We start from the raw sequence: 144,179 nt of genomic DNA, 5'->3' as shown, positions 1-144,179 counted from the left end.
GGATTATTGTGGTCAGATACTGAGTCTTATTATAATAAAATACTTTGTTTACATTTCAAGACAGACCTGTTTTTGGCAATTTATTCTTCATAAATATGGGAGCACAAAATGGAGAAACAAGCTCATGAAATCCAGAGGACCACAGCTCAGTTCTTAACGGTGTTGGATGTGGCATCTTTTTCCCTTTCATAAATGTGTCCCATGCAAAGGACGACTGAAATCTTCTATTTCCAGGATGGTTTGAAGTATCTACCACTGGAATGCTCTTCTGGTCAACATCTGATTGATCATTTGCTGTTGTAGACCCAGGAGAAGAAGGATCTTGTTCTGGGTTTGTGAGCTTGGCTTCTTCAGTAGAAACACTCATTTCAATCTGTTGAGATTTCAATGGTTCTGAATCATTGTTTTGATCGTTATTTTCGGATATGACCTCCACTGTGTCAACTGCAGTCACTGAAGTGGTCTGATCAACAAGAGGCAACTCTTTAGATTCCAGCTCGTTGACCACATTGTAGAGGCTTGTTTCAGTTGAGCCGCCCACTTGGGATACCTGACTTTGTGAATGTTCACAAATCAATTCGGGTGGAGAGAACTGATCTTTGGGCACATGAAGGAGTGTCTCTGAAGTGGCACTTGCAGTATCAAAGTTGGTTTCAGGCTCCTCATGAACGGTTTGGTGGCATGGGCTTGGTTGGGCGTCAATCATTTCTTCTGTAATGGTCGTTTTGTCGTACAACACAAGTGTGTCTTGTGGATTTGAGTTTGCAGTTTTGTCTTCTGAAAATCTCTCTGCAGTTGTTTGACTTTCCTTTTGTGAAACTTTGTGGAGAAATTCAGGTGCGGCGTTCTGGTGGTCTTTGACTTCTTTGGACTGAGATGTAGCATATCCCTGGCCGTCCATGTGTTTATCTGATGTCTGGGATTCAGTCACTTCAGAAGTGCACAGATGCCGCTCCAGTGGTCTATCTTTTGGTTTCAAAGCCAAAGGGTCGCCGTCTACGCCATAAACAGACCTGGTTTCAGGCCCTGATAGCTCAGCAAGACAACTGTCTGTGTCACTTTGGACTGGGTTTGAGGGGCATCCTTTATCATCTGGGTTGCAGACTGGCTCACTTTCACTGACACCGGTTTTTGTTTCATCACACATCTTTGACAGATGATTCATCATGGGATTGATGTCCTCAGGCTTAGAGATGTCAGTTGAAACCGATGGTGAGACTACAGGTACGGTTCTATCTGCCTGCATTGGAATGTCAAGTTCCTTGTTGTTGCTCTGAGAGCAGCCATCTTTTCTAGCCTTTTGAAACTCGATGCTTTCATCTGTGCGAGGAAATGAAATGCATGCATCATTATGAGAGAAAAATTAGAAGTACAGGTAAGCTTTCTTGATAAAGAGACTCGAGTAACCACCTCCCTGCACTTCACATTGTTCTGTATAAACTTATTAGCTATTGCGTCGCCAAGCTTGGCTGGAGAAGACAACTGTGCATTCTTTCTTACTTACCTGGAATGTCTTTATCAGGGTGACACGTTGGTTCATGGTTATCATGAAGACTAATAAGACTCTCCTCAAGATCTTCATGGAGACTGCTCACCTTTACAAGGTTAATCTCATTAGATGTTGTACAAAGAGAATTTTCTTGATCTTTTATGGCAATCTGTAATAAAAAGACAGATTAGAATTCAAATCATTTCAAAATCGTGAAGTTTAGACCTATTTATCCATGTCCAATCTACAAGCTTATTAAACAGTCACTGGTTATGAATGTATACGTAATCATCCCACCTCAGAGTTATGAATTTCTTTGGCTTTATTAACTGCAGAAATAGACAGCTGTTTGTGCTCTTCTTCAAGTTGATTATATGCCTCTTTTACCGCTTGCAGCTCTTCTTGACCTGACTCCGTTGACATTTGCAATCGCAGAATCTGTGTGAGAACACCGATATTCACTTTTTAAAAAAATTAAATACCATTTTAATAAAAAAAAAATTATAGTCTCAATTCCAGATCCTTTGTTTTTGTGTGATGCTTTTCCGGAACTCATTGTCACCTCTTTTTTCGAAGTAAGTTTAGAATTTTGGTATTCATCTCTCAAGCGAGCAAAGCTGTCGTCTTTTTCTTTAGTCCTCTCTTGGTTCAATTCATGTTCTGTTTTAAGGACCTGCAATGAAATTAATCACCCAGAAAATTTTTAATACAATAATAAATTTTTATGTGTTTATTTAACCTGGACAGAGGATTCTAAACAGATGGAGAGGCCAATACAAATCAGTTGGCTTTTGTCATGTTAATAATGGTTTTAATCAGTGAATGACTAAGTGAATTAAATAGAGAAATGGGGGGAATAAAAGAGGCTGTAAACGGACATTAAACACACTTACTATTATTGAGTTGCACTTCGTGTGTTGTAAATGTGCAAAAGTGATTTTCAGTTCATTCAATCAATTTTATGAGTACTAGCTGACCATTGTTTACTCCTGAATATGTATACCTTACTAAGTTTGCCATTTTAAGAAAATTAAATTACAATAAATATCTGGAAAAAGTTAACAGATTTTGCTTGTTTTTTTGCTAAATATTTTATTTTGTGTATAAATGTGTTTATCTAGTAGGTAGAGTTAATTTTCCTTTATTTAATGAGCTCATTTTATTTATTGTTTATTTTATCACATAATTAATATGTGAATTGTAATTGAAGTCTGTTTGTGGCTGTAGCCTGTTCCTTAGATGTGCACGCAGCACACAGTAAAAAACATAATAACAATAATAATACAATTTACATATTAAAATAAAAAACATAAAAGCAAAAATAGTTGCTTTTTTTGTTAAGTTGAAAGTGATACCACAGGTGGAGTTGGGTTTTGGGAAGCCTGACCTGATATTCCTCACGGAGTTTGCGAAGCTCCTGCTCTGTTCGGTTCAGAGCTTCCGTCTGTCTCTGCAGCAAACTCTGACTGTGGTGGAGGGTTCTCAATACCTCCTGACACACACACACACACACTTCATTTCATCCAAGTGTTAAGTCTGATGTTACGCTTGTTAAATGATACTAACGCACAAAAAGGTCCAGCTTTTTCTGAAAGGCTTACCTGCTTCTCTGCCCTCTCTGTGGCCATTTCATTTCTCAGTTTTTTGTTAAGTTCCGTTTCCTAAAGACATAAAGCATAACATTTACAGACATCCTGGTATCAACTTTTATGTTTAACAAATTTAAAGAGTTTCTACCACAAGGAGTTTCTGCTGAAGCAGTTGAAACTCTTGCTCTTTCAGAACATTCTGTAAACGAATCTCTCCAGGTTTGCAGACCGACGACACTTTGAATGTGACCAGCTCTTTGTTGATTCTCTCCAAATCCTAAATATGAAATAAAAAGGTGCAACAATTTGTGACACAGTGATATAGAACTTCAAACCAAATCAAATGTACAAAGCAATAAATGATCCAGTGCTTTTTTATACCTCTTTCAAGACTTTAATTGACGATTCTTGTTTTTCATTGATGGATGTGAGCTTTTTATTAATTCGCATGGCCTCTTCAACTTTAAAAAAAAAAATAAGAATTGTAAAAAGTTTGGCATTACTACACAGGCTTTCTTTTAGTATTCACCTACAAAGGCCAAATAATTCATGTTCAAAGAATGACAAATCAATTCATTGATGCAAAACGAAGAAGAGTTTTTCCACATCAAATCTGTCCAGAGTGAATGAATAAAAATTATGAATACCAGACTAAATGCTTTTCAGCTGGAGAGTTTAAAAGCAAAAGATACTCAGGTTTACACCCCTGACTCAACATAAACTAAAGTTTGAATTGATTTTTTACTAAGACAATGCTTGTCAGTCATACCATTTTGTTCAAGTTTGTCATGGGCCTGTTTGACCATGGCACACTGTCTGGAGATGGTGGCGAAACGCCTCTCCACTTCTCCCAGCTGGTTCAGGTGGCTGTCTTTCGTTTGTGTCTGCAGCTGCAACTTTTGCTCCTGAAAAGTTTAAAAACACATTGTCCTCCCTTCTAAGAGGAATATCCCCATTCGGTCGTACAAGTAATAACAGTTCTTCTTCTCGGCAAGGGCAGACCATGAATATATACTGCATCGGAGAGTTTGAAGACCTTTGTTTAACATCTCGGCTGAGTGCTCCTTTCTGCTAGATAAGGAGTCAACTTCCAAACATGCCTGAGGGGCTTTTATGTGAACCGCAGCCCGTTACTGTTTGATTGTCTGTATCAAACCGATTCCCCTCTCCGCCATCGAAAGGTTAAACAGAGCGAGGCTCCGATATAAAATATTTTAATAGTGGTATTTTCACAGCGGCGCTGGCGCTTCACGTGTCACGCCCTCCCTATCCGTTACTCCTGATGATCCGCTCTCCCTCTCAGTTCCTCCTCTTTAATTCTTCCCACTCCCACTTGCCTCTGTCAACAATTTATATAATCGGAAATCCTTACCAGCTCGCCTAATTTCTTCTCCGAACTGTATCTGAGCAGCTGTAAGACAGTAGCAAAAGAAGAAAGTGGTTTTAGTGAGTTTATATCTCTGAAAGACCAAAGAGTGACCCTTCTAAAAGTTATAAAGCAGAATGAACAGATTCAGTGCTGTGGATTCAGGATAACTGCTGGGAAGGTTTAAACTGAAGTAGAAATACTTTAACTGTCATTTTATTATTATTTAAATATGATATTATATTAGTAAACATGGACACAAAAGGCACATAAATAAGAGCAAAGAGTGTTTAGATATGAATAAAATTGCAAATGAAAGGGTAACAAGGGCCTTTATCGGCCAACCTACAGGTTTGATGAACCGTAGGAGAAACCATTCATCACCGTGTGACATCATTTATCTGACAACACCAAATAGACCTACACAGACCCCCACTCAAAGGTCAGCTATGAGATGGATTTTCCCACTGTTTTATGTATATGTCCCTAAAGCAAGAGAGAGGTATGGAAGATCTCGTCATGTAAAGGTGTGTGTTATTGTATTGATTTTGTGTACCTGCAGCTGTTTTAGTTCTTCTTTGAGGCTGATGATCTCTTTGTCTTTCAGTTCAGCAGCCAGCTGGTTCTTACCCTTTAAGAGGCCATTAGTCAAACGATGATTAATAAATAAAAGTTTTCAAATAAAGTTACTGTTTAATAAGACAGATATTAATAAAAACACAAACCAATGCACAACACATGGAAATGGAAATATAAAGTGACCAACCTTTTCTCCCTCAATTTTTCGGATTTGGGCCTGAAACTTTAAATTAGACACAATAATTTATTTTATATATATATATATATACACACACACACACACACAAGTTTTCATATATTTTTGGAAATATACTTCTTCCTCTTATTAATTAATTTTTTTTTTTAATTGAAATAAAGTCTTACACACCTGCTTTTTTACAGCGGCAAGTGACTCAGAATTTTCGTTTGACATTCTAGAAATCTGACTTTGTAAAGACTCCTGAAAAATAATAAGCTGTTAAGTGACATAAACTTTAGCCATATTTCTATAAATGTTCAGTCATTTCCTCAAAATCAATCCCTTTCACAAAAATGTAAAAAGAAATACCCTCTAACAAGGTCGATTTATTTTAAATAATGGAATCTTAGGAAGTTAATGGAAAAAAACATAAGTATTTTTATCATTCCTAATAAACCTTTAGCCATTCCAGCTCCTGCTTCTCCAGCACAAGTTTACATATCTGCTCCTCGTATCTTGTTTCAGCATCCTGTATCCAAAATGTATATAAAACACATCAATAATTAATATAATAATAAGAAAGGACCATATGGATTTAGATTATTTACATTTAATGCAGGTATTTGAACATCAGAGAGGAGATTTTTAAATAAACCCATCATTGTCCTGCTTTCATCTAGGACTGCAGGTTTAACTCACTGGTTTTCTACATAGTGGCTTTTATTTGCATGTAGGAGTTTATTTACATTTTCCAAATAAAGTGTGCTACTTGCAAAGCTGTTAACGTTTCATGGAAGGACAATAAATTGAATAAATGTGGTCTGCAGGTAAAAAAAAAAAAAAAAGAGCATTAAAATTAGTGGGTCATGTGAATCTTTCAGGACAGAAACTGCTCGCATATGTGATTAGATGTATGAAGTCTAATAAAACAAAGGACACATAAAATGTGTTGAAATAAAAAAGACAGCATGCAAAATATCACGCTAGACTAGTGTCAGGACAATGCACTTTTAGCAGCTGGATGATCAGATTTCCTGTATCTGGCAAAACGACTGACAACATCGCAAGCTAATCCAGTCATTTTAATGGAACACACTTTGCACTCTCTTAAAAGAACATAAGAAGTGACAGCATTCAGCTGAGGGTGTTTGTCTGGCAGGAAATCCTCCATCTTAACCCTGGCCCTATAAACCAGAGAACTACAAAGTGTTAGTTTAATGGCATGCCTGAGGATCACATTGATTTAATGTCTTTGTTCCTCACCAACATCATAATAACAATAAAACATGAGAGATCCAATTGTTTATTTTTGCTCGTACAACCTTTAAACATGTCCAGTGTGGGGTTTTAAGTGCTTTGCTCGAGGGTACCAGTCGTGCAAGCAAATATGTGAATTTGTCAGGTCCTGCTGCATGACCCCATTCTAATGTACATGTAACTTCTGCTGGCTTATATCCAGATGGACAGAAAGTGCTGCTTGCTTTTTCGTCTTCTGAACACTCCTCCCACAAAATTACATTCCTCAGTTCCTCATGAACGGGCCAAATAGAGCCATGATGCCATTTGGATACTAATAGATTGACATTCCTAATATATTGAGATGCCATTTAGCAGCCTTTTAGGGTGCTGATATTTGTCTGAGATTGCTCAAGCCCAATAAATATGTGCACACAGCATAGGTTAAAACTAATACGAAGACTTCTCAGCCGAGAGAAACTTTAGTAAGTGTCTAATGATCTGACACTTACAAAATGACTCCATGCTGACAGGCTGATTTTGGCATTTAAGAAATTTTGGAGCTGAATAAACCCGCTAATTTAAATGTTGCCACATCTCAAAAACAAGTTTCATTACTTTCTGACATTTGCTTTGTTGCACAATTAAAATATTATTATTTTTTTATTTTTTTTTAGAAAACTTGATTGCTAATTATCTATGTAAATCAAGAAAAACTGAGTGATCAGTAAAAAGATAAAACATATTTAGAAAATGCAAACAAATATACATATAGGAGTGATTTGTACCTGATCTGAGGATTAAAATACTTTCTTTACTGTAACCTAATGTTAATTTAGTCATTTTAAATAATATTTAAAATATTTTTTTATTGATTTCTTTCATAGTTATCACACTATTTAAATGTTAATATATTTATTAATATTTGAAAAATATTTTCCTTAGTATAATTCAGTATTTTCAAATATTATTTACAATATATATTTTCATTGCTTTCTGTCATAGTTATTGCACTATTTAATTAAGTAAACAAATACAGAGTGGGAAGAGGTGGGAGCAAAGGAAAGGTGACACTGAGGTTTTGTTATTTTTGTCTTTATCTCATTCAATCAAGTAATTAATTAAAATCGTCTTTAATTGTTAAGCCTGGCAGGGCACTAATGTTAATGCAACAACAAACACCTTGAAAACAACAATGCAATAAACATAATTGTTCCCTCCAACCTTACATCTCTTGCTTTGTTTTCTCACATGAAAGGATACCTCATACCCTGTGAATATGCAGCTCTTCAACCGCCTCCAGAAGACTTGTTTTAAATTCCAGTACTTGCAGTGAGATGGTACGTCCGTCATTCTCTACAACAATGTTTGGGGTCTTCGGTTGGCTGAGGGCACCTTTATCTTCCATCTACAGACAAAAACAGCAAGTGTGTGTAAGTCTTGTAGTTACATTTGTATATAATTTAAAACACATAGTTCTGCTTTGGAATATTTATACTTACCAAGAAGAAAAGCTCTGTTGCAGAGTCCACACTCAACTCCATGGCACTTAGGAAGAAAAAAAACATTAAATCAAACAATCTAAACAGAACCTACAGATCAAATCTGGTGTTTTTGCTTTAGAAAACTGCAGCAATATGATTTTAGCCCAATTGCATGCTGTCTGTGGTTGCGAATCAACATCCACATTAACATAAAATTCAACCAAAGTGTGGTTATGCTTCAACCAGTTTCATCATTTAGATAATAGTATAGTTTTTATTATTGCTGGGCAATGATTAAACACGATTAATGGCATCCAAAATAAAAATGTTGTGCACTTAATATATGAGTGTGTACTGTGTACATTTATTATGCATATATAAAGACACACACATACAGTACATATTTTGAAAATATTTACATGTATATAGTTATATTCATATAATTTATATTATATATAAACATAATATTTTTTAAATAGATTAATCACGATTCATCATTGGCCAGCACTAGTTTTTAGTAATATTTTTAATTTCTATTTTTGCATTTTTCCTTTTAATTTAAGTTAAAGTTCTATTAATTTTGCTGTGCGTTTTGTCATTTATATTCATGTTTTTAAATCCGTTTTTATTCATTTTAATTTAAGTTTTAGCTTTAGCTATGACTATGGAAGTCCATTTCCGCCAAAGGATAAAAAAATAAAAAAGGTAATTGTGACTTTGTTTTTTGTTTTGTTTTTTTGCAAAAAGCAGTCTTCCATATATTTCAGTACATCAAGTTAAACTAAATGAAAATAATAATAAAAATAAAAATGTTGCCTTGAAAAAAATTCTGGAATAATGGTTAAGTTACTTTATGTCAAGTAATGGAAAATAAATTATACAAAAGTAATAATGCTAAATATTTTTTATGTATTTGCTTTCAGTTTTAGTTACTAATAACCCTGGTTGATCACAAGTGCACATGTCAGCTCTAAACGTAGCTCATCCCGTTAGAATTAGAGCTAGAACTATTGGTTTTATCATACTGCATATGATAAAAACAATGCTACTACATAAATTTTGCCTCATAAGAATATATAAACCACAGCTATAGACAAAGTTCAAGCCGTTGCATCAGAAAAAGCATTTTAAATCCCATCTCGAACCTATCAAGGTGAAAATGGCAGCATGGTAAGAGTGTAGGCTAATAGGGGTCAGGGCCATAACACCGGATGGACAGATGGCGCTGTCATTCAGAAGGAATTATATAAGATATTTTATTTGACCTGTGCTTGGTCCGCTGTATCCCCATCATCATGACTGACTTGGAAAGTGGGAGGTCTTCATTCTGCCTGGTGTTTTAATAGAAGAAAGGCTTTCGTCCATTTAGCCGCTGCTGATATATCAATCATGTGCAGGAATTAAATGATCCCGTTAGAATTCGCAAATGACCTGGAGGGCCAATGTCTTTATTCGCTTCCTCCACTGATTCACCTCACCAGATATTAAACAACTTTATAAGCCATGAAAGGCAAAATTAAAAGGACACCATCCATAAAATGGGATAATTCCCTGTCTGCGGTATGATGTCCATATTACTGTCATAGCTGCTGGTCTGTAAATGTGAATGGCAGTGGACGGGACTTCAGGTGAAAACCTGCTGGAAGTTAGAGCAGCGATCAGATTTAACCTTTGACCTCAGCTGATCAAACATTAATTTATATACAGAGAGAAATTTGGATTTGATGTCTGAGAAGACTTTTATCCCCCGAATAATTACCATAAACACTGCTCTGTAATATTCTGCCATGGTAAACAATGCTGGTTTACCTCAACTGAAGTAAATGAAAGCACCTTTCCATGATTTTTTAAGTCATTTTATTACTAGTAATATTTTTAAATAACGTACAGTTCTGCTGTGATAATTAGTATTTTTGTTATTATAGATACCAGGGTAAATAATTGTTATAGGCTGAATACGCTATAGACATTTTTCTCACTCGTAACTTACCCAGTCTAATAACTTTGGAAGATAAAAAAACAAAAAATAGCAGCTATTAATAGCACACTTTACAAATATTTTAGTAAGGTAAGCAAATCTAGCTAGCTAAACTATCACAACATTTATTTATTAGTTATTTTTTCTCATAAGTGACTAAACAGCTAAGACGAGTTCTGAAAATAGTTCAAAGAAAATTAAAGATCGTTTAATAAGCATAAATGTATAAATTATTACTTTAAACAGACGACTTTTGTAGCCGCACTGACTGGGTTTGATGTGGTTGAAATCCAGTCAAGGTAACGCTATATCTTAAATAATAAATTCCGGGATTTCTGTGCACTTTTCTCTCAAATATCATCACCGAAAATGTTTAGAAGCAAATAGTGATTTATTATTTTTCCAAGCTAGTATTTTAAATAATGTCCCTCCGTAAACCGACTCGCCCTACCTGTGTCATCCATTCAGTCGCTAACAAACGTTGCCTCTGCTGCCACCTAGTGTCTGCAAAACCGGGGGCTGCATTTTCCCCATCAGGACCGCATTTCTAGGACCCTATAGGTTTTTAGTGACAACGCCACCTACCGAATTAGAGGACCAGCGAACATGGATGACAATTAGAGGGTTTTTTTTGGGGGGGGGGGTTATTGAATGCCTGAAAAAAACAAAAACAACAACAATTGTCATCGTCAAACACAACAAGCGCTCGGGGACACCCAGTCCTTCAGTCCAAAGGAAGTGCCAAGTCCTTCCACAAAGTCATTGTTCTTATGGCTTTCACGTTCATAGAGAACTCAATAGATTCAAAATAATTTTTCATTTCAAGTTTGAATCTTAAAAACAAAGGTTTACATTTAGAGCATTTACATTTATGAATATGATATTTAGCTAAAAGAAAAATAAGGTTTATAAAATAAGCATCACTTTTTTCACATTCATGAAAGCCAAAAATGACATTTCTATAAGTAAACTCAAAATTAGGATTCACATAACATTTGATAAAGTCAAGAATGTCACACCAAAATGATGTTGTGTAAGGATGACAATCAGAGTGTGAATCAAGTTTTATTTGTTTAACATTAAAAATAATTGTGATGCATTTCATTGGAAAGTTAACGTAGCCGAAATGATCTTGATTTGCTAAAGAGTCTTGAATGCATAGCCATCATATATTAGCCTCTAATGCTGTAAAATGAATGGTTAACACATTCATTTAAAGAAACTGTTAAGCCTGTGTTGACTTATTGACAGCATAATAAACTGTAGCACGTCAACTGTAGCACGAAAGCTTGTTAATTACTCATTGTTTTTCCATTTTAATTAAGTTAAAATAATCTTAATGTTTTAACTGTCAGACATAACAGAGAGGCCATCATAATAATTGACTGTTAAAATACCACGTGTTAGATTGTGTCATTTACTGTGTACTGTACTCTATATGAAGTGCTTTCAAGGACACAGCTCAGGGCAGGCAATAGTATGACAAAAGATCAATTGGACAAGTACTAGGCTTATGCCTAATTTATGTCTATTTATTTATATGAAATGAAAGAAACACATAACAATCCTTCCTGAACTAAAGAGATGCACTACATGCTGCAAGGAGTTTCTGCCCGTTCTGCTTTGTTTCACAGATGAAGTGCAGTTAATCTGTTCAAGATTCAAAATTTTTATTTGTCACATGCACAATTATACAGAGTATAACCAGCAGTGAAATGTAAGTGTAATCGGTGTTCTATTTCCAGAGGTATGCATAACAATATAATGTATTGTGCATGTTTCTACCCTTTCAAACCCTACTGTATATTATACCTTATGCTACTTATGTACAGACCTGTGTATATTTCAATTAACAGGATGCTGAGCAGGCCTTCCTCTCTGGTCTTGATTATCATCACAGGTAGAAAATGGAATTATTTTTACACAATGTCCATTGTATCCTTTTTTTTAAGTGTTAACAGTATTTCTGTTAACCTAGCAGTGATTATGTTCTCCATTTACTATTTCAGTGAAGTGGATGAATTTAATAGGGTGATAGAGAAACAATTGAGAAAAGAGGGGAGAGCATCCAGGTGGTAGGTAGTGCTGCTGCATACATCACAATGTGTGCTTTAAATATTTAAAGGTCAGGAAAAGTCATTTCAATAATATGTTATTTCTATTCAGATTTCTTGCATCTCTCTCTATTATTTATTTTCTCAGTTCAGATGGGTTTTATTGACATGAATGTTTCAAGAACCTTTGTTCCCACAACATCAAAATGTTTTTTTTTTTTTTAAATCTTTGAACAGTATGCAATAATAGTATTATGAACATTAATGTTATGGTATGAAGATTGATATAATTAGTTTTGTATCGTATATGTGTGTGCGCTCTGTGGTAACTAAGATCTTTTAAATATGAAATTTAAAATTAGAGAGTAGAACATGTTCAACTTAAGGTTCCTTATTTCATTCACTTCTCTCTCTTTCTCTCTCTTAGGAGTCTGTGAAGACGTTGTCCATGAAGTTCTTTCTATGTGGTTCACGTCATGAACAAATTTGTTTTTGTGTGTGTTCAAGTTCAACTGTTGTAATATATTCTTTTATAAAATATACACAATCTTAAACCTACCCCCAGAGTCATCCTTGTGTCTTCCCTCTGTACTTGAAAATGTGGTTGATCTAGTGACTGAAAAGACTATACCATGATTCCTTGTTTATTTTACTCGAGTTATTATATTATGCTATACTTCGACCCAGGGCCGGCTCTAGGTTATTTGGTGCCCAAGGCGAGAGTAACCCCCCCCCCCCCCCCCCCTTGGAAAAAGCAACTCCACAGTTATTCCATTTATTCATTTTTTATTTTAAATGTTCACACAACAACTCTTTAAAAGCAACAACCTGAAGGATACAGTAGAAAACAATAGACAAGCATTAAGTAAAAATTATGTAAAAAGTTGTTGGTCATCCTCGTCTTTATCTCCTCCGGGTAGGCTGTGAGCTTGATGATATAGTCTACATACCTCTGCTTTGGGCTCGTTTTTCTTCCTCCTCCTTCCTTCGTTTTCGGAAAGCCGATCCCGATGGCTTGGGTGTTCTTTTCATCATAAAAGAGTATATATGATCATTTATAGCCTACAACCGCCAAGGGGGGGAACTTTTACCCCATCATTTAAAGCGCTAAAACCAGCTGTCAGATGTTTTCGCGCCACTCCCGGTTGCTGAGCAACGCACGTGAGTTTGACAGCTGTCAGAGTGACTCTTTTTTTAGGATTGTATAATCTAGTAAAAGAAATGGACAAATACAAGCAGTGTGGACAGTGCATAGTAAAAGTGTACAGCGTGTGCGCAGCTTTCATAATACGATACATACATTTAATTAACTTTTTTTTTTTTTTTTTATTCTGCAATTTTGCGTCCCGTCCAGCAGATGGCGCCACAGGCGGATAATAATTACTCAACATTCCTAGGAACCAGGTTTAATTGCAGTAGTATTTGGAAGTAAAGAAAGTAGTATTTGGGTATAAAAAACACTAATGTAGTTAAAACTGGGTGGAAATACTGCCTTGGTGGCACTTTTTTCGGTCATCCATAACTTGGGTCCTGGAAATGCGGTCATACAACTGCGGTCCTGAAAGTGCGGCCTCCGGTACTGCAGACGGATAATAGTGCCAATAGTAGTCTTGTGTAGAGCAGGTATGTTGGTTTTTTATATATTTTACAAAATATTTAAAATAGATGAATCTATGATCCTTTTTTTGAACTGTAATACTGGATCGGATGTAGTTGATAACACTTTAAAGGTGATAATTCTTCTTGGGAAGTTCCATATATACATCAAGCAAAAATTACATCTATTAGTCCCTCATTTAAGTTTTTTTTTGTAAAGAACTTAATATATTTTATGACTTCAATTACCAGAAACAAGAAATGTATAAAAACATCTCTCATTTTAAAAAATGTTATTTGTAAAAATGTAATGCTTTACCATAGATCATATATATTTGTTATATGTATCCCCCATGTTCTTATTTATTTTTGTTATTGTTTTTTTGTTTTTGGATGTGAGTTTTGCTTGAAGTTAAGTACTTCTGTATATTTGAAAAAAAAGAAAAAAAAAAGTAGTCTTGTGTACACCATTTATGTTTATACTTTTGTTTATGTAACAACATATTTTTACACGTTGATGGCATGGCATAATAAAAAATTTGCTAAATATGTAGGACACATTACAGAGTATATAAGGAATATATATAAGGAAACTAAAATTAACTTTTATGTAACTAATTAGGCTATTTAAGAAATTAGAAAGTCTAGTTTTCTTTCATTTTATAAATATAACTACATATGTACATTTAATCACAACTGTGATTTTATTGCCTTTAATAGTTAAATAATCTGGAATTTAATTATTAACCATTCATACAACCCTCCCTGTCCGAAGAACATGCGCTAGGGGGCGGCTAAAGTGTAGTTGGGAAATGTAGTTCTGTGCTTCAAAACACCGCTTTGGCCTCATTGAAAATCACATATTAAAAAACTACAAAGGAGCGTTGTGAACCGTACTTCCGTAAATAAACGCATCAGGTTGAACGAAACGTTGAGGCTGCTATTTTGATTATATGCGGCGAATTGCAGCTGCATTAAAATAAACTTTAGACGGGCGGTCGGTGCTTTAACTAATCAAGGTAAGCTGTAAACGAGTCTAATGTCATTTTTAATATTTTGGCTGAACGAATGACCGGATGTTAGAGTGCAGACAGATGCAACGGAGCATCAGGCTCTCAGAGGTTTTAGTAATGAGATCAGGCTGGTTGTTTATGTCTCAGTGCATTAAACCAGGGGGCTGTTCCATAAAAGACGCTAAGAAAAGCGGGGATTAAAGTCCAAAACCTGACTTGAAATAACCTAACAAATCAATCGGGACTAAAGCGGTTCCATAAAGCACAATTCAAGTTCACGCAATCTGACTAATGCTATCCAGGTTCAGTGAGTCAGGATAATGTGACGTACACGCTTATTCTGAAGCAGCCCTTAATGTCGATCATGGATCAAATCGATCCACCATAGCAAACAGCGAATATTTGTGCTGTTTAACGCATTTGAAACATTGTGTTTTCCTCAGTGCATAACTGATACGTCACAGGTATATTTTTTACATCTGTAAATGTCAGAAAGCCATGCAAATATATCCATTTAGCTGTCAGGAGTGGGCGGGGCTTATGCGAGAGAACGAGCGCTGCGGCGCGCATGCGCGCTACACAGACGGAGCAGAATAGAATACTAGCGCAATAATTCTGAATAAAATATACATTCTGCTAAAATATTTGTTGTTGGACATTAAATGTGACACATAGAATTTTACTACATATAAGTGTATTTTTATGATAGCAGCAACTGTTAATCACTAGCTCAAATGAGTTAAATGTGTGTTCCTCTTATCAGTTAAAATGTACGCTGATTTCTATTATAAATTTACATTTTTAATTCAGTGATTTTAACTTTTGATTGTGTTTTTATGCTTTAATGCTTTAAAGAGCCATTTTAGATTGTAATGTTTTAATGTTCTAATAACCATAAAAGGTACAGCTGTCATAAATTCAGAGAGAAAGGCTGCATGGCTAGAAACTTCTGATCAACTTCTGATTTAACTATGTTAAAATGTTATTCGCCTACATATTTGGGCACAATACATTAAATACAGTTGGTTGTAGCCTATTTTTTATTTATTTGATTATTTAAGGTGTATTTTCTGTATACTTTTATTTTTGGACCGATAATAAATTAAACTGACTGTATGTGAGAGAGTCAGTGGTAATATCGACAGTGTTGGGGAGTAGTTAACTACAAGTAGCGACGCTACTAACTTAACTACATTTTTCAGTAGCTTGGCAGTAGCTCAGTTGCTTTTTAAACAGTGTAGCTTTTCCAGTAGCTAACTACTTTTTGCAGCAAGTAGCGGTGTAGCGCGAGCAAAAGCTACATTGCGTTTTGTCGAGCCTGCGCGAATCAGCGCGATGCAAGGATATTCTTCTTGTTAGATTACAAACTCATTTTTTGCCATTACCGCCACCTGTTGTTTAATCACGCATCTTGCGGCTAACGGTTCACTGACGTACAGAAGTGGGTTGACACACCCATATTATCCATGATGGAGCAAGACGTGGCGGCAGATTTGGAGGATGGAGAAACAACTAACGTTAATTACCCATGGCCTTATTTGTCCAAGTTCATGTCTCTCAAAGAAACGACAAGTAAAGGTTACACTTTTTGTAACAGTCTGAGATATTTGAGTGTTGTGTGTAATAAAACAATACTCTTTGAAATCATAATTGTATTGCATTGTTTTAAACACTAAATATTTTACTTAAAACATTCCTCAGACACTTATTCAGTTATTTATAATATACGTTGTTCAAAAAAATCAAAAGTAGTTTCAGCGGCGTAATTTTGCTTTGAAAAGTGGTGGGGACACCGCACAACTCGTTTAGCTATTTGTTTATTTAATAACCGAATTTACTTGGGGACTGAGTTCAGAGTTGGAAATGCACTTAATTTTCACTTTGTTGTACACATGCATCACATTCACAAATATGTCTATAAACGTCCGAATAAGCAAAACGTAACATTCACGTGAATGTTACGTTTCGCTTATCACAACACATCCAGGGTAGCTAATATCAATCAAAATACGCAAGATAAATATGATGAACTTACCATTTCATGGTCAGCTCAGCTGCAGCATATTCATTAATTGCACAATTGTGTGTGTGTGTGTGTGTGTGTGTGTGTGTGTGTGTATTACGATTCATTCTACTTTGAATTACTTGCATATTTTCTAATCAACATTACGTCAAGAGTCAAGACAAGCCCACAAAATGTTTCCTCATCCAATCAAATAATTTAACCAATCCTGAACTACGCAAAACCTTGTGTAAAACATGAATGAGAGTTAATTTGTGTTTAAAATGGTTAAACTACCTTTATTAATTAAATAATTATATAAATGAAACTGTTTTAACGAATCTTTTTTTATGACGTTTTTATAAAAGCTCTATTTTTTCCTCCCCCACCCCACATGTAAAGGCTAGTTAACGGTAAATGTTGCTACCTATAGCATAAATGTTAAAACATCAACAAAATGTCCAAAAGAAAGTGTGGAAGTGATATAAGAAGCTTTTTAGTGAAGCAGCCACGCACAGTAAGTTACTTTGCTTAACACGAAAACATATTATATTTAACTTACGTGAATATAGACATACTGTCGCTAATCATGTTTTCTGGCGGCCACTGGAGCGCGCTGTGATTTAATACAAAACTGAATTAAAGGACTATGAACTAAAGACTTGTATACTTTTTGTTTTAATTGTGAAAATCCCAGTCATAACATAGAATCTTCTCAAAACTCTCAAATAAAATATTTAAACCTTGAAACAGTATCCAAACAATACGAACATCGTAAAAAGAAAGGTACAGGATCTGCAGACTAATTATAGGGAAAGGAAACTACATATCCCATGACGCATATCGCGTATCTCGCGATAGTTTCACAACGAGACTTAATATTCATCTTTGAGGACGTTGAAAAGCTTCTGATCGGCGGAAAAATGTGTTAAATGAATGAATTAGATTATGAAGAGTGTCGATTTGTAGATGGTGCTTTTCCTTTAATATATACCTTACGCAATCTATTTTTCAGTTACTTTTTAAAAGTGGTGGGGACAATATCGAGCCTGGTAAAAAGTGGTGGGGACATGTCCCACCCGTCCCACCCGTAAATTACGCCTATGAGTAGTTTCAATGTAGCTAGCTACTTTTTGATAGTAACTTGTAGTGTAGCTAACTACTTTTCCAAAAGGGTAGCTTGACTGTAGTTTAACTACTTTAACTTACGAGTAGCTTGTAGCGTGTCAAACTACAGTTTCAGAGTAGCTTCCCCAACACTGAATATCGATGCGTTCCTATTGGTCAGAGTTAGAGGAGCTCAGCTTAGCCTGACAGTTAGCCTGCTCAGGACCAGGTTAGTTTGCCAGCATAAGTTGCCGGGGTAACTGAGTTTGAACTTTTTTAAGTTTGATTTATGAAACCGAATCTACCAAAAATAAGCCTGACTAACCGAAATAAGCCTGGCTTATACTCTAATCTTGGTTTATGGAACAGCCCCCGGATCAGTGTAGATAAAATAGCGAGTTTATAGAAGTAAATATATATATATATTTGAATACGACAAATAGAGGGATGAGGCTACTAGAGAGCAATTGTTCATCGCCTTAAAAAGTACTCTAGTCTTTTCCTCCTGTTTTAAAATAAACAAAACAACTTCACATTCAGCTCGTTGTCAGAAAATGTTCAGTGTTGGCATTTTAGTGTGGAATTGGATGGAGCAACTGATGCTGTAGTCTGTGTACAGATTAGTTTAATTTCCCAGCTTCTTTGTTTTCAGTAGAAGATGCCCAAGGAATCTGATGGGTCCTCCAAGGAGGAGCAGAGCAAGACTGACAAGGATGGGATAGAAAACACTGCGGAAACATCAGAAGAGATGATTCGGAAGAGGATCAGAAGAAATACTCCCAGTCCTCACAGACTTACCCCCCAGTGTAAGGAGAGAAATGATTATTTTACAGAAATATATGGCAGTTTTAACTCTAACAGTGTTAACATTGCATTCCAACACTTACAGCCAGTCCACCTAGGTTTGTGTCAGTGGAAGAGTTAATGGAGACAGCCAAAGGAGTCACTAATATGGCACTGGCCCATGAGATAGTAATGAACAGTGCTTTTCAAGTCAAGCCTTATGAGCCAGAAGAGAAAAGGTAATAGACTCTATAAATGTTATCACGAGACTGTCATAATGTTCTCAGTGGGTTAAATATATATTTGAAATGTTAATATGTTCATTTAAAACTCTGATTATATTGTATTGCAGTGCAGTGATTCTGAAGGGATACATATTGTGGTCAAATATTCACTTTTTTGCTCTACGTTTTAAATGGTTTGATTTGAGAAAGTTTAGTAAAGTTTCAACATATCTTTCCTGTGTACTCAGTTTGGAGAAACGGGTCAAAGAAATAATGCACAAAGCATTCTGGGATTGCCTTGGGTCACAGCTGAATGAGGACCCACCATCGTATAGCCATGCTTTCACACTGGTTGGTGAAATTAAAGAGGTAAAGAAAATCTACTCATTATCATATTATGATGTTGTATATTATAATGAAATTTGTAATTGGTAAAATATAATCAGACACATACTTATATATTTTTATAGAATTAAAATGACATTAAAACAAAATGATATTAATATTAATACACTACCAGTAAAAAGTTTTTGAACAGTAAGATTTTGAATGGCTGCATTTTTTTTTATCCAAAATACAGCAAAGCAGTATTATTGTGAAATATTTTTATTATTTAAAATAAATGCAGTCATCAGTGCCACATGATCCTTCAGAAATCATTCTAATATGCTGATTTGCTGTTCAAAAAATATTTATTATTATTATTATTATTATCAGCAATATTTAAAACAGTTGATCACATTTTTTTTTTTGGATTCTTTGATGAATATATAGATCCAAAGATCAGCATCTTAAAAAGCTTTTATTTCAGAAATTGATCAAAAGCGATGATAAAGACATTAATAATATTACAAAAGATTTCTATTTCAGATAAAGGCTGTTCTAACTTTCTATTCATCAAAGAAACCTGAAAAAATTATACCCTGTTTTCAGCATAATAATAATAATAATAATAATAAATGATTTATTTTTTTGCAGCAAATCAGAATATTAGAATGATTTCTGAAGGATCATTTGAAAATTCAGCTTTGAAATCACAGGAATAAACTACGTTTTAAAATATTCAAATAGAAAGCGGTTATTTTAAATAGTTCAAATATTTTACAATATTACGGCTTTTGCTGTGTATTGAATCAAATAAATGCACGCTTGGTGAGCAGAAGAGAATTCTTTAAAACAACATTCAAAATCTTACTGTTCAAAAACTTTTGACTGCTAGTGTAATTATATATATATATATATATATATATATATATATATATATATATATATATATATATATATATATATATATATAATTATATATATCTTGATTAAATATATAAAAATTATGTACTTAACATATCTGCATCTTAACATTTCACATAACTAAAAATGTTTGAAGGTGTTCATTAGTTCCCTGTCCCCCTGTGCTTCCAGACCCTGCTGTCTTTTCTATTGCCAGGACAGAGCCGACTGAGAGGGCAAATTGAAGAGGCTCTGGACCTCTCATTGATCCAGCAGCAGGCTGAGAACGGAGCTCTAGACATCAGTAAGGTAGCTCAGTTCATAATTGACATGATGGGCACCTTTTGCGCACCCTGCCGTGATGAAGACATCAAACAGCTGCGTGAAATCACTGACATTGTGCCTCTTTTTAAGTAAGTCACTTTAACAGATCAAGGTGAAGTTCACATGACTCCAACTCCCAATAAAATCATGTTTCTTTGCAGGTCTATATTTGCAGTGCTGGACAAAATGAAGATTGACATGGCCAACTTTGCTGTGAGCAGCCTGCGACCTCACCTCTTACAGCAGTCGGTGGAATATGAGCAGAAGAAATTTCAGGAGTTCCAAGAGAAACAACCCAGTAAGAAAAATCAGTTACTTGGATAGTTATAACAAAATTATACAAAATCAATGAGTGTTATGTTATGCAGGGATAACATTGGATTAAAAACTTCTTGCACTTTAGTAAATGCTTATCTCTTTAATTGAGTTATGTATTCATGTTTGCAGATGCTTTGGATTTCACAAAGAAATGGCTTCAGGACACAGCAGATTATGTAACCGGTGGAGGAACTGAGGGTGGAGCAACATGCACACCAAATTCTGCTCAACTTCCTCTAACTATACACAATCATGCCTATTTACGCCTGTTAAAATCGGACTGTGATACTGAGTCTTTTCCGGAGGTAATATATTATTAGTGATTGGCAGCCATAATCACCCTGTAGCCCAAGACTGGTCGCCCACTGAAGCTAAGCAGGGTGGAATCTGGTCAGTACCTGGATGGGAGACCTCCTGGAAAAACTAGGTTGCTGCTGGAAGAGGTGCTAGGGAGGCCAGCAGTGCCTTGCGAATGTATTCATACCCCTTAATTTTTTTCACAGTTTATGTTGCTGCCTTATGTTAAACTGCTTTAAATTACTTTTTCCCCCACATCAATCGACACTCCAAACACCATATTGACAAAGCAAAAACAGAATTGTCACAATTTCGTAAATTTATTACAAATAAAAAAACTCAAATAAGTACATTGTATAAATATTCATACCCTTATCTAAATATTTGGCTGAAGTACCTTTACAGCCTCAAGTCAATGAGCAGAGCTGGTTCCCTTCAAACATGATGCTTAGAATTGAGGTTCATCAGACCAGAGAATCTTCCCCAGATGTGTGGCTTGACGCAAACCTGTTTCTGAGCTCTACAGACTGTTCTTTTGACTCCAGGGCTTGGTTTTTGCTCTGATATGCATTATCAGCTGTTGGACCTTTTATTAAGATGTGTGTGCCTTTCCAAATCATACCCATTCAATTGAATTTGCCACATGTTACCTTCACTCAAAGTCTAGTAACACCTACAAGCAATATGAATGCTCCCGAGTTAATTCCAACTGTCCAAGATAAGGGTATGAGTACTTATGCAATGGAATCATTTAAGATTTTTTTATTTTTAATAAATTTTAAAAGATGTTAAAAACCTTTTTTTTTTTTTTTTTCCGCTTTACCATTATAGTGTATGGAGTGTAGATTGATGTGGAAAAAAGACATTTAAAGCAGTTTAACATAAGGCAGCATCATAAAACGTGAAACAAATTAAGGGGTATGAATACTTTCGCAAGGCACTGTACTTACACACTATACTGACAACAAGCATCGTCCTTTGGATGAGACGTTAAACTGAGGTCCTGACTCTCTGTGGTCATTAAAAATCCCAGGATGTCTTTCGAAAAGAGTAGAGGTGTAACCTCGGCATCCTGGCCAAATTTGCCCATTGGCCTCTGACCATCATGGCCTCCTAACAATCCCCATATCTGCTGATAATGCCCCCCGCACAATTATGGCGCTTTGAGTGCCTAGAAAAGCGTTATATAAATGTAATGAATTATTATTATTATTATAAGTGATGTTTAGATCTATTCATTTATTTAAAAAAATTATTATAAATGCAATTCATGCATAATATACCTCTTGTTTCTAATGTTCTGATATCACAATGAAGAATTTGAACAATTAATGATATTTGTGACCCTGGACCCCAAAACCAGTTTTAAGTCGCACGGGTATATTTGTAGCAACAGCCAACAAAACATTTTTAAATAAACAGTGGTTTACTGAACAAGTTGCTCTTTCTTTAATGCATTCAGTTATAGTTCACTGCATAAATCATCAAAAAAAAAAAGAACATTATAGAAGTGAGAGAGAAACATGATTGTGTTTTAAGTGTAGGAATCCTGATTGAGAGATGATGTAACCTCCTAGAAGTGATGTCATTTGAACTTGTACTTTTTTTTACAAGGGTTTTTTGATGAGGATAACAAGATTGACATGAAATAAGGGGACACCAATAAAAAGATTAATATTTTATAGAAAAATATTCGTACTTGTGCCAAAAACATTGCTTAACAATGAGACTATATTTTAAACAATATGTAAATATACTTTTTTAGATCATTTTGGCTTCATTTTGCAAAAAGAAAAATCTGAAAGGCCAAAAAACGTACCCTTGTCAGCATAAATGCTATTTAAATTATTTAAAATAATCTTTAACTTTTTTTATGTAATATTGATGAAAGAATACATAGTATTATGTTTTTAAATTGCAAATTTATTAGTTGTTATATTACATCTATTTTTGATTAATTCTTAGGGACGCAAAAGGCACCGATTTTGTGGAATGACCCATATAATATAATATATATATATATATAGACATACATACACACACACTCAAATATATTCAAAGTGTAAGAAAAATTACAGGAAGGAAAACTCATATGTGTTTTATACTCTCTTTTTTTCCTTATTTCTTTTGTCATTGATCCAAAAACTATTATTTGACCTTTTCCTCTGTTTTCTCCCTCCTGTTATCAAACAGAGTCTTCTCATGGATCAGGGCAGATTTCTGGAGATGCAACAGGAGCTGGAGCAACTGGCACTGGTGGCCTCGGTCCTGCTCATAGTCTATAACAGTGCCGGCGAGGCCATTTCTGGACTCCCAGGCCTCATGGAAAGTCTGAAGAAAACCATTAAGATTCTGTTAGCGGAGATGCACACTTCGTACGTTTGTAGATTACATTACATTGTGTTTCTAAAGCCTCACACTTCGGTAGATAAAACCATTGTACTTTTCTATTATAGGTCCTTTAAAGCAGATGAAACCTTTGCTGCGGTTGCAGAGAAATTGTGTGTGGAGCTCAGAGGATGCTTGTCTCAGCATGGCTTTTCCCCATTTTCCTCTGACAGAGAGAACATGTTGAAAGGCCAAATTGTAGCTGTGAAGTCTGCGGACAACCCCATACGCAAGGTCATTGGTAAGCGTGTTGGAACCCAAAAAGCAATTGGGTTTTATTTAGAAGTGAAGAACTCTAACCTAAAACTCTAATTTCCCTATCAGACTCCCGAATCCAGATGTACCTTCTTGGCTTCCTGGAGTCAAGCACCCACCGGTGCGCCCCGGCTCTCCCCGCAGGTCTGACTCCCATCAGCAAAGAGTTAGAGGAGACTGCCGTTAAGCTGGGATGTTTGGTGACCTACAACAAGCTAGTTTACGCTCCGTTCTACCACGAGATCCTCCAAGATATTCTGAAACAAGGGGAAAGTTTAGATGTGTAAACAAAACTCCTCAAATACTTAACCACTGGTGTTCCTGGCTTTCACATTCTGTAGCTATGTAGCTAAGTGTCTGTAAAATAGCTAATTAACCTCTTAAAGCTCACACGCTAGCACTAACAGATATTTAAGGGTTAATAGTCCTGACCTCCTTTCATTGCATTCTATATCAGGAAATATTTATGAATGCATCAAGATATTCGAATTTCCTAAAGCTTGGATTACTTTGATGACTGTTAGAATAGCATACTGAAATGCAATAGAGGAGAATCTTGCGAATACTGTTATTGTGTGTAACAAAATAGAAAAAGAATACTTGCATTGTACAAAATATTGACTTCCAACAACATTTTAAGTAGTTTCAAACATTTGCTGTTGTAGCCTTATCCCTTCCGTAAAGGTGTTATTGAGGTTTCCGGCTGTGAGGAAAAAGATGTACAGTACAGCACTTGACTGGTGCCTTAGTTTGTGAAGTGCCACCCATATATAAGTGCACATTTTTCTCTTTACTGCTCATTTTAACCTACAGATTACTCCCATGTTCACGGGACACTTGGAACACCAAGCATGGTCTTTTCCGAATTTTCTTGATTTTTTTTAAAACAATGTTCCTATCAACACTGAGCATGTTTTACAGAAGACAGCTTCACCTCACAAGCAACCGTATTCCCCAACTGCACATTTCTCTGTTCTGCTCTCATGAACCTCTGAGGTGTATCTTATTGATGCTGTATTACTAATGGTTATTTTAAACTGAATGTTGGCTCCCAATAAAAAATAGTTAATGGAGGTGTGTAGAAGCATTGATTTTGCATTGAGTTTTTTATGCAATTCATTTGGCATTATATTACATTATATTTAGTTTTGTTTAATCCAGTATTAATCAGCTATCAATATTAAATCAAATAAAATTTGTTAATTCTGGAAAACATAATTTTCAGATATATCAATGTACAAATTTAAATAAAAAATATGAATTGATATAATTAAAACAAATTGTAATTGCATGTTATTTGTTATGCATACAATACAGCAGTTATTGTAATAATAGATCTAAATGTTATAATTCTAAAAATATTAATATTTTATATTATATAAAATGTACTTTATATACAATAAAGGACTATATTTTATATTTTAATGTTATATATAAAATAATATATTTAGTTTGATCTACTTTCATGTTTTAAGTTATGTTTAGTAATTACTACATTGTTTTATATTTTATGAAAGATTTTTAAGTTATTGTTTACTTAAAATTAAATTTGTTTATTAATGGCTACAAGTTGCATTACTTTCAGATATCTCAATCTATTTTATTTTACAGTAAAATAAATAAAAATCTTACTGAAATGCTTTTTTATTTTGCAGTGAAAGTAATTTTTTTGTGTGCATTTTTTAATTGTTTAATGTTTATTATTATTATTGTTTTTATTTAATTAATTTATTTATTTATTGGCCAAACTGTGAAGCCTTTGGCCAAGCACAGCTCTTTAAAAAATAAAATCACATTTTATACATTTCAGTTTATAAGTTTTGTTCAATTTATATGTTAATATTTTTATGTTATCAGTTATTATTGTAAGTTTAATTACATTTGTTAATTAATGGTTACAAGTTAAATTACTTTCAGATATATCAATCTATTTTGTAATTCAGTCATTCTTGAGAAGTGGGACAGAACAGTGCAAAATTAAAAAAAAAAGGTGACGAAAACCTGAATTTGTAGTCTTTTTAACTATCAAATACATTGAATCAATCAATTACTGTATTAAAACAAACACAACAAACAGTGAGTATGTTATTGTTTATAAAGCTTTTATTGAAGTCACATTGAAGTATTTTGATATATTATTGGAACACAAAATCTGACGGTGTTGATAAATTTGGCACTTCTTTCACAAAACAAATGGAATTCATGTAGTAGCCATTTAGTTTTTTTTTCTGTTGATGCTAGATGCTAATGGAACCTGCTTTGAAATTGGAAGATGGTGTTGACATATCATGGTTGTGACCAGGAAATATTATCACTAGGATTTAAAATATTCTAAAACTATAAAACTGACCAGAGCCTGTCTGACAGTGATGTACTCTGCAGAGGAGGATTGTGGCAAGGGGGTCCTTTAGAGTCCCCCTGATATTCCCTGGTTTTATAACATTTTTAATGAATGTCTGATGGTGTTGACAAAAAGTGGGGACACAACTTTGAAACCTATTTAAGTGTTACTTTTGATAAAATAAGTTACTTTTCATCATTAAAAAAACAACAACATTTTTGTCCATGTTATAGCATATGAATGATTGAACCCTTCTCTGTGGACACACTGTTTTAGATGTAGCGAGAAGACATTAAGTGTCATAAATGTCACATAGTAATGATACAATTATATTGAAAGGGATAATTGTGTTAAATACATTCTAATATTAATCCCATAACGTTTACAATTGAAAATATTTTAATTTTTTTAAACCTGATAGCAGTTACATTTGCTGGACATGTTTTGTCCCATGTTTCAAGAATGACTGAATTATTATGTATAAAATATAGAAAAATATTTAATGTTACTATATTACATATTACATTTTAAAGCAAAATATTAGATTTCAATAATTACTAATTTATTTTTTATTAAATGTGTTCATTCTGGAACGCAACATTTTCAGCTATTTTATGAAAAAATAATAAATTATATAGGCAATTATAGCAATATTTACGTGTTATTTTAGTGCTGTCAAACTAAATATATAAAACGATTAATTGCGATTAATCGCATCCAAAATAAAAGTTTTTGTTTACATAATATATGTGTGTGTGCTGTGTATATTTATTATGTATATGTAAATACAAACACATGCATGTATATATTTAAGAAAAATATGTTATGTTTATATATATTTATATAAAATATAAGAATATAAATGTATATGCATGTAAATATTTCCAAAACATATGCAGTATGTTAGTGTATCTATATATACAAAATAAATATGCACGCACAGTGCACATACATATATGTAAACAAAAACTTTTATTTTGTATGCGATTAATCGCGATTAATCGTTCGATAGCACTAGATATTGTACACAAATGTTTAATTAGCATGCAAATATTTATTTTTATAACATTTGCATATTACAATATGACATTTATATATGTAATTTGTGTTTGTTTGTTTGACTTTGTCTGTCACTGCATATCCCCACCAGAAGGGGCCCCTACACAACAGAACTGTGTCCTAGTTCCGTGGGCGTCTCATGTGTTGTGCGTTGACTCTCCAGGCCTGTCCTCGGCAGTACAGCAGCACGGTAGTCGGGTTCCTCTCTCAAACTCACAGGAAGAAGCGACGCAAGAGCATTCTCGACTGAGCGCTCAGCTGAGAGAGCTCCAGCGAGTTGGGCTGACAGAGTTTGTGCATCGCCGTCAGGAGGAAACATACCAGGGGGGCTTAAACGTCCTCGACATGATGACAAAAACCTCCCCTGACCGAAACGGATATTCTTAACTATACGCTGGACCCTGTTTGGTTCCCGTGGGTGGCTTAGCAGGCGAGTTATGCGCAGTTGAAAATGAGGGAGCTTGTGTTTTTTCTCCCTCGTCGTCCAGCGAGAGGACAAGATGGCAGCGCGAGCGCGTCGAGCATGTAGTGGGTGCGAATTAAACCCGAACATGTTCCCAAAAAACCCGCAGTCCGACCACAGCTGCTGTCTGTGAAGGTAAGGAAGGATTAAACGAGTTGTAAATGCATAAATACGCTTCTGATAGTTAATAGTGAAGGTGTCAAATCAGGCTTGACTTCGGAGTTGTGATCGCGAGCTCGTAGCTGTAGCGAAAAAAGTTGCCACGCCACACCAAAAACTTGAAAGCATTGTTTCGCTGGGGTTGGTAATGTGTTTTGGTAGCTCTTGAGGTTCTGGGTTTACTAAAAAAACAAACCTTTTTTTTGCTCCGCAACTTTTTATCGTTAAATGTTCGCGAAGACATGCTGGTAACCAGCCAAACCTATAATGTTTACCTAAATCACGCTGTTTAAAAGCATGACGTAAAGAATTTCAAAAGATGTATTTAAGCATTAATCATTTGCGGTGTTCGTGCATATGATTTGTAGGTTTTAAAGTGAGAGTTTGTTTCGTGGAAACTCGCCAGTTGTTGATTTTGTACTATAATCAAGCGACATGTTTGCTCAATCCTCCTAAAATGCACAGGTTTGGTAATCGTTTAGCAGCTGACTTCTGCTTTCGTCTGTAACTTGACTGTATGCTGGTGAGACTCAGCAAAAGTTGTACCTAAAAAAATCTCTTATGTAATATGCAAGTTGCATTTCCTGTGTTCACATTGAAATATAATCTCTCATGCATTTCCTATAGAAGCTTGTTCAGAAAGATGTTTTAAACTGTTCTTTAATATCAGAACTATGCTTATTTCATGTATATTTTCGGCTGGGAAAGTTTTGTTCGTTTCAGAACTTCATTTAGCGTTCCTACTGTCATGGAAAACCTGGAAACAGTATGGAATTTCCAGACCTGGAAGTGAATATAGATTTTTTCCCCCTAGTTATGGTCAGCTGTAAATTTTTCTTTGGTTAAAACTTTTTTTTTTTGTATTATGCTAATGAGTAATGGAAAAAAAGTGATGAAATTTTATAAAGCATGTATTGCAACATAATGAAACATAGAGGGACATAAGTTCCTCATTGTTATTGTATTGTTATAGCTAAATATTTAATTTTACCTGTTATTTTTAGAATGTATTAAATTTTGTTTTATCTACATCGTTTGATATTTTGTTAAATGAATTAATATAGTAATTATTTCATTATCAGTTTCAAATTCAACTTAATTACTAGTTTAAAGTTACTTTGCATTTAGAAAATATTTTATAAAATATAGAAAACGTGTTTTAGTCTAGTATATTTTATAGTGAAATAGATTATTAGGCTTTTTTTACTAGGTGTGTTAATTCTGGAAAACCCTGTTTTCAGATATTATTATTTCTCATTTTATTGGTTATATTTTTTGTGCATTTCATGTATAAAATGTATGTGTGACTTGGGAAAGAATCATGGACAAATTATGGAATTTCATTCAACCTCTTGTCAATATGCCAAAGAATACTCCAAAGAAAACACACATTAAAACATAATGAAACGGGAGTATTGTAAGTTCCTCATTGATGTTACTGTCACTTTCCATCGCTGGGAAAATTTGTGCCTGTCAATTCAGTAAAGTTTACTTCCCAATCATTTCCTGCTGTTAAACTTTTGTAGTCTGAGAAGTTGCATTATCAACAGGTGTTTTCCCTGTGCCATCTCTCGTCTAACCCCATTAGGTCTTGACATGGGAAAAGGTCAGTCACCACCTGCTTATAGCAGAAGGCAGTGGCGTTTGAAAACAGTAGAGAGACCTGTAACACAAAACCTTTGCTGGGGCCTCCTTGCTACTGGGGGATTACACTACTATGGGACAGACCTCATAAAAACACTCCTCCAGATGGGACTGTACTTTTAAAGCTGTTGAGTCAGTCTCTGGTTGCAAACCTAGATGTTTACACAGTCAGGAATATAGAGTCATTGAAATGCATGATTTAAACCTGGAGTTTGGTGTGGTAGTGTGAATGAATGAGGCCTTTTATAACGGCTCTGAAAGTGAAATCCATCAGATGTGCATTCCCCATAAAACAACGTGACACATTTGCACCCCTTTTATTTTTTTATAACCTCAATATTTGCTGTTATGAAATCCAACCTAGTTTGCCAGACTGTTAGCAGGCTTATAAGTGTGTGAGAGAGTTAGTATGTGGGTGTGCAAGAGGCCACACCTGTCCTCGTGTCTGAACTTGTGCCATATGTTGTGCCAGCATAAGTAGTCTGTCTCCCACGAAACTAAGACAGCTAATCCCCATTGGTCACTCACTTGTCTGTCTGAATCTGCTAATATGATATCACTGGTTTTATTGCACGCTAGGGCTGAACAATTAATCAAAACTAATATCAGAACCGTTATTTGGCTTATTAATCAACGTGCAAAGTCAGTGATTTATTTAAACAAACATATGTGCTTGTATTAGAGTGAAACGTGATCCTGTGTTAATTTACACGCATAACAGTGTTTAGTGTCTCAGTTCAGAATTACTACTTTACACAATCTGTATTTATGCAATCGCTGCAGTTGCTTTGCTTATAACGTGCATTTGAAACGCAACACTCGCAAAACATTTTACCAGTTTTTTTATGAAGTTTAGAAACCAAAAAACAAGAATTTTTTCTAAAATAAAAATGTAATTGTTCAATGTTTAAAAATTAAGCAATTAAGGCATGAATATTAGTATTGCAATTTGACAGTTTTATAGTAAAGTATATTATTATAATTTTACTTATTCTTTTTATTTTGTAGTAATGTAGTAAAATGTAGTATTTTTTGCATATTTGAATAATTTATTGTTTTTATTATGTAATAATAATTTATAATTTTATTGGGTTCCAAATCGTGCATTCCCATGGCACACTTATAATGCTTTTTGGAGCTTTATAAATTTTCCCTTCAGGTATTAGTGAGATATTCTTTGTTATTTGGCCTCTGTTTTTCGTGTAATTCATTCAACAAACGAATGCTTGCTTATTTTGAGTCTCATAATAGCAAAAAGTTTTGTTTTGATGATTGTGACTGTATAAAAATGTAAACAGCATCTGTGAAATGACTAACACAGGCTAACACTTTTCTTCCCCTCTGGCATTTATAGGTATGGCCTCACAGGTTACGGTCTGCCCACCACATGTTTATCAACCCCAGACAAGTGCCTTTTGCAGAGCGAAGAAAAACGATCCCAGCAGCTGTGTTTACCATGAGAAGATCCCTCGCACTTATGTGGTCGGTGTGAATCTAGGCATTGCGCACCCTACGGATATTATACCTTTATTGAGAATCGAAGCTTTGACTAGCGAGAAACCCTGCGTTGCACAGGACGTCTCGAAACAGACTGATACAGCTCCACAGGAGCTCCTCGGAAGGGCTTCCTCGCCATACAAACGTGTGGCATCGGAGGGCGACCTTCAGTATTTTTCCAGAGCGGCAGCTGAAGAAGAAAGTGGAGACGGTGGCCAAAACAGCCAAAGTAGTAGAAGCAGTGGCGGTGCTCCAGAAGGGCTGGAGCGAATCGAGAGGAACGGTGGTTTGAATTCGTTTGACGGAGCCCAAAGATGTGGGTTTAAATGCAAAGGGGAGGAGCTTGAGAACGGCAAGAGCATCATGCAGATTGTAGAGGAGCATTCGACTCTACCTGCCATGTTGCAAACAAATGTTGGGAGTACGACTGCAGTAGGCGTGGCCCCGCCCGAGCAGAACGCAACCAGGGCGGGAGCCGTGAGCGGGACAGGCGACGGCGACTATCAGTTGGTCCAACATGAAGTGCTGTGCTCCATGAAGCACACCTACGAAGTATTGGAGTTCTTGGGACGTGGTACCTTCGGTCAGGTGGTCAAATGTTGGAAGCGAGGCACCAATGAGATCGTGGCTGTGAAGATACTGAAGAACCACCCGTCGTACGCCCGCCAGGGCCAGATTGAGGTGAGCATCCTGGCCCGACTGAGCGGGGAGAACGCCGAGGAGCACAACCTGGTGAGGGCTTTCGAGTGCTTCCAGCACAGAAGCCACACCTGTCTGGTGTTCGAGATGCTGGAGCAGAACCTGTACGACTTCCTCAAGCAGAACAAATTCAGTCCGTTGCCGCTGAAGGTGATTAGGCCCATTCTGCAACAGGTGGCCACAGCGCTGAAGAAGCTCAAAAGCTTGGGCCTGATCCATGCCGATCTTAAACCAGAGAACATTATGCTGTTAGATCCCGTGAGGCAGCCCTTCCGTGTGAAAGTGATTGACTTTGGCTCTGCCAGCCACGTCTCCAAAGCTGTGTGTTCGACTTACCTGCAGTCTCGCTACTACAGGTAAACTGTAATGTATTTTTTTTTGTTTCCTCTAGTAGGCTGACTACCGGTTGTCATGGCTGTGTTTAAGCATAAATAGACTTTTGGAATTTGTGGCAAGTATAAAGATATAATTTGTGGTGTTTGTTTGGAGGAAGTTGAACTGAGGAAGGTTTACTTAAGCCGCACTTCCTGTCAGGACAATTATGTAATTCTGTCTATAGCTTTTGTCAAAGTTTGATGGTAAGCTCTCTTTGTAACCGCTATGGAGCTACACCCATACTAACTTTATGTAACTCCAAAAAAAAAAAACATGACACTGAGAGTTCGACTAGCTTGGTTCCCTCTCATCTGCTTTTTTTTTCTAATGGGGTCAGTTCAGTCCATGATGGCTGTACTTTGTGTCTCTATGTGGTTGGCAGTTCTTTAGGAAGAATGTGGTTTTCTTAAGTGATTCATGAGACGTGGAAGAACATGGAAACGGTCTTAAATTGAAACATTTCAGATGTTTGTGTTTTAAGTTCTCTGTCAAACTAATTAGTGTTTTTTTTTTTAACCCCAAAATTTCCTTTGCTTTCAGTCTATTTGGTAGTAAATGGATAATATAGCCAAAAATGAAACTCAACCTCTTGTTGTTCTAAAGATGTATGACTTTCTTGCTTTTTCAGAACACACAATGCACAATACATTATGCATTATTATGCTTTCAAAATGTTTGGAGTCAGTAAGAATTGTTTTTTTTGTTTTATTCAGCAAGTATGTATTAAATGATCTAAAGTGGGAGTAAAGATATTTATTATGTTACACAATTTCTATATGAACTGAATGCTGTTCTTATGAGCTTTCTTTTCATCAAAGAACCTGAAGGAAATGTTTCACAGTTTACACAAAAATATTAAGTAGCAACATTAGAAAAGTTTCTTCAGCAGCAAATCAGCATAATTAGATTTTTGAAGGATATGACACTGAAGACTTGAATTATGAAGCTGAAAATTCAGCTTTGCATCACAGAAATAAATTAGTTTACATTATACTCATATAGAAAATTATTATTTTAAATGGTAATATTTCACAAATTACTGTTTTTCATTAAATGAACACTTTTTAAATAGATACTACTTTCAAAAATGGTATTATATGCATCTTGAAGGTTTTTTTCCAGCTGTTTTTGTCTGTTAGTGGGGTACAAGACAACATTAAACTCAATAACTTTCACTGTGGACAAAAACACTTTTCAAAACATCTTAAGAAAATGGTTCAGGTTTGGAACAGTGTGTGGTTGAGTAAATTAGTATTTTATTTTTGGGTGAACTGTCCCTTTTTTGCCACTTAAAGGCATACGAATAGGTTTCGAACAGTCTGTCTCTGTAAATGTGCTCTGTTTGTGGGGAAGCTATCAGCGAACAAGAACTAGGCGCTGGTTTAAATGGGCCATTTGAACTCTTTGTACTTTGGCACAGCCGCAGTTTGATGCTTGCAACTGTATGAACTCACGGCCCATGCAGGTGGCACGTGTGAATGCATCGCTTTGCATGGGAATGAGATGCACTGAGGAACGTGTCTGTTGGTAGTGCTGTCTTTGCACTCAAACGAAGTGTGATAATACAGATATTTTTATAGAAGGTTATGAAGAATCATTCACTCGCTTGTTCATGACTCTTTGCATAGTGTTCATGTTAAATCATTACATAAGTACTGAGTAATTATGTAATTAACGAACAACATGTACTTAATTTGAGTGTTTTGTAATTGCGCATTGTTTGCTATTGTAAGTAATTAGTCACAAGTAATGTTTTTTTAACAGTGTCATTGTAATATAAAGTGTTAACTTCATTGTTAACATCTTCCCTTTCTATTTGTTTATAAAGTGCACATTTTGTTCTATAAACAAACATAAGTGCTTATGGTTAACTCGATTAGTGTTCAAGTATTTTGTTAAAGCTAATATTTTTAGTTATCAAATTTGAAGGATTCTCATATATTAGGCTATGCCTTTGCATGTCAGATATAGCTTTTTTTTCCCATAAGCCCCATGTTGTGGTCTATATCTGTAGCATTTGCATCCCAAAGTGGGGGAAAAGGGCAGCGTGTGCTTCTGTTTTCCATTTGTCCCCTGTTTCTGTCAGCGTGATCAATGTCGTAAGAATCCATAGCTTGTTCCCAGCACAGATCTGGCTCACTTAAATTTAGGGCGGATCTCGTTGTTCATAGACGCTGTGGTATGTGAGGTTGTTATGACAAGCATTTATTTTTCGTACTTAGAGCAGGCTGTATTGAGCACGTACCCATGTGTCAGGAAGTGAATTTTTGCAGGTGTTGTCAAACAGCAGAGCTGTTTTTATATTTCAAACTGTTTTAGAACTGGTGTCTGTTTGTGAAACATTTTCTTTTATGAATAGAAGCGTGACATTTTGAGTGAAACCTTATAATAAATTTAGGCTAATCTTTTGTTCAGCGATGTAGTATTTATGTTTTCAATTCAGTAGCACAGAAGGATATTTTTCTAATTAAAATGTTTTTGGTTTATAATTTAAGCTTAATTTTCACCCCAGTCAAGTAGAAGTTAATGAAAAAATGTCAGTGTATTTTAGACATTAGATTAGACACATTTGTCACTGAATATTAATGATGCTTAAAAATATTATGATTTTTTTTTTGTTAACAGTGGAGCTAAAATTAAAGTGTTCATTTAACTGAAAACTAAAATTTAGCTAATTAAATTTGTGTATGCTTTAGGGTTGGGCCGATAGACTATGCCATCGTCCATCGCCAATGGCTGACAGACATCACAATTTTGATTGTCCCCCCCACCCCCTCTTCCGCAATCCGCTGCATCCCAGTACCGTGTTCGGAAAGGAAATTAAGTGTACTACGGAACCCCTAAAGGGAATAAATAGCCTACGAAATGGGAGGATAAAAAATATGTATTTCTATACTTTCTCTCGCAATTAAATCGTTGGGTAATTATACTGTATATAAATTGCGGGCATCAGGGAGCCGCTACTAATATGCAGGGCATTGAAACCGCTTTCGAATGCACATACTCATTTCACTTTCACTTTAGAGATTCGCGATCACACAGACTCTGTATTACAGAGCGGCAGTACTTACCACACATTTTACAAGATTAGATATTTTTCAGTGGTGCTCAGTATCTACAAATCATTCACAATTGTCCTATCAGTCATCTCTCCTTACTCTGTGTATGTGGTAAGTGTGGTAAGTAACTTTCATGTGCTATAATGTAACGGGCAACCGCTAGATAGCGGCTAATGTCCCTTTTGTGGCTCCGTAGAACGCATTATGTTTTCCGTGCCTTTCTGCATACGGGTTCACGCTTCGGGCACACCCCTAACCCCCGTGCCCCGATGTCATCGTCCATCACCATGTTTCACTGTAGACATTGTCCGATGCCAATTTGGTAGACATCGCCCAACTCTAGTATGCTTCTGTATGCTGTGATATTTCAGCCAAACAAATTTGACACTTAAGCACCATTTTTTTTTCTAGGAAAGTGCGTCCATGCTTTTGACATGTTTGTTGTAGCTTATCCACATTAGTCGTGTTTCCATTACCCTTCAAATTGGATGAAATGCACAGATTGATCAATTTTGCAAAAACTCCCATATATCGCAAAAACCATGAGGTGGTTTTTCAGGCGATTCGAAAAGGAATGTATCACAAAACTGCAATGGCAGTTTTTAGCATTTACAGGTCACCCGGCGTACGTAAAAGTCATTCTGATCATTCTTTAAAGTGCCTCTAATATGCCATTTCCAATATTGCCTTTCATGCAATGTGTATGTGAAAATAAAAAATCCGGAAGTGCACGATAAATAAAGTTATTATTTTCCAAAATAAAGATTCGACTCTGTACAGCCTAAACGAGTCCTTAGTATCCCAAGTCACGGGGTAAGACATTTGCATAATTCCCATGCTCTACGTTGGCCGGTCGCGAACTTGACCCCACCCACAAACATGTAATTTTACTGATGACTGTTTCTCTAATCTCAGGGAGCTTAAGACTGGATTCACAGAGTGCTTGCTCTAGACATATGCTCAGTACCCAGTTTATTTGGGCCAGCTGGCTCCACTGAATATCAAACCGCAAGTATGATTAATAATTGATGTTTGTTTTCCATCAAGCGTTCAGAATATGGAACTATTGCAATGGGCGTATCATTTCACAACAGACTGGGCCATCTGACCAATCAGAGCAGAGTAGACTCATGGAAAGGAGGGGTTTAGAGAGACTGAATCTTGGAACTGCTTAGAACTAATTGTTTGCGAATAGCTGAAAAATGAGGTGATATTAAATGCATATTTTGAAAAAACAAAAGCGTTTTTTTTTTTTTTTAAATACCTTGCATGCATGTAAACCTATTGTAGGAGACTCCCAAAGCAATATTAGGAACCTTAAAAATGGCATAATGGGGCACTTTAATGTCTATACTATAATCTCCAAGAAACGCCTCATACGTGGCTGCTCTCAAATATAAGGGGCTTTCCTTGCCATTAGGTAATGCTTGGATAACCCCTTATTTGCACTGCATTACAGCTCTGACATGGCCACCGGAACTGATGGCGACCACTCTAGTGCATGATTCAGAAGCGTCCCAGAAGTGGCTCAACGTGCTGCTTCACAAAAGATACACACCTACGTCTCCTTCGATTAAAAATAATGGTTAGTGAGGTGGCTGCGATATACATAAACTGACAACACCTGTCACCATGACTTATTGCGAGAGGAAAGAATTACGTTTTAGTTATATAACGTTGGTTAATGGAAACGCTGTCATTTTCACAATAGTTTATTTACATTTATAAAATATCGCAAGTTTTGTGCAAATCACTAATGGAAATGCAGCAATTGTGTGCATGAAATAAGCAGGAAAAAGGCATCATCAGAAAAGTGCTAATTTAAAGTCACTGTTTAAGCCCTCCAAAACTATTTTGTCTGAAACTGAAGAGTTCGGTCACATTGGAAATTAGTTTCCAAAATTTTGGTGCATCACTACTTGATAATGTTGCAGAAAAGGATATCAAGTGTTAATAGTGGTATGTATCCCTAGTTGTAAGTTTGGTAATGTACTAGTGGCCCTTTGTTAAAATAACCACTGTGGCCCATTAATAATTCACTGTGTTGCTTAGATCAGTGTGTGTTGAGTTCCACCTAAAGGTACCTGCTTCGGTTTCAAGTTGCTACAGGAAAGGGTCATTAGGTGGCATGGATTTTTATGGCCTCCTGACGTAACTCATCCTGTTGTTTCCTTGACACTCATGCTGCCTTTGTTTGGCTGAATCATAGGATTCTTTCTTCTCAACTCAAAAGTATCCAATAGCGGCCCCTTAAATGTCCATCGTTTCCATGTCAAAATGAATTTTCTATATTCTGGTTAGCTTAATTTTTTCCTCCTCCTCCTCACAGTTTATGGGATATTGTCAAAAATCATAACCTGGAGAAGGCAATGCACTTTTGTGATGCACAGAGAAAACCCTTAAGTTGATTTTAGTCTGCTTTAAGTGATCCAATACAGTTGATTAAGCCACTTTAAGTGACAAAAAGAAATCTGTAGTGTTGCAAAATTGATTTAACTTAAATCAGCTCCAGGTTTCCCCATTTAGCTCTGGGTTTTGAAACAGACTATTTAACCACCAGAAGGATAATGGTATCAGAACATTGGAAACAGTGTTAAAACCTAGGAAAACTGATATACACAGGGCAGTTGCATAACAAGCTGCTTGCATTTAACAGAAGGCCGAGTGACGGGACCCGAGTCTGGCTCGCCTCAATGGATTGTGTGTGCTGTTCAAATAACCAGCAGTCTGTACTCCAAGTCCTGCACTATAAACCCTAAAGTTAGGCAGGTGAGAGAGGCCCTCGGTGTGGTTTCAGGGTCCTTGGCTTTGCTGAATTTTCATAATTTTGGAATGCTAATTTAGTGCCTGTTTTTATGTGCAAAGGGAACATTTTTGGTACTGCTTGTAAATGTCCACCTGTTTTTCCTAGATTTGCTGCCTTCAGATATTTTTGGTTTCAAGATAAACAAAACAGTAGCTGTGCCTAATTTTAGCCATTTTCGTGGTATTTCATATCCTGTAATGTGCATCTTAGCAGTTTACTTCATACCTAGAGAAGTGTGAAAGACATTGGCCTTGTTTTAAAATGCAGATACTATCATATTTGTGCAGGCACACCCATTGAAACCAAATGACAGGTTTTGCCACCAACCTGTAAATAAGAATTATGCAACACTTCTGTTTTTTTTTTGTTTTTTTTTCATCTCCCTTATTGGTCATAAAGTTTAAAGTCCTTAAACTGGCCTCCTCTGCTTTAATAAATCTGTTTTTGCTTCAGGAAGATGTGGAGTGAATAGTTCAGCTAAAGTGCGTTCAAATTTAAGACCTTGACTTTGCCCAGTGTCAACCATTTGTTCTTATGCCCATACTTTTGCACGTTTTCCCACTTAGAAACCTCACAGTAAACGAGACTAATGATTCGCAAATAATGCACAACTAAGTGCAACCTCCTGGGCCGCATCTAAAAGCATAAGTGGGCCAATGTAGCATCGCTAGCAGTAATTTTTTTTCATGTAAAACTACGGTCTTCATGCATCCATATGTATAATAAATCTTGACCGAGACCCGCATTCATCTTCGGCCTGAGGAATGACCGTAAGTATGAACGTCTGGTTTCTGTCAGTGTGTTTTAGATCATGTGAATGCCTGGCCCCCATTTGGAACGGACTTGCACTCGCTTTGGATGAAGAAGACCTAATTGGCCAGATTCCTGGACTAATGAGCAGCCTGAAGGGTCCGGTGGTATGATGCACTTGGAAAGAGAGCAAACATCTAGTTGTTTGTGTATTCCAGGCCCTTTGTTGCAGCATTCGTTCATCACAAACCTCTCATGGCGTTAGTGGGTGGGTCAGGCTTTGTTGACTAGGTTTTGAATGCTATTTGACCTCTGACCAGATGGCAGTTACTGAACCCTAACGTGTCTGTCATGAATAGAGGCACCGTGTTTTCATCCTTAGTGTTCATTCAGGATGTGTAGTCACTTAATGGTCTGATCTTGACCCTTTCACATGACTGACTTTAGCGTAGCCATGTGACAAGCACTGCCAGTAGCATCACTTTAGTGTAGGGTCAATTTTGCTGTGTGCACATAGTGATGCATCATGCAAATTGTCCATTGTTGTTTGTGTTTAGGTCAGTGGTAAATCAAAATTGAAATCAGACCAACTGTGTTTTAAGAGCCTGGAATCAGTTTCTGCACTTTGATCCATTTGTCAGATCATCTTGATATGTCGTGGTCTGTATATCATCCACTTGAGGATGAAATCTGATCGCACGCCGCTTCCTGTAACAGCTTACCGTTGCTGTTCGACTTCTTGAATTGGGACAGGGTAGGTTACCGGTGTGAAGCCCTATACCTTCCTTCGAACCTGGAGTTTGTTTTACATGCCATCTGGTATAAGGTTCCCATTTCATCTGTAGAAGCTCCTGGCTTGCTTCCCAAACTTCAGAGCTTACGGCATCAAAAGTTTTTATGCGTGCGATTGCAGTCTCATATCACCTTAGTCACTTCTAGATCCAGTCCTACTCAAAACCTTCACATGAAAGGCTGTTTTTTTTCTTTAGGAGTAAGCTAAAAGAACATACTGAATCTGTGCCTGCTGAATTCCACAAAGTTCCGTGGATTTGCAAAATTCTACAAACGCTGTAGAATTTGCTGTTTGTTCACATTTTGACTAATTTGAACTTGCTCTCTACTATTAAAGGGGTCATATGATGCGATTTCTTGTTTTCCTTTTCTTTAGTGTGTTATGTAGTAGAACTGGCCGATATATCGAATATTAGTGATAATATCATTGTGTAAAGTCCTGTGGCTAATTTTACACAATGATTGCAAAATTGGTCTCATTTTAAAAAAGGTTTCTATTTCATGAAAAATTTGCCTTATTAAATGAACTCATTATTTATAAGTTTGTTTTCCCCCTTCTGGGGCCTGAAATAGAGGAATTTTGGTCAATATTGATAATTAAACAATATTTTGCTGAATGTGTTTTTGTGCTGGCACCTTGGCTGGTTTGCACAAAGGCTATTTCTAAAAAAAAAAAGGTCAATTCCGACTTTGCTATGACAATCTGGTGCTTCTGAATCAGCAACTGTAAGTATGTTTTGTTATTAGTTTAAGTATTTGCTACTGACTGTTCAAATGTGGAGTTTTGCACAGTGTAGAGTAACACGTTGTGTGTGTGAGAGAGAGAGACAGGGTCACATCACAGTGGAGTCAGCTGTCTTAACCGCGGCTTGTGTACTGCAAATACATTCGAGCATCATCACTGGGTCTGTCATGCGACTCTGTTCCCCTTTCGGGCTTGAAGTGATGGTAAAACTAACGACATTAACTGTCTTTATATTTACTTTGAAAGCAGAAGCTTTCTATTATAGTAAGGGGCATTACATTTATGACGTAAGTGTACGCTGATTGGCTAAACGCGTACGAAAACGCCCTCACCCGCCATGATTTAAAACACTGTGTAAACATATACTGTGTAAACTTTGTATCATACTGAGAGCATTTATAAACCGTATTTACCTGAAGACTTTGTCTACGGCGTTTTGTGCTTCTATCAGCCTCAATGAAATGTAGCACTGCAAATTGTCGTTGGAGATTCTTTAGTCCTCCTTTCCGTTCGTTCAATCGCTTGACGTATACGTCGAAATTCCATGTCCATTATTGTGAAACCCGCGAGACACGACAAAAACACAGCTCTGATTACAGCATCCTGAATCCTCCTGTTGTTAACGACGTTGTTCTTTGTTTACGTTGTTGAACGCCGCGTATAAATGATGTCGCTGTCGACTGGCTTACGTCACTTCTTAGTACCCATTGTCGGTGCGAATGCAACCCTTTAAATGGTACTGGGAAATATTTCGCGCAAAATCGTCCCAGTACTTTAGTACTGTACTTTTAGTTCTGGAACTAAAGCAGTGCGAAAGGCCCTAATGCACTGTATCAGCTGGCCAATCAGAGCAGACTGCGCTTGTCGGAAGGAGGGGCTTTGTAGAAAACGACACGTTTGAGAGCGGGGCATAGAAGAACTACAATAATGAACAGTATTTGAAAAATATTGTTTTTTGAATATTAAAGCATGTTAGCATATTCTGTTACACCAAATACACACAATAATGATCTTTAAAATAGCATCACTATAAAATAGCATTACTTTTTCTTATTTGTAAGTCGCTTTGGATAAAAGCGTCTGCTAAATGACTATAAGTAAGTAAGCATCATATGACCCCTTTAATCAGAGTGCAGCACTCTTTGTTTAACACCAAGTTAAAACTGCACTGGAATCAGGACAGAATAAAAAAACTACAGATTGCCAGCCGAATCATTAGATGTTAAGCAGTTAGAAGCCTTTAATGCAGCTTCACTCCTTAACTCAGTCTTTTCATGAACATCTAAACCAAATCAATACCTAATAATATAGCTGTTCATGCTGTTGCTTCCTGAGATCATCAGGCCTTTATAGAGGATTATTTTCAGCTCCGTCTAATGTACATTGATTCCATTGAAGCCGGCCAGACTGTCTGCATTTCTCAGCATTTCCGATGGGAACTGAAATGATGCAGCATTGAAAAGGCTTTGTTTATTGCTCTGGTGCCTCTGCCTCATAACGCTCCATACAACCAACACTTCTGTCTCTAAAGAGCTTGAAGAAACTGAGCTTATTATTGTTTTTTTATTTTTTATTTTAAGAACCTGGTTTGTTTACCTGGCAAAATAATTGGTTGATCTACCTGAATCAATCGTTATATTCATATAATTGAGATGCTGTTATAGATTTATTAACATAACATTTTGATTTAATTATTATTTTCTGTTTTTATTTTTCAAATGTCTACATAGTTATTTAATTTCAGTTGCAGTTATTTTAGTACAAATTAAAATTAAACTATATAGACTAGGGCTTAACGATTACTTGCATTTGCGATAATATCACGATATGAAAAAAACGTGATTTTTCAACCGCAGAGGTTGCGATTACACTCTGTCATGTGACACGCGAGAGTAAAAAGGTGTGTTCGACTTGAAGACCGATTGGTGTTGGGCTGTTAAAATGGCTGAAACTAAATTCAAATTTTGTACCTAAATATTATCAAAATTAGAATTATATTCGAATTTAAAAGGCATACTTTCAGTTAGAGGAAAAAAGCTTTTGGCTTCTCTCCTGAGGCCACAAGAGAGGGCGCATCGAGCAAAAATATTACAAATTCACGTTTCTTCAAAGCATAAAATAACACGACTATCTTTGAAAAATGTGCATAATGTTTAAAATAATATTTAACCATATATAATTAAGTTTAAACCATTAGAAACAAAAAAGCATCATGTGTATATACACAGTTTAATACAAATCACGGAAAACCAATCACAAAGAGTAATGTTACTTTTTTCATTTAAAAACACGAGATGCAGTGGAATAGGGAGAGACCCGTCCCATCATAAAATTGAGACATGTTCTTTCAAAGTTGAGTTTACAATCATTTTAAATGGATTTCTAAATATCTGACTCTCTTTTGCGAGATACGAGTGCAACGGTGATAGATGTCCCTCTAGAAAATGCGCAAAATATGCGTTCTGTGTGAAAGGCTTGGTTCCAGTTTTTATGTAAACAACATCAACTCTGCATTGATGTTCTCATATTCCGCAGTATTTTGAATGAACAACGTATCCAGTGGGTTCAACTGGATAGGTTAAAAAGCATTAAAATGCAATGACACCTACCTACTTCTTCATCGCATCTCGTGCGCCACTGATAAGGCTGCCTGACGCACACCTAAAATTCGAATGCAACGTTTTGCAAACGCATCTATTAAGCTCACCAAAATCTACATTGAGACATTTTTAGTGCACAAGATACTGGTTTCAGTACAAAATGTTATGTTAAAATAAAATATTAATCTCTCTCACAAAAATATTTAATTTTATTTTAAATGACAAAAGCATTTCAATTAAGATATGCATCATTTAATTAAAAAGTCCGGCTGTGCTTAATGGGTACGTTTACGTTTTTCAGCTATATATTCATAGTGAAGTGTCATTTAAGCACATTGCAACATCTATCCACATTCAGCTAAATAACACATTCAAAAATCAAATAAAACAAACCAATAAAACATTTAATTCATGGGGATGAACACAGAAACTAGCCTCATTATGAAGCCTCTTTTCAAATGGATGTCTTATGTATTTACATTTAGCTGACGCTTTTATCCAAAGCGACTTACAATTGCTATATATGTCAGAGGTCGCACGCCTCTGGAGCAACTAGGGGTTAAGTGTCTTGCTCAGGGACACATTGGTGTCTCACAGTGGATTCGAACCCGGGTCTCTCACACCAAAGGCATGTGTCTTATCCACTGCGCCATCACCACCCCCTCTTATGTATAGTCTCCTAAGGCTTGAATACACTACATGATTTTTGCCCTGATTTTCCACAGCTTTACAGTCTGGAGAAGGTGATGCTAGTTGCCAAAGATCAGAGCCAGTCTGCAGATTTGAGTCGACAGAATCCATATAAAAAATCGATTAACTTAACTTAAAGTGACAACCATCAGTTAATATTGAAAGTGTGTTTATGAAGTATTTACATAGACATTCAATGTGGAAGAGCTTAGAGAGCACACTGAGCTTAATGGGAGCAGAAACTATTTTTAATACATTTATGCAATATTTATTAAAATTACATGATTTTGCTAAATACTCTAGGTCACGTGCTAAGTTCATACATATTTTATTATGAACAGCTATTATGAACAATATCTATGAAATTGTACTTTTTCTTATTGATGTCACTCACACTGAAACTGTTATTTTCATAGTAGTGTACCTTTTAAGCTCACCTTAAAAATATGAAATATTAAAAAATTACAGCAGTGTAAAACCACAGACCAGCAATAAACTGTCAATTTATGATATTATGATGTAAAAGTAGAAGCCAGTAATGCCTGTGAAGTAATATATTAGCGTAGCACACAATCTTATACAGCTAGTCAGATAACCGTGTTCTGTAGCATCTGTGCTGTGTTGCTAAAACTATCTTTTGGATCTAATGTAATTATTTCCCACATCCAAGTTCTAGGTTATAATATGCAAACATCTGAACATTAATCTCTTCATTTTACAACAAGTAGTGAAACTTACCCAAAATAAAGTCTTAAACATCTAAAAAAAACGCACATTTAAGGGGCTCCTCTTTTGGTGAAAGTTTTTAGACAGCTTTCAAAATGGCCGCCAGGCAGTATGAACACATGGAGACTCAGATCTCAGTGTGCAATGATCTGATTGGCTTGAAATTATAGGATGTAGAAACAAACGCATAAATTGGTTAAGACATCAAGTAGGAGGATATATTATTATTATTTTTTTATAATCTGATCTCAAAGTGTGCTTAATGGGTACGTTTACCCTAAACCCTCTTCTGGAGTAGCTCTGCTTGCGAGGTCACACAGAATGTGGTTTTCTAGCCAATGTGTTTTCATTGTACGCTCTGCTTCTAGAACTACGGGGCGACGCACGAGCCAGACTTTAGCTATGAGTGGTATGTTGTACCCTTTGGGCGTTAGCCGGGGAAAAACATTAGCTTGTCTGTATGTTTTGCAACACATGACTGTTATGGTTGGAAATGGGAATTAAGGGACTTGCTTCATGCTAGAAAAAAAACTAGTAATGATGCACTCATAAAAATAAATGTTCCAAAAGGGGGTTTTCACAGTGATGCCATAGAAGAACCATTTTTGGTTTCCCAAAGAACCTGTCATTAAACAGTATAAAGAACAGTTCACTAATCTAAAGAACCTTTTTTCCACTATAAAAGAACCTTCTGTGCAATCAGAAGGTTCCGTTGATGTTCGATGTTCTTAATGGAACTGTAGATGCCAATAAAGAACCTTTAGTTTTAAGAGTGTAGCTAGCACTTCTTCAGGACACGTTCTCCTAAAACTAGCAAACTAATTGTGGGTGTTGTCTGACAGATCTGAAAGGGGGGGTGAAGGAAGTGTTGCCTGACAGATTTGCAGCTGACAATCGCATTTCATGTTACTTTGCGTGTTAATAAAAGTCCAGTGCGCTACAGGATGTCGTAACTGCTTGGGTTGTGGTACTCAACCTAAATTTCCTTTCAGTTTTCCCAAACCCCCGTGATGTACGTTTTTGCAAAAGGACCTGTGGCCCTCGCGGAAATATTTTGGATGACTTTGAGGGGAAGTCCGAATAACTGCTCTCTGCAGTAGGAGATTAGATGAGCAGTGTTTGGGTGGGATTTGTTTACCGAGAGCTCTCTGACTGGACGCTGAGCAGGAGGAGCAGAAACAACCCAGTGACCCATGTCTTCTCGTTCACAGAAGCCGCTGTTAATGAAAGGCTTTAACACCGTTTTGCTCCTGGCAGGCGCGTGTGGATCATCATCATCTGCGGCTACGTGTTCATATTCGGCTCTCTCCGGGAGGTTGACTGTGTGCCAGAGAGAGTATAATGTCCTCGCCCCTTTTGTGAGCAACACAAGACGTTTAAAACCCTGGGGTTAGGCTGGGATGATCAGCTGGAGGTGGATTTCTGAAACTCCCACACCCTCTCACGCTGCCTGTTTGCAGTGAGAGACTGCTGACAGTGGTTTTGACACAGCTGATCTCCCTAATCTCACATCCCCTGACACGTTCTGCCGCCTTTCTGTTTTGTTTAACATCCCCCGGCTGAAATCCCATCCTGATCGTCTCGCTTTCTAGACGACGTGCCTTACGCTTGTTTTCTGAACAGCTGCAGAGCTCCGTTGACCTTCAGAGAGGTTATTGTGTGGTCAGGGCTCGCCTTCCCAGTAGCCGCTTTAGACTGCGGCCGCTCTAGGCTTTCCGGCTGCAGCTTGAACCAGATGACTCGGACCCCCCTCCTTTCCATCCCGCCGACCTCACAGGAAATAACTGATGCTGGACAGGGGTTCAAATTTAGCATGGCTTTGCTTGACAAACACTGACTTATTGGTTCGTACTCAGAAAATGGCCTTCTAACATTTGGCCACCATTAGCACTGCTGGTAAATTCCACCTTTTAGTCTTTCTTTTGGTCTTTAAAACATGATCTCGGTGGAATAAGGTTGCACGACAGGTAAAGTTGATGCAGTAATGGTGAAAATTCTCATGTTGCTGTTGTTTTCTTCTTAGGGGTGGGAGATATGACCAAAATCTTATATATTTTGTTTCACGGTAACGATACATGGCACAGTATAGTTATTTTTTGCTTTAAGGTCTTTATAATATAAATTTTGATGCCATAGAAATTTCATAAAATATTAGACTAATTTAATAAAAAAAAAAAAAAAAAAAACTGAAGACAAGTAAAAAGTCAGTGGTTTGAATAAGAAACTAATTGCAAATAATAGGACAAACAAATCTTACGGCATCTAAGAAACGCTACACGCATTGTATAAAGTAATCAAATGTATAAAAACACTGCGTATTCTTCACTGTGTAAATTAAAAATATATTTATTTTTATTAAAGTTATAAAAAAGTGATTCAGTCAAGAGCAGTGTGATTTGTTTTCTCTTTTGTTGTTTGATTAACATAAATAACAGACAGCAGGAATATTAGACTGCTGTCACTTTAAGAGCTACCAGGATCCAATGTACTGTTTTCTTTCTCAGCTGTTTGCTTTTCAATTAAATTAATGTTTTATGAGGATACTTGCAAAGATGGACATTTTGACACACAAAAGTGTGTGTATTTAATAGGGTTATGCCGATAAATAAGTAAATAAATAAATAGGACGACAATGTCGTGTATTGGCGATCTCACAGGCTGACGATAGGATATGAAAATTGAGCATATCGCCCAAGATTTAACCGTTTATGGCTTGTAAAGCAGCAATAATAACTTTTAATAAGCTTTTAACAATAATAAGCAGTTCAATACTCCCGCGCTCTTATGATCACCATCTTCACGTGTGGACGCCTCTCTGACAGCACTCAGAAACAATCTCTCACGCATATAATGAAATGAGTTCTCTTTCACTGCTGATTGCTTTTCAACAGCTTAAAATCACTTGTTTTTAAACCGCAATGCTTAAAAACACATGCAAATGACAAGTTTCGTGACCATGTAGCACAGCAGCGTCATGTCAGCGTGTAACCACAATAGAGATGACAGTCCAAAATCTCTACTGGTTGACTAATGTCTACCGAAATATCGCCCACCCCTAAATTACCTTATAATATTGTTGGCTGATCCAAAACAAATCTGATTGTTGGAGAGATCAGTTTATTAAATCTGTATTCCTTCCAAAATAACCCTATATCCATCAGCATCATAACTATTGCAACAGTAGGAGCTGTCTTCTTTTGCTGAAATGTAAATGATTTTCTTGAATTGAGTTCATCGTAGTAGGCATTTATCATCATTATCGTGTTGCCAGGGACATTTGTATTTAATCACCATCTCGACATTTTTACTCTAACTCATGTTCTCAAATATTTGTATGCGTATAGTTGTGTGAAATTTAGAAATAACGAGAATAACGTCACACTGTTTGTTAGTTTGTTTTTAGTCCACGCTGTTCTTGGCTGTTGTTCACAAATTGAGCTTTGCACTGAAATAAGCACTATGAAATCTAATCTTACTCTAGGGGAAAAGGCTTAAACATTTGAAGTCTGGCCTACACTCAAACATAACACTGGTGCAAATGCCGCTTCTTAATAGTCTTAACAGTAACTCTCTTTGTTTGAGTTGGGAAGTCCAGACCTGCCCCTGATTCTTTTACCTGAAATGCGACTTCCTGCTGACTGTGGGCTCATGGGAATTCTTTTCTTCTAAGATTTGCAAAACCACAATGATGTAAATAGCATTCGTAAACCTGAGTACATTTTTCGAGCGGAAATCAATTGCGGTTACAATATAATTTGACAGTATGCAAAATTAACATGTTCGTGTTTAGGGACTGGCCTAATAGCCTCTCGTCCTTCAATGCCCCTTGCTATTGGATTTCTCTGTGCAGCCGGAGCGTGTGGTATTAGGTTAAATTTATGTTATGTTTTGGGATGTAGTTTGTTTGCCCATCACTATGCTGGAGGTTTATTGGGGTTTAGTCCGCAAGATCTTGTGCAGAATGTAGAGCACTCCATTTGTTCTGTCACTGTGCCAAACATACTCATGTTTGTACTGTCAGTTAAACCATACTGTTACCAGGGCAGAAAATAACCTCTCGTGCCACGGTTTTAATAACCACAGAACTTGAAACCGTAGTAGTTCTGTGAAAACAACAACTGTCTGTAGGGTTATGTCATTTTATGGCATATTCACTATAAATCATGATATAAATGTTTTTGCAGGACATTTAATGAAAAAATGGGTCGTGCTGATTTGTTTAAATAGTATGGCTAATTTAGTAACTGAAAGTATATTCAATATGAATTTGTAGTAGTTTTAGCTCTATCCAACAAACAAACAAACAAAAAAGTTTTTTGCTATGTTTAAACCCATTCTGTAATTTTTTTCTTTATAATCTCTGCAGAAAATGTAAAGGAAAACTTTCTGTTAAATTATTTTAAATTTATAATTATAATAATAATAATAACGATGATGATAACATTACAATTAAAACTATTTGTTTGTTTGTATTTTACTTTATATTTTATATATTATTTTATAATAAAAATGTCCATGCAAGTTTTGTCTGGGCCTAGCTATATAATTTTTTTTATTTCAGATACAAATATATTATTAATATTAGTAATAATAATTATATGATATGACTCTAAGTAGTAGTATTAATAATAATGATTATAATAATTGTTGATGTTGTTGTTGTTACTTATTTTAAATAACCCTGCAGATTCTGTCTGGGCCTAGCTGTATTAAATTAATTAAATGCATTATTAAAATTTAAATGCGTTTATTATTATTTAAATATATTTTGTAAGAATAATAAATGTTGTAATAATACTACTACTAATAATAGTTTATAATATATATATTTTATATTTCAGTAAAACACATGAAAGATACTTCATCTTTTTTTAATAATTTTTTTCAACTGTAAACAATTTCATTTTGCTTCACACCCAAAACCTCACAAAATTATTGCATTTTTTTTTCTTCGCTTTTGCATGTAAATACTGTAAAGCAGTCCCATCCGCTGATAGCTGCACAAACACACCTAGCATTGCACCGTGTGGACCATCCCAGCACTTTTGTGTTTGACTGACTCTGTGATGACTTCTGCTATAATGCGTCATTCTGTGTGTTGTTGAGCCTCTTAAAATGAATCACAGCATTTGCTGCTGCAACACCTTTGACTAGGAAGACAAAAAATGCAATAAAGAAAAACCTGTAACTTAATTTCAAAGCCCTGAATTTAAAAGGCAGAGTCACATAGCCAAGCCATTAGTGAATTATTCACAGCTGCTTTTGTTACCGCATAAGTAAAGTACTGTTGGTAGTTACAGCCGCTAACTAGTGACCTGGCATGACATATTCTGCTATCAACTGTATCATTCTGCTGACTGTTTTAACTGTGTATCCTTTAAGTGCTACATATATGACAAGCTCGGACATACAACAGAGCGTTAGTGCCTGAGGAGTTTGCTCTGTAGTTGATTATTAATGCTGACCAGGGTTAATTGTGTGTCATCAGACTCCTCCTCTGTCATCACCCACTTTTGGTGTTTGGATCTGTCCTCATCTGTCGCTAGGCAGCCAGCATTTTCCCTCCGGTTGTCACGGTAGCAGATGTGTATGGGCCCGTTGACGTCAAAGCCCAGATCCAACGGCAGACTCGCGCTGCATCAGACCAGGAATGTCACGTCATTAGGCTCAGGTTGATATCAATATGGATGCAAAGCATGACTCTTGAGCTTAAGTGAGAGTCTTAGTCAGGTTACTCAAACCTGACCTACTGTGTGTCATAAAATCTTGTTTCAAGGTGACATATGATGAAAAACTGACTTTTTCCCCTGTTTAAGTGCTATAATCAGGTATCAGGTGCATCTACCAACCTAGAAAATGTGGAAAAGAACAATCCAGTAATTTCTTTTTTTTTTTTTTGTTGGTAAGCTGTTCCTCTGTAAGCATGTGAAAAAATGAGCACTTAAGATTTCGCTCCCCCTTGACATAGAAAGGGGACCTTATTATATTATATTACCTCCCCTTAATCTGCAAGTTTCCACCTACAGTGCCGCCATTGTGTTTTCGCAAGCGACAATGGTGCACCAGTTCTAACGCAGTGGCAAAAGCTCAAGCAAAGCATGCTAACTGTTTTGTCGTTGGCTGCACTAACGAGCTCCCAGCCTCAGAGGAGACGAGAGCAGTGGATTTATTGATTTCTGTACTGTGTATTACGCTGCTGCCACACAGATCTAATATAAACATACGATTTCTTTCCCAGCTGTTTACCGTCACAGACATAACCGATTGTTTAACAAACAGCACAATAAGACAAAAAAAGATAACTTGGTTTAGTACTCACATGCCGTGTGACGGACGCTTTCTGTACGCTCAGAGAAACGTATATATCAGAAGTTTAAACTAATATGGTTTAAAACGCATGATTTCAGTGCGATAGACATGATAATCAAAACCAAACAGATTTTTTTTTGGCAGAGTATCTGAGGTACGAGCTGTAAAAGCACAGCCTTATTATGGAAAAGGGGATGAGGAGCAGTTGCTAATTTGCATTTAAAGAGACATACATGAAAACAGTGTTCCCGCTTACACTCAAAATAGGCATATTCAGAATGATATAATAAATGATTGGTGAGTTATTTTGAGCTGGAACTTCAGTCACATTCTGGGGAATGTGTATCTGAGACTTGTATTACATCTTGTAAAAAGGGGCATAATAGGTGCCCTTTAACATTAGATGTCTATAAATCATCTTGATGATATAAATTATTTTTTCAATTTATATTGTAGCGTTCGCTCATCCAAACAAACACTTGTTCGTCCTTCTCCAGAGCTTTCAAAATGAAGTGTCCTACTGCTTTTCAATCAACAGCTTGTTGTCAAGGTAACCACTCCATTAATTCTCATCCTTTCCTGATAATATGTTCCAGGGCTCCAGAGATCATCCTGGGCTTACCCTTCAGTGAGGCCATAGACATGTGGTCACTGGGCTGCGTCATCGCTGAGCTCTTCTTGGGCTGGCCGCTTTATCCAGGAGCGCTGGAGTATGACCAGGTAAGATCAGCCAGTGATCTCTGATAATGACCCACTTTGTTGCGTCTGGGCGACGCTAATGGGTGGCATTTTGGAGAATGACATCATTTGCTTTTTTCCAGTGCAAATCTTTGTGATAAGTTTCTTCTCAAAGAAAATAAAATCGACGTTGTTGGTAGCAGCAGGCTTGTGCAAAACTACACATTTTCAGAATCTATGAGTTTGTGGGTGCCTGTAATAAAACAGGATGCAGGCGTCTTGTGACTTGTTTTTAAAAGAGACCATTTTTTACTTGAATTCAGCAAGTCGTGTTGCAAAACTTTTGTCGCAAAAAAGTTAGAGATTGACCAATAGTAGATTTTGGACGGCTCTAGGAAGCACCAACAAAAATAACTTCATAAAAGTATAATAAAAATTTGTGAAGAGAAACAAATTATATAATGTATATGCCAAAATGCAATGAAGCCCAAAATGAACGAAATATTTTAATTACATTTTTTTCTTTTAATTTTATTATTATTATTTTTATAAATTTTTTAGATCATCCTTGACTCACCGAAAGAAAAAAATAAATTTAAAAAGTAATATTAATAGGGTAAGCCCAAAATTAAATTAAATCTCATTTTTAATTTTATTTATTTTTTTACAAATCAGCATGGGTTTATCCCATTCAAAATAAAATAAAATAGTATATTTTATTTTAAGAGATCATCCTTGACTTACCCTAACAATGTCTTTTCGTTCATTACTATGTAATAAAATAAAATCATTGTAAGGAAATAATGTAATATAATATAATGTAATAAAAAAAAATCTAATATAATACTTAGATGACCATTGTGAATCTTGGTGCATGTAGATAACACTGTGAATTTACACTAATTTAAATGCACATTTTTATTAAACAATCTGGGTAGTATTTTCAGCCATCAGTAAGAGTACAACGTGGCATTTAACACATTTTTCCATCAAATATTGCATAATATACAAAAAATAGTTTGCAGATTATGTAATGGACTAGTTGTATTTATTTATTAGGTTTGTCAGCTGAATACTTAAAGTGAATATCTTCAGATAACATGAAAGATGACTCACACACATTAAAAACGTGTGAGCTTGTTTACTGTCATGGACCAGTGCTGCCGATAAACCAGATGTCTGAGGTGGTGTAAATGGCGCTTATGACAGTAGCTAAACTAGCCGGCTATGTAAGAATAGGGTGGTTTGGGTTTGCTGACCACAAACCCCCGAGCCGCCTGTCCGTGCCAGCAATGGGTCCAGTTCCACTCCACACAGCAGAATGTATTTATAACCGAAAGCCCCGCTCACACTCACACCCTCTCTCTGCACTCTCAGCAGGTTCTCACTTCAGCGCGCTCTCTGTGTTTGTGCAGCGCTTTGGCAACCCGATCATGTCACTATAACACCCCTAAGATGCCATAAACACTGGTTGTTTAACACGGCCGTGTTGAGCCTCAGCGCTTGTAAAAGGAGAGGTGGCGTCATTGTCGAGAGAGGAAGAGACTGAAAGGAATGAGAGCAAGCAGCCAAAGAGGGCTTTGTAGTGGCTTGTTTTCACTGGTAGAGGCCCACTATGACACAGTCTTTCTGAGAAGCAGCAGATGCACGCTTGAAGGCGAATGTCGGCAGAGTTCACTGACCAGTAATACTCGGTTTGCCAAGGCAACACGAACAATGGTGTTTTTACACAGAGACTCATGCATTGATGGGGTTGAACTGCTCCTGCCTGTCCTAAAAAGACAGCACTGCAGTTAACCAAATACTGTTTAATGCCTTTGTCATGTTATTTGCGTTATGAAGTCATTGCTTTTATTCATAAAAGGATGCTATGGCAAACAAATCACAACAACACTAAAGCAGTTGCTTTTTTGTTCTTGATTTGTTTAAGGCATAGGTAGTTAAAAGGGAGTAATGTGGCGTAATGGTTAAAGATCTGAGGGTATAACCTTTTACTACGAACCAAGGTCGAGTTAGACAAGTTATTGAAATCTATAAACCTGGCTGTCTTAAGGTCATTGTTCATTTCTGGAAATGTGTTTTCAGCATTTTGTTTGTTAAATATTTGTCCCTGGAATTTACTTTTAGGGACAGTTTTATTTTTTCAGAAACCGTAACAGAAATATTTTTTATGTAATGATAGTACTAATGCTGATACAATTATTATTAAAACACAATTTTTAAAGGAATATTTACCAGAAAAATTATTTACCAGAATTTATTTAGCAGAAAAATGTAAATACACAACACTGTATTTCTGGGAAAAATAAGTAAATAAATTATATATTTTTTTTATTAAAACAATTAATTAGAGATGCTTTTGATAATTATTATTTGTTAAAAAATATATTTTTGAAAATGGTTGGTAAAAATAAAACTGAATTTGAGAAATAAAAGAAGAAAAAAAAACATTTCATAGGGCCTTAATGTAATTATTGTTAAACTTTTAATAAATTGCTGTTTAATATTGTTAGTTTCATGATTTGAGTTAATTAGACTTACTTTTTGATGAATACAATTTTATTTAACCATTTAAAACGGAGTCTAGAAAAAAATTTAAATGGAAAAAAATTATTATAGCGCCCCAAAATGAAATCCATATCAAGTAGCTATGAACAGTGCACAAGATACACTACCTTTTAGGGATGTGCCTGAATCCGGTATTCGGAAAGGTAATGATGTGTACTACGGCAACCGTAAAGGGAATAAATACGATATATACAAGATATACGAGAAAAATATATTTCCGTGCTTTCAGGGAGCCGTTATTAATATGCGGGACATTGAAATCACTTAGGAATGTGCTTTTGCTTTTTACTTTCACTTTTGAAATCTGCTCAAGAAACATTTCTTGTCATCAGTGTTGAAAATAGTTGTGTTGCTTAATATTTTTGTGGAAACTATATAAATATTTCAAATACATGCATATATTTTTTTATCTTAATTTCTTAAGTAACCCCACACTTTTGAATGATAATGTATCATGGTACAGTAAATGTTTTTGAGTAAATTTTCTATTCAGATTTCTGTTTTCTGTTTAGTGTTCGAAAGCAAATGCTGGTTTAAATGGACAACTACTGGTTAGCTATGAACAGTTCAGAGATGCTAGCTTGATACCCCTGTTTTAAGTGTAGAATTACAGGAAATATATTAAATGTTAGATGGCAGATAAAAATCCCATTTAAACGCACTATGGGGTCCATTTTATTTCATCCACATCGTACATTTATGGTCACTTTCAGGATAATTTTTGTTACTTCCAGTAGGGATGCATGATATTATCGGACTGATATCGGAATCGGACGATAATGGCTTTAAATGTAAATATCGGTATCAGCCTGATATGAAAAATTATGCCGATATGTCTTGCCGATAAGAGGAATGGGTTGACTCACATGTGCTCAGGGTGTGCTAGTGATTAGATCACGTCAGCAGTGTGGCTCATCCTTGAAGCAAAGTTTTGTCTGAATGACGATTAGATTGACTGTTTTGGATCGCTGCATTTAATCTGTGAAAGCATGTACAGAATGATGCATTTGGTGTGTGATAGAGTAAACCGTTATCACACGTGCAGCGGCAGCAGAGAGCCTCCCCCAGGTCCTAAGGACCGTTTGGTAAAGAGATTTAATCTGTAGGGGGCGCTGTTGGCCTACTTCTAATTAAATTGAAAGTAAAATAGCCTACACAAATAACATTAAGACTGTTTCTGATTAAATAAAGCAGTAATTAATGTCATAAAATAATGAGTATGTTTTGATTTAATGTTCAGAAGCTAAAGCTTACATGAAAAAAAAAAAGATCACAAACATGACACTTGAAAATTAAATAATTTTATATATGCTGATTTATTCATTAATGTGTAATGTTTTATTTTTTAAACAAATCATGAGCTCTAAAAGATTTTCAGAATTTTTACAACTCTTCTGTTTTAGACCATCTACAAATGTTAAATCTTAAAATAAAATGTTAGGGTTAACACTACATCTTTCTGGGGTAAAAAAATGTGATTGATATAGTTTATTTATAGTTATTTTCAAAGCTTCAGTGTATTGTTAATTTTTTTTTTATTTTTTTTTTTATTCTAGTCAATAAGTTCTTGTTAAAAACTAACCAAACTTAAAATGATTTTGCTTATAATTTCTGCACAGGAGAGTTGGTGTTGTTTCCAAACAAAAGGAAATATATCGGTATCGGCCAAAATGAGTTGAAAAATATCGGCATACCGGATATTGGCAAAAATCCAATATCGTGCATCCCTAACTTCCTGTGGCATTTGCCCTGATCCATGGTTCATTTCTGACCCTGTCATTCACTTCAAAGTAAAAGCAGCATTTCCTGACTAAGGTCAGCTGTGCCCTTGAGTGAGACACTTAAACCTAAGTTGCTTTATGGAAGCTGTCCATGTAATGAGGTGTACTATAAATCGATCTGGATTAAAAACATCAGCCAAATGGTAAAGAACGCATTTCTCAATGTTGGCTTGCATTTTCGGTGTGAGAGGATTGACATCTGTCGTGGGCAGAAAGAGTGGCCAACATCTTGACTTGGCATCTTAACAAAGCCTTGCGTAGCAGCAGACCCCATACTGTGCTCTGTATTAAGAGTGAAACACTGAGCTATCCATCATGAAACGCTACTCAGAGCTTGAAATAACAACTGAAGTTATTTGCTTATTTTTGTCTCTTTTGTTGTGCGGTTTTCATGTTGATTGATATCACTGTGTGGTTTGTTGCTTTGTGAAACCTTTTTCTTTTCCATCCTGAAGATGCACAATCACAGGTGACGTCCATTAATATTTGATGCCTACAAATAAATTCAAGTCATTTTTATCTTTAGTAAGCACGAGGCCTATGGTACGAATATACTTGTCAAGACAAAATACCTTTCTGAACGGTTCGTTGGTATTTTGGCACAGTTTTCCTGTTGCATACCACTTTTATGGACCTGCCTATTCTAGACCAGTCTTATCATATTTCTTCCTCTTGGAATAGTGGAAAAGTACCATGCGCGTGTTTGTTGTTGTTCTTTGTGAATCGATCAAGAGATTCTTGTCAAGAACGTTGAGATGGATGTAGCTTTACTTATCAGAAACGACAGTGTTGAGGTCCACTAATGCTATAAACATCTCCGCAGATTCGTTACATCTCTCAAACTCAAGGGTTGCCCGGAGAGCAGCTTCTGAACGTGGGGACGAAGACGGCCCGATTCTTCTACAAGGAGTCCGATTCACCGTACGCCACCTGGAGACTGAAGGCAAGGGGCCATTTAACATCCACTTAACCAGACATTGCTGTCATAAATTTACAGCATAGCTCTCTGGATCGAGTTAATGTCTGCTCCGCATAACGTTTTGATGTAAAGTTCTTATGTAATGACTTCAAACGTGCTTCCTGTTTCTGCAGACGACTGAAGAACATGAGACAGAAACGGGACTGAAGTCCAAGGAGGCGAGGAAGTACATTTTCAGCTGTCTAGATGACATTGGACATGTACGTTTTTGCTTGCAAATGCTTGTTATACATCATAAGAAAAAAGAATTGAGAAATTGAGGAGATATTATTATTATTATTATTATTATTATTATTAGTAGTAGTAGTAGTAGTAGTAGTAATTGTTGTTGTTAATAATAATAATAATAATATTATGGTTAATAATAGTAAATAATATACAGTAGTAATATTAACAACACTTAGCATATCAAATAGAATAATAACGATTCTAATTATAAATAATATATGATTACATTATATTATATTTTAGTTAATATTTATTAGTTATTTTTATTATAAATATTAATTTTATTAATTATAACAATTTCTATACAATGCTGTAATTATATTGGAATTACAATATTGTACTATATTGTACGTGTGCGTATGTATGTATGTGTGTGTGTGTATATATATCTCTATCTCTATATATATATATGATGCGTTTTATTATATTAATGTTTTATAAATATGCTATGTTATTATTTAGTAGTAATAAAAACCGTAATAATTAGGGCTGGGCGATATGGCTGAAAACTGTATCACGATATCAGTGTTTCATATCGGTCGATATCGATAATTATTGATATTGCTTTTAAGGTGGTACATCAAGTTCGTGGTATTACCAGTCTTGGCGAGGACGACGGTCTTGCATAATTTGCAGACGACATTTGGTCTGACTACGGTCAGACTTATAATATCCAAAAAACTGCCATACCTGACGTTCTCTTTTATTTACAATTTCCTCGCTCGCTGCGGCACTCATTTTCTGCTTATGAAGAGGAATCCAGCAGACCAGCCAGGTCTGGCTGCAGACGTGCACTCTCAGCCGCGCGTGCGCACTTAGACACGAGACAACGATATGGCGCAACCAAACATGATACTGTTACATGATTGGCTGTTAGCGTGTCACTCCCTACGTTGCTAGGTTACCAGAGAGCGAGTGCCTTTGTTAATGCAACCAAACTTGCTTCGCAACCTTTGTTTTCTTCCGACGAAGAATAAAAAATATCGAACGTTTTATCAAACACATTTTTTATTGATATCGTTCACGTGTCTATCGCGATACATATCGTTATCGTTTTATCGCCCAGCCCTAGTAATAATAATAATTGTTGTTATTATTAATACTATATATTATGGTTATTAATAATATAGTAATAAAAACACATCATTATTTAGAATAATAATGATTCTAATATAAATATTATATGATTCAATTATATTATATTTTAGTTAATACTGTTAATGTTATTTTTATTATATGCAATTTCTATTAATAATATTGATAATTTATATATAATATAATGAATATAAATATAAAATAATGAATGATATGCTGTTGTTGTTGTTTTTACATATATACTATTATATAAAAATACTTATAATAATAATAATAAATATCAGGTGAATCTAATGCTCAACATGGAGGGCTGTGACCAGTTGGCGGAGAAAGCTGACAGGAGAGAATTCGTGGACCTGCTAAAGATGATGCTGTTGATTGATGCCGATCAGAGAATCGCCCCTTCAGATGCACTTACCCACCCTTTTGTCACTATGCAGCACCTGATGGATTTCCCCCATTGCAACCAGTATGTCCAGACTTTTTTTACTGCCAGTTTCACTGACTGTTTTCGCTATTATGTGTGGTTGTTCTCAAGGAATGTGTCTCCAACAGTGTCCAGTCTTGTTTCCACATCATGGACGTGTGTCACTTAAGAACCAGCATGTACGATACTCTCAACCGCAACAAAGCACCCCCACTTATGAAGCCTGTGACGCTTCCAAGTGCTCCAAATATCACTGTCGCCTTCAACAAAATGCCATCTGTCCATTCTCAGGTAAAAGCGCACACTCTGAAAAGACTAAGGGTTTAAGTGCAAGCCAGAAGACGACAGATTGTTCCCGATCGTTGATCTATTTACCTTTCCGCTTTAGACCCTGGCGCCGTCTGCTCCACCTGTGGTGCATCCAGGAATTCCCATCCAGACAGGAAGCGCCCAGTTTGGGTGTAACGAGTCCTTTCAGCAGGCACTCATTCTATGTCCTCCTGCTCTTCAAGGTAGTAGAAAGCACATCGTAGTGGCATGTGCATAGTAATTTGAACTAGGGATGCATGATTTGGGGCATGATTGCATTGCAAATTTTCTAAAAATCTTATGTAAAAACAAAAAGGGCTGGACAATTTGACCTAAGATTTTGTGATTTGTTTCTAAAAATCTAGTGATTGAGATTTTAAAATGTGGTTAAAAAAAAACAAAAAACTGTTGTACTTTGTTGGGCTGCACAATTTGGCCTAAAAAATTGGGACTATTTAAATCAATATGATTATAAAATAATCATGATTATGATGATAATATTTTCCTGTACAAAAATTGTTATTGTTATTATTATTGTTACTACTGTTACTACTAAATTAAAATATTTTAAAAATAAGAAATATTACTTTTTAGTAATTTTTAGTAAGAAATATTTCACTGTAAAAACATCCTTTAAGAAAAATAATACTAATAGAGTAATAATTTTACAGTACTAATATTTATGGCTGGCTTTATTTTCAAACATTAAACCATAAAGATCTTAAAACTCCTCTTTTGTTGACAACAGCAAGTTTATAAATGCTTATGTGATTATAGAAGAATCAATATGATTATAAAATAATGATGATGATTGCTAATATTAATTTACCGTACTGTTATTATTATTATTATTATTATTATTGCTAAAAAAAACTAAATAAATTACTCCATTACAGTATTTAAGAAAATAATACTAATATAATAGTTTTATTTTACAGTACAATCATCAAGCTTTTATAATAGTGGAAACCGTAGGGAGATCTCAAAGCTTCTCTTTTGTGGACAACAGGTGGTTTATAAAGTTGCATGATGCATTCTTAAATGCATGTTATAAGCGACATATCCATATTGCAAAATTAGAATTTATTTCAATTAACCTTGCAGCCATATTTTGAATTGAGCATTACTATTGATTTTTAATGTAATAAATACTCTGGTAGGGTTTTCAAAAAAAAATTGAATTTCGAATATTCATCGAATTAAAAAAAATCCACATTCGAATGCAAAAACGCTGCATTCGAATTTTAGATGTGCGTCAGGCAGCCTTATCAGTGGCACACAAGATGCGATGACGATGTAGGTGTCGTTGCATTTTAATTTTTTTTTTTTTTAGCCTATCCAGTTGAACCCACTGGATGCGGCACTACTCATTCAAAATATTGCGGAAAAAGTGAACATCAATGCGGAGAAGATGTTGTTTACCTCAAAACTGAAACCAAGCCATTCACACAGAACGCATATTATCGCATTTTCTATAGGGACATCTATCACCGTTGCACTCGTGTCTCGCACAAGAGAGCGGCATGTTTACAAAGCCATGTAAAATTAATGTAAGTTCAACTTTTAAGAAACATGTCTCGACTTTATGGTGGTTTTCTGCATCCCACTGCATATGTTTTTAAATGAAAAACGTAGGCTGCACTTTGTGATTGGTAGTATTAAACTATACATTTGAATTAAAAAAAATTTAAATTAATTTGTTCTTGTAACTTATTTCAAAAAGTGAAACTTTCATATATTTTAGATTCATTACATGTAAAGTAAAACATTTCAAAAGTTTTTTTGTTTTAATTTTGAGGATTAGAGTTTACAGCTCATGAAAGTCAAAAATCAGTATCTCAAAATATTAGAATATTTACATTTGAGTTTCAATAAATGACCATCCCTACAGTATAAATTCAGGGTATCTCTTGTTCTTTGAAACCACAATAATTGAGAAGACTGCTGACTTGGCAATAATCCAGACGATGAACGTTGACACCCTCCACAAAGAGGGTAAGTCACAGAGGGTCATTACTGAAAGGTGTGGCTGTTCACAGAGTGCTGTATCAAAGCATATTAAATGCAAAGTTGACTGGAAGCAAGAATTTGGGTAGGAAAAGGTGCACAAGCAACAGGGATGACCGCAAGCTTGAGAATACTGTCAAGCAAAGCTGATTGAAAAACTTGTGAGAGCTTCACAAGCAGTGGACTGAAGCTGGAGTCAGTGCATCAAGAGTCACCACGCTCAGACGTCTTCAGGAAAAGGGCTACCAAGCCACTTTTGAACCAGAGACAACGTCAGAAGTGTCTTACCTGGGCTAAGAAGAAAAAGAACTGGACTCTTGCTCAGTGGTCCAAAGTCCTCTTTTCAGATTAAAGTAAATTTTGCATTTAATTTGGAAATCAAGGTCCCAGAGTCTGGAGGAAGAGTGGAGAGGCACAGAATCTATGTTGCTTGAAGTCGTGGCCTAATGGTTAGAGAGTCGGACTCGTAATCGAAAGGTTGCGAGTTCGAGCCCCCGGCCGGCAGGAATTGTAGGTGGGGGGAGTGAATGTCCAGCGCTCTCTCCACCCTCAATACCACGACTGAGGTGCCCTTGAGCAAGGCACCGAACCCCCAATTGCTCCCCGGGCGCTGCAGCATGGCTGCCCACTGCTCCGGGTGTGTGTTCACGGTGTGTGTGTGCATTTGTTCACTACTCACTGCTGTGTGTGTGCACTTGGATGGGTTAAACGCAGAGCACCAATTTCGAGTATGGGTCACCATACTTGACAATACGTCACGAAAAAAAAAAAAAGTCCAGTGATGATTTGGGCAGTGATGAGTTGGTCCATTGTGTTTTCTGAAGTCAACGCAGCCATCTGCAGGAAATTTTAGAGCACTTCATGCTTCCTTCTGCTGACACGATTTATGGAGATGCTGATTTCATTTTCCAGCAGGACTTGGCACCTGCCCACACTGCCAAAGGTACCAAAAGCTGGTTCAATGACCATGGTGTTACTGTGCTTGATTGGCCAGCAAACTCACATGACCTGAACCCCATAGAGAATCTATGGGGTATTGTCAAGAGGAAGACACCAGACCCAACAATGCAGATGACCTGAAGGCCGTTATCAAAGCAACCTGGGCTTCCATTACACCTGAGCAGTGCCACAAACTGATCACCTCCACGCTGCACTGATGCAGTAATTCATGCAAAAGGAGGCCCAATCAAGTATTGAGTGCATAGTATTCAATCAAGTATTGAGTGCTTTTCAGAAGCCTGACATTTGTTTAAAATATCCTTTTTTTAATTGATCTTATGTAATATTCAAATTTTCTGAGAGACTGAATTTTGGGTTTTCATTATCTGTAAGCCATAATCGTCAAAATTTCAAGAATTAAAGTCTTGAAATATTTCACTCTGTGTAATGAATCTATATAATATATGGGTTTTACTTTCTTAAATGAGTGACAAAAAATATTGACCTTTTTCATGATATTCCAATTTTTTGAGATGTACCTGTACTTACATGATGCTTGTTTATATTTTTTTGAGCAATGTAAATAATTATATATGGTTTATAAACATTTTAAACACTTTTTTTCAAAGATAGTCTTGTTTTTTTTATTGCTTTGAAACATGCATAAGTATGGGAATATTTTGCTCGATGCGCCCTCTTGTGGCCTCAGGAGAGAAGCCAAAAGCTTTCTTTCCCCTAACAGAAATTATGCCTTTTAAATTTGAATATAATTTGAATTTTGATAATATTTTAGTACAAAATTCGAACAGAATTTGACAGCCCTACTCTGAATTTGGCTGCTTGACTCTACAGGAATCCCTTCAAACCCAAATCAGCCAGCAGGATATTCGGTTAGAATGGAGAACACACTTCCTCTGGTGACCCAAGCCCCAGCTATCCAGCCTTTACCCATGAGACCAGGTGTTATAGCACAAGTAAGTCCTCATTTCACAAGTGGAAAAATAATGGAAAACAGCCAAGGGTTGTTATTCACGTTGACATGCCAGTTTCGATATTAAACTCGAAGCCAGATACATTACAAAGGTTCAGCATTGTCCTTTTTTGACCTTTCAGCAGCCCTGGTCCAACAGAACTCCACAGATCCTGGTGCCAGCTTGGCAGCAGGTCCCACCACCTGCTACGAGCTTGGCATCCGATACAATTGTTGGACCACAGAGGCGAGGAGACTGGGGGTAAGAAGATCAAGAAGGAGCCGCACCTCAAATATCATGTGCTGACACCAACACATTTCGGTGAACTAAAATGTGTTGTTTTTTTTTTAATCTGTTAAAGGAAAGTGCGGCCACACAGCAGCCATTACAGTTCAGTGATGCCCCAGCCTATTGTTCCCAACCAAATGGCTGTGTCAGCCCTTCAGCCTATAAACATTGGCATTGCGCATGTGGTCTGGCCTCAGCCTGCATCTAACAAGAGGAACAAACCCAGCCAGAATAGGTGAGCAACAGCCTACAGTCATTGGCAGGGCCTCAAAACCCCTCCATTCGAACCTTATGATATTCATGTCAGCCAGCTCGTTTGGGTATTTACTCTTTCACCGAAAGGCAAAGTTGTGCTGATTATTATCATTTGTGCTGCTTTTTAGGAGTATGAATGTCTCGCACTACACGGACATACAGCCCTCAGTGTGTCCGTCACCAAAGATGGCGGATAGGTTGGCGAGTACGAAGCCACAGCCGAGCCCTCCTGACAGAGAGGTGCAGGCCCAGGTGAAACCGGAACCGGAGCAGGTGGAGGAGGAGGGTTGCTGTAAGGCGGCGGTGGCCAATCAGCAGCGAGAGTCTATTATTATCAGAGAGTCGCCCAGCCCGGCAGTAAGCGTCATTAGCATAAGCAGCGGCACAGATGAAGAGGAACAAGTACAGAGGTGTTCCCTTAACAAGTGAGTTGAACATTCATTATGCACAAGTTTTAGTGTTTTTGTTATGTTTTTATACAGTAAAAAATACAGTAATATTGTGAAATGTTGTTACAATTCAAAATAACTGTGTTCTATTATAATATATTATAAAATGTCATTTATTCCTGTAATGGCAAAATTGAATTTTCAGCATCGTTACTCCAGTCTTCAGTGTCACATGATCCTTCAGAAATAATTCTAATATGCTGATGTTGAAAACAGTTGTGGTGCTTAATATTTTTGTGGAAATCAAGATACTTTGATACATTTTTTCACACAAACAGAAAGTTTAAATTAAGGCCCTATGAAATCCATTTATTTTTATTTTTTTTCAAATTACCTTTTGTTCCATTTAATTTTTCTGGATTCCGGTTTTTTTTCTCTCGCTTTTAATTTCTCTAGACTCTGTTTTAATGGTTAAATTTAATTGCATTAATCCAAAAGCATGTCTAATTAACTGAAATCAGGAAACTTACACAATTTAAGAGCAATTTTTTAAAAGCTTAACAAAAATAAACTTTTTAGGGCCCTATGAAATACGTTTTATTTTTTTGTCACATTCAGTTTTATTTCTACCGAATTCTGTGTTTTCTATTTTATTTTTCATGATTCCATTTTAATGGTTTGGTTGTATTTTAATAATCCAAAACATCTTTAATTAATTGACTTATATTAAAAAAACTTAAATCATAGAGCCATATTAAAAGAACAGCATTTTTCAAATGAGAATCTTTTGTAAAATGTGTCAATTTCTTTACAATTTTCTATATTTTTGATCAATTTAATGCATCATTGCTGGATAAAAGTATTGTTTTATTTCCCTTCCCTAAAAAAATGCTACTGTAAATATTCAGCAATCTGGCAGAAGTGGTGTGAATTATTTCACTCAAACAGATTAGCCAATCATAACGGAGGTCATTTGCATATAGAACTCTTAAAGGTGCAGTAGCACCCTCTTTAATTCTGAGGGTCAGTGACCGGTTAAATTTATGACTTTTTGACCAAGTAGATTTCAGGGAAATAAACAATATGCTACTAGTTGTGGACTAAAATCTCAGATTCTGTTTAGCTTGCATACATATGGCTCTCGTAGCTAAATTGATTTGCGTGGGTTCTTTGACAGGTGTAAGGGCAGTCCGGAGTGTGAGGCATGCACAGGCTCTCTGAACATGGAGCGAGTGTGTTCCCTCAGCAGTCCCGATAGCAGTCTGAGCACCAGCTCCTCGGCTTCTTCACAATCCAGCCCCTCTCCATGCAAAAGACCCAGCAGGTGCGGTATTTCATTTTTAAAACCAGTAGAACTGTGAGGTTAGGTTGAGTCTACAAGTATTTTAATGCAGGTTGTTTTCTTCTGTGACTTACCGCAGTATATCGGAAGATGATGGCCATGAAAGTGGGTGTGAAACAGTAGACGGCTCGCCCCCTTCAGACTCCTCCCTAGGGCCCCACGACAGCCCCTTCCCTGAAAGACGCTTCCTGACCAATCAGAACCAGGAACCCCAGGCCAGGCGAGGTCACCCCAACATAGTGCTGAATAAACCTGCGGTGAGGACTGTGGTGGTGCCGCCCATGAGAGTGCTGAACAATAACCATCATCCCAACAATGTGCTCCACACAATTGGCACAGGTATGGAAGAATAAGTCCAGTTGTAGGTTATCAGAAACATGTAAAAGGTTCTAATGGAAGTTGGTGATTTGATGTTTTCTTAAAACAATGTTCTGGGTTTGATACAGGCTGTTTTGTACTAAGAAAAATGTGTCTTTCATAAATAATTCTAATATGCTGATTTGGTGATCAAAAAAACAATTATCATCATCAATTTTGAAAACAGTTGTGCTGCTTAATATTTTTGTGGATAATATTTCTGGTACATTTTTTCAAGATTTTGATGAATAGAAAGTTCAAATGAACAGTGTTTATTTTAAATAGAAATTAGGGCTGGACGATATGACTTAAAATCAAAATCTTGATTAATTGAATACTTTACCTTTTTTATTTATATTTTTGCCCTCATAGTTCATTAAAGGTTTGTACTACGAGTATACTCACTATTAAAGGTGGGATTTTTTTTTTTTTACGAAAGAGTGCATTTCTTATCTTTGTGATTTTAAAATAAAGGAAACAAACTATTTATGGTTATTTGTTGAATATTTCGAACAATTGAAATCAAAGCACACATTGCTTAAAGAAGTCCTATGAAAAAAGTCACATTTCAGTTTAATTGTAAAAAGCTAAAGTTTCCTTAAAAAAATAAAATAAATAGAAAATAACTTTATTTAGCATTTTTTGCAAACTTGTATCTCTTGTAAATTAATATTATTTTAAATAATGCAATGTGAAAAGTGGAAAATAATAGCATGCATCTCCTGTAAACAAATGTTTTAAATAATGTAAATAGAACACTGCTGATTAAGAGAAAGAGCAGGGTCCCATCTCAGTGATCTTGTCCTGTCACTCTATAAGTATTTACTCTAGGTTCTTACTGGCCATTCACACAGAACATGTCTTTGTGTCTAAAACTGCGAAACGCAGCGCTCAGGAATGGTTTAAAAATAAGCGCAGCGCAGAATGCCTACTCTGCCATGTTGCCGTCTAATATAAAAGTTGCCATGCCAACCTACTACTTTAAACAAATGTTCACAATGCTTGCCCCCACCTCTGGGGTCTTCTGATTGGTCCAATGTTTTGGAACTGATGAGTGGCGCTGCGTGTAAAAGTTTTATTTATTTTAACACGCCACTCACGTGCGAGTTGCTGCAAAAGACGTGAGCATAATGGTCATTCACATCCGTATAGCGCTTACTACACACACGGTTGTATGTTTTTAAGAGGAAAGTATTAAAAGGATTAAAAAATGAAATTAACAATAATCCTTGCTGAATAATAGTTTTAATTTCTTTTTATTATAGTATTCATTTCTTATTATATATTTTGTTTTGTTTAGTTTGGAGTATAAATTTGCAAACACTAGTGCTTTCTTCCCCTTTTTTGTGATGGAACATATTTAAGTGTCACAGCTATATTTTCAAAAACGTGTTGTAGTGTGATGTTATGCTAAATAGATAAAACTGATTTTCTTTGCCATTGCCAAAAAACAGTTTGAAGAGCTGAACTACTTTTGTCAAACCCAAAATGTTCCTTGTGCAGATTAATGTACAACTGTTTCATGAAACGCTATTTGCATTTTACATCCACAGTTCAGATTTTACATAGCTACTTCGTGGAAACGTAAACTTGACTTGCTTCGTCCTGTAGCTTTTGACAGTTGCTGCTCGTTCAGATCTAGTTTTGTGAAACTGTTGTTTGTGTTCTATACAGACTGGTTTCTCTAAATGGATTTTTTTCCCCCAGTCTCAAATTGGGCCATTAATACAAAGTTCCTTCTGCACAACCAATTTTTTTTTAGTGTGGTCACAGCCAATGTCTACTTTACAGGTCATAGGAGAGAAACAGGAAGTTGTCACAGAGGCTTTCGCAGGTGATTATGGGTATAGCGTGCACTGCGACCCAGTGTCTTGTGCGCGACATCCCAGTGTTGAGTGAGACCCTTTCGGTTTGAGCTTCTTCTCCCATACCTGATCTCTTCATTCCCGTCTTCATTTTTACTCTGCGTGTTGACTGCCCTAAATTAATTTACTTTTTTTTTGGAAAATATTTCCCCAGCCTCCCTCTTTCGTACCAAAGCATATCTGTCCTGTTTCCTACGTGGAGCCAATGCTTTGTTTTCGATGCATGCTATGAAAGAAATATTGCTGGAGCGGTAAACTCTTTCAGATGTTTCTCATGGCACTTTACCCAGGTTTGTTTTGGGGTGTCCATGGAAAGTTTGAGGAGAGTTTATGTTTTAGGTACATTGCTATCTAAGTTTGTTTTATAAGTTTTCAACCTCGCAGTTCATACTTGTTGGTTTTGATGTTTAATTCATTTTCTTTTGAACAGAATGCCAGTGAATACTGGCAGTCGATTCAGTTCGTACAAGCTGCAGTTCTTGTGCCAAACTGCAAATGTTAATTTATATAAGCTGAAGTTTTGCATTTAAGTTTAGTCATCTTTCTTAGGCGTTTTATTTAACGATCACTCACTTATTGGTCTTTTCTACTTTCTGCAGTCTTGGAATCCTCCTGCCAGTCCAGAGGTCGCTACGGCCCAGGACGACTGAGCCACCTTTCCACACCCACGCTGCCCCGCCAGCAGAAACTGAGCTCTTCATTCCAGCCACAGCCGCCAGGCTTTGGCCAGGTATGTCTTTTTGGCTTTTCTCTGTAATACTGTACAAATTGTAAATGTAGAGAAATGCTCTGTAGTTCATACTAAAAGTTTGACCATCTACATGGTTTAAAAAAAAAAAAACATTGAGATGTACCAAAAATATTGATTACTCACCCTGCATTACACACATTGATGTCCAATCAAATGCTTTAGAATGAGAATTTCCCACTCACTAATACCACCAGCAACCAACTAGCAAGTAGCAATTCATAGTTTATGGCGTAAACTAAAAACTATTGGTCTATTTAAAAAAACAACAAAAAAACAATGTCACCCTATCATTTTTGTAGATGCATGTTTAATTTTTTTTTTTAAGATTGTTTTAGTCCCATTCTGATTACACTTGGATGTCCATCCCAAGCAAAAGAAAAGATTTGTCTCTACGTCCAAATTATTGTGATTTTAAATAAGAAATACGTTGAGACTGGACCGTTCATAGGGTCTTTCAGTTGTTATTTAAAGGATTAGTTCACTTCCAGAGTAAACATTTCAACGATTTACTCACCCCCATGTCAGCCAAGATGTTCATGTCGAAAAAGAAATTAAGGTTTTTGAGGAAAACATTCCAGGATTTTTCTCCATATAGTGGACTTCAATGGGAGCCAATGAGTAGAAGTACCAAATTGCAGTTTCAATGCAGCTTCAAAAGGCTAAACACAATCCCAGCCTAGGAATAACGGTCTTATCTAGTGAAACGGTCAGTCTTTTTATAAAAAAAAAGGAAAAACTAAATAAATTATATATTTTTAACCACAAATGCTCATCTTGCACTAGCTCGACCTCACGCATTACGTAGTCTCGTTGGAAAGGTCACCTAGGTGGAAGTACCGACCTAGTGTTTTCAAAGCAAACATGCAAAGAAAGTCGAACCCCCTTTACGAAAAAAGGTAAAACAAAAATCTTGGATGGTTTTGAAGTTGGAGGAGAAAGAGATGTTTCTCTCCCTACCCAACCTTTTTTGAACCGGAGTACACAAACGAAGAACTACCCACTCGTGACATTTCCAACGTGATTGCGTAATGCATGAAGTCATATTTATTTTTTTAGAAAATGTCTGATTGTTTCACTAGATAAGAGCCTTATTCCTCGGCTGGGATCGTATAGAGCCCTTTGAAGCTGCTTTGAAACTGCAATTTGGACCTTCAACCCATTGGCAACCATTGAAGTCCACTATATGGAGAAAAATCCTGAAATATTTTCCTTAAAAACCTTAATTTTTTTAAGACAGACATGAACATCTTGGAAGACATGGAGGTGATATCCTGTAATGACATCCTTTAAATTGTTGGAATGAAACTGACATTTTGTTTCCTCCCACTCAGGTCCAGCATTACGGGTCATGCCACAAGGAGTGGAACGGCAACTACCGGCAGCCACGCCGGCCACAGGCCTTCATCCCGCCCACAGTGCACGGCCCCACCTTCCCACTTCCACACGGCAGTCCCACACACTCGGCCGGCCACCCGCCACCTCCCGCCCTCCTCTCCTATCCGCCTTCTGCGCCCATGGCCCACCTCTTGCCTTCGCCATGCCCACCGCCGCCCCCTCGGTCCGTCTTGCAGCCCACCTACAGCCTGGTGCACCACCAGGGCATCAGCGTGGGCATCAACCACAGGCTGCTGCACTCCCCCACCCTGCTTCCGCAGGGCCAGTTCAAAGCCCTCTTTCCCCCGCACTCCTATGTGGCGTCACCCGTCTACGCAGGCTTCCCCCTCAGCCCCAGCAAACTCAGTCAGTACCCATACATCTGACCTGGAGCCCGCGGCAGCCGCGCACACGCAGCCGGCACTGAGCCGCCACATCTTTCTTTTCTTATGAAGTTTGACAACAGTGATGATGATGCAAATCAAGCTTTATAGATATCATGGAGAATAAAAAAAAACAAATGCGTGAGTGAGCGAGTGGACACAACACAAACTCACTTTTAATGTGTTTTTGCACATTTGATACAACAAAATCCCTAGTCGCGAGACCCTCAGCGGAGGGCCGCAGCAGATCCCCTATGCTATTTTTCGATATTGCCTTCTAACGTGTGTATTAGACTCTCGTTCAAGCCATCGCTGTCTCCAGTGTGTGTGCGAGTCCCCCGTGTGCGTGCGAGTCCCCCGTGTGGCAACCTGGTGTTACCTGTCCGTATTTTTCTGTAGCTCCTCAGTGTTAAGTCTCCTTTAGACCCGTGTTGAAAAGGTTCTGTCACGCTGCATGTCTCTGCATGGGCAAAAACCAATGTTGGACTTCAAAAAAAAGGGGGGGGGGAGGCCTGCAAACCGTCGCTTTTCGCCCTCTGTGTATGTGTTGTACAACTTGCTGCATTGAATCCATTGGGGTTCAATAAACAGTGCCTTAAAATACATGTTGTTGCAAGTTACCCCGAGTCCCACATGCAGTCACGCGTGTACCGGACTGCAGCACTTGAAAAACTTTCAATCGTTCTTTGTGATTTTTATATTAGGGCTGTTTCATACCGTAGATCTTTGTTTTTTTTTGTGCTTGGTGCATTAGCGCGTTCGTTGGCTTACATAATCTCTACATCGGTGTCGTTTCTACTTATTTAATTCATCTCTTGGGGTTGCGACGGGAGTTTTTGTTCGGAAAGCTGATTGGGTGTCGAACCAAACACAGCCTAATGGGTCTCGTGTCAATAAAATCTCACTATTCGCACCAAAATTAGGTTCATGATTTGCCCGTTAGAACAGACAAAATGTTTTGTTTGACGCCTTAGATGATTTGCGCAATATTCAGAAGCGAAACAGTCCTTTACGTGTGGTATTTACTGGTGGATGTATTGCGCTGAGTGGTAGCAAAGTTTGATTCTTGGAGGATAGCGTGCTTCGCCGTAGCAGAGGCCGATGAACTATGTATAGAAACATTTGAGTACTTTCATATTTGATAATCTGTTTCTACTCTAATAGTATTTACACTGTTTAATGAAACTGCAATACAATCCATAGTTTTCGTTTTCTTTCCATCGATTCTGTTATTTTTAGAGTTAGAAGTGTTATCGGTGTTGGATTTGTATCAGCAGATAGCTCTTTGATGATATTGTATGGTTTCATGTTTGCTTTGTGCAGAATTATTCAGTATTGAGTATCCAACTGTAAAGTCTATCGTTGCTGGAGTATTCAGTGCTTTATAAAACGAGAGTTGATCGTGTGCAATTTCCTTCATAGATGCATGTGACAAGATTGGATTGTTTTGTATTCCCTCTCTCACCATTTAATTGCTTTTTTGACGCTGGCTCTTTTGATTTCGAACATTCCGTCAGGGAGAAATAGCTTTTTTGTGTGAATAAATTTTTTTTTATTATTAGATTTGAGTTTTTCCATTATAGGTGCATCCTTTCATTATGCTTTCGCTACACCAAAGACAGTAATTCATTTCTTAAGCAGAGTAGCTACTGTTTTAGCATAGACCTCGAAGGTAGTGTAGTTGAGGCCGTATTTAACAGAAAAATCTATGTAAAAATGTTGAGGTTGATGTTTAGCTTTTTTTCGGGCAAGTTATGACTTTTTCATTTATTCTTGAATGTATCATAGATAAGCTGCTATATACTGATTGCCACTTCATAGCTGTGAAATTAGATGATTAACTTTGTTCTTAGCCTTCTTATTTTATATATATGTCTAATTACCTTGAAATAGAAGTGAGATGATTTGTTTGTTTGTTTTTGGGTTTCACCGTACTGACTGGCATCAGAAGCATTTTAATGCCTCTCTCTGTTTTGCTTTCTGTTTTTGAAGTGTCATTGTAACTGCTGTATTGCAAGTAATGGAGATTTTGAGGTTTTTGTGTGCGTGAGTTTGTGTTCTTTTACGTTTCGTTTGCATCAGTGTTTTATCTGTTGTTATCTTGGGGCTAATCTTATGTATTAGATGCGTATTGGTGTATATCTATCTTAGTACATATATTTGCATTTTGTTAAAGCATAGCTTGCAGGATAGATTTAACTTTTTGTTTTAAGTATCTATATAAATTCTATATTCAACGACCCATTTCAGACTATTAATTTCAGTAATGCTATTAGCACTTGATACTTTCGATAAGCTAGCCAAAATTTCGGGTTTGGGCAAAAGTCTCATTTGGGCGTCTCATCTCAGCAACTACAGTGCTTAGAATTTTTTTTTTAAATTTAATTTCTCCTCTTATTATTGTAATTATACATGAAATACACACATGAAATTGTATCAGGTATATTAATGTTTAGAAGTGAAAAAACGATACAAAATGCACGTTTTGCTTGTTTTAAAGCGGACTGTTCTGAATTACAAGGGCATCCGTTCTCATTTTATGGGCAATTATTATATGGGTGTGTTCGTTCTCGCACCAGTCCCTGCTCTTTAAAGTGAGCGACACTGCGTTTAGTGCCTTTGAAATGTGCGTCAGACCTTTATATCCCTTTTACAAACACTGCCTGCCTCTTCCTCTCTTTCATGCTCCCTTGGATGACGTGACCGAGCAGTGAAAGCGTAACTGCAGTGTTTGATAGTCGTAACTGAAGTGCTGTTCCCGACCAGTTGCTTAAAAGTAGATGTCCTGCCGGATCTTGACAACCTGATAACCAATAGCGAGTGTAACGTGATAGTCATGCAACGCAGTAAACACCTTTAAGGTAGAAAAATGGAGGTTTGTTTCTCAAAATATTGGAAAGGAAATCCAATCATGCTTGATTAATCTCTATTTTTATGACCAACGACAAACAACAATAATGAAATGATATCAGGGATTGAATATTATTATGCTGACTAAACACCCAAGACGGTTTTCTCGTATTTGGGAAGCTATACATGATACACTGTGAATGTAAACCACCATTTGTCAAGTAGAATGAACATTGCCCTTTGTTATAAGAGTTTATTGCTTTAGCGGAGCCGACTTCATGGAGATACAGTCCAAAAAGTGATGTGCTTTTTCACATTATGTCCCTATATTTTATATATTTAGCATGTAGCACTAGAGACGAGTACTAAACTTCTACTCATGCACACATTATATGAATTCAATGCATTAATTCACTGCAAGTAAACATTTCAGAGATGTTTTCATTCTAACAAGGTCTACCAAACCCAACCTAATGAGAGCGAATCTTAGCGCAATCGCTAAGGACTGAAGGATCTGCAAACTAAAGTTGAAATGTCTTTGAAACTCCCAAACCAAACAGATTTTGTTTTAGCTTGTTTTCTTTGATTCATGTTTTTCTTTTGACGTTCTTGTACAGTTAATTCAGGGTCCTTGTATTTGTCATATGTGCTACTGTGTAACACTTAACGCCGTAAGATTTGGGTTGGATTGCTTTAACTCCTCTGCAGATTATATTTTAGTAAAAGTTAAATCACACTGCAAGTTATCAGTAATATTTAGACTTAAGAGCAAACAGACTTGATTTACTAAATCTGAACTGTTACGGTTTTCATATTTGTACTTGTTTTTTTGTGGCTTTCTGTTTGCTTTTGATTTCTATGCTACATTAGTTTGCCATGTAGCCACTGCACTGTGCAATATTCACTATATGAGGACTGGGAAACCTGTTTTGTTTTTCCTTTTATTTTTTGGATGTAATGTCTCTTACAGTTTGCGGTCGTATTTCTCTCTAGTTCTCAGTGATTTATATGTGACCAAGCCTTATGTACTTTGTCACAAAAAGCGGGTTTTCCTGGTTATTATTGGTGAGTGTCAAATTAAAGAAATTATGGTGTATTGTCAAAATTCACTTTGAATTAAAATATATATTGCTGCGGGCACACATTGTTTGTTTGTCTTTATTCAAAGAAATCTTATTTTCCAGCTTGATGGATATTTGTTTCAATTATCACACGAAATACAAGGGTTTTATTTTCTGCAAATATTATTATATTTACATTCGATTTTTTTGTTATTATTCTATTTAAAATTAAAGCACAAATAATATTAGAAACCCTTACTTGACAAATGACAAAAACGTTGCAAAAACATACTTTTATATTTTAGAAAATAATATTAATGGCAATAACACTTAAAATGACTTTACATTGTAACCAGCTTTGTGGTTTCATTGGTATATTATTAATTTGTTTTGTAATGCTTATGTTCATAATCATTAAATACTATTAAAACACTCAACAACAAACTCACGTTCATAATTTTATGTATTTATTGTTTGTAGTATCTCCTGAGCAGCGTTGTTGTTCACAGATAAGATGATAATGGCCGTAGAGCGCCCTCAGGCGACCGTTAATTTGACATCAGAATTTAAAAAACTACTTTTTTTAAAAAAAAAAATACACCAAATTATCATTATTTGTGTAATTTAAACGGCATCCAGTTTAGTGCTTCAGCGAGTGTACTTCGGTTCGAAATCAGAATGCATTGTGGGTAAAAGGTAGTGCACGAATGTAGGGAATGAAGTCGTTCACTCAGAAGTCGGACAGCACTACAAAATGGCTGACACCCGATATAGTGCACTATGTAGTGGACAGGGAGCGGTTTCGGACACAGCTAAGGACATTTATTCTGCTAAAACCTCTCTTATAAGTACACGTATTTTAATATCCGGATATTTATTTGAAAATCAGTTTCAGGTCAGTTCATGCTGCAGTTCCTCTAAATTTGTTTACTTTTATATTTATAGCATTTTAACTGCACTATTTAACTATATAATGAGAAAACTGTTCATTTTAAGATAGTATCAACATTAAATTTAGTCTCATAAACACCTTGCGGCTAAATTAACTTTGAAACTTTCGTTTTTTGAAGGTATAACAACATAAAAAATTACATTATGATAACTTTAGTTTGATTTAAGATCAGCCCCACGATTTTTTAATAGGCTATACCAATTTACGGCAACAAAAAAGTGGAATAAAATGTGTAAATTTCATAGAATAACAGGCGGTATGATGAGGGGCAGATCCAGGTTTTCATGGGCACCAGTCATCCTCATGCAAACCCAGCAGAGGTCGTCTTCCTCTCGCGCATCAGTATTTATAATAACGCGCCTCATCACCAGCTCGCTTGGAGACGCGATATTTTTTCCCAATCAAAAGCAGCCGATTTTCTGTCGCAGCATCATTGATATAATAGCGGGACTTTAGGATTGACGCTGATCTCTGTGCTGATTATGCGATGGAGAACCTGCTCCTGTAACGCGCGCGTGATTGATGTGGTGGTCACGGATGCTTCTGAATGCGCTTTGCAGACGCATCGCCTTTAAAGTTTCAATGCTGACATAGAAAAACAGTGGAGAGAAGACCTCAGTTTAATGAACTGGAAAGGATAGATCAAATGTCTTTTTCGGGACCTTTCGGCCTATTGCTGAATTTATCTCTAGCCAGATGGCCCCAAGAAATGCGCGTAACAATTTCTACATTTTGGGCTCCGGTAGCGCGAATGGCAACGCTGGAACCCAAGGCATGTCGGAATGGATAGGCTTGTCCTTGTGCCGAAAATGTGTTGACTTGGACGGAGTGTGGACCAAGTGTCTGATATCTGTTGGAATTACATTGCTTCTGGTGCCGTCCATATTTGCCATAGACGGTGAGATATATATATATATATATATTGGGTTATTTTGTTGGCAACCTGTTTGAGTGTCCAAGCCTTTCCAAAAAAGGTTCTTTTGTTTATGTTTCATTTCTGAAACTGTACGATTGAATTTAAATTTAGAAATCGGAATCATTTCAGTAGAACTCTATTGTTTTAATTGTTAAACGCAATGCGGAATATAAGATGGCCCTCTTATGAATACGATCTTTTAATGAGTCATAATGAGTATATGTTTGTTTCGATTTTAGCCGCTTGTGTGTTTGTTTTGTCTGCTGTATGTTTCGTTCCCTGTGGCAGAACCTCTCAGACAAACACAAGATGCAGGTAGCCCTCCATCACTCTGAAGCACTTGTGTATAAACAGCATGTGATGTCTGATCGCGGCATTCAGTGCTGCAGTGCTGGGCGCTCCTCAGATATATAGGCTATTTATATTATTTATTTTCAGTTCTTGCTGATTTTGCGCACTCGGGAATATGGAAAAGTAGCAGAGGTGAAGGGATTTGGAGGATTTGATTGAGCTCAGTGACTCGAATCCTTTGAATTACCAAAAAGATTAATCGATTCATTCATTTTCTGTTATATCGATTCTCTATATAAACAACTGATTCACAAAAATGAATAAAACAATAAATGAAATCACCAGTCTATTCCCAATTCGTTAAAATAGCGCACAAACAGTATAGGCTTGAGGATATTTTGTTCGTCCACTTCCGTACCATGAACAAAATGTTTTGTTTATTGATTTCATAGACAAACTACATGTTTGTTCATTGAATTAGTTAAGGAACGAGATGCAGGGCATTCAAAGTTGGACAAAACAGCACAAGTGCATGAACACGTGCAAGTGAATTACAGTTGCTAAATGTAAACCTGAAGAAATGGCAAATTCCAAACTGGAGCACAAAAATATGATTGTGTGCACACACATATATATATATATATACGCTGCGAGGACAAATAACAAAACCATAGACAGCAAGGGTACTACCACAGTAAGGCACAGAAACGTAGTAAGAACATCTTTAAAATTGTCCATGTGACATCAAAGGTGCAAGAATACTTTTTGTGTGCAAAGAAAACAAAAATAACAACTTTATTCAACAATTCCCCTCCTCTGCTTCACCCCGGTGCCATTTTGGAGAGTATCAAGACGCATACGCATGCTATGATCAAAATGTAAACAATGTATATGCATGGTGCTGCTGACACAGAACATGCATGCGCTGCGCTGTTTATGTTCAGATCAAAGCATGTGCATACGTTGTGGTGTTCTTACTACATTTCTGGGCCTTGAATTTGGTAGTACCCTTGCTGTCTATGGAGGGTCAGAGAGCTCTCGGATTTCATCAAAAATATCTTCATTTGTGTTCCGAAGATGAACAAAGGTCTTACGGGTTTGGAACAACATGAGGATGAGAAATTAATGATATAATTGTCATTTTTGTAAGTTTTTGTTGTACTCAGTATGGCACAGTTCTGGAAAAAAAAAAAAAAACTACAAAAACAGTTTGGTTGAGATGGCAACTGGAATTGCAGTTTACTGCTGTAATTCTTTTAGAAAGCCAAGACAAGCTTAGATTTAAATAAAAAAAAAATTCAAAAAAACCATAAACCAACATTCTTACAATCTTCCAGGAACCAAGAAGTGTTAACTGTGTCAAAAATACATAAGAAGGGGTCTTGTGATGATTCGTATCCACAGGTATTATACATCATAAATCAAAGTCTTTTATATTTTTATTCTTTAAAAAATGCATTTTAGACACTATATTTTGTGTTAAATAACATAGTCACTAAACTCTTTAATGCTGCTGTGTGGGTGTTTCCAACACAAGGGCTGAACGAGTCATGGAAAATTTGACGTCTTTCTCTCTTTTGACCACCATAATCTATCTCTATATTTTTTCCCCCTCTTTAGAAAAGTCATAGAAACGCTGCTGGGGATGTTGTCTTTTTCTATTGGATAAAATGAGAAGGCAAAAAGTATATTTGTTGTGGTTTCCATTAACAATTACAAAACTTTACCCAATAAGACGACTTTCACTTCTCAGAACCCTGGAAGTTTTAAAAGCATCCATTTACCAAACAAGTGATTACATGGCCATGAAATATTTGAGCTATTGAATAATTGTATTATCTTGTAGAAACTGCAGAGAGACATAACGTAATCTGTCATTTGTAAGTCGCTTTGGATAAAAGCGTCTGCTAAATGACTAAATAAATAAATAAATAAAAAATAACGTCAGCACAGCCAGTAGAAAACATTGGTTTTCCTGATAAGCCGTCAGTTATACAGTGTTATACTTGACAATAGTAATTTATTCATTAATAGTTGACTGCTGAACGATGCAGCTAACCAATCAGAAGCAAGTATTCTAAAGAGCTGTTTAAAAACGATTGATTTTCAGTCTACGTCAGTGACAGTAGCAAAGTAAATCCATGTTGTTGGCCATCTCCTGACATATTAATTGTTGTATCTATTCCTAATATCCTTGACCTTTGGCCCCATCCCCATTCCTCCTCAAAATGATACTCAAGTATAGACATTTCTAGTGGTACTTCCAACCCCATTCACCTTTGCCTGAGGACCAGAAGCGCATTTAACCAAAAAATGATTTAATTTGTGCAAACAAGTGTGATTATGTGAACTAACTCCAGGCATGGCGTACCTTTCTCGAAACAGCACAGATATCAAAAAGGCAGATTAGATTTTCTAAAGCTAGAATTACAAGATAAATACATTTCTAAAACTAGAATTACACCAGATTAGTTTTATTCGTGCACGCAGACATGCATCGGTCTGGACCATAGGCTTAATACACAGAGGTAAAGAGCCTATGCCTTTTCATTCATAAAACCGCCATTGTCCTTTTGGCTTTGAGCTGGGGCTATGGCGTATGGCCAGACACACTTGTGGCTTGCTGAGGATGAGGCATCTCTCCTCAATGCCCCTACAGTGATGCTCCTGCTAGCCAACAGGAGCCTGCTGTGCTATGTTGCCATGGGAACTGATCTACTTTTTTTTAAATCGGAGTGGAAAGAGTGAGTGTATTACCAGAATGACAGTGATGAACTGCTCCGTTTGATTTTCAAAGGCCTGTTTGTGGCCTCAGACCTGCAGTGACTGGGTTCAGCAATTAGTTGAACAGAACTAAACTGGATTCATGCTTTAATTGACTATTTTGTGGGATTGTTGTTTTGTCACCTATCAGTTGAAAGGTTGTGTGTAACGGGGAACCATAGCCAAGTTTTAATGGAGTAGGCATAGTGTATTTTCCTCTGTGGTCTGGGTGTAATTATTATAGCGGGTCTCTCAGTGCTTCTTAAGAAATCCGTGGTGGTTTTGTTCGATAACTCGCATTTGAAAACACGGACCAGTCAATCTGATCCTCTCAAAATATTTGAAGCTTCACTGCAAAACCCATCTGTTCACCCTCAAGAGGAGAACTGCATTAAAAAAAAAACATGCAGTGACAACAGCAGGAGTCTTTGATTCACAGCCATGTACTGTTCAAATGACTGAGAACAAAGGGAGAGCTCTTTACATTAATACTGCCATTCATATGATTTGCAACATAAAAATATTGCATTACTGTGAAATATTGATATGCTTAAAGACAAGGTTGGCACAACCTTATTATTATGTTTTAAGTAGGCCTGTCAATCGATTATAAAATTTAATCAGATTAATTACATTATATACTGATTTCATAATAATATTTGCAGAGAAAATCATATGAAGATAGTTTCAAGACAATATATTATAGTGGGAGATGAGTAAAACATTAAATAGACATGACCAAAAATGGCTTTAGAAGTAAAAAAAAATATTATTTTTACATCTTGCAATGCATTTTTCTCTGACTAAGGCTGTAATTATCTACAGTATGAAGAGTGTGTTATGTTAAGTTATTTGGGTTTTATAAGTTTAACATTATTAATAATATTTGAATTAATTGTTATTAATAATAAAAAACACTATTAATTAACAATTAATATAAATAATAATTCTAACAACCCCTGAAGTTTATAATACTGTAAATAACAATCAATCAATATAATAAAAAAAAATAATCATTCATATTCTAAACACACCCCTAACCAGAATATTGAGGCATTTTTCGGTGGCTAAGGCTGTAAATATCTACAAAATTAGGAAAAGTGTAATTTAATAAATGCATTTAATAAATCGTTAGGGTTTTAATTAATTGTAGATGTTTAATACATTGAATAATAATTCATTAAAATATTAACAAAAGTAATAGAAATACTAATAATCTTTTTATTCATATAGATCTATATTAATTAATAAATAATACAATAATAATTCATAATTTGAACACACCTCCAACCATACTGTTGAAGGAATATCGATACAGTGCTGCCTTTCCATTATTTCTCAAAGTGTCTTCTTAAATTCCCAATGTGGCCACACAGATGTCAAATCGTCAGTGAATTGTATCAGCGAAGGTGAAAAAACGAAATAAAGAGCATGATTTTATTACTCTAAGCCTTTTTTAAGCCTTTTGGCTTGTACTTTAACCATCCATTTTGTTTGTCTTTACACACTCCATAGAATTACATTAGAGCTGGAATAAGCTTTGTTAGCACCAGGATTCTTTCCAGAGGGTCCGCGCCTGCCAGGAAAAAGATGCTGCACACCACAACTAGTGTTGAAATGCTAAAATATCACATTTTAACAACTAGACGTGTGGCGCCTCAAACTGAAGCACAATTACAGTTTCCAGTAGGACAGAAGTCGGTCTTTTAATACGTATTTCTCTCAGTCTAATTACTGCCACTAGAGTCCTGAACCAGTTAATTATCTGCTGATGTCAGCTATGACTAAAGCAGCCGATCCGCTTCCCTGACTGACCGTTTTCACAGCTGACATGTTCTCATTTCCGACAATTCCATGCTTCATTAGCGAAACAGTCCGTGTGAAAGTTGATTATGTCGAATCTGATGCACTCGTTCTGTTTCCATATATTCAAAAGGTTATAATTCTTATTTAGCCTGCGCAAATTCATGAGGGTGCTAAAATGCATACCCCCAATTCGTATCAACTTTCCTCAGTCGTTGTAACAAATATATGGTGATTATGTTTTTCTATAACAATATATGCATGCCTGGGACAAACATACACATCTAATGCTGAAATAACTGTTGCAGTTATGAGTTCAGTAGCGACGACAGTGACTGTGTCTTGATGGATGATCAGTACAGAGCTTTGACAAGCCGTTAGCAAACAGCCCATCTCTAGAGATGAATGGCTTCAATCAGGTTGCCCACCACCTCTTCCATCTTATGATTTGACCTGTGGATTCAGGATGTTTGGAGCAAAAATATTTAGAGATTGTTTTCCTTGGCAGTTTATTGGGTAATTCTTCATAATATGAAAAATACTGTTGTACTTACTTTTTTGTTAGTATGACTCAGACTCAAGTGTAGGCCTAGACTAGCGTAGATAGTCTAACATACTTTATTTTGAATTCTCATTCACGATAACACGTAAACTAGGTATGAATAATGGGATCTGACAGTATTTATTCCATAAAATTGATATGATTTGCATTTGCTTTGCAGTTTCTGGAGGTATTTGTATGTTACGGTGTGATATAAATGAACAATATGATATTGTGACATTTGGAATTGTTACGAAGCAGATTTAAACTTGCAGTATTTGATCTGACATTTATTGCATGACATAATTATTTTCTGTTGGATGATATATGGGCTCCATATTATATGACAGCATTTTAGTGCCACTAAATGCTGTCAAAAATAAATCATAATAAAAATAAATAAATAAATAAATGTAAGATTACAAGAATGAAGTCATATCATTGTGAGATTAAAATATTTTGAGTCAAAAGTCTCAAAATATTACTTTATTCTCAAAACATTATGATTTTAACCTTGTTTTGTTACTTTATTCTCATATTCCTATGAGTAATTCTGACTCAAACTATTCCAAGTTTAATTTAATATTAGACTTTATTCTCAAATTGCTACAACTTTCTTCTCATAATTTTGACTTTATTCTCAAAATATTTCAACTTTATTTTTTATAATCGTAGAATATGTTTTTATTTTTACTTGCCACTAAAATGCTGTTGTAATACTGATTATTGGCTGGTGATTGTATTTTTTTTTGTATTAATCTTCAAAAACTCAAGAACATTGTTAAATCTTTAGCAAATATCAAAATGATAATCCATTTTTCATACTGTCCATTATAATGTTATGATGCTTAAATTCACTTGTTGAATTTAATATTATTTTATTTATTTTACATTTAAACTAAATTAATTAATTGAATATATAATATATATTTTCATTAATAATTTTAGTGTTTTATTTTATATTTATATTAGTGCTGTCAAACGATTTAATCGCATCCAAAATAAACGTTTTTGTTTACATAATAAATGTATGTGTACTGTGTATATTTATTATGTATATATAAATAGTAACTATATATATATATATATATATATATATATATATATATATATTTATTTATATATTTATATTATTATATTTTAGATTATAAATATATTTCATATTTAAACATAACATCTTTTTCTTAAATATATACACGAATGTGTTTGTATTTATATATACATAATAAATATACACAGTATACACACATGTATTATGTAAACAAAAACTTTTATTTTGGATGAGATTAATCGTGTTTGAAAGCACTAATTTATTTAGACAAAATATTATATTTTAATATATAATACATATTTTAAAAGATAATTTTACCATCATCCATTATCCTTTGGAAGCCATAACATGAAAAATATTGATCCCTAATGTTTTGTATTAATTATACAGCTTCTTGGTCATTTATTGCTTTATTACAGCTCTCTTGTTTGTCACTTGCCTATGAGGACATCTGCTATAACACAAGCCAGTCATTTTCAGGTCACGTGCATCGAGTTAATACTTAGATCCAGCCATCTGATGCCAACCCTCTCCCTAAAAGTGTTCCTTTGCCAGGAGCGATGACAAACAAATATGTTTTATTTAATCTGTTTTGTTAATGAATGAACAGATTATGATGTCCATAATCCATGCCATAAAACAAAGAGTTATCGTTTTGCTCCCTTTTACTCCCTCACTTTTATCTATTTCGCTTAGATCAAGGGATTGATGCTGACCCCTGCCAGACAAATCGGAGAGCCCATAATGAAATTGTGTGCCAGCTCACACCTGAAAATCTCCTCAGATTTATGTGGGGAGGGGCTAATCTGGTTTGTGGGCAAGAAAAAGGGGCATTACGGGGTCAATAGATGCATAAACCGAGACATCTCTTGTTTTATGGTGCTTTTGGTATAGCGGCGCATGTTGGTAATTTAATTTTAGTTTAGTGCATTAATTTTTTTTCAGAAGTACTTCAAAGCTCCAGATCAGATGTTCATTTTTCGGTGTCTGATGTCTGGCTGTCTTTTGGGCCTGATCAAAAGCTGCGTCCTCGTTTTACTCTGCTGTTAATTTACACGTAACTCATAACTGTGGCCTTCTAGAGGTGTTTGAAAACTAGTCAAAATGTCGTTCCAGCAAACATGCGGGAAAACCGGAGCAAATATCTGAACTAATTAGGCATGTGCATTCGCATAATTCTCTTTGTGCTTGTGGAATTGCTTGTATAATTAAATCAGACGACCGTCTTTGTTCTTGTTGATAGAATCGCCACATTCGATTTTGTTCCTACCCTTAGATATATTTAATTGCTAAACTGTTGTCTTCGTAGCTTGAAAGAAAAGTACTGCGCTTTATGTTCACACCTGGAATTTCACACATGACAGTGCTCATTAGATGAGAAAAAGGAGAAAGGAGCTTTATGCATAATGAGCTCTGTCCTTGTTGAACCTCCGACGTCATTGGCTTTACCCTAAAAAAAATCCTTTGGGGAAAATGATGCCATGTAAAAGGAATGGGATTATCTATTTTTGCCTCCAGAGAAGGCTGATGTTATGTGGCCATGCCATGTTTACTATGCTAAAGCCCATAATATTCAGTGGAATTCGTGTGCAGAATGCATATTTCAAGGACTCTCTCTTGCTCTGCTCCGTTCCCTCGGGGTCAGATTGGCTTGAACATAAGAGATGGTCTGGAAAACTGGGAAAGAGACTGAGGGGCCAATTCACTAAACAGCTGCGCTACTTTTCTGTGCTGCATTACAGCAGTTAAACCTGCATCTATATCCACTAACCAGCTGCAATCCAGTTTAACTATGTGCTAAATGCGCTGAAATAACACTTTGTCGTGAGTGTTTAAATTAAAGGATTAGTTCACTCCAGAATTCAAATTTCCTGATAATTTACTAATCCGAGATGTTCATGTCTCAAACCTTAATTTTTGAGGGAAACATTTCAGGATTTTTCTCCTTATAGTGGACTTCAATGGGGATCAGCGAGTTGAAGGTCCAAATTGCAGTTTCAATGCAGATTCAAAGGGCTCTATGCGATTCCAGCCAAGGAATAAGGGGCTTATCTAGCGAAATGATCACTCAATGATCATTCACTCAAGAACCACAAATTCTCATCTTGCACTGGCTCTGCGATGCAACCCAGAGTTTACAAAGTGAAGGTGCAAAGAAAGTAAAACGCCCTTTACGAGAAAGGGTAAAACAACAATGTCGGACAGTTTTGAAGTTGGTAGTCTCGCGTAGTCAGACCTTCAGACTGACGGCTGAAGGTCTTGGACCTTTGGCCGCTTTGAATGGCCAAGGCACACCCAAGAGGCCATATGACTGACAGGTAAAGCAACCAATCAAGTTTCGTTTGGCGCCACAGCGTTTTTGTTTCCAGGTGGAACTTTAAAGAACGCGACTCTCCCGGAAATCCTGTATAATTCAACCAATCCAGTGGCGACTTCGAAACTCCTGAAGTGTTTCCAGATGTGCCATATGCATCAGACGTTGAAAAAGAAAATTGTTTGAACCCTGTTTAAGTTTATTTCTTCTATTGAACACAAAAGAAGATATTTTGAAAAAAAGAAAAAAAAAAAGGTTGATGGTCCTCATTGACTTCCATAGTATTTTTTTCCATAGGCAATGGGGACCATCATCTGTTTGGCTACTAATTTTCTTCAAAATATTTTATTTTGAGTTAACCCTTTAAGTAAGTAAATTCATGTATAGTAGTAGTTATGGTTATTTTTAGTAACTTTTTAGCAATTTGCATTTTTTAAAAATCACACTGACACTAAAATAACAAAGCATGCATGAAATGATGCTAGCAGTAGCCGCTATTCATTCTTAGCAAACTCCCCCTGAGAGAGCGAGACACTCATTCAGTTTTAATGGGGTTTGCAATAACCTGCTTTGCTCTTGAGACTCTGAAGTCAAGTGCATCAAAGGTGTCCTGCACGAGCTCCTGAATATTCCAACACATTTCAGAAGGGAATATGAAATCTTTTCCACACTGTGTAAAAATGTGTATCACTTCCAGTCAATGCCAGAGCTGAAACTAACCAATTCTGACAGTTGTGTAATGCAGTGAGAGGCTGGGAAAAGTAAAACAAACACGGAAAAGCATCAGTTGAGCCTGCAGGTATGCGCAGGAGGCTGAGGAGACACATGCCGTTACAAGGATTGATGGGAAAGTAGCGTGAGGGCTTGCAGTATTTCACTTTTGCTGTGTTGGCATGTCGAGCACTCGGCATCTGATTGCTAATTTCATCTCGAGTCAAAATAAATCAGTCATTGCATGCGTATTGTTTTGGTTTATGTTGTTCTTGCACTCCATTATATGTTTGAATTTTTAAATAGCAGATGATGTAATATTTCCGACTACATCATCTGTCTTTTTTAACCCTCCGGTGAAGAATATGATTAGTGTAAGTCAGTCGCATATACACTGTTTCCCCCCCACAGACTCGACGGGGACTAGATGACCTACCCAGAGCCCTGCAAGGAAGTCACATGACCCCCTTTATCCAATCAGCCCCTGCCCGGTGATGCTTACACAGATGTGTGATGGTGTTTGCCTCATCAGTTAGAGAGGCTGGAAGGGTACAGGCTGTTATTTTAATCAGATCTGTATTTGTATCTTCGTCAATAATTTATGTCATCATCCTTTCAGCTAAACGGAGCCACAGCTTTTATGATTACAGCAGCTCAATGGCTCACTTTTCAGGATTGTGATGTAAAGCGGGGAGAAACCGGTGACATTATTTTAAGCACATTTCCTACCCAGTTTACATTCTCATTACTGTGATGCAAAGATCTAATTTTCATTACTCTGCTGGAAAAAACCCCAATGATATATGGTTTAATTTATGTTGATTTAAATGTAAAAATCATTGTATTTCAGTGATTTTTACTGTAATTGTGTGGTGAAATCTGCTTGTAAGTATAACGTCACAGTTCATTTGGTTGTTTTTATACAAAAACCTTATTGATTAGTTTATTAGATGGATAATATTTATTTAATTATGGCCACGTAACTTCATTCTGAAAATAATTGAGGATGGATGATGGAAATGGATTAAAGTTTCCTGCTCAAGTGAAAGAGGATTCAATCTTGATTATTTGGTTGGCATCTCATTTCTTTCCAATAGAATATACTGATGAATATAAATATTATGATATTATCTCTGTTTTGGCCTTTTTGCTACTTTTTCAACATGACAGTGGAAAAAAGACAGGAAATGATGGTGAAATTATGAAAGAAAATAAATAAATGTCACGAGACAAACTCAAACTTCCATTTCAACAGTTTTATTTTATTGTCATTGAAATACAGGTGCATCTAAAAATTAAAAGTTTCATATATTCTAGATTCATTACATGTAAAGTAAAACATTTCAAAAGTTTTTTTGTTTTAATTTTGATGATTAGAGTTTACAGCTCATGAAAGTCAAAAATCCAGTACCTCAAAATTAGAATATTTCCTAAGATCAATCAAAAAAAAGATTTGCAAAACAGAAAAGTTCAAATTCTTTAAAGTATGCACTCAATACTTGGCTGGGGCTTTAGCACAAACGCCAGCATCAGTGAAGTGCGGCATGGAAGCGATCAGCCTGTGGCTCTGCTGTGGCACTATTGAGCCTTCTGCTCATCTGTATTGTTGGATCCACTGTTTCTCATCTTTCTCTTGAAAATATCCCATAGATTCTGTATGGGGTTCAGGTCAGGCATGTTGGTTGGCCAATCAAGCACAGTAATATCACTTGGAAGTGGTTTTGGCACAGTGGGCAGGTGCTAAAGTCCTGCTGGAAAAGGAAATCAGCATCTCCATATAGCTTGTCAGCAGACGGAAGCATAACGTGCTCCAAAACCTCCTGGTAGATGTCTGCATTGACTCTGGACTTGATAAAACACAATGGACCTACACCAGCAGACGTCATGGCACCCCAAATCATCACTGACTTCAGAAACTTCACACTGGACTTCAAGCAGCTTGGATTCTGTGCCTCTCCAGTCTTCCTCCAGACTCCAGACCTTGATTTCCAAATTAAATGGAAAATTTACTCTTATCTGAAAAGAGGACTTTGGACAACTGAGCAATAGTCCAGTTCTTTTTCTCTTTAGCCCAAGTAAGATGGTTTTGACGTTGTTTCTGATTCAGAAGTGGCTTGGTAAGCCCTTTTCCTGAAGACGTCTGAGCGTGGTGACTCTTGATGCACTGACTCCAGCTTCAGTTCACTCCTTGTGAAGCTCTCACAAGTGTCTGAATTGGCTTTGCTTGACAGTATTCTCAAGCTTGCGGTCATCCCTGTTGCTTGTGCACCTTTTCTTACACAATTTCTTCCTTCCAGTCAACTTTACATTTACTATGCTTTGATACAGCACTCTATAAACAGCCGCACCTTTCAGTAATGACCCTCTGTGACTTACCCTCTTTGTGGAGGGTGTCAATGTTCGTCTTCTGGACCATTGCCAAGTCAGCAGTCTTCCCCATTATTGTGGTTTCAAAGAACAAGAGATACCCGGAATTTATACTGTAGGGATGGTCATTTAATGAAGCTCAAATGTAAATATAATATTTTGAGATACTGGATTTTTGACTTTCGTGAACTGTAAGATCTAATCATCAAAATTAAAACAAAAAACTTTTGAAATGTTTTACTTTACATGTAATGAATCCATAATATATGAAAGTTTCACTTTTTTAAATGTTACAAAATCATTTATTTTGTCATGATATTCTATTTTTTTGAGATGCACCTGTACTGTTATAGATTTTTGAAAATATTTAGTTTTTTTTAAGTTTAAGTTTTTATTTTTTTGTATTTTCTCTTTTCATTTCATTTAAAGTTTTGGTAAGTTTTCTCAAATATGTCTTTGTAGTTTTTATTTTTCTTCATGTTTTTCTTTTAGTTATTTTATTACATCAAGTACTTTTATATATTTTATAAAATATACTAATTTATTTATATGGGACCCTGGACCACAAAACCAGTCTTAAGTGTCAATTTTTTAAATTTAAATTGCCTTTAAAGTTGCCCAAATGAAGTTCTTAACAATGCATATTACTAATCAAAACGTTTTGATATTTTTACGGTAAGAAATTTACAAAATATCTTCATGGAACATAATCTTTACTTAATATCCTAATGATTTTTGGCATAAAAGAAAAATCGATAATTTTGAACCACACAATGTATTTTTGGCTATTGCTACAAATATACCCCAGCGACTTAAGACTGGTTTTGTGGTCCAGGGTCACATATTTTTTAATGTTTCGTTTATTGCTAGTATAAATTTTATTACTATTATTATTTCACACTCATATGTTGCTATTTCTTTCAGTGCACCATGACAGAATTTTTGAAGAATCTTGAAGAAACTAGAATCCCCCACCCCAAAAAAACAAACAAACACCAAAAGCAGTATAAATGTATTATAACAGTGATCTAGATGGATAGTGCACTTTATTTAAAGTATTCTGAAGCTGTAAAATAGGTTTGTGTTAGGACAAGACCAATATTTAAGTTAAAATGATTGCCCCTTGTTATGTATATAAAGAGCTGTCTAACAATCTTCATGTTCCACAGAAAAACTAATAGCATATGGGTTTGAAACGACATGAGGGTAAATAATGTATGATTATTTGGAGGGTTAACTATGAGTTAAATACAGTGTGTTAAATTTAATATTACACACAGGTTCTTAATTAGTGTTATTTAGTTATGTTTAACACAGACATTGATGCAGAGTTCGGCCATGTCATGTTGCTTTTAGACGGAGCACCAGATGCTTAGCCAGCGATTGAATTATTCAAAGATGGGTTGTGCTCTGCAGCACTTACCCATCCCTGTGTTCTCAGCAGGTGTGCCGCCGTATATCAACTCTAAAAACACATATAGCCATCAGCAGAAGGATAAACTTTAATACAGCTCAAATCTCAAATCTGCTTGCCACTGCTGTTACCTCAGCTCCCGCCAAGAGCAGACTGTTCCCTGTCTCTCAGATATATCCCTTGCCTCATCTAAAAACAGTGATGGTGTTGGTGTGTGTGGGATGTGCGTGTCCGCCATGCCCCTAATTTCCTTGCTCACAGCATTTTAAAATACACTGAAGGATGTGGGTTGTTGCTTAGTTTAAGGAAGGCCCTAAGGTGTTGTTTTTGCACCGGCTGTTCATATATTATGATGCATCTTTTTCCTTTCCCTTAAGAAAAAGGAAGACAGATCTGGGATTTTATGCTTGAAAGGGATAGTTCAAATGAAAACGAAAATTGTGTCATTTTTAATCAACCTCAAACCCGTTGTCAGGTGTCTGAAACAAGAACTTCCAGGAATAGAATCTGAATGTAAACAAGAATACCCAAAGCAAATGTGCTGTGTTGTCTTAATTTAGTCTGGCCTTATCCAGCCCTGCCCTGCTGAGAGCAGTTTGTTGAAATGGGAGTCAATTGTTTCTTTTTTTATTTTCTTGCTGGCAGCTCTTCGTGGTTTAGTCGCAACAAGCCACTCTCATTATAGCCAAATTTTATGGTACAGTATGTGCTATGCCCTGTACATAATTAATTTACCATTACTGAGTGGCATAATTGGTGTTTTGAACATCATGATTAATAAACATGGTGCTAAACTGCTAAAAAATGAGAACAGACCTTCATCCCCAATGTGTTTTTAAGAATATACTTCGGTATTCTTTGACGTATTTTGGAATGCTATTGAAATATAATCATGCAGTACCATGGTTTTACCACCTGACACCATCATTGGCAATCCATGGTATTACCATGTTGAAAGTTGAAAAATAGAAACCGGGTGTTTTTGAAGAATGATAGAAGACCTTTTTTGCTAATTTGGTGCATTATTCTCCACTTAAACCCTACTCTAAACCTAACCAATACTGTTAACAAAGGCAAAAGTATAACAAAAAGCATTTGCTTTAACAATTATGCCATATAAATGGATAGTTCACCCAAAAAAGACAATTCTGTCATTAATTACTCGCCCTCATGTCGTTCCAAACCAGAAGAACTTTGTTCATCTTCGGAACACCAATTAAGATATTTTTGATGAAATCCAAATGACAGCAACAAAACTGCCATATTCAAGGCCCAAAGGTAGTAAGGACATCGTTAAAATAATGGTTCATCAGTGGTTCAACCATAATGTTTTGAAGCGACAAGAATACTTTTTGTGTGCAAAGAAATAAAAAAAATAACTTATTCAACAATTTATTACGGTTTTGGAACGACATGAGGGTGAGTAATTAATGACAGAATTTTCATTTTTGGGTGAACTATCCCTTTAAGATTTCTTCTATAAGTCATGATTGGCGTTTCAGGGGACTTCTACCCAAGCGCCCCTGAATGCAATGCTGAACCAGGTGTGCTGCCGAGCATGTTTACTATAAAGTTGGTTATATGATGCAAATGTGTAAATATCTTAGTTTACACATCAAGTGCTTTGAGGTCATAACATAGCATTGTGCAATGAACTGCGTGAAAATAAATCAGTTATCTAGTTACTTCAATTATCTAATTACTGGTGTTCATTTTAGCTTTAAACTGCAGTGAATTATATGTATCTATATTCTTTAGGATTTTGTGGCACATTTTTTCCAATGAAACTTTAGAACGTTGTCTGCGGTCAGTGTGTAATAATAATTTTGATATGCAATGCTCAAAGTGCTTTCTCTCCTGCGGTTTGATGGGTGTCCATTTGGATGACATCCCATTCCATGTCAAAGCATTTAATCTGCTTCAGTGCACATAGACGCCCTAATCTGCTTTGCTGTAAAACTTTATGATGTAGAAAATATGAAATATACCACAGGTTTAGAGAAACCTGTGATTTTAAAATAACAAAATCCTCTTTGCAAGTGATATTTATTTTTTAGTACTATCAAGAAAATGTTTAGATTTATGATGTACCTAAAGGGGTAGAGTTACGAGTCTGTCTGTCCTTCTCCCTCTCCAATCACAACACACGCCCTCATCTGGTTTCACCTAATCATTGATTGTACACACCTGCACGTCATTGAATCCTCATCACCATCCACTACAAAGTTGCACACCTCACAGCACTCCAGCTTCTGATCTCGTTTGGCTTATGCTTCATTTCAACAAAGTGGGCTCCTTAAATTATCCCAGGGACTTACCTGTTTGTTTACCTACCTCCTGTGTCCTCTCCAGCATCTTGTCCTACTATCTCCTGCATCAGTCTCCTCCAGCGATCGCCAGCCTGGATCCCAAGTCATCCAGTGAGGTGTGTGCTTCTCCCTGCTTCCACGAGTTCCTGGCAAGGCAAAGACATTCTCTCACGTTCTCATCTCCACTATAATCAGTCCCTTGAACTGTAGACTCATCCTCACCAGTCATTCCTTGCTCTGTTGTTCAATAAATGCTTCTGTGATTATATTAGTCCCTTGTGTGAGTATGCTTCCTGTAACAGAAGATCGGACCCATTACCGAAGATGAGGGTGGAGTTAGCCTCCATAAACGTGTGTCCCAGGGAGGAAATATCTTTCTGGAGGATACACATTATTTATGGTCCAGAAGGACAGGAGTGTGGAGTATGTGGAGGAATTTCTTACCACCAGTTACTAAGCCCTCTGCGGCGATCTCACATTAATGGAGGGTTTTAGAGTTGGACTGGAAGAGATCCAAATGGTTATGCCACATGGAGACCCCAGCTGGTTTTTGGTTCAGTACCTAAATTTCACCTTATGGATTGCAGGATCATCGTTTCAGGTAGGCGAAATGGAGGACGCGCCAACACCAGATTCCAGCCCATCAGCCGCTCCTCACTCCAGCCCGCCTCATTCTAGCCCTCCACCTTCCGTGAGTAATTCTAAACCGCCTCACTCAGCTCAACCGCCGCCCACGGCGAAGTCAATGTCTCCACTGTCCGCGACGAAGTCTATGGCGCCAGCATCTACGGGGAAGCTAAGTCCGCCGTTTACGAGAGTATCAGAGCCGCCATTTGCGGCAATTACAAGCCCGCCGGTTCTTGCCCTGGAGCTCCTGGATTTGGCAGTACCCCCTGAATTCTCGGCTCCTGTCCTCTCCCCAGAGTCTGCTCCTCACGAGTGCCCTCCAGTGCCTGCTCCTCGCGAGTACCCTCCTTCGTTTCCGCTGGTTCCGCCCAGCCCTCCTTCGTCTCTGCTGGTTCCGCCCAGCCCTCCTTCGTCTCCGCTGGTTCCGCCCAGCCCTCCTTCGTCTCCGCTGGTTCCGCCCAGCCCTCCTTCGTCTCCGCTGGTTCCGCCCAGCCCTCCTTCGTCTCCGCTGGTTCCGCCCAGCCCTCCTTCGTCTCCGCTGGTTCCGCCCAGCCCTCCTTCGTCTCCGCTGGTTCCGCCCAGCCCTCCTTCGTCTCCACTGGTCCCGTCCAGCCTTCCTACGTCTCCGCTGGTTCCGTCCAGCTCCACGCTGCCCGAGTGCCCCCAAGAGACCGCGCTGCCCGAGCGCCCTCAAGTGCCCGCTCCTCCTCAATGGCTCCCAGAGGGGAACTTCCCCAAGAAAATTTGGGGGCCATGTAGTCACGGCCTGTGTGTCCGCCATGGCTTCCCGAGTCTTCAGTCCCGCTATGGCTTCCCGAGTCTCCTGTCCCGCCATGGCTGCCGGGGTCCCCAGACCCGCCCTGGCTTCCCCAGAGTCCCTGCCCAACACCAGCCTCCAGGGCGCCTACCCCCCCTTCCGGGAGGGGGAAGTAATGTCACGAGTCTGTCTGTCCTTCTCCCTCTCCAATCACAACGCACGCCCTCACCTGGTTTCACCTAATCATTGATTGTACACACCTGCACGTCATTGGATCCTCATCACCATCCACTACAAAGTCACACCTCACAGCACTCCAGCGTCCAATCTTGTTTGGCTTATGCTTATGTTTCATTTCAATTAAGTGGGCTCCTTAAATTATCCCAGCGACTTACCTGCTACTTGCCTGTTTGTTTACCTACCTCCTGTATCCTCTCCAGCATCTTGTCCTATCTCCTGCGTCAGTCTCCTCCAGCGATTGCCAGCCTGGATCCCAAGTCATCCAGTGAGGTGTGTGCTTCTCCCTGCTTCCACGAGTTCCTGGCAAGGCAAAGACGTTCTCATCTCCACTGTAATCAGTCCCTTGAACTTTAGACTCATCCTCACCAGTCATTCCTTGCTCTGTTCAATAAACGCTTCTGTGATTTTATATTAATCCCTTGTGTGAGTCTGCTTCCCATAACGGGTAGTTCATCCAAAAATTCAAAGTCTGTCATTTACTCAATGTCATTATTGCTTTCATGCAATAACAGTGATTGGGGACTGGAGATTTCAGGCTTAAAATGGACACAAAAGCATAAATGTATTATTAAAAACATGAATGAATTCAACGTGATTCATGTGTCATATTTCTAGTATTCTGAGGCCATAGATTTTGAACAGACCTCAAGAACCATATCAGTCTGATTTGTTAACGACTCAATCATCAGTTTTGTGAATTGGATCAATGGGTTGAAAATATCTGAAAGAACAATTCATTCACAAACTAGAATCACAACTGATTTGTTCACAAATTGGACATTATCACTTTTCAGGGAAAATCTACTTATCTGTCAGTCTGTTTTTCACAGAAACTTCAGAAGATCTGTGATATAGTGCATGAGTCTTACAGTATGTTTGCTTTTAGGATATTTTGTGGTTCTTTGTCATTTATGAGCTTGACAGCCTCAGTTCTCATTCCTTTCGTCGTGTTGAAAAACGAATGGCCAGGATATTCTACGGAAAAAGCATCCGTTATATTCGTATTGGCTTGGAATAAAATTTTTGCATGAAATATCCCTTTAAATATTTACTTTGATAAACAGATGTAATGCCGTTGCCTTCGCAATGCCACAAGATGCAACAAAAGCAGATGGGATCTATGAATAGACTACGGACGCGGATCTGTCCTGCTGGAATGGTGTGACTCCATGCTTCGGTTCCCCATATACTCCCTCATGGGCTTCAATGGCTTTGGCCTGTTACCCATCAGCCCCCTTCACCACCTGTCCTCATAATGGAGAAGGTCCATGTCTTTCTAGTCCACTGATCTCCAGTTACATTAAAGCAGGACAACGGCTTGGACAACATGTCCTTCATTTTTAACACTTGACGTCATTGATTAGAAAGCTCCCATATATAGAACAATATGCATTGACAGTGGGACCCTTTTGAGGCCAGGCCACGCACTTTGGGACTGTGATGGATGAAGCCATCTTGGCATCTATCGTCCTGTCTTCCACTCACTCTGTTCTGCCTGGCAGTAGAGTTTGATTGGCTCAGCTCACTGACCCAAGTCACATGACCCATTATGGGGTATGTAAATCTTCTCAGGCCGGCAACAAGCATACTTAATGTCTAGTGCTTTCAGAGTTCATTGCTATCCCGTTCACAGGAAGTGCAGTCATTAGGACGATGGGTTGGATGTACAGCCAGAGCCCCCTTCACACGGCATCTCATCTTCTCTCTAGCTGCCTGTTAATCAGGACAATCCCATATGTTCTAACTGTCAGAGCAGGTGGCTATCTGTTGGAGAATAGGAATTCAACATGACCGCTTACAGAATCTGCACACACACACTCATTCTGCAGAAAATCATTTTTAATTAATATGTCTTGTTTTCTTGGTAAAAGATCATATTAATACCCAGTTAAAAGTTTTGATTTTGTTCTTGCAATATAGTGTGGAATCTATCCACCCATCCATCTTTATGATAGACAGTTTGATAGATTACCAGATTACATTTAAATGTTAGATATAATAGTAAAACTGATAGTATAGAAAGATCCATCCATCCATCCATTTGTCTTTATCTGTAGAGTCACGTCGTTCACATTTACTTGTGCTTTTGGAACATTTTGTGCAGATGTAAGTTGCAATATTATGTTTATTTTGTTTGTGACTAATCTCATATGGATGTGTTTGGGTGATTTAATTAATCTGTTAGGAAAGCACTGAAGCTTTAGGCTGCTCACTAGGAGCACAGTAAGAGAGTGAGAAAGAGACCAAGAAAGCTCGCAGCACCCAAGAAACCCTGCACATTTCTAATTTGGTCCTCTGGCTAAAGGATTTATGGCTAATGTCCTCAAGTCACTATATTGTATGACTCCAGCCACGTTATGTTCCCCAAGATAAAAATAAAGTAAAGAGCTGTAAAGGTCGATTAATCACATTATTAATCATCTCAAATCGACTCGCCAACAGTCGTGGATGGCAATCGAGAGAAGGGCTGCTGTGATTTTCTTTTCTGAAACGTTTAGCAAGCTAAATAATTCAAAGCTACCCAAGAGAGTAATGTTATTGTAGAGGGACTTTAAGTAAGTGCATTAAAACATTCTTTACTTGCCTTCACTTTATATGCACACTTTTGCACTGCAAAAAAATAAATAAAATAAATTAATATTAATAATCTTACTCAGCAATTTTACAGTAACAATGTTAATATAAGATACATTAACTGAATTTAAACATTTTACTGTAAAACTTCCAGGGAATATATTTCAAATTAAGTAGTTTCCTTGTAAGCATAAAACTAAATCAATTTTGTTTTACGTTTACAATTACAATTACCGTTTTATATTTATAATTACTGAAAATATTTTTCTTATAAATGTACATCTCAAAAAACGAGTTTACAAAAAATAGCTAGATTAAATAAATTCATTAAAAATGGCTGGCAGAAGAGAGAAATGTCGATTGCTATACGTTCTATACATTATATGTTTTTAACACAAGATTCATTTATATTTTATAGAGATAATTATACTAGTTTTTTTTATAATCTTGAATTAAGTTTAAAATATTTTTCTTACCCCATTGACAAACTGTTTTTTAAACATACTCTAACAAAATTGAGTGAGATTTGTTTTAATAGTTTAATATCTAACTTTTATAGGTTTGCTGTAAATGTATCTTGTATTAAAATATTTGTATTGTAAAAAAAAGAAAAGGACAAAAGTGTTGATTAAGAAAATGAATGTTATTCTTACTATAAGTGATGTGCTTTTAGTTTATCAAGATAACGACAAACTCTATGGAAATTGTGAATCGAGTCTTCGGTGCAAAAAACGTGTTTCAAAATCGGTCACTTTAAACATTCCATGACACCATGCTCCCTTAGAAGACAGCTTATGTTGGCAGCGAGGCAGCCTGCAGGTCTGTTTTCCCATCATTTTGTTTCTCTCAATTTTTTCTCTGTCTCAAATACCTTGAGAGCAATTTAATACAGCACATTATCATTAATGCTGATTAAATAACAGTGTGTGTCATTAAGTTTGCAAGCTTAATGCAGCTGCCTCTAATGCCGTCAAATATTTAAAATCTTGGCTCCACAAATGAAATCATACTTATTATTTAGATTTCCTCTAGTGCATTTCCTCCTATAAGACAAAGATAGTAAATGTTTATGATTTTGCACCATAACATCTCCTTTTTCATTACCAGATGAAGCAAGACTGGAGGCATCAGGACAACCTCTCAGTCCTTCCCAGGACCCAACCGGAGCCCCAAATATCACAGTCTCTTCGTCGCTGCTGGAGAACGAAGACTTCCACTCCCCACCAGCGAGGGCAGAAAGCACAAGGGAGCAGCCTGTGTTTGCCTCGGTGCAGACCCTGCAGGTTGCAGAGGCAGAGACACAGCCTCAGGCGCTGGTGCATTCTCTGCCCTCCCCACCCGGCAACAGTGACAATCGCACCAATCAAAAGTCCCCTGGGGAGCTGGCCGTCAGAGTGCCAAATCCACCGTCCCCGGCACATAAAATCAACAGTGTCTTGACCACTAGCACAGGTACTGCTAGATTGTGAGGCTTTGAATCAATAGAAATCAAGAAGTGGTGTATTTAAAGGGGTTTCTTTTCAGGGACTTTGCTGATTTGATGTTGTTGTCATCCTTTCTTCACCATTCGTTCATCATCATCACCATCATCATCATCATTTTCAAGGTCATTATGTTTGCTGTTATCATAAACATCATTATCATCATCAACATTTTTTACAATAATATCTTAAAGTCAACATGAAACTGCATTCGCATCCTATTTTACTTGCGCAATGTGACATATTTCTGAGTAAAAAGTGAACAAATTTAGGACTTCATCAAGATTTGATTGGACTGTGAAAAATTAGACTATGATATTATTGGTTAATATTCTTTTTTTAAAGAAATTAATACTTTTATTCAGCAAGGATGATTGTTTAAAACCATGACAGTAAAAATATATATAATGTTAAAAATATGTTTCTATTTCAAATAAACACTGTTCTTTTTAACTTTCTATTCATTAAAGAATCCTGAACAAAAATAGATCACTGTTTCCACAAAATTATGAAGCAGCACGGCTGTTTTCAACATTGATAATAATAATAAAAAGAAATGTCTCTTGAGTAGCAAATCAGCATGTTAGAATGATTTCTGAAGGATCACGTCACACTGAAGTCTGTAGTAATGGCTGTTGAAAAATCAGCTTTGCATCACAGGAATAAATTATATTTGAAAACATATTAAAATAGAAAACGTTTATTTTAAATTGTAATAATATTTCACAATACCACTTTTTTACTGTATTTTCGATCAAATAAATACAACCATGGTGAGCATTACCAGCCCTTACGGAACCTTTTTGAACAGTGGTGTTATTTTAGTATCATTGAGATACTATTATAGTTTTTATTAATACTTTGAATCAGTTTTTATTTTTATATTTGTCATATTTTTAATAAATATATTTTATATATTTTGTTTTTATGTTACATTTTTAGTAATTTTATTGTGCTTTGCCATTTTAAGTAGTTTTTTTTTCTGTACAGTTTTAATAATTTTTATTGCAGTTTAATTATTTTAGTACATCAAGTTGTACCAGCTGAAATATATATATTTTTTATTTTAACCCTGATTGGGTCAACTTTGATTTCATGTTGACATTAAAGCTGAAGCATGTAATTTGTGCACATCCCAACTAGCCCCACGACTCTCATTGAATTTGTTTGTCTGATCAATGGAAAATTGATAATTATCTTCAGTTATATTTGGTTTGATGACACTAGTGGCACACAAATTACACACTTCAGCATAATCCCCCAGAGCTACATCCATCCTCTCCCACATGTCCTACAGTGTGTGTCATTCTTCACCATCAGCGAGCATTCATGTGTGTCCTCGATCTCACTTCCTGCTTTTGAGGTGGCTCACTCAAACGTTCTCTGCTTTCAGACGAGACTCTTAGTGAATTCCCCAGGAACCCTGATCTTCCCACCGCCCCGGGATCCTCTTTTATGATTGTGGCAGAGACAGAAGCCGCGCTCTCAGACAATGTGACAACTTCTGTCTCAATTTCCGCTTTAAACGGCACCTCTCCTGAAAGAGCTGAAAACGCTTCATCTGGCGCTTCAGAGCGCAACAACTCCCACACTGTGACCAGCGGCAGTCTGCAGCTCACCACAGTGACCACCACGACTGTCACGCCCTTAACTGTGACATCAACGACTGTGACTCTGCCCACTGTCATCGTTGTGGCGAAAGAGGTCACGACCACCGTGCCGACCATGAAAGCCACCCAGACCACAACAACCGAGACGGAACCACCGACGACAACCACCACTACCACTACGACAACAACTACCACCACCACAAAACTAGCACCAACAACCACAAAAATACCCACAACCACTTTAGCAACCACGACAACAACAACCCCTCGTCAAACCACCGCTGTATCTACCTCTGAAAGTATCACGACTAAACCGAGCAGCCCTCCAACTGACAGTTCACCTTTGACCTGCAATGTGACCGAAAGATTATGGGTGAAAACAGGTGAGCCCCTGTTTACTATATTAGCACGTCTGCGCTGTTTTTAGCGATAATTCGCTAAAGCAAATTTAGTTACGGCACAGATGCACCACCAATCAGTGCAAATCAATGCAGTTTACATTACATTACAGCAAATTTAGCAGGTTATTGAGCTGAATTGTAGATTGTGTTGAAACACGTCCGACGCAGAAGTATAAATTGGGCTTTACATGAGTTGATTTTTTTTTTTGGTTCGCAGTGTTTTGTGCATGTAAGCACACTTAGTCAGATGTTTAGCCTAGACTAAAATATTTCAGTTTTTGCAATTAGATTTTAATTTCATTTAAGAAATAGTTAACAGCTATGAAATTATAAATAAACATTCAAACATGCATTAAAATTAACTAACAAATCCATTTTGACATTTAAATTATGCTCAGCTCATTACAACTGAGCCATATGACAAAACCAATGTACAAATGCACATATCTACTTAATCTTGTGAAAGGCTTTATAATGCAAATAATGTTACCATATGCAGTAATTTTACTCCTCCTCTCCCACATTCTACAGTGACAGCATATGCACTGCAGTGAAGCCAACATATGTTCACTGAAAACAGACATGTTTATAGGCATGGCTGTCCCTTTAGGATGCTTAGAAAATCATGACTTTCATATGTGTTGTATTTTTTCCCCAGTTTTGTCCATTCAGATGCGACGAAATCGCCTAGAATCTGGAATGAGACAGGACCTGTCTAAAGGTATCACGCAGGCATTGCAGAAAGCATTCAACGACAGCAACATCCGTGTTCAGGTTGGTGGTTTTGCATGTGTTTTGAGCCAAAAGCCACTATGCAGTTATAATAGTTCAAACGTTTGGGGTTGATAAGATTTGTCTATTAAGATTTAATGCATAATTTAAAAATAATCAGCATACTGTGCACAGTAAACAGACTATATTCTGCAGCAATAATAAAAATGGTAGTATGCTTATCCTTTTCTCTCTCTTCCACTGCAAGTACAACATGAAGTAAGAAATGCTAAATAAATAATGAAAAGAACTAATCAGAATAGATGGTTGCCATTGGAAACACAGTAAAATATGCCTTATACAGTAGAATCAAGATAAGCACAGTGCTTTGACCACAGTCCTCTGGGACCTTATCACTGTTGCATCATGGGAATTGTAGTTTAGCATAGGACAATGTGGTGGGAGGCTATGTGGGAGGTGTTTCCTGTTTATGTTCAGTATGCAGCTCATTGAATGTGATTGTGCAGAACATCTCCCTGTTTTCAAGCGTTGAGATAGGACCGTCTTATGAAACACTTGGTTTGAAGACTAAGGAGCATTCGCACGTCTGTCCGTGAAAAAGGCGCGTCCAAAAATAGCGCAGCGCTGGTACCTCATATGCTGCAAATAAAAAAATCTATATCATGGTAACAGCAGAGACCATGTGCTGAGGGGAGCACAGTTGCCTAAACAGAGATTTAAAGGAACAGTTTGCAAAAATGTTTAATTCTGTCATCATTTAATCACCCTCATGTTGTTCCAAACCTGTATGACTCTCTTAATTTTAAGTTGTTAGTCATTTAGTCATACAAGTCACATGGGTTTGAGCATTAGGAAATGATGGCCGAATTTTCATTTTTGGATGTACTGTCTCTTTAATTATGAATGACCACTGAAAAGGTTGTTATTAGCATTTGAAGAGCGACCGTCTGTGTCTATTAAGCTCTGTACCGAATGACTCAATCTGTCTCTATATTCGTCCGTTTCGCTCACTGTGATTTTTTTCCCTCCTCTTTCTCCTCCTCCTCATCAACTGTCCATCAGATCAGAGGTTCTGTATCATTACAGACCCTGGAGGTGATCAGCAGGAGACGACACAATCACTATCTACACATGAACAGAGAGAGAGAGAGAGAGAGAGTGTTTATGTTGGAGTAAAAAGAGAGAGATGGTCAGTCAGCTTGGCTCAATATGATGAAATTTATTCATGTGGGATTTGTATTAGCATTTGCCTCAAGCGCTTAACAATAAACAAAGCCAGTAAGAGCATTTGTGCGAATATAGCACTATAAATAAAAACAGCATATGATTTCAGTAAAGCATATTTGAATATCTAAAAACTCGTTCAAATATTGATACTGTGTACACTTTTTACACACACAGTAGTATTTTTAATTTTTAATTTATCCATGCATCATGGGAGATTTTTGTGTTTTTTTCCACAGTGTGTCATTTCCTTCACATCTCAGTTGATGTATTGTGTTTCTTAGCATTCTGTGATGGAAATTATATTTTTCGAGTAAAATGGCTGACTCCTTTGTCTTGCTAAGACTAATTTAATAGCTAGAATTGTATGTGTCCTAAATACACACAATTAAATAATATTTGTTAAAATTACAGCTTGACTGGAAATGGCACAATAGAAATATTATTTTTTTTCATAATTTTGGAAAATGTGATTATTCTCTCAAAGTAAATATCAAAACGAATTATGTCATATGTTTAGATTACTGTAGTTTAAAATGTAATAATTAGTAGTTTTATTATGATGGATTTTCATATTTTAAGAAATAATCGCCCATTTATTTAACTTTTATTAAAAATTATAATTTTAAATATCAATAAAATTATGAATGCATTATTAATAATGAATCAATGAATCATTAATTATTTAGTTCCATTTATTTACTTAATTAGTCATTTTTTATTGATTTAAATTTTAACGTACAAGTTAGACTATAAATGTAATTTATGTTTTATGTTTTTGAATAAAGTCTCTTATGCCCACCCCTGCTGCATTTATTTGATCAATAATGCAATAAAAGCTTAAATATTATTACATATTATTATTATTATTATTATTTGTTCTAATATATTTTAAAATGTAATTTATTCCTGTGATGGCAAAGTGGAATTTTTAGCAGCTGTTACTCCAGTCTTCAGTGTCACATGATCCTTCAGAAATCATCCTAATATACTTAATATTTTTGTGGAAACTGTGAAAGAATGTATTTACACTAGAAATCCTTTGCAACATTACAAATGTCTTGATTTTTAAACGATTTATTGTATTCTTGTTGAATAATAAAAAAAAATCTTAAGTGTTAAAAATCTTGCTGACCCCAGACTTTTGAATGGTAGTGTTCTAGGACCATTTAAGAAGAACTAGCCAAAGAGCTGATGAAAAGTGGTGAAAAAATAAATAGTGTCAGATATACACTACCATATATCCATGTCATTTTACATGATCTGTGTTCTCTCTAGTTGGAAAGAGATATCTGCACACCTTCTAATGTGACTGTGGGCTACTACGTCTTGAGAGGGAAGTCCGTGTTGGTGGCCTCTGTTGTGATGGACACTTTAGTTTCCTATGGCTTTGACAAGCTATTGAATGACATCAGAGAGTATGTCCCCGTGGTGTTGGCCATTCCCAATCCTGTGGCCCCATGGTTGCCCAGCCTAGGCATCCACCTGCAACTCAAAACGGGTACGATTCTTTTCCAATTGAAGTTTATTGGAAAACCTGTTATCTGGAAATGATCTATCTGACAAGTTTTATGCTAGAGCCCCTTTGTTTACCCTTTTTTGCATTACATATTCAACCAGTCTTAAACCACCGCCATTTATTGTTAGTGAAATTGCATTTTACACAGTTAAAATTTGGTAACTAGAATGATTGGTAACTGGAATGTGAAATCTGTTTTTGTTTAACAGTTTATCGTTTTCCTACATATAGTTCTTAGGTTTGTTGGGCCAATGGACAACATCAAGTCTTGCGGCTTCATCCAAATGATGGAGCAACGATTGGAAAATGTGTTTGCTGAGGCACAGGAGAAAGTGGAGGACTCTTATGGGACTCTTTCTGTTGAGGTAGTTTTTCAATTGAACTTGAAAACAAAGTTTGATAAATGGCTTGTCTTCCGAGGTTTGATAACGCCGTTCCTCTGAAGAGTTGTTTGTTGGATTTGGATTTAAAGTTTGTTTGTATTTTCGAACAGATTCTGAACACGTATCAAACTGGGAATTCGTTGGCAGTCACTCTGGTGTATGTGGTGTGGAACGGTAGCACTCCGTTGAACGGTACTGTGTCCAGCGGTCTCCTTAACCAGCTCACTGCCGAGCTGGTGGGATACTTTCTCTTCTTCCCCCCTCTGATCATCGCTGAGCGTAAGTTCTAGCTTGTGTTTACCGCTTGATGTTGCATTTACTTGCTGCACGGCTCGTGTTTACATGTTCATGCACATTGAAATGGTAGTTTGTTTATTTCTGTTTGAATCCATGAGTATGTTTTCCTTGAGGCAGAGATCTTCAGTTTTCGTAGATCCAAAATACATTTTCCAAGGACGCATAACATTTTTTTTGATGGGTAGTTGACTTGTTCTGCCGTGTAACTTGCTATGCTCCATTTAAAATGATTTTATAGGGATAATTCACCCAAAACTGAAAATTTTGTCATTGATTACTTAAGGTCTTCGTTCATCTTTGGAACACAAATTAAGATATTCTTGATGAAATCCGAGAACTTTCTGACCTTCCATAGACAGCAAGGGTCCTACCATGGTTAAGGCACAGAAACGTAGTAAGGACATCGTTAAAATAGTCCATGTGTAATTAATTTAAAAACTTTTGACAAAATTTTCATTTTTGGGTGAACTATTCCTTTAAACAGCTATTTTTCCCTGTTTTTTTTAAATGCTTATTATTATTATTATTATTATTAATTGATATCAGTATTGTGATAATAAAAAGTCCAGATGTGCTTCAAATGAAATCATGTAGATATAAATGAAATATCATGGAGATTCACATTAATATATATTAATTATAACAAATACAATTATTAATATAATATATAATAATTAATAACACAATATATATGTATTTAATATTATTTTATATTCAATATTTTTTATTCAGTTTTCTTGTAATACATAATATTCAATTATAAATTGTAATATAGAATTATTAAAAAAAATATAATATGAAAGAAAAATATATTTTGAAAAATGTTAAAAAAGCATAATTTTATTGCCTTTTTTTAAAATCAATAAATAATTGATAAGCTTATTTTATGCATTAGACTGTTAACAATAACTAAGGATACATTAAAAAAAAATCACATTTATCCTTACTAATGTATGAGTAAATGATGACAGACTTCAGTTTTTCCCAGAATGCTATTCTAATAAGCATCTGCCTGTCTTTCCCTCTCTTTTCACAGCTCTAGAGTACCACAACCTTAACACTTCAGTGGCAACTCGAGATTACTGGGTAATCACAGGTAACTACCTTAACAGTTCAGCTGCTAACCAGCACCCAGACAGCTATTTGCCAGCGTGTTACGTGATTAAGTCTAGCTAATGTTTTTTTTCCCTGCTTCTTTTAAACAGAGTCTTCTTTCTTGAGGAGAACTGTTGAAGTATTATTTAGCTTCCTCCATCAACTGATTTGAGATCATATTGGATCAGAATATCGAGTGTGAAAAAGCTATTTCTAGCTTTAAGTTCTTGCACTCAATGTTCTCTCCGTTGCCTTAGCTAGCTCTTCCTCCCCCTTCTTTCCCCCGTTCATCCTTTATCACTGTCAGGAGAACGAGTCCTTTTACCAAGGTCAATTCTGTAGTAATTGCAGTTTTTTAGACTTAAAGTGTAAGAAAGGTATGTTCTCTTTGTCACCTTGCTTCATCCCTCTCTGTTCTCTCTCTCTCCGCAGTAATTCAGGATGTTGACAGCTCTTCTCTTGAGGGGAGTTATCAGAGCTTTGCTAGTCTAATGGAACAGCGGCTGGCGGAGCTCTTTTTCCTTGCTAGTCGACGCGGCCTCCGCTTCAGGAGAGCCACGACTGTGGGCGATTACACCGTCCAGGTGTGTCATCAGTTTGTTATTTGCTAATTTTTCTTGTCCTGAGAAAGTGGACTAAATATTTTGATGACTCATCCTGCACTAAACAGGTTTTGTCCAATCAAGTGCTCTAGAATGAGAAATCCCCGTCCCCATTAGAACCTGCAACAAATTGGCAAGTGGTAAAATGCGTTCATGGCTCTGACATACTGTAAAAAAAAAAAAAAAAAAGCTAATTTATTATTTAAAACAGTGGATTGGGACTTTGTTAATCAAGTTTAACGCAAAGTTAGCGAATCATAAAAGAGGTCATTTGCATACAGCATCTCATAGAAGTGAGTACACCCCTCACATTTTTGTAAATATTTTATTATATCTTTTCATGTGACAACACTGAAGAAATGACACTTTGCTACAATGTAAAGTAGTGAGTGTACAGCTTGTATAGCAGAGTGTACAGCTTTTATAAACCGCTGGCCACAAAAGTGAGTACACCCCTAAGTGAAAATGTCCAAATTGGGCCCAAAGTGTCAATATTTTGTGTGGCCACCATTATTTTCCAGCACTGCCTTAACCCTCTTGGACATGGAGTTCACCAGAGCTTCACAGGTTGCCACTGGAGTCCTCTTCAACTCCTCCATGATGACCTCAGGTAGCTGGTGGATGTGAGAGACCTTGTGCTCCTCCACCTTCCATTTGAGGATGCCCCACAGATGCTCAATAGGGTTTAGGTCTGGACACATGCTTGGCCAGTCCATCACCTTTACCCTCAGCTTCTTAATCATGTTGGAATACTGCCCTGTGGCCCAGTCTCTGCTTCAGTATGTCACAGTACATATTGGCATTCATGGTTCCCTCAATGAACTGTAGCTCTCCAGTGCCGGCAGCACTCATGCAGCCCCAGACCATGACACTCCCACCATCATGCTTGACTGTAGGCAAGACACACTTGTCTTTGTACTCCTCACCTGGTTGCCGCCACACATGCTTGACACCATCTGAACCAAATAAGTTATCTTGGTCTCATCAGACCACAGGACATGGTTCCAGTAATCCATGTCCTTAGTCTGCTTGTCTTCAGCAAACTGTTTGCGGGCTTTCTTGTGCATCATCTTTAGAACAGGCTTCCTTCTGGGACGACAGCCGTGCAGACCAATTTGATGCAGTGTGCGGCGTATGGTCTGAGCACTGACAGGCTGAGCCCCCACCCCTTCAACTTCTGCAGCAATGCTGGCAGCACTCATACGTCTATTTCCCAAACACAACCTCTGGATATGAAGCTGAGCACGTGCACTCAACTTTTTTGGTCGACCATGGCGAGGCCTGTTCTGAGTGGAACCTGTCCTGTTAAACCGCTGTATGGTCTTGGCCACCGTGCTGCTGCTCAGTTTCAGGGTCTTGGCAATCTTCTTATAGCCTACGCCATCTTTATGTATAGCAACAATAATTTTTTTCAGATCCTCAGAGAGTTCTTTACCATGAGATGCCATGTTGAACTTCCAGTGACCAGTATGAGAGAGTGAGAGCGATAACACCAAATTTAACACACCTGCTCCCCATTCACACCTGAGACCATGTAACACTAATGAGTCACATGACACCGGGGAGAGAAAATGACTAATTTGGCCCAATTTGGACATTTTCACTTAGGGGTGTACTCACTTTTGTGGCCAGCGGTTTTGACATTAATGGCTTTGTGTTGAGTTATTTTGAGGGGACAGCAAATTTACACTGTTATACAAGCTGTACACTCACTACTTTACATTGTAGCAAAGTATCATTTCTTCAGTGTTGTCACATGAAAATAAATAATAAAATATTTACAAAAATGTGAGGGGTGTCCTCACTTCTGTGAGATACTGTATAAACGTGTTTTGGAAATTTCTACATGGAATTCAAGTTAAAAAATGCGGCAAATGTGTAGAGTAAGGCCCATTCAAAACTGAAAATTGGCCTCATGTCCAATTCAATTTAAGGTTTAGAGTTTCTAAAGTTTATAGTGGAAATATCAAACATGAACTCAAGGTGTTTTCCTTATACAGATGGTCAGCATTCGGCGGCTGTCTGGTCCTAAGAACCCTGCTGAAATGACCTACTACATACAAGTAGATGGTTCTCCTCTAACTGGAACTGCTGCAGCTAAGACCCTCAACATGGTGGATTCTCAGACAATGGCTCTCACTCTAGGCTACTTCGTCCAAGTTCAAGCAGATCGTATGTATAATATGTATAATCGTATAATTCACTCGTCTAGCCCTGTTTCTTTCCAAACCATCATTTAGTTTATAAAAATGGTAATTGAAACTTTTATATTACAATTCTGACTTTTTTCTGCAATTCTGAGTTTGTGTACCAATTCAGACTTTTTTTTCTCACAATTATGAGAAAAAAGTCAGAATTGCGTGATATAAACTCAAAATTGCGAGTTTATGTCTGACTATTCTCAATTTTTCTTGCAATTCCAAGTTTATATATCCAATTCTCACTTTTTTCCTTGCAATTCCAAGTTTACTTCTGACTTTTTCTTCTGAATTCTGAGTTTCGCAATTCGTTTTAATCTTCCAAAGAATAAAAAAACATAAAAAAGGTAATCGTGACTTTTTATCTCACAATTCTGAGTTTATATCTGGCAGTTCTGACTTTTTTTGTGAGAAATAAACTCAGAATTGTGAGATTAAAAAAGTCATAATTACCTTTTATATTTGTATTCTGTAAAAGTAGCAGAAAACATTCTAGACTTAAACCCAATTTATACTTTAATTTTTAAGTGTACGCAAGGATATAAGTTAGGGCTTTTTTTCATATCAGTCAATATCGATAATTATCACGATAAATGTAAAATCTTTATTTATTTCCAATTTGTAGTGAGCTCACGCTGCACTGCCATTTAAACTTTGATCTGAGTAGATAAACGGTTCGTGTGGCACCGTTAGCGCTGTTTCATTCCGCTTTTGGCTTATAAACATTAATCGAACATTTATCGAACTCCTCATATTGTTTTATCATTTTAAAATTATATTGCAATAATTAGCGTTATCGATTTATTGCCCAGCCCTAATACACGTATAGTGCATATAGTATGCATGTAACCTAGCTTACACGTAAAAATTGAAGTACAGTGCCTTGCGAAAATATTCATACCCCTTCATTTTTTTCACGTTTTATGTTGCTGCCTTATGTTAAACTGCTTTAAATGACTTTTTCCACATTAATCTACACTCCATACACTATAATGGTAAAGCAAAAAAAAAAAAAAAAAAGCACAAAAAAAGGTTTTTAACATCTTTGCAAATTTATTAAAAATAAAAAACTTAAATGATTCCATTGCATAAGTACTCAAACCCTCATCTGGGACAGTTGGAATTTAGCTCAGGAGCATTCATATTGCTTGTAGGTGTTACTAGACTTTGAGTGAAGGTAACCTGTGGCAAATTCAATTGAATGGGTATGATTTGGAAAGGCACACACATTTTAATAAAAGGTCCAACAGCTGATAATGCATATCAGAGCAAAAACCAAGCCCTGGAGTCAAAAGAACTGTCTGTAGAGCTCAGAAACAGGTTTGCGTCAAGCCACACATCTGTGGAAGAGTTCAGAAAAAAATTCTGCTTCATTGAAGGGTCACAGAAGCATGTAATCTCTGTTACTCTTATAGGAAGAAGTTTGAAACAATCACGATTCTTCTTAGAGCTGGCCTCCTGGCCAAACTGAGCAATTGATGGAGAAAGGCTTTGGTTAGTGGTGATGGCGCAGTGGATAAGACACATGCCTTTGGTGTGAGAGACCCGGGTTCGAATCCACTGTGAGACACCAATGTGTCCCTGAGCAAGACACTTAACCCCTTGTTGCTCCAGAGGCGTGCGACCTCTGACATATATAGCAATTGTAAGTCGCTTTGGATAAAAGCGTCAGCTAAATGAATAAATGTAAATGTAAATGGTTAGTGTGGTGACGAAGAACCTGATGGTCACTTTAGTTGAGCTCCATGATCATATGTGGAGATAGGAGAAATCTACAGAAGGACAAACACCACTGCAACACTCCATCAATATGGGCTTTATGGTAGTGTGGCAAGACTCAATCCTTTCTTCAGTGTAGACACATGAAAACACACTTGGAAATGGAAAAAAAGCACCTAAAGGACCCTCGGACCGTGATAAATAATATAATCTGGTCTGATGAACCTCAATTCCAAGCATCATATTTGAAGGAAAGCAGGCATTGCTCATCACATGCAGAGTACCATCCCAAAAGTAAAGTGTGCTGGTAGCAGCCTCATGCTGTGGAGCTGTTTTTCAGTGACAGGGACTGAGGGACTCGTCAGAGTAGAAGAAAAGCTCAATGCACCAAAATATAGAGATAGCCTTAATGAAAACCCAGTCCAGAGCATTCAGAACCTCAGACTGGGCAGAAGGTTCTACTTCCAACAGGACAATGGACCTAAACACACAGCAAGAGTGGCTTATAGACAACTCTGTGAATGTCCTTGAGTGGCCCAGCCACAGCCTGGGATTGAACCCAATCAAATATTTCTGGAGAAACTTCAAAATGTGCATCTTCCCCCATCCAACCTGACAGAGCTTGGGAGGTGAAGAGGTGAGGAGAATAATAGCAGATAATTGCCAAATGCTGATGAGCAAAGCTTGTCGCGTCAAACAAAAAAAGACTTGAGGCTGTAAAGGTGCTTCAGCTAAATATTTAGTTAAGGATATGAATACTTATGCAATGTACTTATTTCAGATTTTTTATTTGTAATTAATTTACAAAGTTGTGACAATTCTGTTTTTGCTTTGTCAATATGGTGTATGGAGTGTAGACTGATGTAGAAAAAAAACCTAATTTAAAGCAGTTAACATAAGGCAGCAACATAACAAAACGTGAAAAAAATGAAGGGGTGTGAATACTTTCGCAAGGCACTGTATACAACAACAAAAAAAGGCATGGGAATTAAGAGATACCCACAACTCTAATTTAAACAAATACAAAGACAAATTTTGGTCATAACTTCTGGAAAGAATAGTGCAGACACTGAAAAATGATGGAACTTTTTGGAGTGCATGTGTTGACCACCTATGTTTGCGCATAAAATATACAGTAAGGGAAGGGGTGTGTGGCCAAGTATGGTGACTCATACTCTGAATTTGTGCTCTGCATTTAACCCATCCAAGTGTACACACAGTAGTGAACACACACCCGGAGCAGTGGGCAGCCAATGCTGCAGCGCCCAGGGAGCAGTTGGGGGTTCGGTGCCTTGCTCAAGGGTCTCACCTGAGTCATGGTATTGAGGGTGGAGAGAGTGTTGGTTATTCACTCCCCCACCTACAATCCCTGCCGGACCCGAGACTCGAACCCACAACCTTCGGGTTACAAGTCCAACTCTTTATCCATTAGGTCACGACTGCCATTTGGCTGCACACATTCTCTAAGTGCTCATGTCAAAATTTAAATATCCTTTTGATGCCATTTCTGGAGACCAAAAATCTCAGGCTTGGCAAGTAAGTATCTAGCTAGCAACCTTGCCTTGCTATTAGCATTAAATTCTGCTCCACTTGCATTTATGGAAGAAAATGTGAAAATCTTTATTAATGCAAGAACAGACGACTGAAATATTTTATCAGTGAAACTCTGTGGAAATGAACTGAAAATTATACTTTGACTGAATAAGGAACCAAAGAAAGTGAGCATGATAATGCTGACTTATTTTTCCAAATGAGGTCTATAGCTATCTCACACCGCGCCAAGAGAAACCGCAGGGGATTTGGGTGTAGAGAGTTTACACAAGTTTACTGAGCTCTCAACTGGGGCGTCGAGCCCAGTTTGTCTGCCAGAGATGAACAAAGACCCAGTTTTGTATGAATAATACACAATCAGACTCAGCAGTGGGGGTTTAATCTCCCAGATAAGAGCTACAGCCGAAAGACAGATTCAGCTCATTAGGAGCTAACCACAGACAGTAGGAGACAGAGGGGAGTTGGATTACTGTAAGAGAGTGTGCTGGAGACGCAACTGGCGGAAATCATGTGCAAACATTGTGAATGAGTCTGTTGATTTCCAATCTATGTTTGTGATTGTGCTTGTTTGTAAACAGCGGTGGTGAAGAGTCTGCCTAGTAACCTCTGGATACTGGCGGTCCTGATTCCCGTATCGCTGGTGATGGTTGTGGTGCTTATGGCAGTCGCTATCATATGCAGAAGAAACCGAACCGTATTCAAGACCAGCGCGTTTCGCAATTTTCATCCCCGCACCAAGGTAGGCGCTTCCAAACCACGACTTTTCAAATAAATACATCACTGTCGTGTCCAAACAGGGACAGTTATGTCAGCATCATATTAATAAATAAAAGTCCAGTGACAATTGGTCTCATTCACTAATAACTGGAAGACAGATACACCAATATTAATATTCTGACTGACAAAGATAAAATGATAGCTCTTTAAATTTATGACAGATATTATTTTCTCTGAAAAAAAACCTAGAAATTAAAAAAGCTTACAACCGTTTTATAAATAAAACGTTTAAATTATTTTAATACAATTTTATATATTAATTTAATAAACTATTTAGAAGAATTTATGATTCTTAAATATTAACATTTTGTATTCTATTTTCAAATAATTTATATTTTAAAGAATGTTTTTTTTATTAATTAATAATTATAACCTGAAATATTTATTATATTTCATGTTATAATTATTAATTAACATTATAAGTATTAATTTTGTCTGTGTGTGTATGTGTTTGTTAATTACATAAACTGTATAGAAGAAATTTTGTATTGAATTTATTTCTATTTTTTATTTTATTATTATTTTCAATTTATAAACATGTATTTGTCACGTTCCCTCTCGGGACACAAGGAGCGAGGAGACGTAGGAGTTCCAAATAGCACATTTATTGGAGAGACACACACAAGGAGACGAGGAGCTTGGGGAGAGACGAACATCAATGACGTTTAAGACCGGACACAGGGGCTAGGAAACACAGGGATTATAAACACTGGGAAATATTCAAGGAAGAACAGAAACAGGTGTGGGGCAATCACATGCAGGGCTGGGGACACATTAACTACTAATTAAAGGGACGAGGATGGCCAAATAGGGACACGAGAGGAAGGGAAACACAAGACAAGGACTGACATTACGCCCCCCTCCGGAAGGCGTGTCCTCACGCCTAACACCATCCAATGGGGAGGGGGGGTGGGCGCTCTGGAGGCCTCCAGGGCGGTGCCCGTTCCAGGGGCCATGGCGGGTCAGGGGACTCGGGAGGCCATGGCGGGTCAGGAGACTCGGGAGGCCAGGGCGGATCTGGAGACTCGGGAGGCCAGGGCGGATCTGGAGACTCGGGAGGCCAGGGCGGATCTGGAGACTCGGGAGGCCAGGGCGGATCTGGAGACTCGGGAGGCCAGGGCGGGTCAGGGGACTCGGGAGGCCACGGCCTATTTTTTTCGGGCCCAAGGGGTTCTGTGGCCTTGGCCCGGCCACACAGGCTGTGACCCTCTTACCCCCCCCCAAAATTTTCTTGGGGAAGCTCCCCCCTGGGAGCCACAGAGGAGTGGACTCTGTCGGGCGCTCTTGCAGCGCGGACTCTGTCGGGCGCTCTTGCAGCGCGGACTCTGTCGGGCGCTCTTGCAGCGCGGACTCTGTCGGGCGCTCTTGCAGCGCGGGGCTGGATGGAACCAGCGGGAACTCAGGAGGGCACGTGCGTGGAGCCGGCACGTGGGGGCGCTCGGGAAGCGCGGACACTTGGGGGCGCTCTTGCAGCGCGGGGCTGGACGGAACCAGCGGGAACTCAGGAGGGCTGGACGGAACCAGCGGGAACTCAGGAGGGCTGGACGGAACCAGCGGGAACTCAGGAGGGCACGTGCGTGGAGCCGGCACGTGGGGGCGCTCGGGAAGCGCGGACACTTGGGGGCGCTCTTGCAGCGCGGGGCTGGACGGAACCAGCGGGAACTCAGGAGGGCTGGACGGGACCAGCGGGAACTCAGGAGGGCTGGACGGGACCAGCGGGAACTCAGGAGGGCTGGACGGGACCAGCGGGAACTCAGGAGGGCTGGACGGGACCAGCGGGAACTCAGGAGGGCTGGACGGGACCAGCGGGAACTCAGGAGGGCTGGACGGGACCAGCGGGAACTCAGGAGGGCTGGACGGGACCAGCGGGAACTCAGGAGGGCACGAGCGTGGAGCCGGCACTGGAGGGCACGTGCGTGGAGCCGGCACTGGAGGGCACGTGCGTGGAGCCGGCACTGGAGGGCACGTGCGTGGAGCCGGCACTGGAGGGCACGTGCGTGGAGCCGGCACTGGAGGGCACGTGCGTGGAGCCGGCACTGGCGGGCACGTGCGTGGAGCCGGCACTGGAGGGCGCTCGGGAAGCGCGGACACTTGGGGGCGCTCTGGAAGCGCGGACACTTGGGGGCGCTCTGGAAGCGCGGACACTTGGGGGCGCTCTGGAAGCGCGGACACTTGGGGGCGCTCTGGAAGCGCGGACACTTGGGGGCGCTCTGGAAGCGCGGACACTTGGGGGCGCTCTGGAAGCGCGGACACTTGGGGGCGCTCTGGAAGAGCTGAGCTGGACGGGACCAGCGGAGATGCAGGAGAGCTGGGCGGGACCAGCGGAGACGCGGGAGTCCACCTGCGAGGAGCAGGCACTGGAGGGCGCTCTGGAAGCGCGAGTTCGCGGGGGCGCTCTGGAAGCGCGAGTTCGCGGGGGCGCTCTGGAAGCGCGAGCGGCGGCGGGCTCGGGAGAGCCGCGGACGACGGCGGGCTAGCTCCGACTCGGACCCGGAAGTCTCCCAGACACCGGTATATTCCTATCCTCCAGGTCAATCCTGTGGTGTCTGGGAGGTCCATGGGGTAGTTGTAACAGGCTCCGAGCCGGAACAGATGGAGGATGGCCGCGTCGTGCAGATCCGAACTCTGCGCGAGCCCGCAGAACTCCTCTGCGTACTCCACGAAGGGAAGCTCGCGGAGTATCAGGGCGCGGAGGCGGGCGGCGAACTCCATCGCCATGGAGGGAGCGGGAAAAAAGGAGCAAACAAAAAACTTTCAAAAACGGAAAACAAAATGGGGGAAAAGGAGCGCCGCTTACTTTGTAGGTCCGGTCTTCTGTCACGTTCCCTCTCGGGACACAAGGAGCGAGGAGACGTAGGAGTTCCAAATAGCACATTTATTGGAGAGACACACACAAGGAGACGAGGAGCTTGGGGAGAGACGAACATCAATGACGTTTAAGACCGGACACAGGGGCTAGGAAACACAGGGATTATAAACACTGGGAAATATTCAAGGAAGAACAGAAACAGGTGTGGGGCAATCACATGCAGGGCTGGGGACACATTAACTACTAATTAAAGGGACGAGGATGGCCAAATAGGGACACGAGAGGAAGGGAAACACAAGACAAGGACTGACAGTATTAATTTATTACACTTAAACTTATGAATCTCTCTCTCTCACACACACACACACACACACACAATTTATTACATTAATAAATGTAAAAGTAATGTTATATTAATCCATGTTTATTAGAAAACAATAACTTTATTGCATTGATATTAATAACTCTAATAAGAATCTTAAGTTGTTATAATCGATAACATTAATGAACACAAAAAGAAAATGGTACCATACAAAATTTCTGTTTGATTGATATGTGGATTTGTTTTTTTATTCTTTGCAATATTAATGAATCAGGATTATTTTAAATGAGGGAATGAGACCCGTTGTTGTGTCATACCGATGATATCTCATTTTGACAACTAATAAATTATCCTGCTTTATGCAATTCACAAAATCCTTTTATTTATTTTTTATTTTACATCTGAATATGTTGCTGGACATAAGCTTTTGAAATGGTGGCTTGTTCCTCAAACACTCAATGTTGTCACGACACATGAGGCGTGCTGTTTAAACCTTGGAATGGCACGTTTCACTTTAACGCCCTCAAAATATCCCTCCAATTGTGTCTTCACCACTTTTCCTGTCCAGACTTCATATCGAAGAGATGGGAGTTATCACCACCAGGTATTTCTGGCTTGTGCATGGTGCTTGGCTGCATGTTTGTAGTCCACACATCCTTACTGTACTTGTGGGAAATCTGTCCGCAGGGGGAAGGGGAAACAGAAGGTTATCTATCCTCCATGTAATCAATGAACTGCTCAGTAAGATCTAGAGCACTGAGAATATCTTCGATCTGCACAGCACAAATATCTCCTTTCTTGTACCTCTATTTGAGATTGCAGGACAATGACTAATAACAGAATGGGGAAGATTATAAATATTGCCACAGTGTTACTGCAATTATGATTTCTTTGTCACGATTATGAGGCTTTCATATAGATCCAGACCAAATGCAGGTTAAGAAATTAGGCCACCCCAAGCTGTGCGATATGCGAAGGTTACATATATGCATAATTAGGTGAAGTTTAAATAGATTGCAAAGACTTTTTATCTAAAACGGGATACATTGAATGAACCAACAGGAAGGTGCTATAGGATCTGCTATATGTGCTCATGTGTAGAAGGAAGTTTTCATAGCAAATCATAGAGTTTCAGATCATTAAGATTTTTTTCCAAAGAACTTAATACTTTTATTCAGCAAGGATGCGTTAAATTGATCAAAACTGACAGTAAAGTCATTTACAGTTACAAATATTAACTCTACTTCCTATTTCTTCAAGAATCCTGATTGAATGTATCTCAATTTCTACAAAAATATTAAAATGCACAACTGTTTTCAACAGTGATAATAAGAAACATTTATTAATCTGCAAATCAGCATATTAGAATTGATTTCTAAAGGATCATGTGACATTGAAGACTGGAGTAATGATGCTGAAAATTCAGCTTTGCATCACAGGAATTAATTTAATTTCAAAATATATACAAATAGAAAACAGTTATTTTAAATTGTATTTATTTTTTTTACAATTTTACAGTTTTTACAGTATTTTTGGCCAAATAAATGCAGCCTTGGTGAGCAAAAGAGACTTTCTTTGTTGTGTAGAACTCAAATATTTAGCAGGATGAAGAAGTTGCTCTTTCCGTATAATGAAAGTTAATGGTGACCAAAGCTATCAAAAATAACAGCTTAAATTAAGTCTGTGCCTCACGCATAGTTATCAAATGGCTTCAAAAGACTTGATGTGTGATGCACAATTTATAAAACTGCTTTTATGATGTTTTTATAGGGCTTTTTGTCCTTTAGCTTGACTATACATGATCACATTCAGTTTAATTGTATGCAAAAGAGCAGCTTTGACATTCTGCTAAACTTCTGTTTTTGTGTTCCACTGAAGAAAGTAAGTTAAATGGGTATGAAACATGAGGGTGAACTATCCCTGTAGTATAACTGTATTGTTTTTAGTAATGCAGTAAAACAATATGCAAATCAATTTTAATTATATAATAATCATCTCTTTGATCATACTCCCTCTTAGCTGTGTTCTCTGATTTGAAAACATTTCCTACTCCGTCCAATTAAGACGTCCTTTCAGGAACATGATTTTGCTTATGCACGGTAATTTGCGGATCAGTGTATAAAGCGTTCCGGTTTCACGCAAGAGCTTCCCATGTTAGCGTTAGGGAATTGGAGGAGGTGTGTGAATGTTCACTGGATGATCGGAATGAGAATAAAGTCATATAAGGGTTTCGGATGCTGACACTGATGATTTGTCAGGCTCAGACGTGATCAATTCCATGTGTGCGCTTGCATGCTTTTTGCTGTCGATGTGTTTGAACAGTCCTTATGCGTTTCCCCAGCTTGTTTGCACAGTTCACATCCTGTGCAAGACTTATAACTTGGATTCTATGCTTAAATCAAATTGAACTTGGATTAAAATAAGATTTATATAAGGGGTTTGTGGACTGTCACGACCCGCGTCAGCCAGTGAAAGACTCTGGCTCCTCTCAAATACAATCGGATGGAGCGCAAGTGAATTATAGTTCAGCTGAGCATGTGAATTATATTTGAGTTAGATTTGACCTTATTCAAGGTCAGCATCTAATAGAGAACGCTCAGGAAGATGATAATAAAATTAAAATGTTGCTCTTCACGGAAGTGTATACTTTTACTGTTTCTTTTTGGTGTAACATTTTCGCTAGTAATGCACGATAAATCAGTACCTACCGATATTAAAATGTAATTTAATTGATTAATTTTATGAATTAATTTAAAACTATTTAAAACCAATCATATACACAATGTATATATATATATATATATATATATGTGTGTGTGTGTGTGTGTGTGTGTGTGTAATAGAAAAGTAAATAAATATAAATTCATAAAGGAATTTAAATATTTCATTTATAAATTATAAATAATAAATATATATATATATATATATATATATATATATATATATACAGTTTATATACATACATATTTTTTTATTAAATAAATGTAAATAAAAAAAATCTTGAAATGAAATATCCATTTTCATCCTGTACATTAAAATATTATGATTCCAATGTAGCATTTATAAAGATTGATGATTTTTTTCTTATTGTGTTTTATTTTAAATTTATTACAAAATTTGATAGAATTTAATATTGGTTATGTATTATCAGCCATAACATGAAAATAATTATCAGCTTGTTGCACTGGCCAGAATTTTAATATTATTCATTAATCATAATTATTTTTGTGATTCTGGTTGATGACACAAGGTGTAGAAATGATACACCTCGCTAATAGATCTTGTAAATGTGACACCAGCACGTGCAAAGCGCAACATATAATGAATTATTAATCATATTAAATCACACATTTTCCCCATTTACATGATAACAGCGATGCCCTGTCACACTTTTTTAAGATCCAACAGGCACTCTGCCTCTGTGCGCCCAGTTCTGCTGGAGATTGATCCATAATTCATTAAAACGAGGGCTTCATAGCTCTTCCATATTAAATATCTCATTGCAACTTGATGCATCGTATGTGGGCTCCATGAAATATAGTTAGACTCAAAGTACCTTCAGCCCATGAATAAATTAGGATGGCCAGCATTCCTTTGCTGATTGAAATAAAATGCCTGATGCTGCATTGTGTAACTCTTACTTTCTTCTCCCCCGTCCAATCACGGCGCATCATTTCCTGTCCAGCCCGTGCAGGGCTTTGACTATGCCAAGCAGCACATGGGCCGGCCAGGTGAGGAGGCTCTCACTGTCACCAAGGAAACACTTGTGCTGTCCCTCCCGGTACGGGACGCCCCTCTTACACAAGACAGGGTGGCAGCGTTACAAGATGGTACGGCCTCAAAAAGACCTCAGTCGACAGAGATGCATCTCAGGTGAGTGCTTTTATTATAGAACAAAGGAAGTATGTGCATATTCTTAGGCATACCAAATGGAATAAGCTAGTATATGATATTATATCCCTCAACTCTCTATAGAACACTAAAGCCTTTAAAGCCTGAGCATCATAAATGTTTTAAAAGCCATCCAACCCGATATGACCACACAGTTCTATTTCAGTTGCATTTCTTATCTTCTTCCACTGAAAAATCAAGTACACCTCAAGTATGACGTATAATTACCACTGAGCGGATTGAGCTCTTGACTTTAAGACGCAGTAGGGACAATGAGAACTGTGGAGGGAAGAAGAAAGTATACTGTGTGCTTAAGAACAAAAGCATTGTCAGCACTGATAGCCCAGTGGTTATTGTGCAGACATATAGCACATCTGTGCTCGTGGCAACCCGAGTTCGATTCCCATCTCGAGGTCCTTTGCCAATCCTGCCAACCTCTCTTCACCCAATGCTTTCCTGTCTGCTCTCAACTGTCCTATCATATAAAAGGCAAAAAGCCCATAAATATAACTTAAAAAAACAAAAAACAAAGGCGTTTTTTCTCTTGACGTATTTTTAGAATCGAAGTCAAGAAAGGCAGACACTTATCACCAATGACATCTGCCTGGTGCATACTATATGATTTTGCCCTCTGATCTTTTTTATTTGCATGCATGTAATGGATAAGTAATTGTGCAAGCTCAGATTACCTTTTCCGTTATCTAATACTCAAAGTAAAAATTTAAAAATGTTAATTATTTAATAATGTAAATATTTAGCAAATCAGTTTTTTTTTATGAAGTCCCTATGCACACCAAAGCTGTATTTATTTTATCTAACATAAAAACAGTAATATTGTTAAATATTATTCAAATTTAAAGGAACATTTTTTTATTTATGTTTATACATTTCTTTTTGATGGCAAAATTGAATTTTCAGCATCATTACACATGATACTTCAGATATCATTCTAATATGCTGATTTGCTGCTCAAGAAACATTTCTTATTATTATCAATGTTGAAAATCATTGTGGTGCTAAATATTTTTGTGGAAACCATGATATTTCAGGATTTTTTGGTGAATAGAAAGTTTAAAACAACAGCATTTATGTAAACATAAATCTTTTTAACATTATAAATGTTTTTACTGTCAGTTTTGATCAAGTTAATGCATCCTTGCTGAATAAAAGTATCAATTTCTTTAAAAAAAAAAAAAAAACTTTAGAATTTGTGTAGAATTTAAAACTTTCATTTTTAGTGCATTCATTTTTATATATTTGCAAACAAATTGTAGAATTTTAATATTGATGCATCCTTGAAATATATAAGCATTGCCTTTATGTTATGATAGATCAAAATGACCTAACAAATGCCTACTTTTACCCCAATACAAAAGACAATATATATATACACAGACAAAGTATTACTGAAAAGTTGTATAATGGCTTGCTTAGGTTTATATTTCGGGTCATATTTTTAATTTTGCATGTCAAAAATGGTGTCATGTAACAAGTGGCCAGAGTCAGTGCTGTTTATTTAGGACCAAAGTCATAACTCATATTATATATTCAGACTATCACGTGTCTCATCAGGGTTGTATCAAACATGCAAAAAATGTAAAGTACAGATTAAATCAAAGTGTTCACTGGATTTAAAGCACTTGATTCTTTAAATAATTTTTTTGGTGTGTTATTCTTTGTCCCCATTGCTTCACAAGGAGCGAAACCTCCCAAGTTCCTTTTCTGATCCCGCATAAAAATGAAAATGACAGATTTTTCTCAGCGAAATTTATCAGCGTTCAGTTCGCACGACACTCTCGTCACAAAAAAGGCCCTTCAAGGTCATTAAAACTCACCAACCTGCATATCTCACATCTCCAGGTTACTTAAGTGCTCTCTGCGGGCCGTGGGATCATAAATATGCCTTTTCATGGTACGTGGGACAGTGCGATAGAGCAAAAAGCACTGATCCTTGAAATGGTTGCAGTGTGGCTTAGCCTTCCTCTCCCTCTCATTGTTTCTCCTCTCGCTCTTTCTCTATTAGCATCTGCGTTTATTAGTTGGAATACAAATTTATTCTGCCGTTTGTTATCTCTCCTGAGTGGCTCGATTAAAAGGAAATGAGCCTGCAGAGAGCAGGGCTGGGGAAATAATTATTTGGAAAAGCAAATGCGGTAAATACACGAGCATTTAAACCTGGCAGAGACAGACAGAGATGCATGCAGAGAAGCTAAGTTCACTGACAGCTACAGAATCATGTATGATTCAGTGTGCCCATAGGCATAGGCAGACGTGTGCGTGTGTTGGTGCGGCGGTTGCGAGTCCAGCGGGGCTGGGTGTTATGTGCATGGCAGATTGTTGGCACGCATGCCTGAGAGATTAGCAGATTTAATGTAATATTCATATTTTGTTGACTGTGCCTTATTATCTTCTTCTAAGAGAGAGATGGGTTTCGGTTGAAGCTTTTATTTTGATGTGAAAATGAAATAGTCCTTGTTTCTGTAATTATAGGTAATTGCTTTTATGGTTCCCTGAGCTTTATGGATGTTATAATCTAAAATTAAAGTATAAAATTAATGTAGAACCCCATTTTGAGCTCACTTTATTTCTGTTTTTTTGTGCAAAACAGATTTACTGAGAATTTCATACATGAATATAAATGTATTATGCTATTGTGAACAACTTATTTGTTTGCATTATATATATAAAATGCAAATCAATGAGTGAATCAATGATGCAAATCAATGAGTATATATACATTTATATTAGGGCTGTCAACGTTTGATAAGGTTTGACCCTAACTTCTTGCCGTCATCGCAGCGCGGAATGTATATATCATTCATTGGTAATCTATCATTGCCTGCGTCCCAATGTGCACACTATCCATCCTAAATTCTATGTGATATTAGTAACTTTCAATACTATTTAGGGCAGATAGGGTGGATAGTATGCACATTGAGATGCAGGGATTGTGTGATTATGACGCGCTGGGCTAGACAAAAGTGAAGCGAACGCGGAGAGAGAGAGAGCGAGTGTGTCCGAGAGAGAGAGAGAGAGCGCGAGAGATATGTATATTCATATGTGATAAGGTATAGTGAACCAGTGTTGCCAGGGTCGCGGTTTTCCCGCACAATTGGGCTATTTTGAAAATACTGTCGCGGGAAAAATGATAGAGGCGTGGGTTGCGATTTTTTTTGGGCTACTTTTACAATGTACCGCGGCTGCCCATGTGATCACAGAAGGAAGTTATTACAAACACTTTATGGTGGCTTAAAGTGAGTTCTGAGTAAAAGTGTACTATTAATCTCATAAACTGTCTTATGTAGTATGATGCTAATGTTAGCTCTAATGCACCTGCAGAACAGGTCCAATTTGTCTTCATAATGCATTTTTGTCATATTACTTAATGTAAGGTCGCAAGAAAATGTTTTGTTGTATTTATTTAGAAATACTTTTGATAATTAGTTGGGTAAATGTATACTGGGATTGAAGCGATGTGGCTTGGTAAACGTTTTATTGCCAATATAAAGGCTGATAATGGCTGAAAAAAAACTAAACAAACAAAAACAGCGGAGGTGTGAAAGGTACTGTTTCCTTTAACTAGTTTGTCATGCATTTCTTTATTTCGACAGATTTACATAAATCCTAGTATTTTAAATTTGCGATTAATCATGATTAACAGGAATAAATTATATTCATTAATTATATTTTTAACAGGATTAAAAATTTTAATTGATTGACAGCACTAATATATATCACACACACACTCACCGGACACTTTATTAGGTACACCTGTTCAATTACTTGGTAACACAAATTGCTAATCAGCCAATCACATGGGTCAATGCATTTAGGCATCTAGACGACTTGCTGAAGTTCAAACCGGGCATCAGAATGGGGAAGAAAGGGGATTTAAGTGACTTTGAATGTGGAATGGTTGTTGGTGCCAGACGGGCTGGTCTGAGTATTTCAAAAACTGCTGATCTACTGGGATTTTCACGCACAACCATCTCTAGGGTTTACAGAGAATGGTCCGAAAAAGAAAATATCCAGTGAGCGGCAGTTGTGTGGACGAAAATGCCTTGTTGATGTCAGAGATCAGAGGAGAAACTGGTTAGAGATGATAGAAAGGCAACAGTAAGCCAAATAACCGCTCGTTACAACCAAGGTATGCAGAATACCATCTCTGAACGCACAACACATCGAGCCCGGAAGCAGATGGGCTACAGCAGCAGAAGAACACACCGGGTGCCTCTCCTGTCAGCTAAGAACAGGAAACGGAGGCTACAATTCACACAGGCTCACCAAAATTGGACAATAGAAGATTGGAAAAACGTTGCCTGGTCTGGTTTCTGTAGATTTCCTTTGTCCTAGCAAGTCAGTGTTAATGTGAATGTGATATTCTTGCCAACAATCTTTCCAGTAGTGATATGTTAGAACTCTCGCCGGCACATGATTTGCATTCTGATATGTGGTCTGTGGCTCATTGTGGTTGTTGTTCCAGAGCAGGATTCGTCCTGTTGTTGAACATTCGTTTAAATGGCACAAAACATGATGAGTGGATGCTCACCCTGCAGTGATGTCTGCTAAATGACACCACTGTAATTTAATGCAGGTTAACAGAGGCCAGAGGGCCCTGCAAGGCAACTGTTAACCCTGCATCCTACTGCATGCAGCAAACTAACCATTGCCTCTGTTGCCATGGCTACCCCGCAGCAGGTTGCCAAGCGAGGACGGCTCTGTTTCGAGCAATGAATCTGGGAAGCTGAACACGGGCAGAAGCTCCACAGCTCGGAGATCAACGGCACAGAAAGCACCCAAAGAAGAGCAGCACACAAGAAATGGTGAGAAAGACACAGAGATAAAAGGTGCAACACAATTCTCATTCCTTAGGATCATAACCCATTTATGAAGCCCATAATTACAATCAGGAACGCTATATGTTTTATATATATATAAAATTAAAAATAATAAATTTACGTTAAAAGTAAAATTGCATAAGATATGTCTGGATATTTTAAGAAAAATTTATATATAAAAAATTAATTTAAACATATAATAATATTTATAACTCATGAGAACTTAAATGGTAAACATTTGTAAGTATTAAAAATTATATTATATTATAATATATTATATAATATAATATATTATATTTTTTATTGCTGGGCAACGATTAATTTTTTTAAAATCGTGATTAATCACGATTAATAGCATTATGTACAAAATTCAATAATGAATTCAAAAGTAGTGTATTGTGCACTTTTTTCATTTAAAAGTACTGCTATATGAACAAAAATGCAATAACATTTGGTTTGCAAACACTTTAAACAAATGAGGTGCTTTTTTTACAGCAGAATTGCTTTTACGAAAGTGACGTGACATGTGACCAAGTATGGTTATCAATAATGTGCTTTGCATTTAAAGGTGTCATAGAATAGAAAACTGTCTTTACCTTGGCATAGTTGAATAATAAGAGTTCTGTACATGGAAATGACATACAGTAAGCCTCAAACTCCATTGTTTCCTCCTCCTTATGTAAATCTCGTGAATAAAAAAGACCACGAATCAGAACATAACACTGACTGTTACGTAACAGTTGGGATCACTAATAGTTACGCCCCCAACATTTGCATATACCCGCCCATGTTCTAGGCCAGCCGAACCATCAGAAGTTCTGCGGGTATTGTGAAGAAACAAGCGAGGACAACAGCGAAAATGGCAGATCATGGAAATAAATGTTATGTTCCAGGCTGTGCAGGGGATGTGATGAGCACGGATGGGTTGGTGTCTGTATTGAGAAAGGCACGGAAAGAAAATAACGCGTTCTAATAAAATAACGCGAGCCACTAAAGGGACATGCTTAGTTCCTTGCTAGCTGTAGCCTGTTACAGTACATAAGATTTAACTTACCACATAAACAGAGTAAGGAGAGATGCCTGAGGATGATGGCAAATGATTTACAGATCCTGAGCACCATTGACAAGCATCTGATCTTGTAAAATGTGTTTTAAGTACTTGTTAGGAGTTTGTGTGTTATTCTGCCCTCTGGTGTTCCTTCTGGGTATTTGCTTGCTTTTCAGATGGGTGTTCCTCCAGATAATTCATCGGACGCGGCGATTGGTTCGTCTCCACAACCAACCAGAATAAAAGGATCACCCCAGACACCTGCCAAGGGCCTTGTTTGTGCCACCGCATGCTTGCGTCGCTGTCTTTTAATTCATTCTTCGTAGGATTGAGTATCTTGCCAGAGAGAAAGAGTTCGTCTAATGCTATGTCTTGCTATTGATATGAATTTGTATTATTTAAATTACCTTATGTAAATATTGGGTGATTTGTACTGCCAACGTATTAAGGGCTGTAGGAGGTTTGACGCCATTTCTTTTGATGTACATATCTTGCACTCTGTTTTTTTATTTAGGGAGTTAGGGAAGGATTGTGTATTTCATTTTCTTTTCTTTTGGTTTAGGAATTTAGTTTATTTAACACGAAGGGGATTTTGTTTATTATTTTGGCCTTGTCATCCTCTGAAGTTGGAATTTGTTTCCTTTTGCCCGCAAATAAAGGTAAATACGTTTTCCTAATCTCTCTGGTAGCGAGACTCATTTCATTTTTTTTAGTTACGACACAGACCCCTAGACGGTCGTAACAAATTGGGGGCTCGTCCGGGATCTTCTTTTGGGAAGAGAAAACTAATGAAATTAGCTTTGTATGTTTGCGTTTCCCTAGTGGTTTTCATTTTAAGGAGGAGGGAATTGGAAATGACTTCTAAATTCGAATTAGATCACTTTGCCATTCAGCCATCAGCACAGCAATTAGATACTTGTCGCAAAGATGATTTGTTGGCTATTGCGGATTTGTATCAGATTCAGGTTATTCGTGGTGCGAGGAAAGCAGAAATGAAAGGAGTGATTCATAAGCATTTGATTGAGCAGGGGGTTTTATCTCAGGAACGTGAAGCAGGTGTTGCATTTGACATGTCGGCTTCCGGGGGCGAGGGGGCGGAGGAACCCAAACCCACGGAGCTGATGAGCATAGATCCTGCTAATTTTCCGTCTCCTAGAGATCCTTTGCTGGCAATCAGATTGAAAGAGCTGGAGATAGAGCTGAGTAGACAACAGTATCAGAATCAGCTGTTGCAGGTGCGGGCAGTTGAAATTGAGACTCAGCGAGCAATCAGGCTCAAGGAACTAGATTTGGGTCTAAAAGCCCAACAACAACCAGCTCACTTCCCCGTTGATGGGGCGCCCAGCGTGAATGTGCCAGTTTCAGCTCCTGTTGATGCTTCCACTCCGAGTCCCGTTCCTGCACCACGATCGCCTTTTCAAGTAAGTGAATTTGATATTAGTAGACAAATTGCTTTAGTCCCGTTGTTCCGTGAGAGCGAGGTGGATACATATTTTAATGTATTTGAGCGTATCGCAGCTACGTTGAAATGGCCGCGTACTGTCTGGCCACTTTTGTTACAATGTAAATTGGTTGGAAAAGCGCAAGAAGTCTGTTCTGCTTTAACGCTCGAACAGAGTTTAAATTATGATGAGATGAAGAATGCTGTCTTACGCGCTTATGAGTTGGTGCCTGAAGCCTACCGGCAGAGATTTCGTCATCAAGTGAAAACCACTAGTCAAACGTTTGTAGAATTCGCACGTGATAAAGCAAATTTGTTCGAGAAGTGGTGCGCAGCGAGCAAAGTTACTACGTTTGAACAGTTAAAGGAATTGATGCTGTTGGAAGAATTTAAGAATTGTCTTCCCGAGAAAATCGTGATTTACCTAAATGAGCAGAAAGTTTCTTTTCTTTCTGAAGCAGCGGTGTTTGCAGATGAGTTTGTGCTGACTCATAGAGTCGTGTATTCGTCTCCCACGAGACGAAAGGTTTTTGATCGTGATCGTAACGTTAGTCCTAGAGATACCACAGTTGTATCAAAGAAGGTGTTAGGGGCTGTTAAGGATGAAATTCGTGAGTGTTTTTACTGTCATGAAGTGGGACATCTCATCGCTGTCTGTCCCTCTCTCAAGCGTAAAGCGGGCAGGAAAACATATGCGCCGAAGGGCGTTGCTTTGGTTGAACGTTCCCTAGTTACTATTGGGTCAGCAGGTACTGACGCAGGGTTTGAACCGTTTATTGTTGACGGTGTTGTGTCACTTACGGAAGACTCGGAAATGAAAACTGTTCGTATCCTCCGTGATACTGGTGCAAGCCAATCCTTAATCTTAGAAAGTGTGTTGCCGTTTTCAGAGCAGTCAAGCTGCGGTTCGAGTGTATTGCTGCAAGGTCTTGGTTTGTCAGTTGTTAGAGTTCCTCTGCACCATGTACATATGCGCTCTGGTATTGTGTCGGGGAAAGTTAAACTGGCTGTGCGTGCAGAGTTACCAGTTAAAGGTGTATCGCTCATATTAGGAAATGACTTGGCGGGTGACAAAGTTTTTTGTTTACCAGAAGTGGTAGATGTTCCGGTTACGTACGATGATTATGACGATTTGCAGAAAGAATTTCCGAATGTGTTTAGCACATGTGTAGTAACTCGAGCACAGGCTCAAAAGTGTAAAGACATTGTTGACCTGTCGGAAACCTTTTTGAGTGAGGATAATTCCGAGGAATCTGATGTGGTAGAGCTGAAAATGTACGCAATTCCTAATGTTGATTTACCGTGTGAGCGGGCTACGTTAATTGAGGCACAATGTACCGATCAAACTCTCTCTCACTGTTTTGCAGCAGCTGTCGAGCAGACTGTTTTGCCAGAACACCCCGTTGCCTATTTTGTTGAAAAAGGCGTGCTGATGCGAAAGTGGTCACCAAATCGTGTCAGAGATGACTGGGGCACTGTTTTTCAGGTGGTGATTCCAAAAACTTTTAGAGAACAGGTGTTGAGTGTGGCACATGACCATGAACTTTCCGGCCACCTAGGTATTCGAAAGACCTATGATTATCTATTGAAGTATTTCTTTTGGCCATCAATGAAATCTGACGTAGCAAAATTCTGTAAATCGTGCCATGCTTGTCAAATGGCTGGCAAGCCCAACCAGGTGATTCCCCCAGCCCCATTGAAACCGATACCAGTGATTGGTGAACCGTTTGAGCGGATTATAATCGACTGTGTCGGGCCATTGCCTAAAACTAAATCTGGAAATTTGTATCTGTTAACTTTAATGTGTGCATCGACTAGATATCCTGAGGCGATTCCTCTCCGTTCACTTAAAGCTCATGCAGTGGTTAAGGCAATTATTAAATTCTTTACGACTTTTGGGGTACCTAAATGTATTCAGTCGGATCAAGGAACCAACTTCATGTCTAAAGTGTTCGCTAAGGCAATAAAAAAGTTGAACATCAGGCATCAGGTATCTAGTGCATTTCATCCACAGTCGCAAGGTGCTCTTGAAAGGTTTCACCAAACACTTAAGTCTATGCTCCGAACCTTTTGCGTTGAACAACCAAAGGAATGGGATGAGGAAATTCCCCTTTTGTTGTTTGCCATTCGAACTACAACTCAAGCGTCACTCGGATTTAGTCCGTCAGAGCTGATCTTTGGACACACGGTGCGCGGTCCTTTGAAAATTTTGCAGGAGCAGTTTTTGTCTCCTACTCTCCAAGCTCCCGTGAAAAATGTCCCAGAATATGTCAGTTCTTTTCGCGAAAAACTACACGAGATGTGGAAACTGGCAAAGCGATCGCTTGACTCGGCACAAGACCACATGAAGTGTCGTTATGATCAAAAAGCTGTCCAACGTTCATTTTGTGTCGGAGATAAAGTTTTAGTCTTACTACCTGTGCCTGGTGCAGTACTGAGAGCTAAATTCACTGGTCCCTATGAAATTAGCGAAAAGTTGAGTGATACTAACTATGTTGTTTCCACTCCTGAGCGTAGGAAGAAGTCACGGGTCTGTCATGTCAATATGATTAAGACCTATGTGACCCGGCATGATTCTGTGAAGAAGTCTCCTGTTGTCACTGTTGCACCAGCAGTGGAGTCCCTGGCAGAATACTCTCCAGAAAGGGATGATTTAATGATGAATAGCGCTGCTTTCACTACTGCCCGTTTGTCTAACTCAGAAACCTTGTCGAATCTTTCTTCTAAGTTATCTCACTTATCAGTTTCTAACCAAGCTGATATTAGAACCTTGATTCAGAGTTATCAAACCTTGTTTGGTGATTTTCCTTCGATGACACAAGTGTTAACGCATGACATTGATGTCAGTTCACACGTGCCTATTAAACAAAATGCTTATCGGGTAAATCCAGTTAAGAGGGAACTTATGAGACAAGAAACACGGTATTTACTTGAACATAGTTTGGCTGTCCCAAGTTCTAGTCCTTGGTGTTCTCCATGTCTTATAGTGCCCAAATCAGACGGGTCGTCACGTTTTTGTACCGATTACAGGAAGGTAAATTCGGTGACAAAAGCTGATTCTTTCCCCATGCCACGCATGGAAGATTGTGTTGACCGTGTCGGGAACGCAAAGTTTGTGACGAAATTAGACTTGCTAAAAGGATATTGGCAGGTGCCCCTTACGGCGCGTGCATCTGAAATTTCGGCGTTCGCCACCCCTGATGTGTTTTTACAATATCGGGTAATGCCTTTCGGACTTCGAAACTCTGGTGCCACTTTTCAACGGCTTATGTCTGTCGTGTTGTCCAACATGTCTAATTGTGAGGCTTATTTAGACGATGTTGTGTGTTATGGAAATACATGGGAAGATCATCTGAAAACCTTGCGTGGAGTCTTTGAGCGACTTAAAGCTGCTAACCTCACTCTGAACTTAGCCAAGTGTGAATTTGGATGTGCTACCGTCACCTATTTAGGGAAAGAGGTTGGAAGTGGTAAAGTTCATCCTTTGAATTCGAAGGTGGAAGCAATCCTTCATTTCCCGGTTCCTGAGAACAAAAGAGAGCTGCGACGATTTCTAGGAATGATCGGGTATTACCGCTGTTTCTGTAGGAATTTCTCCATAGTTGCGGGTCCCCTAACAGGACTACTTCGGAAAGCAGTCTCATTTAAATGGTCTGCTGAATGTGAAGCTGCATTTAACGCTCTAAAAATGTTGCTGTGTACAAACCCTGTGCTCATTGCCCCTGACTTTGAAAAACCATTTTTGTTGGAAGTTGACGCTAGTGGTAGTGGTGCTGGTGCTGTATTATTACAGGTTGGGAAGGATGGTTTAAATCATCCTATTAGTTTTTTTTCAAAGAAGTTCCTGAAACATCAGCTAAGCTACAGTACCATTGAAAAGGAGGCCCTTGCTTTAATTTTTGCTTTGCAACATTTTGAAGTGTACATCGGTTCCTCTGTACAACCAGTGAATGTTTACACTGACCATAACCCATTAATATTTCTCCAACGCATGTCCAATGCCAACCATCGTCTCATGCGCTGGTCGTTAATTTGTCAAGGTTACAGTTTGAACATCTGTCATAAAAAGGGTACCGACAATGTGGTAGCTGATTCTCTATCCCGTGTTAATTAGTATTTAAAACATGTTTTATTTTATGGATGGGGGTGTTAGGAGTTTGTGTGTTATTCTGCCCTCTGGTGTTCCTTCTGGGTATTTGCTTGCTTTTCAGATGGGTGTTCCTCCAGATAATTCATCGGACGCGGCGATTGGTTCGTCTCCACAACCAACCAGAATAAAAGGATCACCCCAGACACCTGCCAAGGGCCTTGTTTGTGCCACCGCATGCTTGCGTCGCTGTCTTTTAATTCATTCTTCGTAGGATTGAGTATCTTGCCAGAGAGAAAGAGTTCGTCTAATGCTATGTCTTGCTATTGATATGAATTTGTATTATTTAAATTACCTTATGTAAATATTGGGTGATTTGTACTGCCAACGTATTAAGGGCTGTAGGAGGTTTGACGCCATTTCTTTTGATGTACATATCTTGCACTCTGTTTTTTTATTTAGGGAGTTAGGGAAGGATTGTGTATTTCATTTTCTTTTCTTTTGGTTTAGGAATTTAGTTTATTTAACACGAAGGGGATTTTGTTTATTATTTTGGCCTTGTCATCCTCTGAAGTTGGAATTTGTTTCCTTTTGCCCGCAAATAAAGGTAAATACGTTTTCCTAATCTCTCTGGTAGCGAGACTCATTTCATTTTTTTTAGTTACGACACAGACCCCTAGACGGTCGTAACAGTACTGCAGCTCCATAGTATAAACAGAGTACATGCGATCGTGAATCTCGAAACTGAAAGTAAAACGCGATTGTTTATTCCAAAGCAGTTTCAATGTCCAGCATATTAATAGCGGCTCCCTGATGCCCGCATTTTATTTACAGTATAATTACCCAATGATATAACTGCGCAAGAAAGTATTGAAATATATATTTTCCTGCTTTTCCTTCCTGTGTGCTACTGCATTGTGAAACAGCCAATCATCAACATTGAGCCGCACTGTGAAACAACCAATCAGAGCAGAGCTTATTATTCATGAACCTTCCACATTAGGGCTGAGCGATTAATTGCATTTGCGATAATATCGCGATATGAATAAAGATTTTTCAACCGCAGAGGCTGCGATTAATGCGCAAACGGCAGTCTCATTGGCTGGCGCTCACCTATTATCCTCCCTGTTTTGATTTCAGCGAATCAGTTTGAGCGAACGCAGACAACCTGATTAATATTCCTGAACCCAGCAGCTCAATAATCCTTAGTGCGTTTTATATTGTTCTTATTAGTAGTAGAATTCGTAGTAGTTTTATCTTATCAGTATTATTTGTAGTTCCCCCCCCCCCCCTTTTTTAATAGAAACACTAAATGACAAACAATATCTTAAGCACCACCACCAGACCTAAGTTCAGTCAACATGACAAATATGCATTCATACATGGTTATTCTAATTACTAAAGTTCTATCATCATTTAATGCTAAATTATCATAATATCATATAATGTTTGACTGACTGATGCTAAGTGAGATATTTAAAAAATCTCCATTTTCCAAACATAAGCGTTATATATATAAGTATATCAGATAATTAATATTAGTCTGGTGAGTAAACAAAAAAAATTACAAGCCAATGGAGATTCTGTTGCCAAGGTGTGTATAGAGGGTTGATCATATTTACAATAATCAATTGAATTTGATAGGTGTCTCTCACATTGTCCCACAGAAACATTAAAATAGTGTAGATTAGTGTACAATGTTTTATAATAATAATTTATTCTATTTAGTGACCATTTCATTCATTTAACATTTCAAATTGGGGGCATCCAAGTTATTTGACACATTTGAACATTTAAAAAAAAAGTAACAGTTACTTTCCCTGGTAATTAGTTTATTTTATTATGATATAACTCACTGTTTGTGAGAAGTAACTAGTAATATAACTAGTTACTTCTTTAAAGTAACGTGCCCAACACTGCATACTATACAATGATTTATTACTTGTCTTTGTTGAATAATACAGAATATAAAAAGCTTTAAAAAATGATTGCATATTAAATCGCAATTGCAATATTGGTAAAAAAAAAATTGTAATTCGATTACTTTCCAAAATCGTTCATCCCTATTCCACATAAGCCAATAACAGACCGTTTCATTCTGGGGAGAAATCTTAAGGTCATTGCACACTGAGTCTGAAATTTTTTCCGTATTCCCCATCCTTTGCAATCAAAATGCATGCTACGGATGCAAAAACACAGAAAATCGTATTTATTTTTTAACGTGCGAAAATTTCCGACGACAATTTCGGACTCAATGTGCCAACCTTTAGGGTTGTAAATCGACATGTAAAACTGTTTCTGGAATTTTTTTGCCCTTACCTAAGCCACATACCTTCTATGTAGATATCAGAGAACAATTTAAAATATTGTATCAATGCATTCTATGGCACCTTTAACCCATCCTTAGTGCACACACACACACAGTAATGAACACCGTGAACACACACCTGGAGCAGTGGCAGCCATTTATGCTAGTAGCAGTTAAAATATTTATTGGAAATCTCAACTTAAAACATTAATGTAATCAAATTAAATATAAAACCAAAGCTATTTGCCATATCCACATGTTATGATCAAGTCCAGAGCCTTGATCATAACATTATAACAGGCACCTTCCGATTAGAGACCTGCACGATTGCGGCACCCAAGACAGCAGAGTGAGGCACGGGACAACACTTGATGAGCAAGTGCAGGTGCAGGCGGGTAGAGACTCGTGTGTGCGGGATGCGGGAGAATAAGGGTGTACTCACACTAGGCAATCAAACTAGACCCCCAAAGCCCAGTTCATTTTACTAGTGTGATCGCTCCGTGCTGTGTTCGGGCGCGGTTCGTTTAGCCGCCCCTGGCTCGGTTGGAAAAGGTGGGCCAGAGTGCCGTTCAGTTGGGCTCGAGCGTGGCACGCATGTAGTGTCGGAGTGCTGAACTTCTGATGCAACATGATTGTGTGAACATCTCTAAAAGTGATAGATCTGTAAAGCAATATATTGTGAGAGGGCCGTGTGTTACCGCGTCCCAAACGACTCAAAATAATAAACCACAAAGTTAACAACACGATGCACCCCAACTCCCACTGTGCTGAGCGAGAGCGCTTCTCTGCTGTCTTCACGTGCTATCGGAAACTTCCTATTTCCCATTTATGAACTCGTGAGCGCTTCATGTGAGCGCTGCTGCAGTCCATGGAAAGTCCAACGGACTTTCATAATAATAAAAAAAACTGTGTTAATGCGCCATAAAATAATTGTAAAATAATTGATAAAATAATTGTTAACGCGTGATTGCCCAGTCCTATATATTATATTATATTTTTTGTGGGAACTGTGATACATTCATTGATGAATAGAATAAAAAAAAACAGCATTTACTTGAAATATAAATATTTGTAAACATTCTCAATAATTTGTTGTCACTTTTGATCAATTTATTAGTCCTTGCTGAATAAATGTATTAATTTCTTTAAAACAAATCTTACTGACCCCAAACTTTTGAACAGTAATGTAGATGTAATTTCTTATATAAAATGTGTGTATTTTTGCATATATTATATTATATTGTATTATATTATAATCTTTATATTTATAATAAATATTACAATAAATATTACAACAGTATAAATACATATAACATTAAAAAAAAAAGGGTTTTGTTTTGGGAAAAAAAACTGTATTGAAAACCTAGAATAATAAAATGTGACCCTGGACCACAAAACCAGTCATAATGGTATTTTTTTTTTTAATTGAGATTTATACATCATCTGAAAGCTGAATAAATAAGCTTTTCATTGATGTATAGTTTGCATTGATGATAAAACTATTTGAAAATCTGGAATATGAGGGTGTAAAAAAACTAAATATTGAGAAAATCGCAATTAAGGCTGTCCAAATGAAGTTCTTAGCAATGCATATTACTAATCAAAAATTAAGTTTTGATATATATACGATAGGAAATATACAAAATATCTTAATGGAACATGATCTTTACTTAATATACCAATTATTTTTGGCATAAAAGAAAAATGGATAATTTTGACCCATACAATGTATTGTTGGCTATTGCTACAAATATACCCCAGCGACTTAAGATTGGTTTTGTGATCCAGGGTCACAAATGTTAAGAAACATCAGTACTATAACTGAATCTGTATCAAGTATTTAGTTCTCATAAATGTTTTATGAGGGTATTGAAATCCTTAAAACAACGATACAGTAATATTATTCTTATACAATTTTTTATTTTTATTTATAAGTACAGGAGCGTCGCCATCCAATATATCTCACATACACCATTAAACCCCCAAACTCATAAATAGGTGATTGCTCAGTATAATGTGCACCAGTGGCTAGTGTCAGACTCTGTTTTTGAGTATTTACTGCACTCTTTGCTGATCCCCTTTTTACCCTCCTACTGTAATTTTATGACTGCACGAGTCTCCTGTGTCTGTTTGCAGACCATTATGATTCTCTAACTGGCTCTCTACGCCTCATCACCATCAAGCCTATGGCTGCCCCACTCAACTATTCCTATCCTGACTCCTCCAATCACAGCCAAGAGTCTGTCATCCTGAACGGAGAGGTGAGCTCGCTGTCACTGTGAGGATAGGCCACCTCATTAAGAGGCTTTTATTGTTGATTTATTTTTACCTGTTTTGAGTGCTTGTCAGTTTACTGGGCAAACCCACACAGAATCTGTTCCACACTGTTTCCCCATAGATCAGCAAAAAATATTTTATTTAGACTCGCTTCCAGTCAGCTGAGTAGCACAAAATTGGAGTAAATAAATAACATCAGATTTTCACCTGCAGGCCAACATGGGTCTGAAGCAGAAGTCGGACATCGAGCATTACCGGAATAAGCTGAGGTTAAAAGCTAAAAGGAAAGGTTACAGTGACGGGCCGGTCACTAGCAGCAGCTGCAGCGGCAGCGGCAGCGGCCACATGTACAGCCATCGAGACCGGCTGAGGCGAGAGAACGCTTCCTTGGACCTGGAAGATCTGAGGGGGCCGAAGGAGAACAGGAAACCCTCCACTTACGTAAAGTACCGCAGGAGGTGGGTGGAGATTAAGTCCTTGCTCTTAGTCATCCCAAAATATTTTGAGGAAATTAAGCCAGTTACGTTTTCCTAGATAAAGGATAAAAAACGAAAATGAAAGGTGGAATTGATTCAGAGACAGTGTATGTGTGCTAAAATCATGGGGCGAATTTACTAGACAGGTAAGGCACTTTTGCAATATAATATAATATTAGTATAATATTTATTATGAATATAAATTATTTATTTAATTTATTTATTTTTTGCTTATACCAGTGGCAAAACGTTTTGTTTTTAGGAAAAATGTAACAATTAAGTATTAATATAATATATTGTTGATAGTTTTGTTCATTTACACACAATTCATAAAAAAAACATAAAATGTAAGCAATTATTTTAATAAAAAATATATTTTTTATTTTATTAATAACTTAATTCATTTATATTACTTATGTTTGTGAAGGAAGTTACTTATGCTTACCAAGGCTGCATTTGTTTGATCAAAAATATAGTAAAAATAGCAATATTGTGAAATTTCAAATAATTTACATTTTACAATAACTTTTTCTATTTGAAAATCTTCCTGTGATGCAGTTGAATTTTCAGCATCATTACTCCAGTCCATTTTTTTTTTTCCAGGATTGTTTCATAAACAGAAAATTCAAAAATATATATGTGACCCTGGACCACAAAACCAGTCTTAAGTCGCTGGGGTATATTTGTAGCAATAGCCAAAAATACATTGTATGGGTGAAAATTTATTTTTCTTTTGTGCCTAAAATCATTAGGATATTAAGTAAAGATCATGTTCCATGAAGATATTTTGTAAATTTCTTACCATAAATATATCAAAACTTCATTTTTGATTAGTAATATGCATTGCTAAGAACTTCATTTGGACAACTTTAAAGGCGATTTTCTCAATATTTAGATTTTTTTGCACCCTCAGATTCCAGATTTTCAAATAGTTGTATCTCGGCCAAATATTGTCAGATCCTAACCATACATCAATTGAAAGCTTATTTATTCATCACTTTTAGAGATGTTCACGCAATCATGTTGCATCAGAATCTCAATTTCGAAAAAATGACACTTAAGACTGGTTTTGTGGTCCAGGGTCACATATTTCAATTAAAAATAAATCTTTTGTAACATTATAAATGTATTTACTGTAACTTTTGATCAATTCGGTACATTATTGCAGAATAAAAGTATTAATTTCTTTTTTTTTAAATCAGACCAACTATACATATGTTTTTCTACAATGTTTGTGCATTTGCATAATTTGTTTTATTGAATTGTGTGCTTAAATAACAGTTCATGCAAATAAACACTATTCCTTCTTAGTAAACTCTCCCTATGGCATGAATAAAGAGCTCTTTAATGAGATGAAATGCTCTTCTCCACTGTTTGGAAATCAATATTTCATTGTGTAGAAGAATAAAAATAAACCACAATGTAAAATTAACCATTACTGCAATTACAATGTTGGTTCGTAAGGCAATACTGAACTTTTCAACCATTCTTTCAACAGTGACTCCCACAGGGAACCTGCATACTGGAGCAGGCAGTCTCTGAACACCCCGAGCCCTGTAGAGACAGAGATGGACATGCTGGTCATGAGGGAGAGATCTAGAAGGGGCATCCGCAACAGCGGCTACGATGTAAGCGCTGCTAGCCTCTTGCATCATGGGACCCTAAATCCCTGATATAAAGTCTTGTGCTGTAGTCTTTCCACACGGCGCATGTCATTCACAGTTCAGGGAGCCGACAGAGAGGCTTTTTGCTTTAGTAATGACTCTCAGCTCAAGCTTGCTTTGAGGCTTAAATGAAGGCGATTACCTTTAGCTTTAACTTTAAACCCAGTTTATGACGGCAAAGAGCTTGAGATGATGGTAGCTGGTGCTCTAACCCTGAATTTTGCCCACGTGAAACAGAGCTGAACATCATTAAACGTAAATATAATATTAAACGTAATATATTATATATATTTTGGTTCAAGATGGCGCTGCTCATGGCAGCCATGGTGCTTCGTTTCAGTTGTTTTGGGGTTTTTGTTAGTTCTTCCTGTTTTTGGAATGAAAGGTGGTGTACAGATGTAACAGTGTTAAAGAAGATGTGCTGTTCAGATCTAGAAATGCTTTTCATCAACTGTAGGCCTTTCTAGCCACAGGAGATTTGCTCGTTCATTCTCGTGAGTATCTACATTCCACCGCAAGCGCACGTGAGCTCAGCTCTACAGAAACTCACTGATCTGATCACAGACACAGAACAACAACACCCAGACTCTGTTTTAATCATTCTTGGGGACTTTAACCAAGCAAATCTCTCACGTGAACTGCCAAAATACAGACAGCATGTTACATGTTCCACCAGAGAAAGTAATATATTGGATCACTGTTACACAGCAATAAAGAATGCATATCACACTGTTCCACGGGCAGCTTTGGGGCTCTCTGATCACTGCCTGGTTCATCTTATACCAACATACAGGCAAAAACTGAAATCTGCTAAACCTGTAGTAAGGACTGTAAAGAGATGGACCAACGAGACAGAGTGGGTTTTACAAGCCTGTCTCGACCTTACTGATTGGAGTGGTTTTGAAGCTGCTGCCACTAATCTGGACGAGGTCACAGAGGCTGTAACTTCATATATCAGTTACCGTTTGTGGTAAATGTCTTTGATGGAGGGTAGCCCGACACCAGTGGTGTATTGGGCAGTTTTCACCACCCGGTTTTTTGGTCCGAAACAGTGCAGTTGCCATACCACATTGTGATGCAGTTTGTGAGAATGCTTTCAATAGTGCAACGGTAAAAGTTCAGCAGGATGTGGGGGGACAGGTGAGCTTCCCTTAGTTTCCTAAGGAAGTAAAGGCGCCGTCGTGCCTTTTTGATCAGTATGGAGGTATTGAGGGTCCAGGAGAGATCCTCAGAGAGATGGACACCAAGGAACTTGAAGCTTGCCACACGCTCCACTTCTGCCCCATCAATGTAGATGGGAGTGTGTGTGGTCCTTCTTAGTTTGCCGGTGGTCTACAATCAGCTTCTGGGTGTTGAGTACAAGGTTGTTGTTGGCACACCACGTTGCTAGATGCTGGACCTCATCCCTGTAGGCAGTCTCATCATTGCCGCTGATCAGGCCTACCACTGTGGTGTCATCTGCAAACTTGATTATGGAGTTAGAGCCATGTACAGGTATGCAGTCGTGGGTGAAAAGGGAGTAGAGGATTGGGCTCAGCACACAGCCCTGTGGTACCCCAGTGTTTAGAGTGAGGACGGAGGAGGTGTGGTTACTGATCCTAACAGACTGTGGTCTGTTGGTGAGAAAGTCCAGGGTCCAGTTACTGAGGGAGGGGCTGATGCCAAGATCAATGAGCTTGGAGATCAGTGTGGATGGGATCACTGTATTGAAGGCTGAAATCAATGAATAGCATCCTGACATACGTGTTGGTTCTGTCCAGGTGCGTCAGGGAGAGCTGAGGCGATGGCATCCTCAGTTGACCTGTTGGATTTGTAGGCGAACTGGTATGGGTCCAGTGTTGGGGGCAAGCATGTTTTCAGGTGGGAAAGAACCAGCCTCTCAAAACACTTTGCTATAATGGGAGTAAGAGCAACTGGGTGAGTAAGGAAGAGCAACTCTTTGGCCCAACAATGACTTGGGCCAAAGAGAGGTTAAAAATGTTGGTGAAGACCTCAGCCAGCTGTTCTGCACAGGCCCTAAGCACTCGGCCAGGGATGCCATCAGGGCCGGCAGCTTTGTGTGAGTTCACCTTATGCAAGGTGTGGTTACGTCAGGTGTGAGCACAGCTTTGATGGGTGGTTCTGTGTTTCCACGATCAAAGCGAGCATAAAAGTAGTTCAGTTCATCAGGGAGGGTGGCATTGCTGTTTGGGGGTGTACTGTTTGCTGGTTTATAGTCTGTGAGGGCCTGGATGCCTGTCCACATTCGCTGAGGGTCATTGTTTTTAAATCTGTCCTCAATGCACAGTTTGTAATTGTATTTAGCTGATTGAATTCCCCTCTTCAGATTGTACCTGGATAAGCCGTAAGCTTCACAATCGCCAGATTTAAAAGCGGCATCACGTGCCTTCAGCAGTAGCCGGACTTCCTTGTTCATCCAGGGTTTCTGATTGGGGTACAATTGAATTACTTTATGGGTGGTTACCTTGTCAACACATCTGTTGATATGATGCAGAACAGAGCTGGTGTAGGTGTTAACATCTGTGTGGGAGTCCAGTTTGGCCCGAGAAGCAAATAAATTCCAGTCTGTGTTCAGGAACTGCTGCTGTAGTGAAGAGTCTGCTTCTTCCAGCCAAACTTTAACAGTCCTCACGGTGGGTTTCACACGTTTGATGATGGGGTGTATTTGGGTAGCAGGAACAGGGAGAGGTGATCAGATTGTCCAACGTGGGGGAGGGGAGTTGCTCTGTAAGCATCAGGAATGTTTGTATAAACATGATCAAGAGTATTGTCTCCTCTTGTAGGGCAAGAAACGTTTTGATAAAATTTGGGGAGAGTTGTTCTCAGATTGGCATGATTGAAATCACCAGCAATAATAAAAACTCCACCCGGATGTGTTGTTTGCAGCTTATTAACAACAGAAGATAGTTCTTTCATGGCTAGTTTAGCATTAGCATCCAGGGGTACATACACTGCAGCAGTTATGGCAGTTGTAAATTCGTGGGGCAGATAAAAGGGTCTGCACTTGATAAAGATGTATTCAATATCAGCACAACAGTGGGATTTAGTAATAATAGCATCGGAGCACCAGGATCTGTTTACATAGAGGCAAACACCCCCACCTTTGCTTTTACCGGAGTCCACAGCCGTTCTATCAGCCCTGTAGATGTTGCGCCCCTCTAGATCAATCGCGCTATTTGGAATGGTATATTTGGAATAAGATATGTATGTGTACATATTAAGGGTACATAAATTAGAGGGAAACTAAAAGATCTTCTCTTCTCTGAGTCTTCTCTAAAAAAAACTATTAAATTAATTAATTAAAACTGGAAATGAATAGAAAGTTTCAGCATTTTGAAACCTCTCAACCTGAAAAATTTTAACAAAAAATGAATTGAATATTTAACTAGTCATTTGATAATGTCTCATCACTGAACCCACCTCAGGGTGAGCCCGAGCCATTTGAAGAGACGGATGTGGACCGCCTTCTGAGTTCCTTGGGTTTCAGCGGTGGTCATCAGGGCAAAGGTCACTCCGACTCGTCCACCCTGAGCTCGCAGCCGTCGATCGATGAAGTGAGGCAGCAGATGCACCTCCTCTTGGACAACGCCTTTGGTTTGGCCTCTGCCGAGCCAACCCTGAGCAACCACCACCACCATCACCACCACCCTCACAATCCGTATAACCCCAGCCACGGTAGCCCTTACCTGGACGGAGTTACCAGCGCACCTGGGACTATGAACCACCCCAGTGGAGCTCTACAGCGCGGCTCCTCCTTTGGGCCAGATATGCATCAGTGTAGCCTCCCCAAACCAGTGAGTGTCATTCTTCAGTGCCACTCATGTTTGCAGTTCATTTGATTGTTTGTATTGATTTTGGGCGTATAAGGTGATATGTTGACATATGTCACCATATAAGTATTCAGAAAGTTCACTGGTGATTGTGCTTGGCTCTGCAGGGGTTCAGGTTTACCCAGCTGCCTGATATGGGTTTGGGATCCCCGCCACCCCTCATCCCTCCAAGAGGCGGAGCCCCACCTGGAACTTCACTAAGATGGTGAGAGAAATCTCAAAATACACATTCATACTCATATTTGGATTTTGCATTATATTATATTATATTGATGGCATTGTTTAAGTGCATGCTACAAAATCAAGCATAAAATTAATTATATAACTTAAATATTAGTGCTGTCAAACGATTAATCGAGATTAAATCGCATCCAAAATAAAAGTTTTTGTTTACATAATATATATGTGTGTACATTTATTATGTATATGTAAATACAAACACATGCATGTATATGTGACCCTGGACCACAAAACCAGTCTTAAATCGCTGGGGTATATTTGTAGCAATAGCCAACAATACATTGATGATCAAAATTATAAATTTTTCTTTTATGCCAAAAATCATTAGGATATTAAGTAAAGATCATGTTCCATGAAGATATTTAGTAAATTTCCTACAGTAAATATATTAAAACTTTCATTTTTGATTAGTAATATGCATTGCTAAGGACTTCATTTGGACAACTTTAAAGGGGATTTTCTCAATTTTGTTTTTTTTGCACCCTCAGATTCCAGATTTTCCAATAGTTGTATCTCAGCCAAATATTGTGCTATCCTAACAACCCATACATCAATGGAAAGCTAATGTATTCAGCTTTCAGATGAAGAAAAATATGTTACGTTTATATATTAAATATATTTATGTATAATATAAAATATAAGAATATAAATGTATATGCATGTAAATAATTCCAAAATATATGCATTATGAGTATCTATATATACAAAACAAATATGCACAGTACACATACATAATATATTACAGCACTATATTATATTATAAATTGATAGTATTTGCATACTTTTGCACAAAATAATTTTTCGTATTTTAATTATATAGATTTATCATTTTATGGAGTATTTTATATTAATTATATACTTCTCTATAATGGTGAGAGAAACCTTAAAATACATACTCATTCATACATACATTCATACTCATATTTGTATTTTTGTACATTTTGTTTTGTTGTGTTTTAGTGTGGTTTTGTATCATATCTACCTAAAAGGTACATATTATATGTATCCTTTTATGGCAGGCCAAATGTGTCAGTGATCATCTAAAATATATATATATATATATATATATATATATATATATATATATATATATATATATATATATATATATATAATTTAAAAAAAAAATAACTAATCAATCAAGAAATTAACATTTAGCATGTAGATAAATTAAGAATCTACGATCCTCAAGTTGAACAAATTAAAAATGCATTTATTAGTCATTTTGTAATGAGAAATTAACAGAATTATTTTCATTATTTTCTATTTTTATTCAGCAATATTTTTTAACTAGTAATTAGTAAAATATTTAGTTTACCTGTTTATCTAAATGTTTATAAACAAATTATTTTTTAAATATATGCATCATAAATCAAATAGCAAATACTTTATCCACATGTGAACAATCATGATATTGATTTATCTTTTTTTGTAACTATATTTATTGATTTAATTATTTTTTTTCTTAACTGCTTTATCAGTTTGTCAGGTGATCATTGACTGTCACTTTGCCCTTTAGAGGTAGATATGGTAGAAATACATTTCCAACTGATGTTTATGAACATCTGAGGCTGCTATCCCAACGACAAGGTTTTTTGCACATTTTTTTCCCCTGACAGTGTCATAGCACATAGCATTACACTAGCATCACATTGCCAGCGTTATTGAGATGAGCTTCATGTATATTCAAATAAGCTTTTTCCTCTGAGATGCTGTGGCTGGCATGCATTAAAGGTGCTTTGCATGGTTGTCAGTGCTGCTGACTGCATTGAGGTGTGTTATGCGGCTCGGAGGCGATTCTTGCCAGCGTTGCCCTCTGGTGGTTTGATCACATTATAACAAGACTGCTTCATCTCTTCTTGTAGCTCCATACCAGACATGAGTCTGAAGCCTCGGGTCCCTGAGGCCTCAGAGATGAGTCAGCACAATGGCACCCCCTACCTGCCAATCAACCGAGCTCCTTTCCCTGCTGTCACTGTCGACGAGTCTATGACAAGCTACTCAGGTCAGTGTGTTTGGTAATCATTATTATAAAACCACATTTTGAATCAATTTTGGAGAATTTTTGGTTTTCAAACATGCCAAAAAAACATTTGCCTTCCAACGTTTACAGGAAACCCAATGACAGCAGTATATGCCATATCTGCCAACCGGCCCGGCTACTCGGACTACTTCGTCCTGTCTCCTCCGTCCTCCTACCGGAGCCCGTCTTGGATGTCCTACCCTCCAGAGCCAGAGGACCTTCCACATCAGTGGAATGACACGGTAAAGGCAAGCTCTGTTTCTATATACACAGTTCCTCCAGCGTGACTAACCCTACCTGATGACTCCTAACACATCTGGTATTGTGACCTCATTTTCTTCACATCTTGTTATTATCCTCTAAGAATCAACAGCCAACCTTTATTCATCTGGATTGTCTCTGTTGTGTTATCTTAAAAGTAAATGTCATTTTCTTTCTTTTGAAAATTTCTTACAGAACCAGTGTCACCTGGAGACCATCTGCTGAATTGGAGTCCTTTCTGATGTTGAGCAGACACAGTAATTTACCAGGGTACTTCGGAGTTTTAGATTATTAGCCATTTACACAGCCACATGAGCTGATTATAAATAATAAAAAAATTAATAAATTAATAATTGATTTATTTCCCCCAAAGAAGTCTCTTATGCTCACCAAGACAGCATTTATTGAATCAAAAATAAAATACAAATACAAAGTAATATTAATTGTAATTTTATTACATATTACGTGGTGTCCGGATCCTTCATAAATCATGCAAATATGCTAATTTGGTGCTCAGTTATTTTCCTTTAATATTGGTGCTCAATTAATAATGGTTCATCTTATTATAATCAATGTTGGAAACAATTTTTGCTGCTTAATATTTTTTGTAATCCCTGATAAATTTTTTAGGATTGTTTGAGAAATAGAATAAAAAAAAAGGAATATTTTGCAACATTATAGATGTATTTACTGTCACTTTTGGTTAAATTAATGCATACTTGCTGAATAAGTTTTTTTTTTTACTTTTAAATGGTAGTGTATCACAGTTTCCACAGATGTTTTAAGCAGCAAAAACTGTTTTCAAGATTGATAATTATAATAAATATTTATTGAGCACCAACTCAGAATATTAGAATGATTTCTGAAGGATTATGTAACACTGAAGACTGGAGTAATGATGCTGAAAATTCAGCTTAATTATTTTTTTTTAACTACTTTAGATATATATTTTAAGTAAAATAAGCAATAAATTCAATTATAATTGTAAATTTATTCTATTTAATTCTTAATTACAAGATAAATTAATAAAAAAATTTACATTATAATTTTTTTGACTATTTAAAAAATTATATAATCTAATACTTGTCCAAGGCAATATATATATATAAAAAAAAATATTCTGGATTTGTTGTTTTGTTTTTATTTTTTCTCACCCTCATGTTTCCAACCTGCATTTTAGAATAGGTTTGGGATGACATGAGGATGCACTGTTCCTTTAAGAAGCTGCTATGTGGTTGTATCTTTCAGGGTTTGAACCACCAAAAAGATTCGTCGCCTACTCTGAAATTTCGGATTCAGCGGCCCCAACCGACCACGGCGCTCGGCTGAACGGCCAACCAGACCCACAAGCCACAAACTCACCTGCCAGCCTAAGCGAGATGCAGCACCCGTTATTAATCAACGTCTACAGTGAGGGTAAATCACTACAACAACCGTGCTGAACAAACAACAGGTTGCCTCACTGGCCAAAACTGTGTTTTCTTAAAGCTTTTTCAAACTAAGAAGTGTATCGAATGCAGGTGGTTTTGTGTGCGTTTTAAACACCCAAGTTACTAATAACGAAAAACTACTATGTATTTTTTGTCTGTCTTGGGCTTTCCTTGCTTCATCAATGCCTATCTGTCTTTTGCTCTCATTCATGCATTTTTTAAAGAAACGGATATTATTGCAGGCGATTCTTTTCGTGCACTCCGTACGGCTAACGTAAAAAAAAATGACGATGAATGATGTAAAAGAAATCAAACATTTGGAGGGTTGCGACATCCTGTACTGTATTTACTGTAGTCACAATGCAAAAAAAAAAAAAAAAGAAATAGTATAAGCTTTTCTTCTTTCTTTCAGAAATGCCATAGTTATGCTGTAATACGTCTTTCACAATGCACAACTGTTCATGAAAGGCATGAAACGTTTAGGTTTGACGCGGGATGATAGCCATAAAGGTTTAGTGGACAAAGAGATTGATAAATGATGAATAGATGAAGGGATTCATATTTTTACTAGCCTTTTTGTAACTACTGGAAGAATAACTATAACTACATATTTTATTGCCTTATAAAAGGTACCAAAACATATATGAAATAAAATATGCAGCATACACCAAAATTTACTTGAAATTTGATTTAGAATATATTGATCATATAAAAATCAAATTAAAACTGTAGCACTTAATAAGACATAAATTCGCTATAACTAAGCAAGTACGGTGTTACAGAAGTAACACTGGCATGTGTTCTTGAGAGAATGAGTCTAATGCATGTAGTCTGGACATATGATTCACAAGGGCTTTGTATGTCAAGCAAGTCCCATATTTTCTTTGGGCAGTTATAGGATGGAAGTCTATTGTAAA

General features: G+C 37.4%; 4 protein-coding genes across 12 annotated transcripts in view; 3 read left to right on the top strand and 1 right to left on the bottom strand.

Moving 5' to 3' along the window:
• Positions 1-10,405, bottom strand: part of LOC306866456 (uncharacterized protein) — an 11,374-nt gene extending 969 nt beyond the window's left edge. The window contains exons 1-17 of one of the 4 annotated variants that reach the window (XM_079411679.1): positions 10,351-10,405; positions 7,940-7,985; positions 7,708-7,845; positions 5,659-5,730; positions 5,391-5,462; positions 5,211-5,246; positions 5,001-5,075; positions 4,451-4,489; positions 3,848-3,983; positions 3,460-3,539; positions 3,227-3,355; positions 3,091-3,150; positions 2,877-2,981; positions 2,052-2,162; positions 1,787-1,927; positions 1,505-1,658; positions 67-1,320 (exon numbers count right to left, since the gene is read on the bottom strand). In XM_079411679.1, coding sequence (XP_079267805.1) covers positions 67-1,320; positions 1,505-1,658; positions 1,787-1,927; positions 2,052-2,162; positions 2,877-2,981; positions 3,091-3,150; positions 3,227-3,355; positions 3,460-3,539; positions 3,848-3,983; positions 4,451-4,489; positions 5,001-5,075; positions 5,211-5,246; positions 5,391-5,462; positions 5,659-5,730; positions 7,708-7,845; positions 7,940-7,981 — 2,644 coding nt within the window. In that variant the 5' untranslated portion in view covers positions 7,982-7,985; positions 10,351-10,405. Of the gene's footprint in view, positions 1-66; positions 1,321-1,504; positions 1,659-1,786; positions 1,928-2,051; positions 2,163-2,876; positions 2,982-3,090; positions 3,151-3,226; positions 3,356-3,459; positions 3,540-3,847; positions 3,984-4,450; positions 4,490-5,000; positions 5,076-5,210; positions 5,247-5,390; positions 5,463-5,658; positions 5,731-7,707; positions 7,846-7,939; positions 7,986-10,136 lie in introns of all 4 variants that reach the window. The other 3 variants (XM_079411680.1, XM_079411681.1, XM_079411682.1) reach the window with 3 other exon arrangements.
• A 3,995-nt stretch (positions 10,406-14,400) lies between these two features.
• On the top strand, positions 14,401-24,758 carry LOC306866358 (T-complex protein 11-like protein 1). Of its 6 annotated transcripts, none has more exons than XM_079411522.1 (11): positions 14,434-14,568; positions 18,324-18,477; positions 18,561-18,693; positions 18,807-18,836; positions 18,927-19,047; positions 20,098-20,318; positions 20,391-20,527; positions 20,677-20,852; positions 23,038-23,219; positions 23,301-23,473; positions 23,557-24,569. In XM_079411522.1, exons 2-11 carry the CDS (start codon positions 18,330-18,332, stop codon positions 23,772-23,774), a joined length of 1,539 nt encoding a protein of 512 aa, XP_079267648.1. In that variant the 5' UTR covers positions 14,434-14,568; positions 18,324-18,329; the 3' UTR covers positions 23,775-24,569. The 6 variants fall into 6 exon arrangements, with proteins under 6 accessions (XP_079267652.1, XP_079267648.1, XP_079267651.1 ...); XM_079411524.1 differs by having other exon boundaries at positions 14,463-14,568; positions 18,327-18,477; XM_079411523.1 differs by lacking the exon at positions 14,434-14,568 and adding an exon at positions 17,045-17,081 and having other exon boundaries at positions 23,557-24,576.
• Positions 24,759-27,054: 2,296 nt separating this feature from the next.
• Positions 27,055-73,180, top strand: LOC306866981 (homeodomain-interacting protein kinase 3-like). Its single transcript, XM_079412446.1, has 16 exons — positions 27,055-27,485; positions 30,508-31,705; positions 50,798-50,921; positions 56,052-56,171; positions 56,321-56,407; positions 57,815-57,999; positions 58,086-58,248; positions 58,346-58,469; positions 62,065-62,186; positions 62,326-62,444; positions 62,545-62,706; positions 62,855-63,151; positions 64,293-64,439; positions 64,537-64,796; positions 67,279-67,409; positions 68,762-73,180. The coding sequence occupies exons 2-16, from the start codon at positions 30,510-30,512 to the stop codon at positions 69,188-69,190; spliced, it is 3,666 nt and encodes a 1,221-aa protein (XP_079268572.1). The 5' UTR covers positions 27,055-27,485; positions 30,508-30,509; the 3' UTR covers positions 69,191-73,180.
• A 1,566-nt stretch (positions 73,181-74,746) lies between these two features.
• LOC306866865 (UPF0606 protein KIAA1549L-like) lies at positions 74,747-143,626 on the top strand (the record flags this gene model as incomplete). The annotated part of the gene is made up of 23 exons (XM_079412264.1): positions 74,747-74,948; positions 95,836-96,180; positions 97,603-98,202; positions 98,879-98,994; positions 101,455-101,677; positions 101,927-102,060; positions 102,189-102,357; positions 103,412-103,471; positions 103,903-104,054; positions 106,073-106,244; positions 110,119-110,279; positions 114,017-114,052; positions 117,134-117,321; positions 122,035-122,162; positions 133,198-133,322; positions 133,552-133,796; positions 135,313-135,442; positions 138,904-139,272; positions 139,416-139,513; positions 141,414-141,553; positions 141,662-141,819; positions 142,028-142,102; positions 143,081-143,626. The coding sequence occupies 22 exons, from the start codon at positions 74,747-74,749 to the stop codon at positions 142,055-142,057; spliced, it is 3,981 nt and encodes a 1,326-aa protein (XP_079268390.1). The 3' UTR covers positions 142,058-142,102; positions 143,081-143,626.
• Positions 143,627-144,179: the final 553 nt, after the last annotated feature.

This window comes from Barbus barbus, assembly GCF_936440315.1.
Source record: "Barbus barbus genome assembly, chromosome: 48".
In the NCBI taxonomy this organism is placed as follows: domain Eukaryota; kingdom Metazoa; phylum Chordata; class Actinopteri; order Cypriniformes; family Cyprinidae; genus Barbus; species Barbus barbus.
Note: the sequence above shows the minus strand (reverse complement) of the source record. Positions and strands in the feature narration are given on the sequence as shown.

Excerpts from the sequence above, each read along its gene's own strand:
- LOC306866981 (XM_079412446.1), top strand. The coding sequence starts at position 30,510 with ATGGCCTCACAGGTTACGGTCTGCCCACCACATGTTTATCAACCCCAG. Across the intron at positions 56,172-56,320 it reads ACGCCACCTGGAGACTGAAG|ACGACTGAAGAACATGAGAC; the intron begins GCAAGGGGCCAT and ends CTGTTTCTGCAG. Across the intron at positions 67,410-68,761 it reads AGCCGCCAGGCTTTGGCCAG|GTCCAGCATTACGGGTCATG; the intron begins GTATGTCTTTTT and ends CCTCCCACTCAG.
- LOC306866358 (XM_079411523.1), top strand. The coding sequence starts at position 18,330 with ATGCCCAAGGAATCTGATGGGTCCTCCAAGGAGGAGCAGAGCAAGACT. Across the intron at positions 18,478-18,560 it reads TCACAGACTTACCCCCCAGT|CCAGTCCACCTAGGTTTGTG; the intron begins GTAAGGAGAGAA and ends CAACACTTACAG. Across the intron at positions 18,694-18,806 it reads TATGAGCCAGAAGAGAAAAG|TGCAGTGATTCTGAAGGGAT; the intron begins GTAATAGACTCT and ends ATTGTATTGCAG.